The 144,179-nt window shown below is 34.6% G+C and overlaps 2 long non-coding RNA genes and 1 pseudogene across 5 annotated transcripts; 2 read left to right on the forward strand and 1 right to left on the reverse strand.

Annotated features, from left to right (window-relative positions):
• The first annotated feature begins 41,882 nt into the window (after window positions 1-41,882).
• Window positions 41,883-117,646, forward strand: LOC107521912. 4 transcript variants are annotated; one of them, XR_004951881.1, is made up of 4 exons: window positions 41,883-41,964; window positions 44,775-44,938; window positions 52,047-52,175; window positions 53,958-54,756. It is a non-coding gene; the product is annotated as an uncharacterized LOC107521912 (long non-coding RNA). The 4 variants fall into 4 exon arrangements; XR_004951883.1 differs by lacking the exon at window positions 53,958-54,756 and adding an exon at window positions 53,709-53,834; XR_001599684.2 differs by lacking the exon at window positions 44,775-44,938 and adding an exon at window positions 117,546-117,646 and having other exon boundaries at window positions 41,908-41,964; window positions 53,958-54,158.
• LOC107521913 lies at window positions 59,723-62,646 on the reverse strand. The gene is made up of 3 exons (XR_001599685.2): window positions 62,524-62,646; window positions 62,186-62,285; window positions 59,723-60,377 (listed from the first exon to the last, which is right to left on the reverse strand). It is a non-coding gene; the product is annotated as an uncharacterized LOC107521913 (long non-coding RNA).
• Window positions 94,698-94,816, forward strand: LOC118605623 (annotated as a pseudogene).
• Window positions 117,647-144,179: the final 26,533 nt, after the last annotated feature.

Here is a 144,179-nt window from a genome sequence, read left to right on the forward strand (position 1 = left end):
GATGGCAGCAACAGGTCGGAGAAGCATGTGCTGCAGTCTGACACCAGGAGCTGGGGCGAGGGGACGGTTCCTTAGGGAGGAAGGTGGAATGGTAATTTGAATGCAGCAATGTGAGGCAAGGTAATCAGTTATCCCAACTCCAGGTCTAGGTAGGCTACGGCAGTTGAAACCACCACTGACTGAGACGTTCCAGGGACCCCGAGGGAAAGCTAGATACCTGTTAGTACAAGAAGGTAAAGGAAATGTTAGAGAAACCTAAGGGTTTCCTGGGGTTTGGCAACCAAGCAGTACATAGTGTTCAATGAATGTTTGTTGACCGAACACATACTTTCTATTCAGATCAGTGATGTATGTGTATAACAGTGACCATGTTATGCTGGATTAAAATTAATTCTTTGCACATCTCTTTATCCTATTTATTGAATCAGAATTTACATTGTGGAATATCAGCAGAGATCATTTTACTTGCTGTGAGTTCATGCTAAGGAGTTCATCTATGACTGATGGCAGCCTTACATGAAGATGTAGGATTCCTGACATTTGAATGTCATATGGACAAATTATTTGAATATACAAGTGGACAGTGGCCAAAGCATATATGATAACAGAATTCTGACCCACAAACTCTGCAGCAACTGATCTGCGGAAGCCAAACCATAACTTCTGTAGCAGTCAGCTGAGAATGGTCACTACTTGGTCAATAACTGCAATTCCTTATAGTTTGCCCTTAGGTCAAACACAGAACCAGCCAGAGAAAGCCAAATATGCTTCACCAACCATTCAGAGAGTACTTGGCTTTTAGTTAGGCTACCTCCTGCTTCTCCATGCCAACAACTTCCAATCCAAGTATACCTAAAGCCCGCCCCCCATATAAGCCTTCTCATTTCTCTGCCTGCCTTTGAGTCTCTTAAATATAAGAAATGACAATTGACTTTCTTGCTATTGCAAACTCTGAATAGCCCCTGTTTGCATTTCGGTGGTCTTTGTTTATTTCCATATGTGAATGTATATGGGTAATAACAGCAGAGCTGATTAAGCCATTAATATATCAAAATATCAAAATTAGGTATTTTTAAAGAAAATATTCTAATAGAGGTAGTTCTTTTAATTTTGTTTTTTAGAAATATTGATAGCTATAATTTTTATACAAGATGTAGAGGGTGTTTATATAGCTAAATATTAATAAGATCCTTAATATGAAAATTTATTATGGAAATAACATTAGATGTTGTAGTCAATATTATTTTTAAATACATTTTTTACCTTGTAGAAGACATAAGTTCAGCTCTGTACTAGATAAAATGCATATTTTAAATGCATTTTAAATATAGTAATCCTTCAAAAATAAAATTTGCCTAAGATAAAAAATTATAATATATGGACTTGAATGAAATATATAATTTAGAACATGAATAGTAGTGAATAATTGTCAGAGAATATGTGTGTCCACAAAATTTTTTAAAGGTTTATTTTTAATAAAACAACCTTTGGAATTAAAAATATCCCTTTTAGGCTTTTTATAGTCCTTGGTATAGATATTTTTTTATATATCAATAAATGGTTCCTAAAATCTTGAGCATCTTTTTTTTCTGGATATTGAGATATTAATATTTTTTCATGTCTCTTCTAAAGATAAATCAAAATGATATTTGCTATGTAAAGTCCCTTTTGTATGCTAACTGGAGGTTCCATATACAAATGGAAATACTTGAAAGGATTTCTTAGAGAGAAGTTTTATCTATTAGGAATTGCTAAAGAATATGTCTAAAATGTTATTTGAGGTTATAAATGTCTACCATGGCAGAAATTTTATTAATAATCTGCGATTTTAAAATTTTAGCATATTACTTCACAATTGCATTGTGGTTTTCGATAGTTCTCAATATGTAAACCATGAACCAATAGCATCACTTGGGAACTCGTAAGAAATAAAAATTCTTAGGTTTCATCTCAAATTGACTGAATCAGAAGCTTGGGGATGGAGCCTAGAAATTTGTGCACACTATAGTGTGAGATTCTCTAATCTAGATAATGCTGCTCATTAATCCATGGACCATTTCAATGATAACAACAAAAATAAACGTTTGATTAGCATAGTAAACACTATGAGGCTTGATGGAAATTTTATGAAAATTATTAAATATACCAGAAATTTCACTGCCATAGACGTAAGGCAGTCAGAGATTTTCTGAATTTGGGGTGTGGAGCAGTAGCCCGTAAGGGCTACTACTATTTCTTTCCTAAAGAGTTATGCTTAATTGTGTAACTCAGTCAGTTAACAAAAACTGAAGAAAATGGAAAGTGTTATAGTTTAGGAACCTTCAAGAAAGTCCTTGACCCTCTATTTCATCATGAAAAACAGGGTGTCTTAATTCTTTTAGAAGTTACTTTAGTTACTTGCTTTATTTCAATTACATAGAACAGGAATCCCAAACTCAGATGCCTTCATGAGTCAGGCTGGTAACTTGTTTGAAGTTGGCCCGGTAGACTCTTCATGTCTATACAGAAAATTGTTCTCTTCCAGTTATACTGAAATAGGCGGACCTTTCAGTTTATCATTAATTTTTCCACTTTAACAGACACGTGGGAACAAAACATCCCAGTTCGTTCTGATTCTGGGAAAACAGCAATGCGAGCACTATGGTGACTTTTGAACACTCCATCTCAGTGTTCAGAAGGCAATAAAGAGAGGTGGAGTTTGTAACAATTTAAGTACTGTCTTAATGGCAGGAAGGGGACCCAGGAGATAAGGAGGAGCTTCTCAACCCTGGATACTTATGCCCATATGTGAATGTGAAGTTGGAAGTATTTTAGCCTCTGTTCTTTCCACAAAGACAGACTAGAAATGAAAATCTTCATCTGCAATTAAAAAAACAATTGTGTGTGATATGAATGCTTAATATGAGATTTACCCTGTTAAAAATTTTCTAAGTGCATAGCACCATATCATCAACTAGCTGGCAGATCTCTAGAACGTACTCATCTTGCATAACTGAAACTGATACCCATTGAATAGCAACTCCCATTCCCTTTCTCCCAGCTGTTTTAGACAATATCTAGAGTTATGCTCTAAAAGCTTTAAGGCAGCACTCAAAATATCTAGTTTACTTAAAGTAGCTTAATAATGAAAAGCTTTTTAAAAAATCCTGTTCTTGTCTTCTTTTCCTACAATATATTCCACCCCTATTTCTCTTTCCACTCTAGACATCCGTACTAACATGTTTAATGAGTTTCTTTTTGTTTACACATATTCTTACTAAAATAGGTATCATTGTTTTATAGACATTTTTTACTTTACATAAAAGTAATTGAGTTTTTTAAAAAAACTTCTGCATTATAAATTACTATATAATCTTCAACTATGTTTGTCTATAAAGTGACAAATGCAGTTACTTAGGCAAAAAAATTCTACCTTATTGAGATGCAGTGAAGCTTAAACAATTAATTTTTATAAGGTGTTTTGACAGTTTTAAATAGATTTATGGTCTTTAAAGAAAATTTTAATTTCTTCCTTAACTTTTTCTATCTTCAGAGCAGCATAATTGAATAGGGTCCAAATTTTTTAAAATGAGCTATTTTGCAATTTCTTTACATTGATTTTGGGGTGAACATGTCTAGATTGCTAAATGTATTAAATGCATCTATTAAGAGTAAAAAATTCACATTAGGTTTTTTTTTCTTTAAAGCCTCATAAAATAAGCCACTCAAATATTTGAAGCTATGTATTAAAATGACAAGTAACAAGTATAAAAATAAAGTAAAATTTAAATTTAATATTTTTCTGCCCTTAGTCATTAAAGTTATTTCATTCATTCATTCATAAGTAATAGTACATAGACAAAAATAGATGTATTATCAGCCTATAATTATATGTAATAATAATAATTATTATTACTCGAGATACAATAAAAGATTTCCCCATGTGTCATTACATGAACATTTTTTCTCAATGACAACACATTTTCTGTTTTTAGCATTCTGTTTCTTGACTGTCATTTTTGCTCCATTTTTTCTTCTCTGGTTCTAAAATACTCTGTCAGTCTTGGATTCCCAAAATAGGATATGATCTTCCAGATATAGAAAGAAGAATTGTAAAACAGGAAAATGAAGCACATTCAGAAATAAGCAAGGCAATATTGAACTATAAAATTATAGAATAATCTCACTTCCGAATATGGATATAAATGTTATTTTTAAAGTTTATTTAATAGTATAAGATATAATTCTGTGCAACCTTGCTGGCTTGATTTCAGGAATGTAAGGTTGGTTTAACACCTGTCCAGTGAATCACATCAATAATTGAACAAAATTACCTTGTTTGTTATTAAAGATCATTAGAGAGAATTAGATTCACATTTTTCAAAACAGAAAAGCACATATTAAACTCCACCTAAAAGGATAATTTTAAGATCCATAAGTAGTTTCTATATTAAATCAAATGAGAACATTAAATATAACAATGAAACACTAGAAATATTTTAGAAACTTAAGACCTACAATAAAGATCCCCACTATTAACATGTTATGTAACATTGTTTTGATAATGCTAGACCATTTAGTGAGATAAGAAAATTAAATTATAAGTAAACATTTTGTGAAGTAGTTGGAATATTATTAGTTGTCAATGCAATTTTCATCCAGACGGATATACCCTTTCTCAAATGTATTACTCAGATGATTCCAAATGAAAAAGGCAGTGAAGAAATGCAACCACATGATTTTAACCACTGATTTGGCCTACTCTAGTGGAAAAAATAATTTGATATTACTCTAAAGGCTCACTTTAAATTTATTTTATCTTCTTTCTTACCTAGGCTCATTCATTTTGAGGAATCAGTTGTTTCCAGATTCTTCCCCAAACCCTCCCTCAAGGTAGATTGGCATATGGCTATTTCTGTTTATTGACGTGACTATATGGAGGTGGTGAATGGACTATTTGAAGTAAACTGTACATGTACTTATGCATCTCAATCTTAGCTGAAAGCTTTACCCAGTGGTCCAATTTTCTTTGTGTCTTTAGCTTTCCTTATTTTTGTGTTTCAAATAATGCATGCCACTCTAATTTTCTCTAGGCTTTTTCCTCTTTTTGTTTTCCCTCAAGATCTTGGTAACATGCACACATCTCCAAGATTTCACAAATTTTACATTCTTTTTTATGCCTATCCTTGAGAGCTTTCCATTTACCTTTACAATAAACTTCTGTTTAGATTAATATTGTCCAGTCAACAACAAAGGGCTTCCATATACCATGCCATTCACTTCCTTCAAGCTCACATTATATTTCTTATCACTTCTTTTTAATATCATGGCTCTGTACAAAATGAGTAAAGTTATGACTTGACAAAAAAATGTAATACAACTTCAGATAATGTGAAATGGAAATTTCATTTATTTTTCTAAAAATGTGGAAAAAATGAATACTTTTTAATAGCTTTCCTACCACAAACTACCCTTTTTAGTTGGTATTGTGAATGTATTATATGATCTGTTGCTTCTTTGTCTAAAAATGTTGCTGAAATAGGTTTAAATAGACTTTCTGTACCTGCCTCTGGAGAATAGGTGGTGGAAGAAATGGGTGAAGGGTGCCGAAGAATACAAACTCCCAGCTATAAAGTGAATAAGTTCCAGGGATGTAATGTACAGCTTGGTGACTATATAATATATAATGCTGTATAATAATACAGTATTATATATTTAAAAATTACTAGAAGAGTAGATTTTAAAATTTATCACTACACATGCAAAAAAAGTGTAACTACATGAGGTAATAGATGTTTTAACTAACCTCAGGGTGGTAATCATTTTGCAGTATATAGGTAAGTAAAAGCACCTTAAACTACATACCACTGTATGTCAATATATCTCAATACAGCTGGAAAAAGTTGCTAAAATAGGTTAACATGGTAAGCGATGGACCTAAGTAACAAAATTTCAGAACTCCTTTATGTAGAGATTGAAGGTTGCTGAGCTTTTTCTTCTTGTGTTTTGTTTTGTTTTTAAATGATAGAGTGAAGAGTGAAAGAGATAGCAGTGGGAATAGTTGAATGATCAAGTTCCAAGAGAAAACCGTAAGAGAGAAATAATCAGAAAGAAGAACATGTCTATTTCTAAGGAAGAAGAGGAGAAAAAAGTAGATGTTAAAGGTAGATGTTTTATGAGAAGAAAACAAAAAGAAGGTAGCTTGTCAATTCAGCTAAAACGAGACATAAAATGATAATGGATTTGATACAATACATAAACACACATACACACATTTCTACAATCTGTATTTAGTCATAGATTGAAACAAAGAGATCTCATTATGTTCTAGGAGAGATGTTTAAGGTTGTTTTTTGTTGGTCTCTAGGACTTCATTAATACCCTAAATCTACTGGAAGGAAAAAGCATGAGAGAGAGGTAGAGAGAGAGAAGGGCTGAGATTTAAGAGGATTTTTCTTCATCTAGAGTAATACTTTCTGTCTTTTTTATGCACTGGGTTTATGTACTTTTTTTTTTTGAGAAAAAGTACCCCCATCCCTTCTATCTCTGAGGGATGTACTTGAAGATATCCAGTGGATGCCTGAAACCACAGATAGTACTGAACCCTATATGTACTATTTTTTTCCTATACATACTTACTTATGATAAAGTTTATCAGTTAGGCACAATGAGAGATTAACAACAATAACAAATAATTAAATACAGTAATTATAACAGTATAGTATAATAAAAATTATATGAATGTGGTCTGTCTCTCAAAATATCTTATTGACTCGTACTGCATTCACCTTTTCATTTAAAGGGAACACTTTACAGCTTCTCTTTGGCATATGTGAATTGCTAACATCACTGCTTTTGTGCTTTTGGGCTATTACTAAGTAAAATAAAGATTACTTGAGCACAAGCACTGCAGTACTGAGACAGTCCATCTGATAACCAGAAGGGCCAATAACGTAGAGTGGATATGCTAGATAAAGGGGTGATTCTTGTCATGGGCAGAATGGAGCAGGATGGCATGGGATTCCATCCCGTTATTCAGAACATCACGCAATTGGAATCTTATGAATTTTTTATTTCCAGAATGTTCCATTTAATATTTTAGGATTATAATTGACTGTGGTTAACTGAAGCTGCAAAAAGTGAAACCATAGGTAAGGGGGAACTATTGTACTTATCTCTAAAAGTGACTAGATAACCATTGTTCATTGTTCTTGGTTGATAGTTTCTAGAAAGAGCTGTAGAATAAACCACCAGAAGCTGGTAGTTTATTCATAGGACGAGGAAAAAAAAAACTAATATAACCATATGGAAGTATCATAAAGGTTCAGACGTGTTATCACTGATGGTTCTTTCTGATATTTGCAAGTCTGAAGTAAAATTAAATGCATTCTCAGAAAGAGACTCACTCAAGGAGGATTATTGTCATTCCGTTACCAGAAATTAAAGGACAGAGAACAAGGGAGAAGTTGAGAGGGTTATTGCTGCTTGGCGCATTGTTGTGGCATTAGCAAAGAGTGCTTTTCATCCAGTAGGGAGAAACAGCTCAGTTCCTCTGGTCCACACTGACTTCCTATAATGGACTCCATTAAGTCAATGGTCAATAAAGGCCAGAAAACTGTGTGGAGCTGCACAGATACTGCCTGTGATAGCTGTAAAATGATGGAGCATCACACTGTCTCTAGCTCTGTTTTATGCTTGTATTATGATCTTTTTGCATAACTGAATGTGGACAATCATTCAGGACCTAAAGCCTTAATCCAGTAGTTCGTTAGCTGGGTCTGGCCTGAAAGTTCTGTGAGACACACAAAATATATTTCAAATATGTGAATTAGTTGCCGATGTTTAGAAGTCAAGAAATTCACAATAAGTCTAGAATTTCTTCTTGTTAAAAAAAAAAATAGTAAAACATTGCAGCCTAGTACCAGACTCCATTCTTACATGGCAGACATCAGCTGTAGGCTGGAAGTTGCTATTACCTGTTTAACCCTACCTGCTTTGGAGAGAGCGTCTTCTGACTGGGTGTGGCCCTTGTTGTGTTTTCCTTCCTGAGTCAGAAGTAAATTGAATGTCACTGACTACTCTTCTATTCCAGGCAGTCTCTTCAAGAGGCTCCCTTGAGCAATTCTATTCTTAGTCAGGAACAATTCTTAGTATGACAATAGTTGTGACTTGAAGTGCTTACATATGCTTCAGGGAGACAGTCAGGAAGCAGACTGCATGAATGGTCTCTTGGATTTCAGCTCTTTTTATTTTTTTTTCCTTTTTGCTCAAAAACGTCTATAGCCTCCCTGCAGAGAATAATCACTTAAATAGCCTCATTGTGATTATGGCTTGACTGTTTTTCATAATCGTATCTCAAGACGGATGAACAAAGGTTTGAAAGTAAGAAACTAGTTCGAAATCTAGTTGTAATGAGGTATTAATGTTCTGTGCTGGTGGCCAGAAGCTTTGAGACGATTTGTTACCCAGAGATATGTTAAAACTACAATAGAAACTAGAAACAAAGAATTGAGTGGGGGAAAAAAATGCTAGTTATACTGGGTCTTTATTTAGAAGAATTTAGAAAGATTAATTTTATTTAGCACTGTGGCATAAGAGTTTTTTACAAGAATGAATTCTGATTAAGGATCAGAATTCATTCTTGTAAAAAATAAAGCCATTAAGCCATTAGTCTTAAACAGCCTCAAGAGGCAGCTGTCAGAAAATTTAATTTATCTGGTCTGAGACCAAATATTATGGTACATGCAACTCAGGCTAAATCTATAGCCACAATTATAGCCACAGCTATTTTGACAGATTAAACCAAGTGAGTCAGTTTCATCAAAAACACAGTCAAATCACCTTTCAATTTGTTTACTAAAGAGTACCAAATACTTTGAATGGAAAGGGAAAAACAGTTGATGATACTAATAACCAGCATTTTTTGAACAATGTGCTAAATATTTTGCATATGTTTCTCATTTAACAGTAGCAGCCAGGTATATGTTCTCATATTATTCCCATAGGAAAGATGAGAAATCAAAGTTTAGAAAAGCTTTTTAAATTGTCTGAAGTCATGTGACCAGTCAGAAAGAGGTAAATCTGAGATTCAAACCTTTCTGCGTACTATGCTATTTCCTACATTCAACAGAAGAGTGGAGGGGTTATTTATACACGCTACTGTTGTCATCGATGGATTTTATCTTAATGTTAAATTAAGCACATTTTATTTTCCTACTCTGTGCTAGTCCCTAAAGCATTCATAGCCTAGTAAAATTAGTCAGAGACCCTCCAAGTGTGACCATTTTTTCTTCTCTGGTTCAACATTTTGTGTTCTCTTCCTGTTTTGCTAATAATTTGAACTTGCTGATCAGATGTGACAAAATTTTATTATGGTAGCTATTTCTCTGGGAAAACCTAATAGATCTATACATGTGACAGATTCTTAATTTTAAATTGAGTAGGTGATTTCTGTAGTAATAATAATAATGATGTAACAAAAACATCATTGGCAAACCTTTATTGAACACCATGTGCCAGGCACAAAGCCTGGATATTTTATAGTATCAATTCCTGTGTTAGCAAAATGGGAAAATGGCCTCTTACAAACAAAGAGCATTTGTCCTTGAGAAATATTTTATTGCGATCTACATCTAGAGCAATATATAAAAAATGCAGTCTTCTGCACAAGGGTAAGTTTTCCCAAGTTTCATTGTGAAAATTTTTATGATAAAATGTAAATGAGCATAAAAATAATAAATTTAGGAGAAGACAGTAAATTCAAAGACCTTGAAATAAAACAAACCCTGATTGGGATTGCCAGAATTAGGAAATAAAAATATAAGAGATCCAGTTAAATTTGAATTTTAGATAAACATTTTTTTTTTTTTTTTTTTTTTTTGGATAAGTATATCTCGGTTTCTGCATGCCTATCACTGGGAATGTGACTTTGGGCGATTTCCTAAGTGTCAATTTATTCATATGTAATAGGATAGGAATCACTTGGATATTATGGAGTTGTGAAGATTAGAATTAGGTGGCATAAAGTGCCTAGCACTGTGTCTTCCACAGAGTGGGTGATCAGTAAGCAGTTGATTTTAAACATTTGAAGTATGAGATCTCTAAACAATGTAAACTATGTAAAGTTAGCCTTTCCAAATTAGTCTGTGATTATGGGGAAGTTAAAGATCAAGCCACTGAGTTCTCAAATTAAAGTATTTTGGTATAGTATTTTACAAACTCCTACTTTATGGATAAGAAAGAAGTAGGAAATCAAATAAGCCTAGAGCTAGGGTTCGTACATAAATATCTTAAATATGCATTGAGAATTCTTTGTAATGTTTTATAGGAAATGTTGGTGAAAAAACAATTTAATAGATTCATATAAGAAGACATACACACGGTGTTGGGTAGGGACAGTTATCAAAATTTTGCATAATATTTTGTTTTATCATGTAGATTCAGCCTGTTGTATTCACCTAACTACATGTGTATTTTATAAACACTAGTACTTTTAAACCACTGCTAATAAAATACTGTTTCCACTTATGGGTTTTGGTCACCAACCACCGTCATCTAGAATATGAGCAAGAACTTACCTCTTAGCACGACTTCATTTCTTGTTGATAATTTTTAGTCAAAACAAATGTTAAGGTCTTTTATAATCAATGTTGAGCATCTCACTATCACTGACACCAAGCTCTTCAATAAGCACTTTGCAAAGTGAGGCTCATTTGCATTCCACTACCTATTATTTTGCAAGGTGTCATTTGCATTTCTGATCATGAGTATAATTTTCCATTAACTTTGTTGCAACATAGAACGTAAGTACTGATATTACTTTAACTCTAATCTATTAATTTTAATATATGACATAATTTACAAAAATCAATGCAAATTCCTATCTGCTTCCTGTGAACTATTTTTTTTTTATAGACATTCAGTTCTATTGTTTACTGCCTACAGAGTTAAAACAATTTGTTCTCAAATCAGACAGATCTGTGTTTATGTTTCAGTCCTGATACTTACAAAATGAATTACATTAGGGCAGCTACTTAAATACTCTGAACTTCAAATTTCTTCTTTATAAAGTGAGCACACTAGCAGTCCTCCTGGCTTAGAGATTTTATGAGGAATAAATGAAACAATGCATGGAAAACACTTTGTCTAGTGTCTGGCATATGGAAAATACTAAACAGAGTCTGTTTGTTTTCTCTTTTTTTTCAGTTATCATTATCGCGCTTTTATTTTTCTCTTTTTTTTTTTTATTATTCCCTTACTACTTATAATCATTTTTAATGTTTTATATTAGAGAGGATCATTTCATGAAAATGTATTTGAATCTTAGAAACAGGCAGGGGCCTTTGGCTGTGGAATCAGGTAACAGACCTTCCTCAGAAGAGGAGAGTTCATGGGCAAAAGGGGACAGTGGGATCCAGTGCTGTGATCATCCCTAAGGATAATGTCATTTCAGTGGATACTTTCATGAAAAACTTACTGATAATTGGTGAAGTGGTATATTTCAGTTTACATGCAGTTGGAAATAACAATAACAACACCAGGAGCTGACCTTGTCGTAATGACACTTGGTGGTTAAGATCCAGAGGCCGCAGTTCAACTGGCGGTGGGTACTGAGAAGGATGGTCATTAATTAGGGTATTAATCATTAGGATGATCATGGAGAAAGCATTATATAGCAAGCACAGAAACTCCCATATGAGGAAATCTGAGTGGGTTTAATTTTGGAAGACAACAAAGTGGACTTCAGGGAAGGTATTTGTCTTGGAAATAGAATCTGTTTGGGTTGCTTTGAGGTGCTTGAATCTAGAAGAAATTTGCTTTGAGGGATATGAATCCTGATAGCTAAATACTCTGGATAGAAAAAAGCATCACCACAATGAAAGAGGGCTGGAGTCAATATTTTGTCGTATCTGTAGTAGATAAGATTTGAAAATAAATTTCAGAAAGAATAGTTTTTTATTTTTTCCCAGCTTTTCCATCCCTCTTAATGCATATGACTTCTGTAATCAGTAAGATAAAAATATAAGGTTGTTGTTAAAAATCAATATAAATATATAGGCAGTTTATGTAGGGAAACTCAAAAATTATTGTTATTACCATTATTCAAGAGGAATGCAGACGCTGAAGCTGGACCGAGTTTAAACCTTGTGCCACCATTACTATCTGTCTGACTTTGGCTGGTTTATTAACTTCTCTGTTTCTCAGTTTCATCGCCTGCAACGTAGGGATGGATGGTCACATCACTTACTTTATGGACTTGGCAATAGAATTGGGTTAATTCATATATCATCGAATATAACCCAAGTGCACTGTAATTACTTAATGTTAGCTACTATATCATTGAGTAAAATGGTGCAAGCCATTCAGTATATTGACAATTTTTAAATTAATGTCATGATACATAGTCTATATTTTATAATTCCCTGAATATTTTCTTTATTCCTAAGACTGGAGCCTAGAACGTGGCAGACAGATGCTTGGGATGTATTGTTTGGGTTAATAAAGCCTCTTTTGAATGGTCATAATTTGAATCATATGCAGTGAAAAAAACTTTTTTTTAATATAATGTGCTTCTTACATATAATTCTGTTAGCGAGTGACAGAACAACTAACTTTTTTGGAGATTTGTGAGGTTCATCAAAATGAATCTCTTCTTATGGTTTGATGACTAGGTCCTAGGCACTGGAAATAATTTTTAAATATATGACCGACAAGTTTTAAGCTATGTCCTCATGACGACCAACTTAAGCAGTGATCATTCTGATGACAGTGGCAAGGGAGGTGAGGGCGGGGAAAAGAAACCCAAATAAGAAAACACTAGTCTATCCTGAGATGGCCAAATAGCTTCAAGTATCACTGAAACTGATTCGAGTCTGAATTTACTCCAGAAATATAGAATGCATTTTAAAAATAGTCATACGAATAACCCATTTATATACAGTGAAATCATATTAAAAGTCTGCAACAAAAACATGTCCTTACATCTTAATTTTCAGATGAAGACTAGCATACATTCAGAAAGTTGGGTACTTCTTACCTATTATGGCAATATTTATTGGGCACATACTGTATGCTAAGCACTGTACTAAATCTAACCTGTTATTACTCATTTAAACTTCTGAATAATGCTATCAATTGTGCACTTTTATTATTTTCAGTTCTCATTAGGAAACTATAGCTTAAATTAGTTACTAGCTGAAGGTCATCCAGCTATGTAGTCAAATATCTATTTAAATGAAGTTTATAAATTAACTTAAAAAATTTCTTAATACAATTATTTATTTTTTTCTCTTACAACAAGTCAGTTTAATCATGAAGGTCATCAGAACATGATTGTTCAGCTTTGTCATCAAGTACAATAAGGGTCCGGAAATTAAATTTCCTTACAGATATGTTTTATAATAGATATTCTGGGATTCACTGGGAAAAAAAACTGAATGGTGATGGGCCATGATTTTACCTTATTAATAACAACAGGTGGTGAAGTAGTTTTTCTGATTTGCTTCTGATGACTGTTTCTTGTGGCGTGGAAGTAAATGGTGGAATTCCACAGTAACTCTAAAGTCGGCATTCAGTTTTCTCTGGGTACAGAGTCTTTGCACATGAAAATTTACCTGACTGTTGTAAGCCATTTTACCACTTAGATAAATAGTTTTCCGTCTGTTGTTTGTTTTTGTTTTGTTGTTTACTTTACAGTGGTGCTTCTTATTGTATTTACAGGTCATCTTATATCTGGAGATTTTGTTCAAAAGCAGACCCTGATTCAGTGTCTAGGAAACATTCTGAGATTCTGTATTTCAAAGAATCTCCTAACTAGTGATGTTGTTAATCTAGACACCCTAATTTGATGAACTGTCATTATATAATCTCCTTAGAAAGACCTTCCATGATCTTGTCATTTAAAGTAGTTCTCTCCCTAATGCGACGATTTTAGTATCCTGTTTGATTCTGTGATAGCCTTTGTATTAAATTATTTTATTTGCTTACTCTTTGCTTATCTATCATCTCTAGATCATAAACTTCACAAAGTCAGGGACAATGCTGTACTGCTCACAGTGTCTCTAGTGCCTGACCCAATAAACAGGGGAGCAAATGAATGGACAGCTACCTCTAGATTATACCACTGTGTCAGTTTTACCTAGACTAGTGGTTCTCAAATTTTAGATTGCCTCAGAAGCCCCTGCAGACCTTTTTATAATAGATTGCTGATCTCCCCATTGCAAAGTTTCTGATTCAGTAGATGTGGCACAGAGCCCAATAATTTGCAATCTGAGTTTCCAGATGTTCCTGATGCTGCTGGTGTAGGCACTGCACTTTGAGAACTGACCTATAATATATAGCTTAATAATAATCTCAAAAGATTATGCTGAAAGGCTTATGCTATCTCTGAAAAAATATTCAGGCCATCTATTTTCCCTACTTATTTGGCACTTATGATTCAGGTTTTAGTATTCACCTAACAATTACGAGTATAGAGTTCATGCATGTATAATTATTCATTTTATTATACATATCATATACATATACATACACACACACACACATACGCTTGAAGAAAGGGAAGAAATGCTGTGCCTGCATCAGGTCTCCTTATGGATTGCAGTCACGCCAGGCTTTTTTAAATTCTGATGTCATGTCCCTTGCTCACTGCCTTCTCCTGACATTTTGCAAGTATCAGGCTGGCCCTTGAGATCATTCACTCTGTTTGACTCACCTGGCTTGCCTTCCCTCACAATAGCTCAGAGCTCAACAAAACTTCTCTTTCCTTTCTTGTTCTCATTTTTTTTTAGCATGTAAAACCTTACCTTCTTGCTCAAATTGTATTCTCTTTTCTTTCCTTTTTGCAATGGTGAAGCATCACCAGAAAATGGAAATGACTGAATAATTCCTGCCTATACTTTCTAGTGCATGGGAAAACATTAAAGTCATTATTGCGAAGTGCATTGTGCATTTTAAAGAGGACTGCATGGTATCTCATTCTTCCTCTAATTATCTCCAGCAAATAGTAACATGGGTAATGAGAATTGGAATTTTGGCCACGGGCAAGATATTAATGTGAAATGGCATTTTCATTTAAATATTAATTAATAAAAAGGTATTTTAAAGGGAAATTAGCACTTTTCAATGTAAAAAAAGGTAAAGAGGAGGGAAAAAAATGGCATAGATGATAGAGGCTCCATTCTTCCCTCTGGCAAACAAATCATAGTTGTAATGGAAACAAGGAGCAGCAGCAAAGAAAAATCACCTGGGATCTAGAGGAACAAGCCATACAGCTAGAGAGAAATCTAAGAAAGCACCCTGCAATGGCAGAAGGTAGGACGGGGCGAGGACGCGGGGTTGCCCAGTCCTGAGCAGCCAAGGGAGACAGAGGCTGAGGCAGTGGCAGCGGCAGACGCCATTTAAAGGGGCCACGTCTGAGTGGATTTTCATGGTGACGGACCTCCTTGCTCTGAACATCAGTACGATTTGGCTGCGCACAAGGAGCACCAAGGACTTATAGGGAGCCATTGTCAGAGTGAGGGCTGAGGGGAGACTTGCTCTGTACAGAAGTGCCGGTGGAATCCATTGTTCCATGTTGAGCTCTTCTTCTTCTCAGTGCATGACATGGTGCCTCCATCATAGCTGAGATGTCATCAAACTGGATAACAGAGGTTCCCTAGCCCAGAGGATTCCCTGAAACTTTGTCTCCCCCATCTCATGGCACCACCCAAGACACATCCAGGTTTATCCTCAGCAAGTCATATGCTCCTTGCTGAGCAGCACCTAGGCTCACACTGGAGGCAGCTGGCCTCGGTTTCTGGTGTGGCTTTTTGAGGCAACTATAAGCACCGCATCTGTGGATTGCTTGCCAAATATTAACAGGTGGCCCTGGAGGGGCAGAGGCTTGGGCTAAATTTGGCCTGCAGCTAAATCCCTCTCAGGACTGTGCCACTGGACACCTGCTTCACAAATTCACAGTAATAGACCGGGAGACTTAGGAGCTTTGCTTAGTACATAGAAACAGACACGGAAAGGCAGCCAAAATGGGAAAACAACGAAGCAGAAACCATATGAGAGAACAGAACGGAGATCCAGAAATAATGGAATCAAGTAATCTAACAGATACAGAATTCAAAACACTAGTTGTAAAGATGCTTAATGAACTTTTGGAAAGTGTTGATAAATTCAGTGAGAACTTCAACAAAGAGATAAAAAGCATAAAAATCAAAATAGAAATTATAAAAAGAAATCAGTCAGAAATGTAGAACGCATTATCTGAGATGAGAAATATAATAAATAGAATAAACAAAGTAAATAAAGAAGAGGATCAAATGGCCTATCTAGAGGATGGGAAAGCTAAGAACATTCAATCGGAATGGCAAGAAAAAAAGATGCCAAGACTATAAAAATAATTTAAGGAGCATATGGGACACTATTTAAGGTCAAAATATCCATCTGATTGGTGTACCTGAAATAAAACAATATGTTGAACAGCTATTTGAAGAAATAATGATGGAGAAATTCTCTAATCTGGTGAAGGAAATGGACGTACTACCCCAGGAAGCTCAGAGAAGCCCAAAAACCAGGATCCAAAGACACCCACACCAAGACACATCATAATTAAAATACCAAAGGGTAAATACAAAGAAAAAAAATCTTAAAAGCAGCAAGAGAAAATCAGATAGTTACCTACAAGGGAACACCCATAAGATTGGCAGCTGATTTCCCAAGAGAAACTATGCAGGACAGAAGGGATTGGCACAAAATATTCGATGTGATAAAGACTCAGGATTTACAACCAAGAATATTTTATCCAGCAAAGCTATCATTTAGAGCTGAAGGACAGATAAAGAACTTCCCAGACAAAAATAAGCTAAAGGAATTTATCACCACCAAGCCAGTATTACAGAAAATGTTGGAGGGACTTCTTTAAGAAGAAAAAAAATAAAAACATGAAGAAAGAATGATAACTCCATTCCTATGAACAAGTACCTCAAATGGAAAAGAATTAAATGCTCCAACTAAAAGACAGAGTAGATGAAGGGGTAAGAAAACAAGACTACATGTTGCCTACAAGAGACTCACTTCAGATTAAAAGACACACACAGACTAAAAGGAAGGGGATAGAAAAAAATATTGCTTTGATGGACCTAGAAGGCATTTAAGTCAGATAGAGAAAGATAAACACTATATGATTTCACTTATACGCAGAATCTAAGGAATAAAAAGAACAAACTAATCAAAAATAGACTCACAAATGTAGTGGGCAATTTAGTGATGGACATATGGGGGGTTGGGGCTGGGAAAGTGAGGTGAAGAATTAAAGAAGTACAGATTAGTAGGTGACGGATGGTCACAGGGATGGGAATCACAGCATAGGGAATACAGTTAGAATTAATATATTGGCTAGGTGGAGGGCCAGGGATGGGAGGGACCAATTGAGGGGATCGTTTTATAAACTATATAGATGTCTAACCAATGTATTATATACTTGAAACTAATTAAAATAAAGTTTTAAAAAGTTAAACTGTGTGTTTTAAGAGATGCTGAATTAAAGTTTGATTTAAAGCTGTCAGAAATGTTTCTCTGTGTAAATATAATTTAAATAAATTTAATGAAATGCAATTTTCCCCCAAAAAACACAGGCACAATAAAGGTAACATTATTTTTATTTGTAAATAAAAATTCTTATTATTATGTTTTAAATTTCCATTGTAGTATTTTTTTTCTTGGAAGTCTTTCTTTACATAAAGATCTGGTGAAGTTGTGATGGAAATTATTGCTTAAATTACAGATGAAAGTGTTGGAATATTATCAAAATTTGAATAAGAAATATTTTATTATTCTGGCTCAATCCTCTAACCCATATATTGTTTTGTATCTCTAAGTTGTAGCAGTTATTCTCATGTAATTTTTGAAGCTGTTATAGCTCTAAAGAAAGAAATGCCTTTATAGATTGAGATACTTGATTTTTAGGATTTAAGACACGTGATGTCGCTTTGAGGAAATAAAAGAGACATATCTTTGGCATTTAATATTTACTGTCTTTTTGGAAAATTTCCATTGCTCTAGAGAAGCCAGTGATACAAAAGAAAATGTGAAGTAGAAGTCATAGGTCTGCCATATTATTACAGGTTTATTTGTGCTAATTGCAGCATAAATGCCACATTGGTTTTCAGCAATTCATTTGCTGGACAGTTCTTCAAGCTCTCAAGTGAAAGCTGCTAGAGACAGTTTCAGCAGTGCTGAGACTCTAATTAAACTCTGGCTGATGTTCCAGAACCTCTCTTCAGAGCCTGGGTGGGGGTGGGGGGTATAGTAATATTTATTTACAAGGCACCTCTTACCCTAAGCCTTTCAGGTCTTCCTTCTTCCTACAATCAATATTTCAGCCTGTCCTAGAAAGTAAAACCACGCCTTCCATTCAGATTTCTAGCAAGTACATATGCTTTTGTGTGGATGGGAATTTTATAGATTAAGATACTCAGTGGAATACTGCTCAGAAATAAAAAGGAGTGGAGTGGAGTACTGTCTCATGGAAATCATGCATCTATCTCAAAGGAATTATGCTGAGTAAAAGACACCGGTCATAAAAAGGTTATAGAATGGATGTGTTCATTTATAATACTTTCTGGAAGAAAACAAAACTGGAATGATGGAGAATCGATTAGTGGTTGCTAGAGGTTGGGATGGAGAAAGGGTATGATTGCAAAGAGAGGTAACATGAGGGAGTTTTCTGTGCGATAGAACTGTTCTGTGTCTTGATTATGGTGATGCTTACACAAATACGTACTTTGAAATATAATTGAAAAATAAAAATAATATAAAAATTTTAAGAAATAAAAGTTCAGAACATGGTATAGTTTATATAATATGAATATGTTGTCAGATTGACAAAAAGAAAAAATTTTGAAGGCATAAAAATAGTTCATTGGTTTTGAATAATTCACAAAAGTTATATATGCATTAGGTTTTTTATTTAAAATTAAAAAAATATTTTACCTCTGGGGAAAAAATGTAGAAATATATACCAAAAAGTCAATTTTATTGCATGATAATTTAATTTTAAAATAATAAAAACCCTTTATGTATTTATAAGAATTAAGCCACAATTTTGCCTCTGAGTTCTCCATAGGGCAAAGAATATAATAGTGACTATAATAAAATCAAGCTAGCTACTTAGGGTCACATCTATTTCTAGTAGAATAATGCAATACATATGTCTAATATAATAAGAATGTCTCTTTTAATAGCCTGCAGTATATATCGGCAATAAGTCATAATTGTACTTGCTGCATATCTGACCATCCCTTTTTGTCTTCTTTATGCCTGTTTCTTCTGTTTGCTTTAAAGTATAGGTATCCTCCAGGGTGTGTTTTCAATCTTAATCTCTTCCAGCTCAACATCCTCTCCCAGGAAAATCTATTTCAGTCTAGCAGTTTGACCTAAAATCTCCTTGTCGAAGATAACGTCCAATTTTGTACCTGTAGTCCTAATATTCTTTTATCTTTATTTACAGTTCTGTGTATATCTTCTTTTGAATATCCCAGGAGTCCAAAAAAATCAGCATAGGCAAAACTATTTTATTAGCAGTTCTTCTAAAATCTGAGATTCTTATGAGATCTCTGACCTCTCGGTCACTATAGCTAATAATATTATCTTCTTTTACGACCTCCTCATACAAACCGTCCCTCATAATTGACCACTAAATCTTCCAATTTTGCACTTTTCCATCATAAAAGCTAAATTACACTTGATCATGGGTACTTTGGAAGATCACAATAGCCTTCTGTATGGTACCTCTGACTCCCATCTGTTATATCTATTCTTGAGTTTTGTACTCTTGTTAGCATGACTTTATAAAATCTGATTAATTCACCCTATCTTGATCCAGAAATCTTTTAATCTCACAGAAAAGAAAATCCAAATTTCATACACTGTCTCTAACCCGCAGTCATTTGAACCTCTAACATCATCCACAATAGCAGAGACAATCTTGTCACTAACTACCACCATATAGTCCACTTGGACTGTAGACACTACATGTGTTTTATCGTTCCTTCAAGCCATCCTACTTCTGGTCAATGACTTCACTGTACATGGGCAAAGCCCGGTATGTGTGTCACCTCTGCTCATTAGAATTCTGTGCATCCTTCGGGCCTCTGCTCTCACACCACACCTTCCAAGAAGACATCCTCAAACCAGCAATCTGGAATCCATCTTAGCCTTCTTTGAGCTTTCATAGAACAAGTGACTTTTTTTTTTTAAATCTTACTATGTTTTATTATGCACACGTATCTTCCCCTACTGAAATTATATCTTTCTTAAGAGAAGCAATCATATTAATTACATTTCCTTGCCTTAAATGCTTTTTGGAACAAGGTTTAGCACAAGTACCTATATAAAGAAATAATCTTCATTTTCTTCTTGGATCTGGAACAATACCTCTCACACATAAGATATACAATAGATGTTTGCTCTATGAATAAATGGATGAATGCATAGCAGACAGATTAAGCAGGCTAGGGAGTGTTGGAAATGCTATCCCATACATTACAATTACAGGAAGCTTATCATTAGCAATAATGTGTTATTGCAAAAACCATTCTGCATGATCAACTAATGTCAACACTTATTTATTATGCACCTGCACATACCACTCAAGGCCAAATTATATTTTTATCCTGTAATTCACCTACTCAAAATTCAGTTTCTGCCTGTGTGTGCCAAAGATTGAATTTAAAATTTTATTTTTTGCATTTATGACATTTTTATTAGCTTGTGCTCTTTATCCAATAAAGCAATGCACATCTGAATATATAAATACTATACTTAGTATTTCCTGTGATTCTCTCTCCCTCTCTTTCTTTCTTCCCTTTCTCCCTCCCTCCATCCCTCCCTTCCTTCTACATTTTGTATTTTTTTCTCTTTTCTGCTTTCCCCCTGTCTCTCCCTTCTCCCTCCTATACTACCTTTATCCCCCTCTCCCCATCTCCTTTTTAAAAATAATTCTTCTTCTTTCTATTGAACATTTCTTGTTCTTTACTATGTATTACATTGTGATCTGAGAGTGCCACAAACACTATGAAATAGTTACTGCACTTAAGGAGCTTACAGTCCGGAGTAAGTCAGGTCAATTTTTTGTTCGTTTATGTTGTTTATTTTTTACTATTCTCAGTAAGAATTATGCTCACTCCCATTGTGACACAACACACCATTACCTCTACTCAGTCTTTACCTGGCATCTGCAATAATGTCATCCTATCTGCTCTTCATTCATGCTTTCTTCAGAACGGAGAAACCCTACATAACCATCCTCACAGCTGCTGACAGGTGTGCTACATTAGCCACTCTGCATGTCATTATTTTAGTTGTGACTCATTTTTACAAGGCCATGTTGCCATTCATGTTCTTTAGTTGGTTGTTCCATGCATGCTTGTCATTCGTTGCTCAGAGTTATTGTGTAGTTTTTTCTGAAAGTCCTCATTGCTTCTAGCATGCATCCTCATGGGAGATTTGCTTAATCAATGAACCACTTAAGATATTAAAAAGAACCAATCAAGAAGGAAATAAAATGCCTTTTAGATTGAATAAAAACAAAAAGTTTATTTAGGAATATTAGTGATTTTTTTTTTAAGTAAAATTGTGTTTAGTGAACTCTGGAAATATAGCTTCAGATGTCACCAGATGTTACTTTATCTCTGACTTTTATTCCTTCTTTGTACATTTCTATATTGCACAGTTATTTTAAATGCATGTGTATTATTTTTATCAAATAAGCAAGCTAATTTTAATAAATCTCAGTAACATGTCCTATTTTATGCCAAAGTATGTATGCAAAAATATATGTAAATAAAAAATTTCTAAAGGATTTTGAATTTCCTAAACAAACCACATGTTTTGCTCCAGGAAATATCCTAGATTATCAATAAATATATAAAAGACAGATATATATGACTGCTTCATAAAAAAAGATAGTTCACTCCATTTCACTTTGTTCAGGGGCATTATTATTCACTGTTTAACAATAGAGGGCAGTAGAATAATAGTTCATAGAATTTATTTTAGAGAAAACTAATGAAATCCCTCATTCTAATATCTAGAAAAATGATCAAAATAGATCTAACATATTTATAAAAGAAGAAAAGTTAGCATCATGATTTTTGCTGTCTGTCTATCTATCTATCTATCTATCTATCTATCTATCTATCTATCTATCTATCTATCTATCTTCTCCGAGAGGAAAAGTCAGCTCGGACATGTTCAGAATCTGGCAGTCTTTCTTTGACCTTGTGTTCACTTTCTTGGGCTTGGAGTTTCCACTAGAACATAATAAGCAATGTTTATGTTTTTCATCAATCTTGTCACATAGGGTATGTCTATTTGCAAATAAGTTTAGAGCAAGAGGAAAACCATCACTTTAATCTAGCTACTAATTACTTAATGGTTCTTGATAAAATAACACCTGAAGTGACTGAAGTAAACTGTTTGTGTTCAGATGTGCTGGTTCACAGGGGTTATGTAAAACTCAACCACTGCAAAGTAAATGCCCTCTGGTGTGAGACCGACAAAGCACCACCCAGGGAAATGCTGATTAAAGAGGCATCTCCCAGTGCCAAGAGGAGCTATATTGGAGCCTAAGGCAGAAGAAAAATTAGTATTATGATTCTGTCTTTATTCAGAATTTTGATGTTTTGTTCATCATGAATTTTTTATATTAGTTTTGGTTTTTAAAATGCATTAAAATATTTATCTTGATTATTATTTTTTTTCTTTTGGCACTGGCTTAAATTTTGTCCCTGACATGAGTCCCTCACTCCCCTTACCCTAACCCGGCCCTGGTAGCTACTCGAACCAAAATACTGTTGAGTCACAGCAACATTGGTGAAACTGGGATGAGGTGGATTAACAGAGGCATAGAAGGTGGAGTCAATACTCAGATTATCGGTAGGGTGCCCTGCTGTGCTGATTCTTAATTTGATATACAATGAAACATGTCTCAGCAAATTATGCTTCAACCCTTGGGGAATCCTACTATCTTTCCTTGAAGAGCAACTATGACTACCACCTTGATCACATATTTTTCTATATCTATATCTATATGCACTGGTTTAATTTCTTCTTTCATAGAGAAAGAGCAAACTAAAGGAGATCATATTGAATCTAAACATAGTCTTTAATTCATATCATCTTTAGTCATCCTGTCTCCTCGTTAGGAGGTCACCTCTTTAGATGGATCACCATCTCAGACCATGTCTGGCCTCATAAAAATGAAACTAGTGCCAATAATACTGGACTTTCTGGAAAAACTCTAACTGCCCTAACCTCACGCAACCTGGTGGTGTGTCTTCGTCCGTTCTCATAAGTCTTATAAACAGAGCATAATAAGAAAAAAAGAAGGAGAGAGGAAAGAAGGAAAGAAGGAAGGAGAAAAGAGGTAGGGAGGGAGGAAGGAAGGAAAGAGGGAAAAGAAGAGAAAGGAAAGAGAGAATAAAGTGGACTTGGTCGGAAATGGCAACTGAACGAATTCTAGTCACCCTGGTCTTGGACTTAAGTTCAAATTGCACACCTTAGAAAAATCATTTTTCAGTGAACTGAGAGAAAAATTCTGTGCTCAGATAAGGTGTACAATTGCTGTGCCCCATAATTGCAGAATCATATTAAAGGCTCAGTGAAGTCCTGTAGATTCTTCCTGAAGGACTAACTCATCATTTTCCAAACATATTTGACACTGAAAGAAAGTTTTCTTTTAAAATATGACCTTATACAAATATTTCACAGAATTAGTATTCTGAGAAGTACAGTTTGAGAAAGGCTGATCTTCATTCAGAAGTTAGAAATCTCAATTATACCTTGGAGTTTCCACTAGAAACTGATCTTCATTCAGAAGTTAGAAATCTCAATTATACCTTGGAGTTTCCACTAGAGATGGTTCTTAATAATATTAGAAATAGTACTGATAATAATAATAAAATAGCTGACACTTGTAGACTACTGAGTTTTTTTCTGGATTGGCACCTTTAGAGAACAGACAACCAATGTTCTCTCTTCTCCCCTCATGCTGTTCTTTTCCTTTGTGAAAGTATTAATGTTTTGAAGACAATTTGTACATCACAAGTTAGAAAATATCTGACTTAGACACTAAAACACAAATGTGCAAAGTATTTGTGATGAATGCCTGGGGCATGGTGGGCATTTCAGAGTCACTAGGAGCAGCCTTCTTTGTGAACTAAATTTATATTGCACTATACCACTCTCTTCTGAAAATTTATACCTTCATATCACAGTTGTTGCACATCTCTTATTTTTCCCATGAGATGAATAGTTCCATGAAAGCAAGAATTTCCTATTTCAAATGCATTGCCTTATTACTATTATATTTCCTGCAGCTCTTCTTAATACCTGATAGAGTATAGGCCTGCAGAATGTATGGAGAAATGAAAATGTTTCTACAAACTTGTTTCCTAAAACTTTAGATGTTATGCTATCTTTTAGATGATAATTTGCATATTCATTAGATGAGTTTCATTTATTCAAATAGGGACCTGTGATGAGAAAGATGACTCAGTATACCTAGAAGTCACTTTTACATTTAGTAAAAGGGATTCAAATAGGAAGAGATTGTCTATTTCCTATATCCCAGAAAGAGATTGGTTTCAACTTTGAGAAATAAAAACTAAAATTGTACCTTTTTTTTTTTTTTTTGCCATTTCAGAATCCTAGAGCATATCCCACATTATAAGTGACTAAGAAGGGGATGCTCAGGCTCTGCCCCAAATGGCAGAACTATCCATTTACATGGCTCAGCTATAATTTTTTTTCCCTGAATGCTCAAGAAATATGAGGCCATAATATGATTGCCTGGATATTTATGTATGTCTGTCAACCATTCAGTTGTATGGGTGAAATATGATGGTTGAGTTGATGGAATTTTCTGTTGGCGTGACCTTCTTAAAGCTTTATCTATAAATACTATCTCTGGTCGTATATGAGTTGTCACAAAGACTCTTGCCAACACAGTGAAATAATTAGTTTGGGACTCCATATCTATAACTTTGGTGGTTCTGGTGGTTGTCTTTTCAACTTACTATTGTCATCATCAAGTGTCTATTACCTTGGATGATATTATTTCTTGATTCGAGAAAGTCTAAGCCTTGAGGTTTGTATAAAAACTTTTTTTCTCATAAATGATCTCATCTCACTTGAGGTTAGCTTGGCTATATAAATAAACGTGCACTATATTATATATATAATAAACCTGCTCATAATTTCACTCACTGATTGTTATCCTACTTTGAATATTAGTAAACATTATTTTTTGTTCTATTTTCAAGAGGCAATTCAATTGTGTTTTAATTCCTAGGTTATTGAATTTTGCTAGAAAGGAACATTATAAATATAAACTGACTCATAACTATATTGACCCAACATCTAACAACATTGACTTACTTGCAGTGTATATTTAATTAAAATAGCATTAGACAGAACAAAATTAACTTCAGAGACTAACCAAAGCAAATGGCTATAATAAATACAATTACCTATTTACTATTGTTTTATATTATTGAAGGACTTTTATTAATGTCTTCTGTAAGATAATGCTTAATACATTTCAGGTATAAAATATTTCCCCATGAACATTAAATATATATATTTTTTTATCTTCATGATAAGAGTTGTTTTTGCTGCTGCTCTTTTTGTTTTTATGCTGCTAGAACCATGTATAGTTCAGTGGTTCTAGGTTATATTTTACCAGTTACATCAGTCCTTACAGGGAGTTTCACCTCTGGGATTGTTGACTAAGAAAGACCTTGCTCTATGGTTTGCTAGAATGGGGAAATCAGTAGCCATCTTCCATGTAGGATTAATTGGGTGGTATAATTTATGACAACCACATCTGAGCTGATTAAACCACCATTTATTCACTTGCTCAGGGCAAAACCTGGAGTTCATCTTTAACTGTCTCTCTTCTCTCATTGTCCACACCCATTAGCAAGTCATGTCTACTTTTTATCCAAAGCAGCTCCTGAATCTGTTTTTCTCCATCTCCTCTGTTACCTTTCTAGTTATGTCGCCATTATCTGGTGGAAATGCCGCAACAACATGGCTCTCCCAGCATCTTCTTTAGTCCATTCTCCACAAAGTTGATTTTATGGTCTTTTAAAAATAGAAATCAGAACATATTACTTTCCTGGTTAAATGCTTCAAATGGCTTTTTATTGTTATTAGAATAAATTCTTAGCTTATTACCATACCTATAAGGCTCTAACATTTTCCTTCTACTCATACCTAAACTCTTCCCTACCATTTTTCTGCTCCCTTCTAGCTGCCCCCTCTTTTAAATATTTTTTTTTAAGTACACCAAGGTTATTTACTTTCCAGAGGTTTTGCATTTACTGTTTTGTCTTCTTGGGATTCTCTACTGCTGTGTCTTTGTATAGCTGTTTATACATCATTGAGTTGGCATCTCAGTCATCATCCTTTATGGAGGGTTTCTGAGCACCTGACCTAAAGTAGCCCTTTGTGTCAGTCACTTCTTTCCCATTAGCCTGTTTTAATTTTTTCCATAGAATTTCTCACTATTTAAAATTATCTTATTTATATATTTGTTTAAATATAGCTTGTCTTCCTTACTTTTAACTTATTCAGTCTCCAATAGACTGAAAGACCGATGGAGCAGGGACTTTCTCTGTCTTCTGCATCCAGTGGGGTCACACACATGGCACATGCTCAGTAGTAATTAATGAATGAATGAATGAACCACAGTTGGAATGAAATTAAAGAAACCAGCATGAAAAGTTGACTTAAGTCCATCACTTAGTGTTTCCTTGCCTGTTTTTATGTATTTATTTTTTCTGCTTTGGATACAAATGAGAATTCAGCCAACTGAGGGGGCCTTAGAAAATGCAATTGTATAGAAAACGGGTAATAGACTGCTTTACTTGTGTACTTCTATTTCCTTGAACCCAAACATTCAATATGAAAATTAAACAAGAAAGCTTTTTTCTTGAAAATGAAATCTCTATAGTAGAGATTAGCATGTTTTTGACATTTGTACCCAAAATCACTTTCCCAGAAATGAACAACCAGCAAGGGTAAAGGATAAAGGGTCATGTAATTTCCATCAATAGCAGATACCATACATAATTTTATTCTTGGCTCAAATGCACTGGTCAATTTCAGAACAATGCATTGAATAGAAAATAGCCCCTGCCCCCAAAGGAATATATGTAGAATAGAAATAAATATAATAGACTAGATTGTATCTTAAAATTTCCATAATGTTAGAGTACAATATTTATTTGTTTCTGGACTAAAACAAAATGTTTCATTCATCAGTAAAATGAGATTATTTGTTGTAAATGGATATCATGTTCATGGAAAGAAATGGCCCAAAGTAAATTACAGGTAATTAAAATTCTCATCTGTTGGTTGTACAAGATTTACCTCAACTGTATGTGGAGTTTTCCATAGAAATAATATCATGAGGCAATTAGATGGTCCTACCAGAGCTGCTAGGTAGAACTTTCAGTAACAATGAAAGTGTTCCACATCTTTATTGTCCAAAGTGATAGCCACTAGACACAAGTGGGTATTGAACACTGGGAATGTGGCTAGTACTGAGGAACTGAATTTTAAATTTTATTTATCTTTAATTTTAATTTAAATAGCCACAGGTTGTTAGTGGCTTCCACATGGGACAGTACAGGCAGATAACAATATCCTTCATGGAACTAACTATATATAGAGAATTGGTGGGAATTAAACTTTCTAGGGAGATTAGTTACCTTGCCAAAGATTACGCAATTACCTTTTCCATTGAATGTTTACATTTTGACTTATATCTTCTAACCATCATCTACTTTGATAGGATGTGTGAGGTAATCAGGTACACCGAAACAGTAGTAGGGGGAGGTTTGGAGTCAGGAGGTCCTATTAAGATCAGTGGAGTCATGTGCTAGTACATTTTACATTGTGTACTAGCTAACTTTAGAATCTAACTTCTCACAATAGCTAGTAAATCTCTTAAAATAAACTAAGATATAAGGGCTTAATGTTAAAACTGGTTAAACTAACATGCAAAGAAAACACTTTAGAATATACCCCTACTCTCTTTTACATTTAGAGATTTCATGATTGTATTTAAAGCAGACTGGTTTGAGTTAGATTTTTTTATGCATCTGTCTATAGACTTTCTTTTGTTCTTTATTTGGTCCACTTTACAATTTTTCGAATTTTAGTGTACAAGAAAAGAATGATGGGTACTATATTTTACAGGTAATTTAAAGGAAAATTTTTAAATAATTGATTTTGCCTTCTCTACTGACTGGACTGCTGTGTGACTCATCTACCTCTCTTGATGCTTAATCTTAGCCTTTTTTAAAAAAATAATTTCCCCCCAAGTTTGTGAAGCATGTCAGTTAAGAATTGCTTCAACCACATTTAAAGCATTTTTAAAAATTCATACAATTATTTGAATTTTATAAGTTTGTATGCTCAAAGGCCTAATGGTTAAGAACAGAATTTAATCTAAATTTTCAAGCATCTGAATACTAATTATATGATACTGAATGATCATATCTATTTTCATTATTTTTTTTATGTTTTCCATGCCAGCAGAAGCTGTGCATTTTTAGAATCTTTTCAGGGCCAACTTACACACACAAAAAAACCTTTTTTGAGATTTTAGTTAGCGAAAAGTGAATATTCCCTTTTCCATTTTCTGAATTTTCTAGATAAGTTTCTTAATATCTGCTTACCTAGAAATCACATTAGATAACTTTAGATTCCCCAGTGATTAATCTCTTTATATAAATTAGTTAAATTCCTAAGCATCATGGCAGAGACCACTGGGGAAGCAAAAAATAAAAACAAAAACAAATTCTAACAGTATTCTCAGTATTCAGATATTTTGCAGTACGATCTGGTCATAGAATAATTGTAGGTAAAACAAATATGAGTGATTAGCATTTTAGGGCTTGTTTTATAAATTACCAACTATTTTACAAGTCTACTCATGTCTAAATATTTAAATCAGTGATTTTTGACAAGCGTACACTTGTCTTCTAAAATCTTTGACAAATGAATTCTAATTGACACATAAAATATATTTGGTATTTCTGAACCACACACACAGAATTGATACCTTTCATGAGGAATGTTTTATTAACATTCCTAGAGGTGAAAGTTTACTAGGAACCAATATATAGGAGGAATGCTTGGATAATTTTTAAGTGAGAATAGCCCAAATTTCACCATCTTTATGAAACTCACAGTAATATTACAGTCTTATGTACTCCATGATGCCTGCATTGTTCATTTGACACTGAGTCTTAAATTCTTCCATAGTGTCCTGTGCAAATATGCACACTGTTTAGCAAAAGCAAATACTTCTTTATGCCTTACTTCTGTGACTAGACTGTAAGATAGATAAGAAAAGGAACTTCCAGAAAGAGTAAGCGCAGGATACATGTTGTATCGTTCATGCCCACCTTTAAAGGCTTCTTCTCCTTAGCTACACATTTTATTTGACTCCTAAAAAAAATTAAGTTGTTCTCTTAATTTGGGGGTTTAGGTCCTATTTTTGGCTTTTTCACAATTTGCTTCTGCAAATATGTACTGAAGTCTTATTACATGACAGCCACCCTTCCAAGGTACTTAAAAATGGCCCTTGACTTGAAGGAGCTCCTAGTGTTGTGAATGATGTTACCTTCCCTCTTATTCTTCTAAACTCTTATTTATCTTTACAATTTCGATTTATAAGTCTACTATAAATATTTATTGAGCACTTAGTGGAAGCTCAATAAATATTTATTGGAAAAACAAAAGTGTGACAGCATTGTGCTAGGCACTGAATTTGAAAAGATCTGTGGCTATACTGAACATTGAGGTACAAAGAATATTCAGTTTGAAATTATTTTTGTCTTTTCTATAATATCAAAAAATATAACTTCTCATTTTCCCCTATGCAAGATATAAGAGAAGAATGAATCCAAATGAATGGAACTAGAAAATGGCTTCAAGATCATGTTCTTACTCAGAAGACAGGCTGTGCATTTTAAATGATCAACTTTAACATCCAGAATTCAGATGAAAAAAAAAAAAATCACATCAACATCTCCCATGTTCTTCTGCCCCAAGTAACTGTTACATAGTCAGTCATCCCTCCAGTGACCCTACTTGTGCAGAATTCCTAATCCTCAAGATAGATTTATCTTTTATTGCTGGGGAAAGTACACTGACTGGTTAAGCTGTTCCAAAGGAAATGATCTTCCAAGGGAACAAGGGCAGCAATGCCCTCTCTGCTGGCTGAGGTAGTAGGGGAGAAAAATGACTTTATGGCTATATTTATGTCTTTGGCATTTTTTTAGGCTATGGGAAGAATTGGGTTCTCAGTGAAAAAGAATGCTGTAGGATATAGGAGTGTGTATCAGATATTCCTAACCTTTTCCTACTTCTGAGTAGTCCCCCGATATTTCTTTTGTACAATTGTCCTATATACTTTTAACTGTATACTGAGAGGTCAAACTTTAGGGATTGGACCTTTGTTCTTAAGGAGTTTCTATCCTGCATGCTCGACAGTCATGTGTAGTAGCATTTCTTGTACCATAGATTTATATAACTCAAAGGTGGAGGTAGGCAGCTCACCAATTCTCTCGTAGTAATTTGCATCCACTGATATACGCGGGGATCATCTCTCAAACTGTGTTAATGACCAGAGTTCAAGCAGGTTTTAACTGTTGTTGTCGAGACTGGGGAGGTGGGGAGACAGTGGTAATCATATAGTGAAGGGGAAATGGGAAGATGTGGTCTGACTCAACAGACTAGATTTCACAACAGAGCATTAGCTTCAAAAGCAAGTTGATTGTTGGATATGGTATGATGACAGACTTTTCTGATCAAGAAAAATGATAAATTTCTTATCTTAGCAAGGGAAAGAGTTTGTTAGTTAAAAGATCTAAAACACTTAGGGATATTTGGGGACCCAAAGCACTTTACCGTGGGTGACCCAGAGATAAATCATGTCTTTATTTAAGATTGTTGAATTGTTATAGAGTATGAGAACTGAAACGTTAATGAGATACATCAGCATTATAAAAATTCAAAAACTGTTTGTAAGTGAGCCTTATTATTGTCTTCATCTGTATTTCTGCCGATATTCTTTTTTAGCAGATCTGCCATGAATAATTGAAATCAGTCCTGCTTTCCTGAACCATACCAAGAAGCATGAATGATTCAGTACAAAAACCAATAGAATAAGACTTTAGATCTTTGAAAAGAATTTTGGTAATGATGCCCAGGAAAGCAATAGCAACAACTGACAATATTAAACAAAGGAGAGTCACCAGAAAGAGAGAGCATGCTGAAAAAACGCTTCTAAATTAATGAGGAATCAACTGAGCTAATAGAAAAATTACATCCAGAAAACTCCTTGGTTTGATAACAAATTCATAGTGGAAGGAGAAAATCTAACAAGAATAGCAAGACAATATTTTCCTTTCTTTCAATGGTAAGATAGATTTTATATTTAATGTATTTCACGTGTTCTCCAAGAATTTAATGGTTTTTCAAGTAGCATTTTATGAAATAGTTGGAAAATTATCTGAAAGTACTAAGAAAAAATAAAAACAACTATAATATTAAATAATATGATTTTTGCTCTACAAATTTATTGGTTCTACCGGTATTTCCCCGAATGGTCTGAAGTTGAGGACTGCATGTACTCAGTGGTATCATTTGTGAAGATACTGCCTTTTTTTATCTTTATTCGTCAGCCAACTAATGCATCCTGGAATATTGACAAGCATTTCTTATTCAGCAAACTTGGTGAGAAATTTTACTACTATAACTTTTGTACATCTATATCTATCAAATTTAGAAACATAGGGAATACATTTAAATCCTCTTGAAATTACTACTTTTGGGGCGTGTGTGTGTGCATGTGTACATATATGTGTGTGTCTGTGTCTACTTTCTAGGGAATCACAGCTTTAGCTGCGTGTTGGCAGCACGTGGAGAGCTTCGATATCGTACCAGTGTCTGGATCTCATCTCCAGAAAATCTTGACTTTTTTGTTGTGGTGTCTAGGCTTGGATATGTTTTTAAAAGTTCTTCATAATCTAGTAAAGTCGAGGAACACTGTTTTAGGGTAATACAATTTTCATTTGGCTTCGCAATCCTTAAAACTTTCTCAATGTTGCTGAATTACATTTTTTGTATGGTTTACATTGTCAGGAACATAGAAGAGAGAAGTCCCCGTATGAGGCATGCCTATCTTAAACCCATTCCAAGATGATATTTGTATAGAAGAATCTTTAAAACATGTAAACGTGATCCAAATTTAGTCCCCAAGGATTGATGTGAAAATAGCTTTTCAGTGTATTGTTTTCAATCATTAATACCATACATTAATGGAAAGAGTTATTGGAACAGAAAGTTCACATGAAATAAACATTGTTTGACCATGTTAAAGTGTCATGTATAAAAAAGTGACATTTCAGTTTTACAGTGGAGAAAACGGGCAGTAAGCATATTGACTAGTGCCTAACTAATTGATCTTTAGACCCCACTGCAATTCACCAGAACTCCGTCAAGACTTTGCTGGAGTGGGTACAGCTTTTTATTGCCTTAAACCAATAGGAGAGACTGATATTGAAAGTTAATGCAAAATGTTAATTAGAAAGGCAGATGGGTAATATAGGTGAGACAGAAATTAAATGTCACAAAGCAAAACTTTCTAAGTTTAGAGACAAAATCATTTACATTTAATATGACTTCTGCTTCTGCTTCTTAAATACTTCCCCTAATCACTTCTCTCTTAATACCTGATTGCTCTTGACTTTTTAGTGTACCTTGGCTGATTAGCTAACTGGCTTCATCAGGAGGAAAATGTGTATGTTTTTCAGGAGAGGAATTGCAAGAGACTCCAAGAAAAGGAAAATATTGTTTCTGTGTTAATTTTTGTGACAGAGTGAATGAAAACCAGTATAGATGCAAGATCATCAAATTTCGCTTAGGATTCAGTCACCTTGCTCCTTCCATATCCTGCTGGGACTCCAAAAATATCTCAGTGACCTTTTCAATTTATTCCATTGGCGTTCTGGTCATCTAAGGAAAAATACTTAGAACATAGCTCTCTACTGAGGCAGCAGGAATTCTAATCCCAGTCAGGGTAGATAAAGTTCATGAAACTCTGCAGAGAAGAAGAGTACTATTTTAGGAGAAGGAAAATAAATCTCCCTGAAGAATCCCCAAGCAACTAACCAAAGTTTAATAAGCCTTTTGTTGTGTTTTAAATAAGCTCTGATATTTTACTACTCTTAATTATAAATATACATTAAAATTTATTTAAAAAGTCACGGAGGATACTCTCGATTAGAAGCAAATTTTGAAGTTTAATAGACTGCGAGTTTCTTAATGCACTAAAAATATTCAATTGTTAGTTCTTTAAGAATCTAAATATTGCTCATAGCATATAGTCCAGAAATGCATTTTCAAATACTTGATGTGTTTGTAACTATTTTGTTTTGCAGACATTAAGAGGCATTGGTATAGATTGGTTATTTTAGAGTATTCTCAGAAGGTGCATTTACATATGGGAAAAAATATTCCTGCATGTGCGGGCATACACACACACACACACACACACACACACACACACACACTAACACACTAATAAAGTGATTCCCTTTTCTACAGTGGATGGGAGAATAATCTGACAAATAGGAGTGAACCAGCAATACTGTGACAAACAAAAAAGTGGTCAACCTCAAATTTGACTTAATGATCGACTCACAGACAGTTACTTTTGCTTTCTAAGAGTGAACACTCAGTCTGGTATGCAGGGTGGACCCCATAATGTTTTTATGACTAAAGATCTATTTTCTCTTTCTTATAGAATATCACAAATTGCTTCACCAAAATTCCCCTAGCCACATGCAGTTAGCATTGCCCTTGTTGTACTGCGAACTTAGTTGTCTTTTCTATTTATATTCATAGCGCCTTGAATGCAATGACCTAATTTGATTCAATTTTCAATTCTCAATTTATATTATGTGTCACCTGATACATTGCAGGCATGTACAATATAGTTGTACTGGTATAAAAGTAGGTTAATCAGCCTTTGAAATTGCGAGAGAAATAAATTATGAATGATTATAGTAGGAAATAAGTTTATTAAAGGATATTGGTAAGTTATAGGCCAGATATCCAATTATAAGTTCTCTCCCTTACTGTGTATCCTTATAACATTATAATCTTTTGGGGACCTTTAAACAAAGTACCTATGTTTGACCAGCCAAGAAATAGGCATGAACTATGAGGTTTTTCTCCTGGAAAACTGAACAGTTTATGGAAGGATGGCCTAAAATGATTATCCAATTGTTTCTGCTCCCTACATTTTCCAGGTTTCTCGGCACCTGCCACTTATGAAGTTTTATATATATAAATATATACACATATATGTGTGTATGTGTGTGTGTGTTTGTGTGTGTGTATATATATATATATATATATATACACACACACACACAGATATATGTATGTATGTATATATATATGTATATGTGTATATACGTGTGTATATACGTATATGTGTGTGTATATGTGTGTGTGTGTATCTCTCTCTCTCTCTCTCTCTCTCTCTATATATATATATATATATATATATATATAGACATAAGCCTATTTTACCTAGCCAAGAAGCTTTCTACTGACTATTACCTAGTAACCCTAATGTAGCTTAAATTGTCTCCAAGTATAGATTCAGTACATAAATAGAAAACCATGATGGAGGAAAACATCACAGTTTTCTTAATCTCTTTGCCTTCAATAGAAATAAAAATATTGCTAAACAAATGAATACATTGATTACCTCCTCAGGATCATACAAAACATTTTATTTTGAAAGCTGACCTATTTGTGGGAAAAGAAATTATTTCGTTTTGCTATCTGTGAATCCGGCTAAACTGGTATTGATGATTTGTTACTTTTCTTGATGTTAAACTTTAATTTTCAGGAAACTTACTGCATGTGCTACTGAACTGTACTCTTGCTAATCAAGGCCAATACTGTTTTGAACAGTGTATAATGTAGGATAAGCTGAGTGAGTCATTAAAAAAGAGTCAGCTAGCTACTAAGAGTGAAACCAAAATCTGTGATAGTTAGGTCAATTCTCCACGTTCAAGACAAAGTGGAAGATGACTGTAATAATTTATATAATTTACATAGAACTTATTTTTTCCCTATGGAATTTCTCTGCCTTAATGCGCTAAGTGATGAAATAAGGCTTAAGTCACTATCTTTCTGCAATTGTAATGGTAGAGGGTTAGATTAACTCATAATCAAAAGAAATACTCATTTTCTAAAATCGTAGAGTTGTCTACTACTCTATGTTCTCATTTCCTTTCAAGGAACACATTTCCTGCCATGCTGAGTCTCATTTCTCCATCACTGTGGGTGGGTAGTTTCGTGTATATAATGCCTACTATTTACATGGATCAGCCTGTAGAGAATGGTGGCTGGTTTTGTAACGTCTTTTACATTTGCCAGTGATGCCTATAAAGTTTAATTCATATTCCCTTCAAAGTAAAGGAAATTGTAGTCATTACACAACTGAGTTGCACCTGTCCTGAGCTTCTCTGGTTTTCTTTATGCCTTCCGCGACTGCCTGAGGCTGGAATATGCCAGTTTCGTTTTGTTTCCAGGAAGTTTCTCAGTCCCTTTTTCTCTTACTCTACTTGGGAGTTTTATTCCTAGACTAGTTGGTTTGTTTGTTTTGTTTGCCCTAAAGCCAAGCATGATGTACTGTATTACCTACCAAACCAATTATACAGTGTTTAAAACCTTCCAAAGAAATATCTTTAAAATATAGAGGAGAACTATAAATAGTCCGTTTAAAAAGCCCATTTTCTAAGTGCAAGCCATTATTTAGTCTGTGTGTTAAAGCACGAATTCCATTATGTGGCTGATGGATTGTTAGTGATTATTTGGCTTTCTTCCATCTGTCCAAGAAATGATACATGAAGGAATGAAATGACTATGTTGCTTCTTAAAATTCTTTAAGTGAAAATAGTTTATAAATTTACAAACCTATAAGGTCATTTTCAGATTACTGCAAGTCCATGTCATTTTTGTCTCCGTCTGTCATAACTGTCTTTTGAACTGAATGTGGATGATACAGCCTTAAGCCGTGTGGTAGCAGGGTCGTCAATATTCTTTTTTTGAGCACTGGTTAAAACAACAATGAGCTATTTATAAATTAAATGTTCATTGTATACTGTATAATTTTTTGTTGATAGGGATATGAGATAGTTGTATAAAAAAACTAATTAATTATCTGCCAAATTTAATCCCTTTGTACTTAAATGCTGTAATTCAGAATCTAAATGATGTTTTTGCCTAGAGAGCAAAGTATATTTCGAAAATCAGCCAAATACGTGTATTACAGAGACATCTGCCTATTTAAATTTTTAATGGAGAAACTTCCCTAAATATATATTTAAGGTTCTGTTGAAGGTTTCTTCTCTCTGGTTGTCAGTGAGTTTCTCTTGTGTACACAGTTGCTGAGTGTATCTTTGTCTACTCCTGACAACTTCTACATGTCCCTTTAGGCTAATATGCCACCTCTTCTAGGGACCTTCATGGAGCCCCTAAATTTGAGTTATGAGCTCTCCTGCGTGCTCTTGTGCTCCCCATAGCAACATTTGCTGTCCAGTCCCATTTATCATGAAACATGTTCTGCCTCCCTCACTAGACATAAAACTATGTGAGGGTCAGGACATTTTGCAGACTTGTACTACTTGCACATAGCAGACCTCAAAAATTTCCTCAGTGAATAAATAAAAGAGAAAATAGGAGGTACACCATTTTTGGCAAGCCAGAGGAAAATCAATGTGGTCAATAGCAGTGGGTCTTCTGTCATGCAGTAGGCTGATTTCAGACCATACCAAAAATCATAATAGGAAAGTATAACTTTATTTGCCAGACTTTGTTTGGTTGCATGCAACTTAAACACAAATAAAAGAGACTAAAGCTGAAATCAAACTGAATTAAGCAAAATAGGGGCTTTTGGTGGCTCAAGTCACTGAACAGCTTTAGGTAGCCTAGTAGTAGCTGGATCTAGGGTTTTAAGTGATGTCAAGAATAATTTCTTTCTCTACCTTTTGACATTTTCTTTTGTGTTGGCTTCACTCTCAGAGAATCCATTTTCCAAGCTCTAGGTCTACTAGTGTCTCTCTTTTTTATGGCAACAAATGTCTTGGAATTGAACTTCGTTAGTTCGAGTTGGATTATGTTTCTGAAGCTGAGCTGATCATTTAGACGAGGGGATGAGGCCCTCAGATTTACAAGCCTGGCTAATGTACCATCCCCTTGAACAAGATGTACTGTCAGATAAATTACACGAACTGGGGTTGGGAAAGATCATTTTGAAATGTGTTCTCTCACCAATAGCAGTAGGAATGGATTCCGTACAGGCGGAATTGTTAAATCCATCACGTGCAGATGGGAGCACCAGCTATTCTCTGGATTGTAGTGTCCTAAATGGGAGGGGGATGGGGATTTTTAAATCTACTAAAGCCGGCATTAACCTTTTCATGAACAAAGAAGTAAGCCGTTGGGTTTTTAATCTTTTCCCCAATGTGTATAACTTTGTATACCAATCCCAGTAAACCTATCATTTTAATGAGGTCTTGATATCTATAACTTCTATCTGAATGTTTTCAGAAACCCAGTAATATTAATTAAAAGGTTTTTTTTAATGGGATTTTAGTAACTAGTCTAGCTTACCATATACCCAAAACCTTGAATTCTCCTCACTTCTCCAGGTATTTTTCAATTGAGCAGTCATATATCTATAAAAACAATTACTGCAGTTTCAAAGCTCCATGCTGAAAGCATAGTAGTACCTTCAGATCCACTGTGTAATCATTTCTGAAAGTTACAAAGCACATTAAGTGAATTTCCCTCCTGGATGTGGGGTGTCAACATATGTAGTTTAGGAAATGCAAAGCCAGCTACAAGGTATTTCTCCCTCCTCATGGCAAAAACAATTAGTATGCTAAGAAGCACATGTTCTTCTAGGTCATTTTAGTTGCAAGATTTTTGCATGCAAAGCTGTCTTTTTAAAGATAAACAGGGCTTTCTTGTGAAAAAAGGCAACAATTCCTTTAGTTTCTGATATAAACCCACACACACGAAAATTGGAAGTTTGAAAAGCAACACAATTCATGATGTTTCTTAGTTCATTAATTGTCATTTGTGCTGAAATATCTTTTTCCAGGTAACTATATATTGACATTCATCTTAAGAAATCTACATATAAATTGATATTCATTTTAGGAGATATGATTGTGAAACACCATTTAAAAAGTCCCACGTATTTAGGCTATAATTTCATGGGACATCTTAGTTAATGAGCGTACCAGTATTGTTTCAGTCTCAGAAAGCATGCTGTTTAGAAAAGGAATAGATATCTTTATTGCTTAGGCTCTTTATTGTTTCTAAGAAGAGACAAGGCCAGATTATTCTTGTTGCTGTAGATTTATAATAAGGACACATCGAAAGGAAAGTAGTAAGGCCTCGGCACCTTAACATTTATTCTGGAAGTTAGACTTCCCATCTAGCATAGATGTTCTCACAGAGAGCTGGAACCTGAGCTCAGCAGTAGTCAAAGAATTAAGTCTGAAATCTTTCTATGCCCCTTGACTTTGTACTTACCAGAAGAGAGAGGATCTTATAAGGGTGATGTGCCACTTCAGAGAGCATTAATTTTCCTCAAATCCAACCTTCACAGAGTGACTTTGGCTAAGGCACTGTTCACTGGTTTCACCAAAGAAAGCTAAAGATGTTTTGTTGATGCTGCGTATGTGCTATAAGCAGTCCTAGTCAGGAGAAACTACTTGTAACCACTTGCTTGCAAGAAACTTGCTGTGCAAAATTGCATAAAACTGAACTTTTCTCAAAATTACTCAGCTTTCTTTCCGAAATTACAACGTACAAAACATTTTGGAGCCTCCAAGTATGAGTTAGGGTAGGCTAGATTGTGTTGTAGCAACAAACGAGACCCCTATTTTTTGTGGCTTAATACAAGAGAGATATATTTCTTGTTCATCTAATCTGATGCAGATCATTGACAACTCCAAGGCAACTGAACTGTCCCCGTAGCTCAGCTCATCAGTGTGGCTCAATCTTGTGACAGTATCATCTTATCCGATAGCTTCCAGAGGAAGAAAGAGCTTAGCAGACTCCTCACACCCATTCTAAATATTTGGAGCAGTCTCCATCATTTCCACACATAGCCCATTGTCCAGAACAAGTCACACAGCCATGCTTTCTGCAGGTGCATTGGGAATTGGGAAGAAGCATATCTAGTGAGTGTGAAATTTCTCTGTCACAGTTTTCTCTTCTACTAAATGGGCATGCTCACAATATTGCATAAGAGTATTATAAATTACTGCCAGTAATCTAGGGCCATAGTATGATAAATGAAATTATAAATAGGGTGTTTAGCATGTGTTTGCCATAGAGCAAGTACTGAAGAAACAATAACCTCCATTCCTACTATCCCCTCTGAATAAGAAACTATTGGTATGGCAGTTAGAGTTTCATAGACCCTTTATGTAGTACTATATCTTTTAAAATCACTTCGAAATATTGTCATGAACTTCAGATATGTTTTTTTCTTTCCTCTCATTTTTCTTGGTGATTTACCTTTAATCCCATTAAGTGAGATTTTGACAATAGTTTGAAACAATTCAACATTTGATTCTATCACAGTAACTGAGATTTTTTTTTTTTTCAAGTCGGAGTTTAGTTCTGCAGGTACCTGTATATGAGGACTGGCTCTAGCTGTAGGGGGTCAGGATACATTTAATCAAAATTTTATGGTCCTATTAAAATGCATTCAAGGTAACATGTTCATTTCATGAAAATAATTGTATTATAGGAACTACAAGAATGAATCAGATACATCTATGGCTTCAAAAGCTTAAAATATTGATGAATAGATAGAACAAACATATGCATAACCATAATACATAAAAATTGGGCTCTAGGTGTCAGTCCAGCAGCCAAGAAGGCAACCTGAAAGAAGAAGGTTTTGCAATGATGTCAGCGGATGTGGAAGATTTTAGAACATGGAAATGAGAAGAAAGGGAAAATGGGTGGAGAGAGAAACACAAACAAGAGCAAGGCAGGACCTAGTCTGTCAACAAAGAATCTTGTAAAGAGCACTTGAAGACGTCAGTCACGGAATAGGGGGCATTAAAGGCTAAAATCGCAAATAATTCTTCACCTGCTAAGTAAAGTGGGTCTGCTGAAGATTTATTTGTTTTTCCTCTTTGTAGTCGGGTTTTATGTAAATAAAGTTTTCATATGTTCTTTAATCAATAGAAAAGTTTTCCTGAATTAGGGCTCTTTTCCAAAATATAATAATGCTACTTTATATCCTCAAAAACCTATTTTAACCTTGTTCTACCAACTTTCTTCTGAAATACTTTTTCAATTAAATTTCAATCCATTCTAAACCTGATAAAAGAGATGAAACAATGTTCTCCAATATAGATAGTCACAGTTGATACATATATTAGTTAATGAAGTAGATTTTCATTTTTTTATTCTTAGACTTTTGGGAGTTTCGAAAGAGTGAGAAACCAATAAAATAAAAAGGGATTTAAAAAATTTATCTAGGTTTTCCAAATAGAAGTTGAAAACTGTTTTAAAAAAATAATGAAGGCTTGATCATTTGCTTGTATAAGAAATTTTCCAGGAAGATTGCTTTATTTGTTGGATATATCAGATAGAAGGACTATGTTGTTAGCATATTCAGCCTTTATATTCAGAAAAATGAGAGGATTAAATAGAGCATGACAATAGTTAGAAATTATATTTGAATAATGTGTTTGATGTTGACTTTTAAAGAGCAGTATCATTAGCAGCATTTTTGTTAGAACTGGAGAAACAGTATCACAGAAAGAACACTTTTCAAAATAACTATGTATTTAATTATAAATATTTTCTCTTTTGCCTTCAAGCCACTGGGGGAAAATTCAGTTATAGAACCATTTACTAATTACCTTTTTAAAATATTCTGGTTGAATAAGTTTTGAATTAACTGTTGATTATGCACAGCAGTGTCCTGCAACAATGAATAGAACATGTATTTTTAAAATCAAATAATAACATAAATTATAAAAAACAAGGCTTGTTATATTTGTATCTACCAAAAGAAGAGAGAAACCTAGGATAAATATTGCCCTTTAATAATTTACACATGTTTATCGGTGCCTGGAATGATGGAATGCTCAGATGAAGACAATATACCTAAATGTGTCAGGCTTTATGCATCGATATGATGCTGTAGGAACATAAACAAACATAATGTGGATTTTTTTTTTTTTTTGCAGTGGATTATTTTCTCCAATTCATTTGGCAATGGCCTATAATAAACTTGTGTTTTTGGCTTCATTTCAGTTCAAAACTAGAAATAGTGATTGCTTCAGAACCGCTTAAAGCCATCTTCCTTAGAAATATCACTCTCTTGCCATTTTGGAAAACTATGTCTGAGAAATTAAATGATTCTCAGCATTCCTAGATATGCGAAATAATTTCTACTATTTAAACTAAGCAATAAGTTTGTGCTCAGTATAAACCTCAAAATAGTGTTGTTGATAGATATCGATGAGTATGCTATATATTTACTAGGTAATATCTAGTAATATCTAGTGGGATTTTTTAGTATTTTATTTCATAATCATCATAATAAAAAAAACTTTACCAAATTTAGGGTGTATTTACAATCTGAGATGCATTGTATTAAGATCATCAACCTGAGATAAATGCAAATATTTTTTTTTTTCTGAAAGTAACTGTTTAATGAGAAAGGATACATTAATACCTATCTTTTTTCTCTTCTTTGGTTCTATAGTAAAGAAATCAGAGCTTCCCAGAATAGAAATTTGGCTTCCCAGAATGGAGCTTCGGAGAGAGAAAAAAGCCTGAAGAATGGTAATTGCAAGGGGATGCTCTCAAAGATTTGAATTATTTTGTGAGTTTAAGATGTATGGTCCCAAAGTCATGATGAAAAAATGGCATAAGGACCCACAATTTTTAAGTTCTTCTCCAAGTTCATCTCTAAGGGTCTACCTCTTTTTCTTAATGTTTGATAGTATTTTTAGTAATATAGAGCATTGCTTTGTCTTACCTGATTTCTGATTCTTGCAATAATCTATGTGAAAATGAATTGCAATACCTCCTTTATTTTCATATATAATCAGATATTTTTCTAGAAACTCTGTTTTCTTTTATTGAGCTGTAGGTCAAGTCTTACTCAATGCCATACAGTTTAAATTGCTATAGGTTTATAATGTGTTTGCTTTCCAGTGAACTTAGACTGTGCTACATTCTCTCTTTCTTCTCTTCCTTTCCATTGAGCACCCTCCACTCACCTGCCTACGCCAAAGCCAGATACCTGGGGTGTGACAAAAACCTCATATTCACATGAAGCTGCTGTGATGTATATTCCCATGCAGACATCGCTGCTCTTGTTTGAGTGCTGTGAGAAAGCCACTTCTTTCCTGACCATTTGCACATTTTCCCTTCATTAATTTTTATAACTGGTCCAACATCGATGCCTTTCATTTAAACCCCTTCCTTCTGCCGTTCCCATCTTGGGATGTTCCAATAGGTGTGAGTCATTTATTGAGAAAAATAAAATTGAATAGGGAACAAAGAATGGCTAAGAAAAGGGAGGGGAGCAAATTATTTTTTTCCAAGTAATAGGAAAACAAACATGAGAAAATAAAGTAGACAAATTTTATGTCCAAATGGGGGCCAAATTCTCATAATTAATCTTCATGCTCAATAATTATTATAGGACTAATGTAAGAAGAATCCAAAACTCTCCTCTTTCATGCGTAGATAGAAACTTTCTTTTTATCATTTAAATGAATAACCAGAAATACTCCTGAAAACCAGCTAGCCAAATATACTTTTCTCTCAGATAGTATAAACATATATTCTTGTTTCTTCCAAAGCAGAATTTTCTTATGAAGCCATATTAGTTATTGACATTCTACAGCATTTATTCAAAAGAAGTTATTTGAAAATGTTCTGGTAGTCTACTCCAGGTTTGCTGAAAAAATTGTACTGTAGGCAATTTTTCTGCCTAATATATTTTCTTCAAAACAATGACTTGCAAAAATTTATTTGTGCATCAGAATTCTCTAGGGGGTTTGATAAAAGCTGGACAAACAGCTCTCTAAACCTAGTGAATCAATCTCTAGGCTGGGAAATGTAAGCTGCATTTTTACAAAACTGAGTAAGTTTGTTTACCTGAATCTGGAAAGTGCTGTTCTGAATATTTTCTTTATATGCCCACATGGAACAGATCTTAACCTGGCCAAGTATCAAAATTACCTTGGAAGCTTTTAAATACATATATTCACAGATTTCATTCACAACAATGTGGTTCGGTAGATCTGAAGATGGGCAACCAGATTCTATATTTTACAAAAAGATCTCAGATGATTCTAATCAGAGACACACTTAAGAATGACTTTATTTAAAAAAAAAAACACATAAATAGCAGTCTCCTATTAGTATTCTGCAGTTTTGGAAAAATCTGAACTTTGCAATCATCTAATTTTTTAAAAAATATACTAGAGTTAATTAAAATATTGACTATTTAAACACTTAAACACGGAAGAACCCTTAACCAAAGGATCATTAAAAAATGAGGTGGTTAGATTACTGTGTTTGTTTAAAAATGTTCTAGATTTTCATTAAAATATTCCGTATATTTAAAGGGCTCTTTCTCCCTAGTTACCATATTATCCTGTTCAACCTCTTGTAAAGCTTCTTCAGTCGTATTTATTTATTTATTTATTTGATCTTCCTCTGCTATAATATTAACTCCATAAAAATAAGAACTCCCCATGCTATGTTCACCATTGCACTTGTAGGGGCTAGAACAGTGGCTGCTGGTACATAATAGGGTTCGATACATATCTGTTGAATGAAAAGGTAGTTTATTTTATACATATATACTATTTATGTTAGATTGTATATGTCAGCCATATATGAGGTCGGTATATTACCCAATCATTCACACGTACACAGACAAACACATATACACACACGATGCACATGTATTCTTAGCTGCTACTAAAAGTATACTTTCTTAGTCATGAAAGCTGTTCTCTTATATTCAAAGGCGTAGAAGTCTCTTCCAGATCCCAAGTAAAAAGAGAATTTGTAGTCATGAATAGATAAGTCTCATCCCTTTCATTGAAATGGACCTGGAGGCCTCGATCTGGATTTTCTATTATCATTTATTTTCAAGAGAGGTCATAGCACTCCTGAGGTGTTTGTTATGAATCACGCTCACTTAATGTATGTGAAAGTTACTGGATCATACTGGAATCACGAGGATGGTGTCAGCTATTCAGTTTTCATTCACATGATGGGAAGTGTATGTAGGTAATGACACTGTTAGATTGTCACATCGAAAAAATTTAGAATCAAGTGGCTAAAAGCATTTTCTCACTGCGTAAATTAGTGAGGACGCTAAAAGCTTACCTTTAAAAATATTTTAAAAGAAGAGGCTATTATAATTGCATCTTTTGTCTCTGGGTAATATCCTTTCCAAGCAAAGAGTGCATTTCAGAGGGCTCAACATAGCAGTTCCTTGGATCTTCAGCCAGGAGGTGGCACCAAGTATAGTACCTGGGGATGCTGTGGGTATAGGGCATATTCATTATTGTGTTCATTTATTAATTCATTCAACAACACTCACTCTGGTGCTCTTTGTATTCCAGGCACTATGTTAGGCATTCTCTAGCAGATGAGGGAAAAATAATAATAACGGATCCAGCAGAATGGAATATGTGCTATGATAGCGGGATCTAGAGATTGCCATGGCGACAGAGAACAAGGGCATCCACGGGCTGGAGGCATCAAGTATGGCTACCTGGAGTTTCAGGTGTGGGTGCTGAGTCTTAAGGATGAGTTGTGTTTATCTGTTCCACTGATATCTGTTGAGGGACTTTTACAGAATGAGGCTAAACTCTGAACATTGTGCAGGGGAGCAAAGCAGGCGTAGACGCTGCCTTCGTCGGGCTCACAGCCTGGGAAGGGGACAGACATAAAACACATATCTTCCAAGTAAAAATGTGTGATGAGTGAGAAAAAATGCAATAAGCTATGAGAGAGCATTTCAGATGGACCAAAATTTTATAAATTGTTCAGGGAAAAGCTTTTTTAGGGAAAATGACATGTGAGATGACACCTTAAGTTGAATGAAAGTTAGCTAAGCAAATACAGAGAGAAGAGCATACCAGATAGCAAGAGCTGGATTCTCATTACTTTACGTGAAGAACTTTGCCTTAAAAAGAGCCAAAAACAAAATGCAAACAAACAAATGAGTATTTAAATCATTGCCTTCACTTAACATTATGCTAATTAAAAATTTTAGAACACAATCAAGAGTGATGGTTTGGAAACGCCTACAAAAAGAACCTGAAATTGTTTTTCTCCTTCTTCTTCTTCTTCTTTTTTTTAAATGTTTTCTTTTTTTTTCTTAAAAGAGAGGAAAGGTACATTACGGATAGTCATCAGTGTTACAAAGACCCAGTGTGGCATTACTGTCTTTCTAACTTTTCACTCTCCAACAAACTTTTCTGTTTATTGCCCTCCAGCCATAATAACTTACTCTTGTCAGATTGTATTCCTTTCTTCCCATCTCCATTTTTGGTACATTTCTGTTCTCATTCAGTATTGGTTATGCTGAAATATAGCACACTCATGAGATCTAGGCATCTGGTCTCCAGTGATGCAAATGCTTTCTCATGTGCAGTGGGGCAAAGGTTTTCATTTGTTTTATAATCTAACAGAGTGACTGGCAAATCAAAGTCTCTGGCCTTCAACCCAAGGCTTCTTTGAGGAACTGATGCTTAAACAGAGAATTAATGGAATTGGTCATGCTATAAGAGTAAAGAAGAGCACTCCAAGTGAATAAAGGAGAGACAGGCATTCTAGGCAGTGAGAAGTGGCATGTGCAAAAATTCAGATTTAAAATGTTATGATCCATTTAAGGAACTACTCTTAGTTGAGTGGGCTGTTGTGAAGTGTAAATACAGAAGGAAAAGAAACAAAGACTTATCAGTTTCTGTTTTACTTAGAGGAGGAAAACAAGAGAAAGGAAGAGAGAACATATGCGGCTTTGGCTTCTCCAGTACCCATCCCTGCTTCTTCTAGCAAGCATTGTGTCTCATTTTCCATGGGATTCAACCTTCCCTTTAGTCAGCTGGTTTGAGTGAGAACTAAATCCACCTCTGGCTCTAAGCCTGACTACTATTCTCCTAATTATATCTCCTTAGCCAAAGTAACTGATTTAAAGATTGACTCATTACCCCATCAGAGACGATTAACCTTAATTCCACAACCTTTGCCCAAACTCTTGGGAAGAGGGTATCTCACTTTCAAATGGACTTGGAATTGGAGGCTTTTAAGGGTGACATGGGGAAGGCTTAACAGAGTAAATCCAGTAGAGAAGAACACAGAGCTTAAAGATAAAGAGAAAACTATCAGCATTTAGACATTGTTTTAACCTCTGGGTACAATCGTATTAAGACTTTCAGTTACATGAGCCAATGAATTAATCTTTTACATAAAATAAGCTTGAGTTGAGTTTCTGTTATTGCAATGAAGTGTCTTGTATAATATAAAGTTGAATCAGGGAACTTTTCTTGGCCTAAATCTAAAGTAGCTAACATTTCTGGGGCTTCTCAGATTGAATTTAACAGCACACCACAGGTAGCTTTGTTCTTAATGAACCAGCTGAGAGTTATTTATTATGTTTGACTTCTTACCTTGTTCTTTTTTCTTTCTTTCTTTTTTTAAGTTATAACGGAAAAATACTCTCATTGGCTTTCTAGTTTTTCTTTTAGTCTAGAACTTCTGTTACCTTCAGAGTAAATGCATATACTATATTAAAGTGTTTTTTCTCTCCCAAAAATTATACAAAGTAAACTGAATTTTTAATAATTCCCATTGGGAAAGAATTGATCTCAATCCTTCCACTTTCCTACAATAGATATTTTTAGCATTATCTTTTTTTATTATTTCTAAACATTGTTATGTCCTTCAACTGATATTCCAGAATGTTAATCAATTTTTTTTTTGCAACTTTCTAAAGCCACTGGAGATTTAGCTCCCTCAAATGATTGCCTAGAGCCTACATAATCTCCTTTAAGTCTTCCAGGTTATTTGATCTGCCATTTCAAACAGTTTCATCAGCAATTTTTTGTACTTTATTGATCTAATAAACTAACTGGAACAGAAACTGAGGTACTAATGTAATCAAAATGGGGAGGTTTAGTGAGACAGAGTCTGTATTGGGAATTAACAGACATATTTAAGGAGTTTACAATAGCCACTTTATTGAATCAGGATGCAAATGAAACAAAGAAATGTTTCTATATATTCATACTCTCTAATTCAGATACATAATTTATCTTACTACCCTTAATTCCACACACATAGTTTGAGATATATTAAGGAAGATTCTAAAGCCAAATTTTGCATGGATTTTTTAGAGGTACAATAGAATTGGTAGTTTTGAGGTAATGACCATTGCTTTGACAAAACATTACTAAAATGGGGTGATTACAAAATAGAACTCTGACAAAAACAAACAAACAAACAAAAACAAAAAACACCCTATCGAGAAGATCCAAGTGCTTATTTCTTATAGAGACATTTGGGCAAATGGCTGAGTCAACAGGCCAGAGTCGGGCTTTGAAAATGATAAAGAAATGTGGGGAGCTGGAGAGTGAACATAGCATATTTATTAAGAGACTAGACTTAGTGAAAGTCAAATGTAAATTGGATCTCAACACCACACCTTAGTAGCTGAGTGGTCTTGACCAAAAGACTTCACGTTGAACTTGGACGTTTGTTCAAGTGGGATCCTCAATTTATTTTTATCCTGGCCAGTGGTTTAACTGTATGTGTCAGTTTCTTCATGTGTATAATACGTAGTTATTGAAATTAATATTATTGAACTATTGTATAATGTAATGAGATAATTTATATAGGGCTCTTAGCAGAGTACCTGATACATAAAGAGACATGAGACACGTCAGCGTATGTTAAATATTGTAATGATTATGGTTAAGATGGTGATAACAAATTGCGATTCAGAATTCTGGGATTGAGAAAATCTGAGGAATGAGACTTTGTTATTTAGGGAAGAACTAGCACTTGCATAGATCTAATTGGACAAGGCTTGAGGGCAGGGGCTTCTTGACCTTGGTCTTGACAATGATTTTTTTTGGATTTGACACCAAAACCAAAGGCAACAAAAGCGAAAATAAACATGTGAGATTACATGAAAGTAAAAACAAATAGCAAACAAACAAAAACTTCTGCACAGCAAAGAAACCATCAACAAAATGAAAAAGCTACATATAGAATGTGAGAATAAACTTGTAAATCACATATTTGATAAGGAGTTAATATCCAAAATGCATAAAGAACTTATGCAACTCGATAGCAAAAAGAAAAAAAAAAACCCCTCTGTTAAAAAATGGACAAAGAACATGAATCTAAACTTCTCAAAAGAAGATATGTAAAAAAAAACCCAACAGGTCCATGAAAAGTTGCTCAACAGCACTAGTCATTAGGGAAATACTAATTAAAATCATGAGATATAACCTCATGCTTGTTAGAATGGCCATTATCAAAAAAGACAAGAGATAAAAAATATTGGTATGGGTGTGGACAAAAGATGACCCTTGTGCATCGTTGGTGAGATTGTAAACTAGTACAGCTACTATGGAAAACAGTATGGAAATTCCTCAAAAAATTAAAAATAGAACTACCAAATGATCCAACAATTATACATCTAGGAATATATCCAAAGGAAACAAAAACACTAACTCAAAAAGATACCTACACCTTCTAATATATTTTAATTCCGTAGTCCTTTATTCACAACATTACGTGCTTTGATTCCAGTCTACCCCTGAATAATCTATGTGGCTCTTCACTTTTTTCATCTTATTCTCTTCAGGCCTGTTGCTGCTCATTGTCACATTAAAAATTGTAACCACTTTTGAAGGTCTTCTCCAAATGTCTCCTGTTCCACAGAGTTATCCTTTTCTTTTCATACAATCTTACTTTAAAGTAACCACTTTATTCTAAAAGTCAACAGAAGATAGTATCTCCCTTATGACAGAAATTACATGGTAGCAGCATTAAAAGTAATTTTATACAAGTTTAACCAACACTACTAGCTTGACAACTACATGAAGGCAGTAATTTTGTTCAATTTATTTTGTATTCAACGCAATGCCTTTTAATTCATATATAGGTAATAGGTATTTTCTGAATAAAAAGTAATTAGTCATTTTTTAATTACAATCTTTTTATGTTCTATAAATAAGAGTTTTCGATCATCTATAAAAGCAATTTTTTCTTCAATTTTTTCAATTATAGTTGATATACAATATTATATTTGTTTCAGTTTACAACATAGTGATTAGACATTTATATAACTTATGAAGTGATCAGTTTTATAAATCTAGTACTGATATGACACTATACATAGTTATTACCATATTACATTCCCTATGCTATACTTTACATCCCCATGACTGTTTTGTAAGTTCTAATTCATACTTCTTGATTCTTTCCCCATTTTTCACTCATTCCCCAAAACCCCACTCACATCTGGCAGCCATCAAAATGTTCTCTGTATCTATGAGTTTGTTTCTGTTTTGTTTGTTTATTTATTTTGTTTTTTAGACTCCACATATAAATGAAACCATATGTTATTTGTCTTTCTCTGTAAAGACAGTTTCTTTAAGAATCAAGCTTTCCTCCATGTATTAAAAAAGTTGAAGAAATTCTTAGTATTTTTGGAATACTATAAAGCACTAGAAATCAAATGTTCAAAATTTGTTAGTGTGAAAGTTAAGAAAAGAAAAATGATTGATGTGATTATATAGTACCTGTGGTTGGAAGTCTATATCAAAGAATTAGTGTCAGCCCCAGCTGACACTAATCATAAAATCATAAAAGTTCACTCTTCACATTGATTCATCTGTAAGTTCACATAGTAGGCTTGCTGTTGATGACAATCTGATTCATGCTGTGGAAAAAATCAGTAAAAACATATACAATAATTTGAAAAGAACCAGCTTTTAGCTGAGTCGGCTGGATATCTGTATATTTTCTGATGTTTTCTCATATGTTAAAATACTAAAAAATAGGTTATAAAGTTTCAGTTATCAGATACAGTAAAGACACCAGTATTTCATGAGATTTAAAACATTTTTAAATAAATTGGTACACTTTTATATAAAACTGAACAAAAAAATCTAACAACTTAAACATCATTGTGAAGATTAATTAATGACCCACTCAGGAGCAAAACAACAATGGCACATGATATATGAGGGTCTATGCGCTTAATAGGATGCTCAAGCCAGAGGGGACAGTGACCGTTGATCTGTGACTGCTTAGATAATGCTGTTTCCAGTTCTCCAAATTTTGCAAACAAAACTGTCACCCTCCTTCAAACAGAGGAAATATGTCACCTTCCACAGTTGCTTAACCTATGTTTTCTCATCTCGGAAATGATAATATCATAATCAACATGACTCCTATGTGAGGCAATGGATATTTTCATCCTCACTTTGAAGATGTTTTATGTAAAGCAGTGTGAGCTCTGCCAAGCATGCTGTGGCTATAATGAGATTTTTTTTTTATTAGAAATTATAATGAGAGGCTAGTTAGCTGACTTAGATAGAAGATATATAGGAGTTGGATGTTAGGCTACATTTCCATAGAAGCAGACACTTACATCCAGTTCTATGGATCTTGATCTATTCTCCAATCTCAGAAAGCCTTTTTCAAAGTAATTGCCAGTGGTCAAAAAGGGTGAGGAATAGCAGAGGTTTTAAAAGAAATACTAAAAAAAAAAAAAAATGTCTTTGAATCATCCTCTACTTTGCATTAGCTCTTTGCTTTGTCATACCTTAGAGATATACTTATAGAAAATCAGTTTTGGGTTCATTACTTATATTTGAAATGATTACAATAAAAACCTAAGCTACAACAAAAGATTATAATGCATTTGACTAACAGCTCATGTTTTGAAAGTTTGGAGCCCTTTATAAAATGCCCTTAATAGATGTCAGGCTCTTAGTGGGATATACTTCTGAAGTGCTTGATATTCATATAAAACTTAAATTTTATGGAAAAATTACTTTTATGGATAAAATTTGTGAAGAAAACATATCTACTTGTTGAATTGCAGTCATTTGAGTTCTAGAGAATGGATCAGAACAAACAATCCCCCATAAGTTTAATATCAGAGCTAGTCCAGTTGGTACTAATAGGCAGTATGGCACATTTGTTGAGTGATTTTGGGGGTCAGTAGACTTGAGTGTGACTTTTATTTCTAAATACTTGGCACATTACTAAAGCTTCAATGTAAATATAGGTAAGTGAGGGTATAGTGTGGATGCCTGTGGTTTTGGTCAGTTCAACGTCCATCCATCCAGCTCTCTTCCAGTAACAGCTTTGTGTTTCTTTTGGGAACAACCATCTCTTAGATTCAATGCCTATGTTTCAGATGGTATTGAACCTGCCATGTGGGTTCAGAAGGAGGCACATGACTTAGACACAGTCGAAGACTATCAATGAGCAAGAAACAGTGCCAGGATCTTCGTTGAAATTATTGGAAAATTTCCTAGGGTGACAAATCTGGAAAGCTGGTTAAATGTTGTGAAAAGAATTTGCTTCCAAATAAAGTCAGAGTAGCGGGGAGGTGGGGGAGGGCAGGACCAACTGGAGAGAATAAGAGAATTCACTTAATATTGTTTGGGCATCTGAATCTTGCTGTGCTTGAAGCCAAATCACTCCCTTACAATTTCAATTTTATGAACAAATAATTCTTATTTTATTTTGCAATAAAAGTGCTAAATATACAGACTAAGATTAGAATATTTATATAAAGTGTTTGCCATAGTGCCTGAAAAGTATGTACTCAATACAATATGTTTATGTGTTATCTGTGTCAGTCTGAATCCCTGATTGAACCTCATTGACACTGTGATCTGAGGACCGAGGGACCGTGACAGTCTTCCACAGAATATTTTCCTAGCAATAACAAGCAACTTTGGGGAACAGAACACATGGTTTTGAAAAAGGTAAGAACTATCGCCCCAAGAAACTTTACTGGAATGCATTTATGGAGCAGACTCCATGTATCAGATACATATTCATGCTCCTAGGTACTATCCATGTTCCTAGCTAAAGCCAGACTCTCCACTGACAATATCAGTACCAGGACTGTAGGACACACAGCATAGGATTTGTAAAAGAATATTAACACATGTAACTAATATATATATGTTTTAAAAAATCTGCATCACACAAAACTAGAGACACTCTGAATCACATTTGTCTATGTCTAAACGTTTTCACCAGTATCTTTGGAAAGAGGAACTGAAAAAATATATCTAATTTCACTATGAGTCCAGCCTTTCTTAAATTTTTTTAACCATCATGATCTCTAGAACATTCTGCATGTAGAGTTTCTTAATTTTTTTATATGTAGATCTGGATCAGGAGGCAGAGCTTCTACTTCAGGTCAATAGTCTTGCTCCCAGAGTGGGCACACCTGGTTAAAAGCATACCCTGAAGCATGTTACCTAAAAAGGCCCAGCCATCTAAGTTTGTTACACCTTCTGTAGACATCTGTCTGGAGAAAGTGTACGGATTCATCAGGATCTATCCCATTGTCGCTGTGCAATAGTTATTTAACATGGAGAATTTGAATTCACAAATGGCATAAAAAATTGCATCTTTGGGAGTCTTATAATAGAGCTGTTAACATGTTAGCAATCTGTTAGCAGTCTGGACTGTCATGAGCAAAAACCTACGCACAATATGAGCCATCATTTATTTTGGGGCACACCAAGAATGCACAACACTTATTTTAATAAACTGAGACATAAAAAAATCCAGGTTGAGCTGCACCAAGTGGGGTACTGAGAGACAACAAAACGCCGTTGCCTCTTTATAAGGACAAAGGACAGACTAGGAGCTAAGAATTTATTTTTAATTATCCCCTAAATAGGCAAGCCTTTCTCTTGGTCATTGTAGGGAAAGAAATCTCCATTTCTGTATTACCCTTCATTAGTGGTGATGGTTGATGCTATTATTTACAATCCGTAAGTATTGTTTTCCAGGGAGATACTCAGTTGGAAACATGCCACAGTATACTTTTAGCTGCATGCTAAACACTAAGTTATTTTTATTTCTCTTTGGGGATAGGGAGGTGAGTCTTCACATATAAGTGTGTGGTTCCGGCAAGATGCCTTAAATGGGAAACTGTTTAGGGTGAATGTGTATGTGCCGGGGTGAAGACTGGGCAGTTCCTGCAGAACATAGCTCATGTTATCTGACCTCTGGCAATTGATATTTTGAAAGAATTTCATAATCCTATTATGTATAAGGTGCATACAACCATGGAGGTGCTATTTACGGTTAATTTTTGAATTTCAGTCTCTCTCTTGAGAGGAGGAAAATTGCTGATTTATAAATCAGAAGCTGAAGAAAACAGAATTAGGGCTTTGGTATAAAAGCATAGGCTTGGCATACAGTGTACAGATTGCACTTGCATAAGAATTATTTTAAGTGGATTTTTCCAAGCTCCAAATATGAATAAATTTTTGCAGGAAAATGGCCATCACAGATGGGAAGCAATTTCAGGCATAGTAGCTTGCTTCGGAGAGGCGGGACCAGAGTAAGAGGCATTATTAATACAACAATCTGCTGTACAAGGTGAACATTGCAGAGCAGAGAGCTCCTGTGATTTTCATGCAGGACAAGTAATTTTTTTCTGTTTTCTTTTCACTTTATAACAGAAGTAAACAAGTAGGGTACTTTTGTCCCTTTCTTCTGAAGGTTTCTTTTTTTTTTTGCAGAAACCAATGGGATGTTTCCCACAGCCATACCCAACTGTTTTCCAGATCCCATGCTCTCTGATTGATATGAAGAGATGGTGAACTGGTCTGGTTGAGATTTCTGATGAGATGGAGCAGGCACTGGCAGTGTTATTGGCTCGCAAACTGGCCCCTGTACACATAGGGCAATGAGAGGCTGAAGACAGAGGCAGACCACTCCAGGTTGGTAGGTGGCTGGTTTAACAAGCAAGAGAACTTACGTGCAAGGCTTGTCTTGGGTGGCTGTAACACAAGTAGATCTCTGCATTCACAAAGATAATCTTAAAAGTAGATATGGAGGCCTGAATGGCGTTCAATCAATGTGTTCGGTCCAGATGATGCCAATAACACTACTGTCTCAAGGCTTTACCTTTGAAGCAGCTTCAGTGTATGAGTGACAGGTGGAATGTACGTTCCATGGACAGCCTCTGATTGCCTGGGTCTAGTTCAAGGGACAAGTGGCCAAAATATCCTCTCAATGACCTCCTCCAATGAGTGTTTCTTATCTATGATTGCAAGTTCACAGAGCCTATGGACTAGCACAGGTTCTCATAGATTGTAAATGCTAGAGTTAAAACACGTGTGCTTAGGAGATTTCAGAACCAGTTGCAGGTGTCTGGGACTGCCGTACCACCGAGCTCTGCAGAGAAAGGCATGGTAATCTTAAATGGTGAGTTGGCAAGTCACTTTCTGGCATCCAGACCTTTTTTGTTTAGGGAGCCGTTGAATGGAAGGGATAAATTAATTGAAAAGTATAAGATTTAAGGCGCACTTAGTCCTTTCAAAGACACAGCTGCAAATAAGCAACACTATGCTTGCTCAAGGAGCCTAAAGCCTCAATTTAGTTCTTATCGGTGAGATTTTTGTTTTTTTTAGCAAATGATGTGTTCATAAAGTTGATTATAATGGCGCAAATATCAGGTTATGTGCTTTTTAAAAGTAAGTCAAAGTACCATAATCTGCAGTAAAGGACTTTAGTTTGTTCTTTGCCAAATTCATCATGAAAATGAGCCGATCAAACACTTTATGCCATGTGTAGATTTTTAGATTGTATAAAGTGATTAATTTTCTGGTACTATGCTTAATCTTCTGGAGATAAACTGAAAAGATGACTGTTTCCATTGGCAGGACTGGTGGCTCATTCATCTCTGTTGTCAACATAAAAAAAAAAAAAGAAGGAAAAAAAGAGAAGACTCTTGTAGGTACTTTGTAGAAATTTATCGCGTTGTCTTACTGTGGTCAGTAGCCAAAGCTTTATTTAACCGTGTCTATCGAGCTAGTGAAACCAATTAAACCACCTTTAGTTCTTGTTTCACTAGGAATGCCTCTCCAGTTTCCCTTACACATCTCCTTAGCATCTTTCCTACTTAGATTACCTCCTTTGACTTGTTTATTTGACTATTCGCACCTTTTGAAATGACTAGTGTAACTCCCAGAGATAGCAGTTTTTATTACAAAAGAAAATAATTTAGAGAAACATTCATCAGTTTTAAGGAAATACAGTGTATTAAAGAATAAGTATGCTATTAAATTCTATTAGATATAATTTCTAGTTTCAGAATATCAAAAACAGTAACTATTCCTGTCATGCTAAGCCATGCCGCTCAGATAAATATTTGGAGAATACGATTTTGCACTTCGCAACTTGTCAGAATCATTTCTCAATCTATCTTCTGTTGGAGAAGTTAAACCTTTCAGGGAGAAACATGCAGCCACCGTTGCCCTCTTCTATACAGCTGCTGAACTGGCTTTCCTTGGTTTAGACATCTGTGAAGGCCACTGTTTTAGAAGGAACTCAGAAAATTAATTTAGCAATTATGTGAGAAATTGGAATTAGTCCAGTGACTCTTGTTAAAAATAATCTTAATTGGAATCCCGGAGGATAAAATTAGAAAAGCCCCGTTACTAGCAGTAATACCTCAGATTTGTTTAGTTAAGGCATAGGTGTTAATAAGAGTCTCCACTGAGTGCAGGAACCATCCGCTTCACTGAGCTGATGAGATTCACGGTGGCCGTGGGGAACTGTGTATGAGGATATCTTGCCATTTATCAGCTGCATAATCTTGGTTATGTTTCTTAAATCCTTTGTATTGAAGATGCTTTAATTGGAAAACGGGTATAATAATAAATTCTGCCTCATTGGGTTATTATATAGATTAAATAAGTTAATATTGTAAAGCAGTAAAACACCATTTTAGAAACAACTCATTGTTTTTGTGTTATACAAAGAAAATTACAAAGACACTAGAATAAAACGGTATAGTGCCTCAGTGCTAAGTGCACACTAGTCTTAACTAAATATTAGGCCCTTACTTTCAATTCCTTTACCCCCTTATGAGGGAAGAAATAGAGCAAGCAACTCTCTTCAAAATGAATCAGAGGCTTCGGAATGTAGACATTGGTTGTCACACTGCCTCAGTTTATTTATTTATTTTATTATTTTTTTAAAGTTATCCTGAAAATCATTTTTATTTATTTTTTATTGTGGTGATATTGGTTAAAAAAAAATCCAGTAAGTTTCAGGTATACAATAGAACAGTAAGGCGTGTGTGTGTGTGTGTGTGTGTGAGTGTGTGTGTGTGTAGCATTGTACATTACGTTCATCGCCTGTAGATAGATTTCTTTCTGTCACCGCATATTTGATTCCTTTTACCCCATCTACCTCTCCCCTCTTCTATCCCCCCTCTCCCCTATTCTGTTGTTCATGTCCATGAGTCTCTGTTTGTTTGTCCTTTTCTTTTGCTGATTTTAGGTTTATATCCCACATATAAGTGATAGCATGTGGCTTCACACTGCCTTGGTTTAAATCCCAACCAGCATGGACTTGTGTGAAGTTAGGCAAAGACTTATACTATAGCGCCCTTTATTTTTCTCCTCTGTGAAATAATCATACCTAACACATGGAGTTTGCTATGAGGATTAAAGAAAACAATGGGTAATAAGGACTGATCCATTATAATGCCATTATAAATTTTAAATGTTTTTATTTTTGTTCCTAATATGCTACATATAGACAGTTGAATTAAGATATTAAGTTGAATTAAAATATTAAGTCAGTATATGACAGAAGGGTAACATTTTTCACATAAGTTAGAGTCATTATTTGTTTTATGTCTTTCAATTTTTTCATTATTGGCATATTTAGGAATTTCATGGTTAGAACAAACTAACAAATGTAAAACAATGTAAAAAACAAATGTAAAAACAATGTAAAAAATGAGAAACTGTTTCTTCCCTGGTCACCTAAGGACTAATATTATTACAAGCATACCTCATTTTATTTTACTTGCCTTATTGCATTTAACAAGTTTTATTTTTTACAAATTGAAGGCAAGACCTTCCACCAGCAAAGAGATTACAGCTTGTTTTATTGTGATACTTGTTTTATTACAGTGGTCTGGAACTAAACCCACAATATCTCTGAGGTATGCCTGTATATTTAAAAATATACTGTTAGGTAGTTTATTACTTCAGTGATTTTTCTTTTATTTGAAATGAACTACTTTTCCATATATAAAGTGTATCAAAGTGAGCTTATAAAAATTTTCCCTCAGATTGTAGAGCTGGAGGAGGAAGAGCTGTGAAAAGCAAATGGAACTAGGTAAAGATATTCAAAGCATGAAATGTAGCTAGGGAGGGTCTTAACAAAACCAGGGCTGGAAAAAGTTTGAATGTTCTACTTTCATGAAAAAATGTGAATTGGAAAGGAACGGAAAACCTGCCCCTCATCCTTCACTGTTACTCATTTCAGTATTGAAGTATCTCGATTCCCTGGTTAATAAAATATAGAAGCAGATGATAGATGACTGTCCAAAGGAAATATTATTTTTCGATACCATTAATATTATAAGTGTAAACTGAAATAGCAAGTAGGACTTCTATGGTGATTTTTGGCTGAAGGGCAATGCTAAGTCTTAAGAAATGGAGAAGCTCTTTGAAGAACAGCACCCCAAGCTGTATTCCACAAACTTGCTTTGATGATGAATGAATTATAATGGCAATTACTGTACTTAATTCCGAAAATTAACGGAACACCCATTTTCTTTCAACTTTTGCTGTACTATGCAGTTTTTCTCAAAGATGCTCAAACTCATTTGTTATTTGCCTCAGGTTTTGCATGCGTCACTCTCCAGCCCTCCTCCTAAAACTCTAAAGTAGGTCTCTGCCACGCACTCACCTGGGGCATGCCAGTGTGCTTCCGCTACCTGATTGTTCCATCTTCCAAACCCAACAATCTCGTCCTTCTCTGGTGTTGTGGACTTCTGAAATCTGTATGCTTTATTTTAAAACACAGAGAGAATGTGGCTCTTTCTGTAGTTCTCTCTGCAGGGAGGCTATTTCATTAATGCTTTCAGCTTTTCTCAGGGTTCAGATTGCTTTGGTGGAGGCTTTGAAATGTCTGGTCATTATAATTCGGTCACCCAGAGCCTTTCACTTAAAAATTCTAGTTAGAGAATAATGATGATGCCATAGGAACAAAATTCAGCAAGCTGTGTACTCTCACTGGGAAATGGAGTAAATGTGTGTGCCTCCTGGAAAGAGAGCAAGGGCAAGAGGACCGAGCACACTAGGTCAGGACAACTCGTTGTGCTTGTGATAACATCATCTTAGTTACTGAAGGCTTATTCATTTTTATTAAATACTGAAAACAATGGCACATTGAAGTTATTGAACTCCATTTGTTTTGGTGGAAGATATAAAAATTAAAAAGTAGCTAACAATTTTCAAAGGCTGATGGTCGAGAAAAAATAATTTTTCTTCTACTTTTCTGAGTTTTTAGCTGAGACCCCTGTAATAAAAGACAAATTAACAGAGGAGAGGAAACAAAAGTGTATTAACTAACATGTATACCTCCTGTGCATATGGGAAATACCCGGGAAAAAATAAGTCCTCTAGGTGGCCTAGAATTCCTTATTAAATATCATTTTAATAGGAAAAGAAAAGGATAGATTTAGGACTTTTAGGGAAGAGAGAATAAGTGACTTTTAAGAAAGACGAATTGACCTTTAGAAGAATAGATGGGGTATGATAGTTTGTGACAGTTTGGGTGTGGCACTGACTTCTAGTCTCTTTTCCTGTGATGAGTCAGTTCTCCCTGGTTGATGAAACTCTGAGGAGGGGACCCTTTGATGATTGAATTCCTTTTGGAGATCTGTCGTTAAGCAGATAAGGGGAGTTCAGAGAAAGATTCTCCCTACATTTGACATTTTTCAAGTATCTATAGCTAAAAATGATCAGTATACCAAAGTGGCATATTTTGGGGTGCTGTGTCCAACACTCCTACAATCATATTTTGGAGTAGCATCTCTTGCTTCTCCTCTTTGATTATTGGTAAGATTCCATGCTTAGAACTTAATTCCCTTCATTAAATTTTTACAGTGGTCTAGAATCTAGGGCTTTACTAAACGTTCAACAGGATAATGCCTATAAAATACTTGCAATTAATGGTTTCTGGAACATAGTAATTGTGCAACAAATGGTAGTGGTTTTTTTTCTTTTTTATTGCTATTATTATGTGAAACTTGAACACACATAAGCATAATATATATGATCATAAATACCTATAATAGTCACAACAATAGAAGAAAGCTCAAACACATTTGAATAATTATTGCATTTGAAATATAAATTGACTCAAGGGAAGTATTTCAGACCTGGACTCTTTAGTTTTATTCACTTATATTTATTATGTACTGATCACTATGTTTAGAATATGAGAAAATTTTTAAAAGTGTCTTTGACTAACATGTAATTAAATTAATTGGAAAGATGCCCTGAGCTTGCAAAACAATTACAGAATAAAAGTTGTTGATGTACAGCCAAATGCTAAACAGTAAGATGCAGGAAGTATGACTAAATATAGAGTCTGGGAATCTACTAACTTCATTACTATTTGAGACCTCTTTTCTGCTTTTCTCCCTTTCCTTCCCTCTCCATCTTTGTCATGGTTATCTATAATATTTTATAATCTACTTTCAAAAATGAATTAAGGCCCTTACAGATAATGCGCATATGTTCTTGAAATCTCGTAAATTATCAAAACATCTGCAAAATGTCTTCATGTAACATGAGGTGGAATTTCTATCCGAGACTGTTCCCCGGACATAATCTGTATTTTCCATACCCTGTGCTTTTCTTCTCATGGATTCCTCCTTCTTTGATTTTCTTCCCTTTTCCCTTTCTTTGATGAGCAGACTCCTCTCCCAGTAGGTCCTTGTCATGCATGACCAATTGAATTTATGTATGTTAGGTTACACAGCAGAGTAGCAATAGGTTGCAGATGGAATCAGTTGTTGTTAAAATAGAGAAACTATCTTGGATTATCCAGAGGACCCCAATATAATCATGAAGGTCCTTGAATGGAGAAAGGTTGTAGAAGAGGAGAGCCACAGGGAGATATGACTGTAGAACAAAGGCAAAGAGAGAAGCAAAGTTGCTGGCTTGGAAGATTGAGGAAGGGGATTATGAACCAAGAATTGTGGGCAGCTTCTAGAAGCTGAAATAGTCCAGGAAATAGTTACTCCCCTAGAGCTTCCAGAGGGGAATGCAGCCTTGACAGCACCTTGATTTTAGCCAAGTGAGATCTATATTGGACTTCTAACCTACAGAATTCTACTATAATGAACTTATGTTGTTTTCAGCCACCAAATTTGTAATAATTTGTTATAGCTGCAATAGGAAACCCATACTCCTTCACAAACCCAAATGGATATTGTAGATCCCATGATGGCAGGCACACTTTTATGAAGTTCTGTGGCTTTTGCAATTGCTTGGACTATGATTTATATAGAAGTAATGTAGTGAATGCCTCTTGGGTCAATTATTGGTAGATGGAAAAATGTCAATCTAGGTGTTTAACCAGGTTGAGAGGATATGAGGACTAGAGTATATGGACCTATATTCAGTAGCGAATGTACCTGAAATATATGGGTAAAAAATGGTACTAAAAGTACCATAATGGTACTAAAATGCAGCAAAGAAGGATGAAGATGGGATCAAGTTATAGCTATAGCAAACTGATTACTACTACATGAATTTGATTTGCTACAGACCTCAGTTTTTTCATTTGTAAAACCAGGGTAACCATCATACCTATCTTACAAAATTGTCAGGCGGATTATACGATACAATGTGCATGAAAATCTCAAGTGTCTGGAATCCAGTAAACATATCAGTGGTAACTTATTATTTAATAATAATGTAATACTTATAAATTTAGGAAGACAGAGCCTATAATGTTTTATACACTGGTGTTCCCATCAGTTGAAGCTAAAAAATGCCCTATTTTCCTAGAGCTTCTAAAATTGACAAACACTGCATTCCACTCCAGTGCAGTCTTGCAGAGCATTCTACTTACTGTTATAGAAAGATGTGTTAATTTTAGCTGTCACAGCTGGATATTTATTAAATGTAAGCATTTCATGACCAAGAATAGGAATTTCAAAACAAATGCCAGCATTTTCTTATATAATAAGGGCATACAAGTTATTGACATTTCTGTTTCACAGGGTTTATAAAATCATGGGATTGATAGGTAGGCGTATGTATGTGTGTACACACACACACACAGGTTCTGTGGGGATCAAAAATGGCATAATGTAATCCATAGTCATTAAAAGGCACATGTTAGATATATAAAATGATTTATGATTGTTGAAGACAAGACCACATGTAATAAATTGCTAATTTTGTGCAACAGAAAACTAGAAAGTAGCCTGTTAATAACCAAATTTTACTTTTATGATTGAAAATTATATTTAAAAGGGCACAATAAGAGAGACTAATGGTGGTGAGAATAACATAAGAAGCCTTCATGAGGAACTAGGACTTTATTTGGGCTTTGAAGCACAAATCGATAGAGTGCAACAGAAGTGGCAATTTCCGAAAGGAGAAATGGTATTTGGAAAGGATTAGAGGAGGCGTGACCATACTGAAAAAAGGGAGACGATAACCATCCATCTCCAAGGGGAGTTGGGGAGAGGACATATGCAGAACTATTTTCACTTCCTCTAAGTACCTCAAATAATAACAGGGCTGATGTTCAGTAAATGGCCTGCAAAACTATGTGCTATTATCTTTTCCATAACTTAACCTTGGCTCTTTGTTTATTGTGATCTTTAATTTATGAGTACTGTACTTTGACTTGCAGTGCAAAAAGAGAATTGAAAACAAGTGAAGTAAAAAAGAAATAGGTTAAATTTTATACCAACCATGCTTTCTTATGTCTTCTCCGAAGATGTTCAGGTTTCTTCTCTACTAATTGGCTCTCTGATATAAATTTGTTCAGAAGGTTTTTGTTGGTGAAGGAAACTAAATGAAGAACAAAATGCAGATGTTCAAGTATCAAGCTTCATTAATTAAATATGCATGAACTAATGCTAATAGACTACTTGTTGTGCCTCAAGGAATTGATGGAGAGGTTAAAGAGATTTTATTTTAGATCAGTCTGTCCCATTTCCTTAGGTTTTACGATAAGGCCCTAGCAATATTATTTTGTAAGTGTTCCAATCTGGGATGGAAAAAAACAATATTATTTTCTCAAACTTACTCATTTTTCTTTCCAATTGAAGGAGTATGTAGTGCCCTGAAAATCAAGTGAAGAGAAAGTACTCAGAGAGGATGGATGAAATGTTAAAGGTGCAGAAAGTTCAACAGTGACGTGGTCCGAGGATTAAATACTCTGATAAAAAAAAAAAAATGAGCGTCATTGGTTGCTTTGACAATAGCACTTATAATGGAGGGTTGAAGACAATAGATTAATTGGAGGGGATCAGTAGAGAATAGACAGAGAGACATCGGGAAAATGGAGCATATAAAACTTTCAGGGAGTTTTTATGTAAATGAGAATGGTATATTGGTGTTACTTAGAGGGGAAAAGGAGGTCAGAATAGGGTTAGTGTGACATGGTGATTGAAATTAAAATATATGTGTAAGCTGAGGGAAAACATCTAGAAGAAAGAAGTAATCAGAATGATGTGAGGAAACTGCTGGATCCATGCCCTTGAATAGGCAAAAGAATATGGGATCTAGTGCATAAATAGAAGGGCTAGCTTTTCATAATACAGACAGCTCATTTGTAATAACAGGAAGAAACAGGAGGAACATGTGGGCTCAAGTGGTCTCTGTTCCATAACCGTGAATCATTCTTCCATTTTACACAAGTTACATAACCTTCAGTAGACTTGTACTCTGTATCCTAGCATACCTTCCAAGACCCAGATCAAATGTTCTTTTAGACACTTTCTTCAGTATGAATAGCTCATGCTTTTTTTCTTTCTTGAACTCTAATAATACTTATATGTAACTGTATGACCCATTTAATGTTTTTAACATTTAATAAAGCCTTGTTTTTGTCTTCTGTTTCTAGGTTAAAAGCTAAATCATTGCATTATATTTACATAGCAGCCTTTAAACTCATGTCCATTTTTAAGACCCCACTGAAGTCACTGTTTTTTTCTGTGAATTCTCCTGTGACTTTTTGAGTTAAATTCTTCCCTCCTTTTGGCTAGCATATTTAGTCTATATCTTTATAATATCAAATCTCAAAACTCCACTGCAAATATTTCTGTCCATCTCCCCAATTGATTCTTTAGGATATGGAGGCTATCTTACTTATATTCACATCCCTAGCTGTAAACAGATCATCTTACACATCATAGGTACAGAATTTATGAGTGAAAAAATGAAATACTAATATTATGTCTGGTACGAGAGTATGTGCTGATTGGGTAACAGAATGTAAGAGCTAAAAGTTTAGGTTCTGGGTCTGGATCCTTTCTTTTCTGCTCACTAGCTGTGTCCTTGGACAACTTAGCCTCTCAGTTCCTTCAGTTTTCTAATCTCTAAAACTAATAATTGGGATGATAACCAACAAAAGAGTTTTGAGGATTAAATAAGGAAACATACCTAAAATACTTAGAATAGTAAATGCTAGCTATAGCTATAATAGCTAGCATTAGTAAATGCTAGCTATTATAATTATAAATGTATCATTTGAGTCTCACAAAAATCATGTCAGATAGATAGGCACATTAAGCAATATTATTTCCAATTCATAGTTGAAGAAAATATGCCCAAGATGGTCAAATGAAGGTAAGCTGCTTCTGACATGCCAGATCGAAGAATGTGGCAAATTTTGTCTCCCAAAAGTAGATAATAGTTGGGCAAAACTGTCAAAAAGAATCGTTTTGGTCCTCTGGGATTCAGCCAAAGGCATATAAGAAATAGAGATGGGTTTTTTGTTTGTTTTTGTTTTTGTTTTTGTTTTTCCCATGAGGAGCTACTAAATTTCACATAAGAATTGAGGAAGTCTGTAGCATTCTTTCCTGGAGCTGCTCCCATGTCCCCGCCCTCTCAGCTAAGTAGATATGGTGATTCTATCAGAGAGGTTCAGTTTGGGAAAATCGGCAACATTGATGCAGAAGAGGTTATCAGTTAATTTGGAAGGGAAGGCAACATACCTGCATCCAGCAGAGGAAAGCAGAGGCCTGAAGGTACTCAAGACGGAGATGGCGGTGCCCGCTGGGGAAGCAGCAGAGCCACTGTCTCACCTAAACGAGGATTTAACTGGAAGGTCTGGGAAAACAGACACGTCAGCTAACACATTGTGAGAAAGACAAATTCCTTTAATATAGGCCAGACACATTACTAAACAAGGAAACCAACGACATTCAGGGGAATAAAAATCAGAAATAGTAGTTACTACAATATATTATCTACAATGTTTCAGACTTCTTATGAACAAGTCAGCTGACAGTTAATTCAATTAGTCTTGATTCATCTAGGAATGTCTTCTTTTCACCTTCAATTCTGAAGAATGGTATCACTGGAAATAGAATTCTTGGTTCCATTTTTTTTTTTTTCCTTTATCATCACACTGCTTTCTGGCCTTCATTATATCAAATTAGAAGTCTGCCCTTAATCATATTGTTTTTCTTTACTGAGGGGTTATTGTTCTTTTTATGCCTAACTTGAGGTTGCAAAGATTTTATCTTGTGTTTGATCGGGGAGTTCAGTAGTTTTATTAAGGTTTTACATTCAGGTGTGTGCCCATTTTGAGTTGATGATGATGATGATGAAGATGATGATGATGATGATGATGATTTATTTAAAGAAATCCAATTGCTCCAACTGCATTTGCTGAAATGGCTGTCCTTGCTCCATTAAATTGCCTTTTTTTACTGTGTTATTTTATTTTAGTATTAGTTATAATTTTACAGCACATTGGCTAGACATATATTTAAAGGGTCTGTAATGATCCCCCCAATTACTCTGTCTTCCCTCTGTTTCCACACACAACTGTTACATTGCTTCTCACTGCACCCCTTACACTGTGCTCCCCATTTCCGTGACCATCTATCAATGACTTTAAATCGCCTTTTACCTTTGATGAAAATCAGTTGCTCATAAGGTGTGGGACTATTTCTGGATTACATAATGTATTTAATACAAATGTATAATCATACATAATTGACTGTAGTAGTCTATAAATAGCTAAAAATATCAATGAATTACTAAAATTTGTTGATAATATAGTTTTTCACATTCTTCTGTATCTCTGTATTTCCAAATCCTTTGAAGATATTACTCTATGTGTTTTTCTTGCGTGTTTTTGAAGATAAAACAGTAGTATTTCTGATATTTGCCTGTGTCTGCTTTTATTATTTTCTATCTATATGTTAATATTAATTCTTCAAAAATATCTGTAGATGTATTTTAGTGTTTCCAAGACTGTAAGGGTAGAGGCTAGAACTAACAAAGAAATATGAAATTTGCATAGCAATTGAGCAGTTTATAAAGTCTTTGGGAAGCTTTTCTTTTTCCCAATGATGCTAGTGCTAAAACAGAAGTATTACTTTGGCTCTCCTTGCTGGCATTGTTTTATCTAGTTCAATTTCTCACAGAGGGTAGTCATTCAACAGTCACTTCTTGTAGGAGTCTCCCCACCTTGCACTGCCCAGAGCTTTGTCTCTTGAGTTTGATGCAACTGTCATTATCAAACACTCTACGTAGTAGATGTCCTCAGAGCAGCTGAGATTTCGAATGGATGTCTAGTGAGGAGATAGATATGTGGATGTAAATTTTGGCATACATAGGTATAGATATATGTTCATATGTGTGTTTATGTGTGTGTATACATATACACATTACTATATTGGGCAGAAGGAATTGTTATATGTCCCACTGGTTTAACTCAAACTGATGGTAAATCTATGAATAAAATAGTCTATTTCCTGCTAAATGATTTTATGCATGGGAGTATTACAAAGAAAGGTTTTGGGGAAAGTACTCTTTATGATTGTTCAAATTCCATATAGTGAAGTGCTCTCAACAAACATGAAATTTACGTATCAGTTTATATTTGCTGTTGAGAAATTATCATGATGCATCAGGAAATTACTTGTTAAAAGTAGTTCCCTAACTAGAGTTCAGACATCCATTAGTATCTAATCCAAAATCTTAGACTCAAAGAAATCCTCTAACACTTTATGGTTTCTTATAAACATTCCCTTCTTAGAGATCAACTCTTATGCCAAAGCCTAGTTTGATAATTTCTCAATTTTGACACTTTGTTCTAGCCATCATCTACATGCTTACTGTTAAGCAGCGATAGATTGCACTTTCTGTTTTGTGTCTGAAGAAAGATCAGTTTCATTTGAGTAAAATCTAGACTCTATCCCCTAATGAGGATAAAGGCTGCAGCTGCATGTAGCTGTGGCTTGGCCAAAGTAATTTGCTAAAGTTTCAAAACTCTAAGCTTTGCAATGAAGTTTTATTTGAAAAAAAATTTTTTTCTACAGCAGATGTTGTCTTTCCTTTTTATTAGATAACTTGATATTGCTTCTCTGTGAACCAAACACAGAATGAGACAGTGGTGCCAAATGTGTCAATATCAAATAGTTGATTCCCTGATGAATCTTAAGTAGTCTGAATAATGTGTATTTTTAAAATACATGGAAGATATTTAGAACCTCAGAAATCAGAAATAAAATCTAAAATCTCCCTTCTATCGTGCCCTGCGTTTCTAAATTCTTTTGAAATGCAGATAGAATGGGCTGTAAAACATTTGAAATATATGCATGCCTTTTTAAAAATCAAATCTATTTATCATTGAAATTATTATTTTTTAATAAATCTCTAAGTTTGTTCCATATTAGCATAGTCAAAGCTCTTTCATTTTTAAAAAATTTCCAATCCACCACCCTCCTTCCCTTTGGTAACCACCAGCTTTTTCTCTATATCTGTGGATCTCTTTCTGGTTTGTTTTGTTTATTCATTTATTTTGTTTTCTTAGATTCCACATAGAAATGAAATCGTACAGTATTTGTCTTTATCTGACTTGTTTCACTTAGTATAATATTCTCTAGCTCCATTCATGTTGTCAAGCAATAAAAAAGAATGTCAAGATTCCATTTTTTTTATTGCTGAATAATATTTCATTTTATGTATATGTGTATGTGTGTGTATTTATATATATATGACATCTTTATCCATTCATCCATTATTGGACATCTAAGTACTTTCATTTCTTGACTATTATTTGCAATGCTGCTGTGAACATAGGGGTACATATAGCTTTTAAATTAGTGTTTTTGTTTTCTTTAAGTAACCAAAAGTGGAATTTCTGCATAGTATGCATCACTATTTTTAATTTTTTGAAGGATCTTCATACTGTTTTTCATAGTAGCTGCACTAATTTACAGTTCCATCAACAATGTATGAGAATTCTCTTTACTCCACTTCTCACCAGCACTTTTTATTTGTTGATTTATTAATGATAGCGATTCTGACAGGTATGAGGTAATGTCACATCATGATTTTAATTCGCGTTTTCCTGCCGATTAGTGGTGTTGAACATCTTGGTCGATTGGCCATCTGTATATCCTCTTGGGAGAAATGTCTATTTGGGTCCTCTCCTTGTGTTTTTTAATTGTATTATTTGTTCTTTTGGTGTTAAATTGTATGTGCTTTTTATGTATTTTGATATTAACCCTTTTATTGGATGTATCATTGGTGAATATGTTCTCCCATTCATTAGGTTGTATTTTCCTTTCGTTGATGATTTACTTTGCTGTGCAAAACATTTTTAGTTTGACATAGTCTCATTTGTTTATTTATTCTTTTGTATCCCTTGTCCAAGAAGATATTTTCAAAAAGATATTGCTAAGAGCGATGTCGAAAAGTTTATTGCCTGTGTTTTCTTCTAGGAATTTTACAGTTTCAGGTCTTACATTTAGGTCTTTAATCAATTTGATGTTTATTTTTATATACAAGAAAGTGGTCCAATTTTATTGTTTTGCATGTATGTGTCCAGTTTTGCCAACACCACTTATTGAAGAGTCTGTCCTTACTCTATTTTGTGCCTCCCTCCTTTGTCATAGATTACTTGATTATCTAAATGAGGGTTTGTTTTTATTTTATTCTGTCTATTCTATTCCATTGATCTATACTTCTGTTTTTTATGCTAGTACAGTGCTGTTTTGATTACCGTAGCTTTTTATTATAGCTTGATATCAGGGACTGTGATACCTCCCACTTTGTTCTTTTTTTGAGATTTCTTTGGCTATTCAGCTTCTTTTTTGGTTTTATATAATTTTTAGGATTAGTCGTTCTAATTATGAGGGAAAAAATGCCATTGGTATTTTAAATTTGAAGTACTTGAGATTTTAAAAAAATTTATCTTAAGCTGCCATTAGCTTATATCATCTTACATTTCTTTGGCATAATTGTTTTAATTGAGGTTATATTAACACATACTTACATACCTTGAGCAAGTCAATATTGCTTAAAAGAATTAAAATACTGTTTTGTGCTAAAACTGTAAAACGAGAACTGAAGAGTAATCTATTGCAAGGTATTTATAGAATGTCAACCACAACTTTAACAATGTGCTAGACTATATGGATATAAAGTTAGCTTGCCCCAAGGAATTAATTTTGATAGAAAAAAAACTTTAAATAAAACTAAGCATAAATGCAATTTATCGAACATGGACTATATGGCCTCCTTGAACTATTAGCTTTATTGACATAATCTCACATATTCATCCCTAATGGTTTTTGTAAACTTGATACTTACTATATCAATTTTTATATGCATCAGGAGAGCTTAAGTCCTTACAAGTAAGGCTAGGTGTTATATACTGGAATGTCACATGAGATAATGTAATATTTTTTTTTAATTTTGTAACAGATGTATATGTGCTACTTCTCTCTTAGCCCAGTATAAGTTTACTTTTGTTTGAACATTACTAAGGCTATAGAGTTATTCTTACAACAACTCTCTAAATTTGAGATTAAAATCCTAAATTATAAACTGGAAAATGATTTAACTGCTATGTACATCTCCATCACTGTATTCAACCATATGCTCTATTCATATACAAACTACATTTTCAGACATTATGCTAGATTATTAGTTATCTTTGTGTGATCTCCACTTTCTCATTTAATACTGGTCTCAGGTATCTGTCTCATATACCTGTATTTTTAAATGTGTAGTGTAAGGACTCGAACAGATCAGAAGCTCAGTAATTGTTTGTGGATGATAAATTGGTTCCTTACTAAATTCTTTAGTACAGTGATCCTAAGTCACTAGAATTATATGGGGAGCTTTTTCTAACTTTTAATCCTAAAAGATCCTAAATTTTCTTACCACAGTAAGCTGATGATATTCATCGGGGTATAGTGTATTCTTCAAATGTATTGGGCTATGATACAGTTTGAGAAAACTATCCTTGTTAAAAAATTAGTTGGGGCTTCCGCTGCATCATCATTTTAGATTAGTTATAGCCATGTTACTCACACTGTCTCCTGTGAACAAATGCCGCTCCACAAACTCTTTGTTAAGATATTGCAATAAAGACAGAGCTTGAGAGGCTGTGTTTAGAAACTTTAAGATAAATTATACATTGCCTTGACTTTTAAGTGCCTAATCAACAAGCTTGTATTGTTTATGTTTTTTTTACTTTGTTTTACTATTAATTCTTTAAAGAATATATTAATTTAATCCATAAACAATGAATTAAATATTAAAAATAAACAAAATAAACAAAAACTTGATCTTTTACCACAGATAGTTTGAGAAGTGAGACCATGTATAGTAAAAAAGGTATGTTCTTAGCATTTAGGATTCTTGTTTTATTAATGTTACTATGGTTTTTTAACACATAGACTATGCCAAAAAAAAATATAGACACACACACACACACACACACACACACACACACACACACATACACACTTTTTTTTTTTTTTCTCAGAACCCGAAGAGCTGATTTGGGACAGATTTACAGAGTAGATTATCTATAATTTAATTATCTATGATTTCTCAGGGAGTAGCTTTGACTATTAATATGTGCCTAGATGCGCTCAGTGTCATTTGGTCTGGAAGGGGATCAGGCAGGGAAAAGAGTGTGGTGAAAGCTGCCAACAGCGTTGCGCTGACCAGGAACCTTGCCTCCTACCGTTACTGGTCACCATTGTGCGGGGCTGCTTTGAAAGGAGGAGCGAATCTAGTCTATGACAGGACGCTTTACGTTTTTGGTATCCGCCTACCAGCTTTCCCTCTGCAACACCGTATGCAGTGGAGATATAGATGGTTATGCTTCCCAAGAGGGTTCAAAAATCAAGACGAGAGGGAGAAAGAAGTTAACTGTAGTGGTGTAACGTCTCTCTCTCTCTCTCTCTCTCTCTCTTTAAAAAAAAAAAAAAATGTAATAGTATTGTAATGGCTATTTAATTATATACACATATGAAAGCACCCTGTTTTATGTTTCGAAAATGTAGAACAACTGTCCCTTCTGCTTTGTGAAAACCAGGTTAAACAGGTAATTCCTGGCCTGAAATTGTAAAGGTTTTGTAGTGTGACATAAGCTAATACACTAAATCCAGGAAAGATATTAAGCAAAACATGTTAAATGATTTTTCAGTTCATCTCATGTTTATTCTGAACCCAAGTGGCACAAAAGACAAATGTGGAGAAAGACACAGAGAAGATAAAATGTTGCTATTAAAAGAGAAATTCAGAAACAGAAAGCAAAAATAAGAACAAACTCAATAAATATCTCAGTCTATTTTCCTTCTTAAGCAGTGGAATGCTTAATTAAAGAAATACTTTCTTGGAGTGTATGTCTTACAGAGAGTGTTTTTATTCCTATGCCTAAGAAACATAATCATCGCTTCTTTACAGAGGGCAGTATATGTTCACAAAACAAATGCTGCTAGGCAGAACACTGGATCTGTTGAACTATCTGCCAGAAAGATAATTTAGTTTGGGCTTTGTTTTAACAAAAGTGCATGAAGCATAACGGTAACAATCTCTATCCCCATTTAAAGTGAAAGGAAGAAAAAAACCCATCTTATTCTAAGACCCTCTAAATATATCAGAATTATTTATAAACTATGCAATATGTCCTAGAACTTGTGATTGGAAACAAGGAAAAGAGAGAGAGGGAGAAAGTGGGAGTTCTGTAAATCAAGTCACAGTGCAGCTGCAGGCTGATCAGGAGCCAGAGACCTGTTTCAAACAAACCCCTTAACTCACCTTGTTATCCAACAGGTATTGATTTAAATGGGTCACCTTGCATGAACCCCCAATTACTGCGTGTCAAGAAAAGCAGACAAACACCTACGTATAAGAGTTTCTGATTTCTATTGAGCTTAGCATGCAATTGAGAGTTAACAGACAAAAAATAAAATGAAAACGAAACCCGTGTCCTGTGTTGCATGGCAACAGTGAGTTGAGAGAGCATCCCCTCACCCCGCTCAGTTGCCAGTTCCCCCAAAGGTCAAACAGAAGTACAGAACTGTTTGGTACCTAGAATGCAGTCCCCCAGAGACCTCTGCTAAAACACGTTCTATCCAAAGAATTATGTCACCAAAGTAGGAAGCAACCATACTTACAGATATAGTGACACTTTGGGAGCCTGTTTCACAAATCCGTTTTGAAAACATTCATGAGAACAATACCATAGAAATAAGTTTGTAATAAAAGCCATGTATGCTTCTTTGTAGACTTCTCGTTATGTAAATCGAGGTTTGGTGTATTCATTCTTTATTGCTATGTAACATATTACCCAAAATTCAGTAGATGGAAACAGCACAGTCGTATTATTTCCCACAGTTTCTTAGTCTCAGGGATCTGGGGCCAGCTTAACTAACTGCTTCTGACTCAGCGTCAATGATGAGGCTGCAGTCACTTAAAGGGTCTGGGAGAGTTGCATCCAAGCTCCCTCACTGAGTCATGAGGTTTAATTTCCTTACCACGTGGGGCTTATAGGGCTGCTTGTGATACAGCTTCTTCCAGAGAATGGATCTGAGAAGTTGGGAGTGAGGGAGAAAGACAAAGAGAGACAGAGACAGAGAAAGACAAAGAGAGACAGAGACAGAGACAGAGATAGAGAGAGAATGCACACAGTTTCGAGGTCATCGGGAATGCCAGTTACCAGAGTCTGCCATCTGGCCCAAATAACCTAATTTCCTTTCACATGCAAACTATATTACACCTTCCCCAAACTTGTCCTATCATAGCTTCAGATAGGCTTCTAGTATAAATGCACCAAATTAAGCCCAGGTGTACATGAGTCTTCTCACAGGCATCAAAATTCAACCGCTGGATTGTCTTTATGTTGTATTCTCCATTTTTCTTTCTTCCCTTTTTTTTTCCTTTCTTTGTTTCCTCAGTTGCTTCTTTCCTTCTTTCCTTCCTTTCTATTTCCTTCCTTCCTTCTGAAAAAGAACAACATTCTATTAGGGCAGAATCCATCCAGAGAAGCTTCCAAGAGAGCATATTTCAGCTAAGACTTGAATGAGGAGTAAAGGATATTAAGAGACATAGAGAGTAAGGCAGTTTCAGCTAGAAGGAAACAGTGAATGTGAGTGTACCGCTGTAAAAAAATAATAATAATAATAATTGTGTAACTATATTTTTCATTTATATTCTGAGAGACACTGAATATTTACATTATTAAGAATTTATAAAAGCTGAAAATTGGTCTCTTGACAATCCTGGATTGATGAAGTGAATCTATGTTTTGAGGGCCCATGTCTGGCTGCAGTATTTTATTAAAACAGCCTGAAATCCATAGTAACCAGGCCCTTGACTCAATAGAAATCATGGAATCTCTAATAGGAATATTGGGTTATAAAGTCTCTGCTCTTATTGGGAGGTGGAAACTTTCTTCTGAACGTGACACTGCAGTTCTTAATTGCAGACGAGATGAAACTGACAGTTGTGAAAAATGTTTGATCTTAGGCTGTGTAGAGCCCGTCATTGAAACATGAGTCTCCTAGAAATGTCACTGTTTAGCTACAAACAGTTCCTGTAAAGCAAGCACGTGGGACATCTGGAGTGAGCAGGTGATCATCTCAGCATTGTGAGTTTGTTAGAAAGAGCAAAGCTGCCGAAAATGCAGAAAGGACATAAGAATCCTGGTCAAAATGAGTGTTTCCCTCTTTCTCTGATAGCATGTCCCCCCCCCCTTTGGATCATACCAGATTTATAATAGTTGCTTCAGATATCCTATCAATCAACTGATTGTTGGTTCATTAAGTGAGTTTTTGAAAAATCAAAATCACAAAGACTTATATAACCACTGAAGATTTTTTTCCAGGATTTTAAATGAGAAAGTTCATGAATTTACAGTGTGAGAATTGAGAATAGAACCAGAGACCATAAATGGTGTAAAAAAGCGTCAATAACAACTGTGAAGGTTATGAGATTTTACCCTATATGCAACCTAATAAGTAAGCCTATCATTTTAAATGATTCATACATTGGTAACAAACAAGCAGTGATATGATTGTTTTATGGCAGACTAGTATAATAGATAATGATTGATTCACGTTAGTAAGGAAATATCCAAAAAAGTTTTCCATATGTTTAGTGAAAAAAGTCTGCATATAAGTGGACCTGCTCAGTTAAAAACTATGTTATTCAAGGGTCAGCTGTATAGCTAAAATGCCTTTACATTATATTTAAAACAATATATAAGAAGATTCTGAAAGGTGAAAAGAAGACATAATAGCTAGGAACCTTGGGTACAGGAAAATGTAATTCTCTGGGTTTTCTTTTGCTTCATACATCGCAGAATGGATTCTGGAAGAGCCAGCCAACCAGAAATGCCAGTGGGTGAAGACAGAAAAAAAAAAAAAGAAAAGAAAAAGAAAAAGCTGCAGGAAAAGCCTCTCCAGCCAAAAATCAAGAAAAGAGGCAGTCTAGTAAGAGAAAAAATGATTAGACAATAATTGCCCTACATTGATCACCTGCCACAGAAAAAAATATGGCCTTGCCCCCAGTGTTGTTAGCAAAGGCCAGGTGAGAACTTAGACCTGCCCTTACCCAACTATACCGAAGCATCCCTCTCCTTTCAGGCTGTGTGGTATCAGAGAAAATGGGATGCAGAGTCCAGACTGTCTTTGTGCCTGGTATAGAAATGGCACGGGAAATCTACAACTCCCACTCCAACCCAGAGATTTCAGGCGTGTGCCCTCCTCCGTACTGGGCTGGTGCCAGAACAGGCCACATGGGAATCCAGGACTTGTATGACTTTCCAGGATACTGACTTTCTACTCCCTCAGGGATTTCAGGGGAGGCATGTGGAAGCAGTATGGGGCAGCCCCGTACTCCCATCCTCATCCAGCCAAAATGAGACATCATTCTCCCCAACCAGGGTGCAGACAGGTACCAAGAAAGGAACAGAGGCTGACTTCAGGCTAGGCTCGCTCCAGTGGCTCACGAGTTGTCCAGGACTGTTTTTTCTCTCTCCATTTCTTAGCTGCACACTGTTTGGCCCCATTCTTTGTAGGCTAACTTCATCAGGTGACATGGCCACTAGCAGCTCCATGGCTACCTACAACATAGTCAAGCCTATATCTGGTCTAAAATAGAAAGCTTACTTCTCTTGTATTTCTAACAAATATCCTGAAATTGAGTCGTCTTTGACCATTTTGTTTTAGTTGGGCTATGTGCCTATTTCTTAACAAATCACATAGGAAAGGAGTGTGGGACATACTTAAGGACTTAAGTCATTAATGTCCCCTCTTTTCCATATGAAATTTAGAATACTGTTGCAAAAGAGAAGGTGAATGGGTATTGAGAGTTAGCAAAAGTGGACATAAACATATAAACTCAATTTTGGGGTACACATACCAAATAATACCTTATCATTTTGCAACTTCTTTTTTCACTTACCAAATTATTAATTCCAAATCAAAATGTATAGAATTATTTCACTCTCCTTAAAGACTGTATGATATTTCATTTTATGGATTGCATTCTAACCTTTTGATGAACTTTTAAGACATTTTACATTTTGTTTTGGGGGGGTATTTTTGCTATTATAAACAGATGCAATAAATATTTTCATGTGTAAAGTTGTTCTGAAACAGTCCAATAGGAATTACAACTTCACTAAAATTAAAAGAAGAAATAAATGCTTTTCTTTCTGTTTGCCTTTAAGAAGTCATGGAGGGGGAGCAATTTCAAATATGAAAAAAAAACGATTTGTCACTTGATGTTATGTAGACACAACAGATGGTAAGAGTGATATGTAATTTTAACACATTCTAGGTTTCTGCAGCATGTCAGGTATTAAGATTTTACCTTCTTCAGATATATTAATTTGAAGCTTCTTAAATTCTCAACTACATATACGGTAGTTTATAATATAAAATAAAAAAGTTAAACTCGTAGCTTCATCTTCAATTTTAGTCAGTTAGAAACATACACAGTCACCTCCTCACTGTTAATACTTGAGGCAGTGGGTCTGATGCAGCTTAATGTTTTTTGATGCTTTTGTTTAATACTCCAGTTTGCTATTTTGAAATATCCATGTTAATTTATGAGCTTAACATGGAATACTACGTAACAACAGTACATGCCTCCATATGCCCATTTTGTCAAGAATATCAGGATTTCCAAGAGGCTATTTACATTCTATAGGAATTTTACTTTTATTTCCACATGGGAATGATAATGCTGCTTTAAATGCAAAGTGTGTTTTATAATCAGAAAGGGAGGAAATGGAAATTAACATCTTAGTTTATATTATTTTGATTTAAAGGTCGAAGTCTGTTCTTTGTACTGATGGCTGTTACTCCTCTTTTCTTTTCTCTTTGCCTGTTCTCTTGAGTTACTATTTTGTTCCACTTCATGAGAACATTGAGGATTTTGATTTTATTCTTCCATTCTGGGATACCCCAATACTAAGAGTACCTTTCCCTCCCTACAGAATTTATTTCAAAATTATTCATAAGGGTTGCAATTGTTGAAAGTTCGATGTAATCCCCCGCCCTTCCCTTTAGAGGTGGGACAAAGTAGCGTGGCTAATTTGAATTGCAGTATTCTTCTTTAGATTTTAAGTGGGATCACATCCATGGGCTCTCTCATTTTGAGGGTAACTCCTAAAATAAGAAGTAATGACTATATTCATCTTACCAATGGAGAAAGCAAGCAGTCTTGGCTTTCCTCTACTCATGTCAGATCTAGACTTCAGTCAAGTGCTATTTCTACTAGGTCTGCCTGCTGCCAAAATATTATACACTCCAAATTTTTTTATATCAGTACCAGATATTTTATTTTGTTTGCTTACTATTTTTTATGCATTTCAAAATTCCTTTTCTTGTCATATTTCTCTTTCTGTAGTATTTTTAAAAAGAAGTTCATTTAATCAGTTCATTTTTTTATGGGAAAATATTTTTAGTAATTTGAAGTTTTTTATAGTTCACCCTCATTCTTGAAAAATTTACTTAAATCAAATGTAGAATACTGATAGTTATTATTTCTGAATAGTTTAGATATATCATTTCACTCTTTTTTGATGTTGTTATTGCTAATGGCAGTCAGCCAAATATCTTTGCTTTTTTGTTTTTTTCTTTTAGAAAGAAAAATTCTTATCTATCTGGTTTCTTTGAAGAAATATTTATGTATTTGTGCTCTGCAAATATTCTTTGTGCTATATCTAGGTGTGATTTTTATTTACTTATACAGTTTGGGATTCATTGGTAATTCAGAATCTATGGTGGCATATTTTCCACCAATTTTTTTCAACTATTACTTTTTTAAAATATTGCCTTACTTCATTAATTATAAATTCTATCATATCCTCTTAGAACTAAGGTAATATCTGATTAGTATTTACTCATCTCTTTATATTGAATCATGGATAATTTTTTAAATTTATTTATTTAGATTAGTTTCAAGTATACAGTACATTGGTTAGACATTTATATAGTTCGTAAAATGATGCCCCAACTTGCTCCCTCTCTCCCTTGACCCTCTACTTAGCCATCATATTAATGCTAACTGCATTCCCTCTGCTGTGCTCCCCATCCCTATGACCAACTATCAACTACTAATTTGTACTTCTTTAACCCTTCACCTTATTTTCCCATTCCCCTACCCTCTGTCTGTCACCAAATCGTCCACTATATTAGAGTCTATTTTTGATTAGTTTTTTCTTTTTGTTCCTTAAACTTCACATATACGTGAAATCATATGGTATTTATTTTTCTCTGTCTGATTTATTTTACTCAGCATAATAACCTCTAGGTCCACCCATGTCATTGCAAATGGTAGGATTTCATTTTTTTTTTTTTTGAATGGCTAAGTAATATTCCATAGTTTCTTTATTCATGGATAATTTTTTTAGTTCTATCTTCCAGTTCAGTAATGTGTCCTCTGGGTGAGATGAAGATGCTTCTAACCTATTTTAGCCCATTGCCAGTGTTAAATTTCAACAAATTTCATTTCAGTCTTTGAAAATATTCCTCTTCAGGCTTAGCAATCTCTCCTTAAATACTTGATCTTCTTTTAATAACTTCAAACATACTGAAAATTTTCAGTTTTAGTATGTTCCAGATAAATCCAATATTTGAATTTGTGGTGCTTTTGCTCTTTGTTCTATCTCCTGGCATTCAATCATAATGCCTTGCTTACTTGTATGTCCTGTGATTTTTTTTTTTTTTTTTTTGGCAGGGGCTGGGGTTCGTTTCACATTTGGTGGAAAATTTGTTCATGGGATTTCTTTGAAGTCTTGTTTGAAAGCACGTTCCTCTAAAGAGGATTTGCGTGTATTTCTGGCAGTTAGTTGAGTGTATTATCAGCCTGACATCAATTTATACCAACATTTTTGTCATGAATACTGACTCTGCCCCCTTAGTAGCTGTTTGCTGGGTACATAATTTCTTTGTATCTTTATTTTCTCATTTGAGTGGTAGTTACAATAGTACTTAGCTAATAAGTTATTGTGAAGTGATATAGTTTCATGTAATATTATCTCTTTAGTATCCAACTCAATAGACATAATTATTAATTCTAAAAATTGTTCCAAACAATGTATCATATTTTATAGATTAGGAATATAAAATTTATTTTTTATTTGATTTTTTTTAGTTCAACTGAAAATTCAATTCAACCCGCTCCCCGCCCCCGCAGCCAACCATCCTTATTCACCTTCCCCTTCTCTCTGTAGCACATACTGGGAGAAGAAACTTTCAAATACCTTTTTCTTTCCCAGTTGCCACTGGCATGTGCTCACCGTATACCTTAGTGGTTACGAAGAAGTGTGCCATATTTGCTATCTTCCACTTTAGGTTTCATCTGCTGAGAATGATTCTTTAGAGTTGACTTGTTTCCTCTCTGATGATCTCACCTTGTCTGCTCTTGATTCTTTTCAGATTCACAGAAAATAGAAATGCCTGAGATAGTCCTCTGGTCAATAGAATCAAGGTACTTTCTCTTTATCTACTGGCTAGAGAGTTGCGAGAGACTTTCACAGTGGACAAATTAAAAGAGATTTCCTTCTCTTATAAAACTATAAAAGGCTTGAAGTTTACAGACATTTTTACTTAGAGAATGAGATAAATAAAACCAAGGAAAATGATGTCTTTATAAAGGGTAAATGGAATGAAAAAGGAATAAAGTATTTTGCTGATAGTAGATTCTCTTCTCCCTGATTTTTAGACAACTGGTCCACGCTGGGGTGTGTCATGTGGTGCTCCCTGGATGACAGTAGTACCAGTCAAATCTAACCTTTGCCCTTGGCTGGTTTTTATTTCACCTGATATGTTCGTCAATGAACAAAATTCATTATATTTACTTTCTTACCACTTATGCCGTGATCCAAATCCTAATTTTGGATTTAGCCATAATATGTAGTCTCTGACTTTGTTTGGTGTCAAGTGCTTTGCAAAAAAAAAAGGGACTGGATTTTGCTTTAACTCCTCTATTGTCTACAGTAAACTGATGTTTTTTTTTTTTTTTTTAAAGAACTTTAGCTCATTCTATATACATCTGTCCTTACCTCCCATTTGGATAAGGAGGTAATGGTTACATCTTATAGTAGATATATGACTATTCTGTGAATGGAGTCATCAAATTTGGTGATAATTGTTTAAACTAAAATTTTTTAGAGAATAAAAGCATATAATCATTAAAAATTATAAATCAAAGAAATTATAAAAATTATAAATCGTCAAAGAAATTATAAAAACATAAACTAAATGGGGCTGCTGGTAATATATTTTTCAATAATATTGAAGGACGTGTTCTATATAACATTTATGTAATAATAATGACTATCATTTGTTTGTTGAGTTCTCAGTACTGGTTTACTGGTGTCCACATTAGAAATAACAGTCATGGTTTTTCAGAGGCAGAGAACCATCACCTCATCCCTAAAGAAATAAAGGAACGTTAGCGGATAGTGACCCAGGTATAAAGGCAGGCTCTGGATTAAAGAGAGACAATAGGTTCAATCCTAATTTCAGAAGCATCAGTACCAAGTAACCTAATAAAATTGATCTAATAAATTATTTTTTTGGGGGGGAGAAGATATTGAAAATTAAAAGAGAGCCAAAAGTTTTCTTTAGAATATCTAGATATAGTTATTACAAAAATGTGTAGAAAATATAAAAAATGTTGTTGAAACTAAAATATTTGATTTGCGAGAAACAATTTTCTTTCTATTTACTTTAGACATTTGGTAGGGGCTCAGTAACATTTGATTTGAACTTAAAATCTATAAAGAAAGACTTAAACCAGTTAGGATAATCATGATATATGGCATTCTATATGCTCTTGAATAAAGTAAGTAAATAAATGATTACATGCTAATATCTTAATGCTCTGCATTCAAAAGTGATTTATGAGACTTTAAAAATTTTTTGAGATTTAAAAGTAAATATTTAATTTTTTGTATTTAAGAAAACATATTTAAAATAATTATATGTAATGTATATATTTTATGGTCACCATTAATTTTACAATAAAATAAAATAACATTTACTTGCTAAAAAGGCTTATGTCTGGATTATGGGTTATTTTATTATTTCTTCTGCTTTTCTGTGTTTACACAGAAAATATCTACAATTTTCACATTTTTTGGCTGTAATAAATAACAACATTTGCTTTATATCAAAAAGTAATGGCAAGGAAAAGAGCCGATGCTGGAGACACAGATTTTTATTTTTATTTTATTTGTTTTCTTTAGCATGCAAGGCATAAAGAAATCTGAGTCAAATAACTGAATTTATTATTCTGTTCGAAGTTGAAAGTTGCTAAGTGGTTAAACAGACTCATGGAGATAAACAAGAGTACTCAGCACTGCTTTGACAGAAAGACATTTCTTATATTCCTGGAATATTTATTTAACCTGTATATTGGAATGGTAGAATTAGAAAAACTTCTATAGTGTGTTGCCTTACCCAGATAAATTAAAGCTGTTTATTAATTTAAACATCCAAGAAATTACACCTCTGAGATCTGAAAGGGGAGATTCATTTGTGGCATTGTCCTTTTTTATTTTATCACCTAAATAGGGAGGCCAAGTTTAACATATTTGAAACAGTTCTAAAAGAGAACAGACAAAGTCATTAAGTATATGACAGTTTACCATAGACTGCTGGGAAAATAGAGATTATTCAAATAAGAAAAAAATATCATTGTACCTCAGGATGGCTGTGCAAGTTTTCATGGAAAATCTTAAAATGAGATTTAAAGAAAAGTATCGAATTAATGGAAGAGAAGATCATTTCCTGAAAATAGTTTGGAATCGTTCAAAATGTAGCGGGAGAGACTTGAAAGTTTGCCTCAGCCCTAATTGGGGATGGAGGAACTCATCAAAACCATAACATGTGTAAATTAATTGACATTGATCTTAGAATTTAACTATCCCCTCTTTCTAATAAAATATGTCAATTTTCAAGGTCGTGGAAGGGGAGAAAGTGTGTATACTCTGAGTTAGCTCATTCAACATCCACTCTTATTCCCTCCTAGTTTACTTGTCTGTACTCAGAAAGCGAAGAGCATCTAAGGCAACCAGGTTACAAATGTGATTTAGGTTCCAACACCAGAAGTGTTATGTGAGGCTTGGAAAGTAGACCTCAAAGACTATGAGTTAAGAGGAAATACTTCTGGTGCTATTAGCTTTTTCCTGTCAAACAGTCTCGAAAACATTTTTTTTTTTTCTTAAGAAGCAGTGGAAGATTTCTTATACCAAGTCTCTAACTGTGACTGCTGAGATTTAGGACATGGGAATTAATTTTGCTGATGACAGCCTCCTGATTCCCAAATCAAAATAAATTGATATGGTGCAGCTTTCAGAGGCGGCAGCGGCTTCTTTATTTCCTGACTCTCTCTTCACGCAGAAGCAGCAGCCTTCTCAGTAGATGAGGTCTATCGTGTTGTTCCTGGTGCTGTTTCTGAAAGTTCAGTCTAAAACCTGTTTCATTAGCCTTTTCAAAAACTTGTACCTGAACTATTTAGAATGCTCTGTGCTATATACAGTCAAACACTGACCAATACGTCCCGCAGTGAAAATTGGCAGTATGGAAAGGGAGGAAGCAGATGACTAATTAGTTTACAACATAATTGTTAAATATATATATAGTCTGTATGTGGATTTTGTTAAGGATCTATTGAGCTCCAGGCTGAATGTTGTAGCAAATATCTCTTTTATACATAATAATAATATAAACTAATTTATTTATTGTATCTAAGGTTGGTAGTAGTTTAAAAAAATGAAATTGATTAGAACAACTGAAATCTGGTCAAGAGAAATTTCTTTTTAGTCCTCTTCCATTTCATGTTCACCTCTGTATTTGGCAGTTATCTCGAAGGCAGGAAGATTTAAATGTTCAAAATAAACACATTTTATTTCTTATATTTTTGTTTTCTTTAGATTAGTCTTACCTTGAGCCCAATAATCTCTCTCTCTAGGCTTCAGTTTTCTCATCTTTAAAATAAGGATAAACTATCATACCACATTCACAAGGTTGTTATAAGAGATAATGAGTTCACAAATTGAATTGGGGTTTTACAGACTTGTCCTTAGGCTCATGATCACTGGAAGAACTCACAGTACTCAGAAAAGCTGCTCTTCTAATTGTTATGGTTTATTACAGAGAGAGGATATAGATTCGAACCTGCAAAGGGATCTGGTCAAATTAGTATAGCATGGTCTAAAGCCTCAGACCCACCAAGACATTCTTATTAGGCAGCATATTTCAGAGGTTATCTCCCAGGAAATGCTAATGGGTAAAGGGAAGTGAGAGGTTACAGAAATGTGCTAAGATAGACATTCCACAAGAGAAAATAAGCTGTAGAAAATCCTCATTCGCCTGGTATTCACTGTTTTCTTTGGCATGAAACTGATTTCCTGCTGTGTTAACATTAAAAATTCCCTAAAGGATTTGTTGGGAGTAACAACAGAAATATGACCAGCCCAGATCTACATAGTGACTATGTAGGCATGGGTTAGTACACATGAATACTAAATATTCAAATCAATAGAAAACCAAATTCACTCTTCAGTCAAGGAAGGTTAAAATAATAGGAAATGTAAATTAAGGTGAAGTTCAGCAGGAAACGTTAATCAGAACCTGCATTCTCACACACATATTTGAGGCAAATGACAGCTATTATTTATTAATTTATTTACATACTCATTATGATTAAACACCTATCATTCATTCATTTATTTATCCATTCACTTAGCAAGTATGTACGGAATACCCAACATGCTCTAGGAACTGCTCTAAGTGCTGAACCCAATAAAGAAAACGCATTAAAGACCTCTGACAACTTACATTTTACCAGAAACAACCATAATAAACAAATACAAATCATTTCACATGGTGTTAAAGGCTACTAAAAAAAAAACAATTGAAGCAATAAAGCACTAGGTTTTATACAAGCAATCAAAATTTCCCAATTAAGCAAGTATCTGGAAGCCTTAAGGAAAGGTAGAAAGATTATCACTTCCTAAAGAAAGTTATCTATGAGTGTATTAGTTTCTTATTCTGCTTTAACAAACTTAGCGGCTTAAAACAATACTAACTTATCATATAGTTCTGTAGATTAGAAGTCTGAAATGGTTCTCAGTGGACTAAAGTCAAGATCTACTGGGCTATGTTCCTTCTGGAGACTCTAGGGAACCATCTGTTTTCTAACCTTTGCAGCTTTATAAAACGTTGCCTGCATTCCTTTGCTCATTGCTGCTTTCCATCTTCAAAGCCAGCATGGTTAGTAACTTTATCATTTTATCAGTACTTTATCTCTTATGCTTTATCACTTTAATACTGACTCATCAGTCTTCTCTTTTATCTTTTCATACACCTGGATGAAATAGTACCCACCTAGATAATTGTATTTTAAGGTCAGCTAATTAGGAAACTTAATTTCATCTGCAACCTTAGTCAGTCCCCTTTGCCAGGAAACATACCTATTTCAAGGTTTTAGGGATTCAGATATGGACATCCCTGGGGGAATGGGAGTTATTATTCTGCCTTCCTCAAAGAGCTACATTTATTTGAATACACAAGCAGCAGTCTGTCCACGTATCATCCAAAAAAATTAATAATAATAAAGTTTTTTCTCTATTTTACTATGTTAAATTCAATACTGTTATAATTAAAATTGCCATCTCTTGGTTTGGTATTTTTAAATAGGCCTTTTCCAACATTGAAGATCCACAAGTAAGTGAACAATTTTACATACTCATGTGGTTTTGCAAAATGTTGCCTCATTTAGAGTGTAATCAAGGTTCATAACAGAGTTTGCACAGCCATTGTTTACCACATGTAAGAAATTCATTGTACAAAACATTATTGTATATGACTCAGATCATAGGTAAAAACATTTAGACAAAAATGAGAATATTCTTTATAGTTGTTATATGGTAAAATAACTAAGGGGAAAAGGCAGATATAAAAATGGCTTCAACTGGAATTAGATATTCTGGATAATACCATTCAAAAGGTAGGGATGATGAGTGCAAGTCAAATGTGATAAATAATTCTTATCCTATAATATGTAGGGTCAGGCATCTATTAATATGGGATCTATCATTCTCCATATATTTATTAATCACAGTAATAATTTATACTCTTTTTTCTTAGGATATTTATCTTTTTTAATCTTCTAGTTGAAATACAAAATTTGTATAATATGTTATTCATCTCATCTGTTGATAGGGGAGAACCCAAGTATCACTCTTTGTGCCAAGTGATTGAGTAACAACCAAGATCCATATAGCAGGGCAGATACAGAAACTGCACAGACAACATAAAAAATGTAATTTGAGAACACCAAGGGGAAACATTTTTAATTGAAGACCAAGCCCCCATTGAACTCACTTCTGAATCATTCCTGAAAATGACCATGCTGCTTATTATGGGATGCATTTTTTAATGGTGACATGGGTAGGAAAAGATTGTCAGATTCATTCAGGATGCCTGAGGGTCACATGTTTAGTGCCTAACCCTTGAGATACAAGACAAAGAATTATTAATCAAATTTGGCATCTTCAGATCTCTCTTTCTTGAGAGAAAATGTCCAGAAAATCTATCTTTTTCCAACCGGAGCCCTCTCAATTTATGCCTTTTTTCCCTTTAATATAACAAGTTGGGAGCTAAAGGTAGGAAAGAATTGTGAAAGATTGTGAGGGTCAAAAATATCCTTTTGACCTAGGATGAGAGTATCTATAGCCTAGCTCCTCAAATGTGACAAGAATCATGATATCAATTTAATTTTAGAAGACTGGTACTATCTTCTCATGTTGTCAGAGGACTTCAGATTTCACTGGATATAGAATGATTTTCCTATCAGGAGTTATTGCTTTGGACATTGTTACAACTATCTAGAAGCCATTTCCTCTGTGGCTGTGACCCTTAAGTTCCAAAGGAACATACTTAAAGACAAATATTATTTATCTGACAGAATCTTAGGAGGTTTTTATTGCTCATATGATGTGCTCTGTGTCATTGAAACCAAGTGAAATCCAGGTCTTTGTTTAATTCAAAAAAATGTGTTTGCAATATTTTGTAAACTCTAAAATTACAGTTATGTTCCAAGTCCCCTCAAATCTATTTCATTTCTCTTAACACAACCCCATAAAAACCCATATCCTTGAAATGAGGGTAGGGAAATTATGGTTTAAGAGAAGAAAAGTTATTAAAGAAAGTATCCTCTTTACTGCAATTTGTGTATACTTTTCTGAAAGAACTTGCCTTTCTTAATATTTCAAAATAGGTCAAGCTCAGACTCTTCGAATGTTTTAATATAAACAGCAAATACCTCTAATCCTAGAGTTTATACAGAAAAAAAAAAAGAGGAAAAAAGTCTTTTTTTTTTTTTTTTTTTACCTCCCTTCATATCCTTGTTTATAAAGGGCTTTTGCTGTATCTTAGGTCTGGAGATTTTGTAGATTTAGTTTTTTAAGGTACTATTCTAACTGAGAATGAAAGAACAAAGAGAAGCCAACATCCCTGGGAGATTTTAAAGTTTCTTGAAGTCACTTACAATGCTATTTTAATAGTATAGGTAAAGAGCCATTCAGACTAAAATGCACTGGAGGGCTTTGCCAGCAGCACTATGGAGGCACTAAGGTGAAAGAGGAAAAACACCGGACCAGGGTGAGAAGAGCAGGATTCCGACTAAGTGCTTGCTAGTCATTGTTTTTGGCCATAGGCAGCACCTTCTCTCAGAGTCTCAGATTCTTTATGTCCAAAAATAGAGGATTAAAGGCTTAGGGGTGACCTAGGAGAATGGGGCATTATATTGATCTATTTTGCAAATTAAGCTTCCACTTGAAAATTCCATTCCTAAAACAATGCCTTAAAGCTAGATTTTATGATTTTATTTGACATGTCAGAAAATTATTTGATTTTGTGAGATAGGATTTTTATCCATTTGTTTCATTTATGTAACAGTCATTCATTATTCAAAATATTTATTGAAAACATGCTCTGTGCCAATTATTACTTGGTAATCATGGAGTAAACAATGGTTCTTTCCACCTGGCTGCTGTGTTGATTTAATTAGGTTCTTTTTTCCTCCAAGTTCCAGACATTCTGTAAAGGTCGCTGATTATTGATGGCAGGCACACATTTTGAAGTAGAGAGCTAACCTAATGCTTAGGCAGATTACGTGGTGAACTGCATGGTGTGATTTAGGCAGAACAAAGAATCTCCTGAAATATTCTACCCACGGCCCTTTACCTGCTGCCTAAAGTTTCATCTTTAAACAGGCATGATTATCTTTTACTCTTTTTAATCTGTAAAAATGGGACTTCTAAATGGAAGAATAACATACAAAGTTATTAATATTCAATATACATTTATTAAAAATCCATGTGGGGTTAGGATTAGTTTATTTTTACATGAGAACAGAATTCTGAAGGAAAGAAACTGAAGAAAGGAAATAGAAGAACACATTTATCTATTAATTTATTTAGTGCCTTAATATTTATTGAGAATCCACTAAGTACAAGATTCTATGTCATATATTGTAGACTCCTTGTCTCTGGCCAGATTTTGAATAAATTGAAAAATTAGAAAATTTTAGATGGGTGGGAAATGGAAATATCACTATTTTTGTTACCGTAGACTAAGTTAAATAATGTAGCTTTGTGTAAAAACAAAGGCCTATTAATTAAACCCCCAAATTAGACAGACTTGCCCATCATGTCATCGTAGTATTAGACTGGACTGGCCCCAATATATTCAAAGACTGACCAAGGGGAAGAGCTCTTGATCTCTGTGGGCAGCATCTCATGTCCATGTAAGAAAAAGAGTAGGGGAGATGAATTTGAGCATGTCTAGCTTATACTTTCCCAGTTGACCAACCAGAAAAGTCATTTCACTTCCTCTTCCAAGGGAATGAGAAAAAATGCAGGAAGAATCCAAAAGTGTTCCACCAAGTGAATTCCCTTGACTAGGAAGGAAGCATGAGAACACTTGTCCTCAACACTGAGTCCTGGAGGTAGAAAGATGAACAAGACAGTGAACCTTCTTTCAAAGGACTCGCAGAGTCTTATAATACAGAAGTAAAATAGAATCTCAATTTTAGAACCTGTGAAATAGGAAGGATAATACCAATATGTATTTGTTATGAGTGAGTTTTTGTATGTAAAGCATGTCATATTGTTTCTAGTTCAAAAAATAATTCAATAAATATTTGTTTTCCATCTTTTTTTTTTTCACATTTAGGCTGCCTCTACCCTGTTTGGAATGACACATGTTCTAAGTTTTTACAATAATTTGAATCTCTAAACATTCTTTAACAAATAGATAAAATTATAAGCATTTTAAATTAGGTACTGCAAGTCAGGAGACATGTATTTAATAATAATAAACCTGTAAACATTTAAAGAAACCCTGAAACAAATTATTTAACCTTTACTTAACCATAATTATTAAACTTATTCTAGAAAACACTGGGCCAAAGCAAATTATAATGTGAAATACTGTTTCTGACACCACATCAGTCTCAATCTCCAGCTGAAAATAATGGAAACAATTAAACATAATCAAATTCTTAAAGAAAATTGGTCAATCTAGAATTGTGTAACTAGGTAAGTTATCTTTTTAGAAATTAGGATAAACTAAAAACAGCATAAGAAGAACAAAAAGTGAAAATATTTAATCACAGATCCTTGCTGGAGAAACCTTCAGGCAGAAGGGAACAGTACTAAGAATGAAAGTCGGAATTGGAAGGAGGAAAGAAGTCTATAACATACAAAGTTATTAATATGTAATGCTGTTAGTGAACATGGAAGAAATATGAACAAATAGTCTTTTAGTAAAACAATACTTATAATGGTTAATTTGTGGTGATCTACAATAAAGAAATTAAAATATTGGGCAAAAATACCATAAAAGTTGGCATAGGAGTAAACAGTTAAAATATTTTAAATATGTTTCATACATATGGGGGATAAAGATATGGTTAACTTTAGAATTTCTGAAATATACCTGTAAAATTTTTGAAGTTAAAAATTTAAAAAATATATTTAAAATTTCTAAGTTAATTGAAGATAAAAAATTGGAACCAAATAAAATCTTAATCTATTGAAAAGATAGCAAGAATGCGGGGAAAATGTACAGAAAGTCAAAGAACAACAACAAAAATTCCACAAACTATATTAGAAACAAATTGGATCACCCATGATTGTGACAGTTGTTAGGAGAATAAATTTATTGTCTAAATGATAAAAATTATCATACTGAATTAAAATCAAACTATGTTGCTTATAAGAGATTGGCAAACATAAAGACTTAAACATAATGATATACAAGGGTGGAGAAGAAATATCACAGGCAAATGATGGGCAAAATAAAGTTTGAATAACTGTATTAATATCAAAAAGAAGAAAACTTACCAAGAAAAAAAAATCTCTAGAAATACGAGTAGTCATAACATAATAATGGTACAATATGAAGGCTACTATAATAATTTTATCTTGTTTAAAACTAATAAATGACGTCAAAAACAGGGAAAATAGTCAATAAAACTACAAAAAATGGTTGAAAATTTGAGAATTGTGAAAAGCTGTCTTCTTACATCATTTTCAATTACTTAAAGGCCAAACAAAAAAAAATGCAGAGATAAATCTGATCATTTGAAAATCTCAACCCATTGGGTATCTTTAGAACTCTTAACCCAGCATTTATTAATAGTTTATTCTCTGTACTTGCTAAAAAGTATTCTCTTATATGAATATAACACTTCTTTACAATCAATTCTCATTTCCCAGGTTTTGTCATGTCCTCATTTTTATTTATCTTGTAATATAAAGAGATTCGAGGGCCTCCTGCCGCATAAGGAAGTAGAGTAAGGACAAAGGGATTCTGCTTCCTCCTATAGCTCATCATCAGCATCTCTACTGAGTTCACCATATTCTCATGGTATTTTTTTAAGGATAGAGAATAATTCTTTGGCAGAGAAAAATTACTGATGTTGTTTTTTCTTGTCTATTATAATAACCATCTTTTATAGCCCTCTGCTAAATGAATCTATATAGGGAGTGATAATACTCTGTAAGATACTGTAATAACGATTCATGCCATTACACATGTCCAAACTCATACAATGTACAACACAAAAAGGGAACTCTAATGTAAACTGAGGATGTGGGTTAGTATGACGTGTCAATGTAGGTTCATCAGTTGTAATAAAAGTACCACTCTGGTGGGGGATGTTGATAATGGGGTGTCTGTGCATTGTCAGGGCAGGGGGCATATGAGGAATCTCTGTACCTTCGTCTCTATTTTCTATGAATCTAAAACTGCTCTGAAAAAAAAACTAATGCCTTTAAAATGGTTTTCAGTGGTTCCTAAGCATGGGTGGCTCCCTCTGAAGTTTCTTTGAGTTTGTGTCTCAATGCTGACAGAATCCTCTGAGAGGTGCAGGAAGAAGGTTCATCCAGAAGCATTTGCTATTAGCCATATGGAGCATTTCAGATTTTCCCCCCAAAGGCACACAGCAGTTTTAGCATTGTATTTCTTTGCTACAGAAACAGCAATTGAGCATGTCATTCATTTTAATTCAGAGACTATTTAAGTGAACACTAACTGAGTTGTTAGTAATGAGTATTATAAAACATTATGGAGTCTCATCATTCCATCTTTATAGAGCAGTGATAGTGCTTGCTTAATCACAACAAGCATTTTGGAAGCTGATCTTCATAAAACCAAAAGCCCAAACCTGGTTTGAGGAAATGTGTGGTGTTCAACTTTATTATGTCCTTTTGTTTAGAATTTTGAGGACTTAAACTAGACTCTTATGTGACCATTTATGTTTGCTTCTACTCTGATTAAAAGTGTTTTTGTAAAGGTAGGGAATGGCAATCGGTGTTAAGAGATGAATTTTTGGGACTGATTTGAGTGCCAGGTTGAAACAGATTCTGTGCTGGATCTAGACTCAACAGGATTAAATGTACCGTGATCAACTAGTGATGTTTGCTTTGAGTGGAGTAATGATACCTGTGGTATGTATGCCTATTTGGAGCCACTCTTGTTAGAACCAACTTTGCTTAAGTCAGAATCAGAATAATCAGAAATGTCTACAGGAATGTTTTTTTCTCTATTTGAGATTAAATCTCTTGGTTTAAAGAAAGACTATATTATATATTCAACATAATTCTAGAATTGCATTTTCAGTTGTTATAATTCATTGAAATCAATCATTTTTACATACTGAATATGATAAAGGAATACAAATTGATTCTATCAGTAAAATCTGAGCTTGAATGTTGATTTATTTTTATTTAAATAATGCTTACATTATTTTAATTCAATTCATAGAATTCAAACCTTATTAATAACACATATCTCAAAATATGTAATTTGCAAAAGTGTTTCCATATTCTTTATTTTAATTCCACAGGGTTTTAAGCCCAGGAAAGTGAAAAAGAGAAGTTGAAACTAAAGCCTCAAGATAATATTGCCTTGGACTATTTTAATGCCCTTATAGAGTTGATAGACTTGTGGTATGTGAGACTTGCTATAACAATACCTTATGCAATAAACTGCATGGAATTTTATCTGTGGATTTGGGAAGACCAATTGACCTTGGCAATAATTGTCTCAGTGGATGTGGAAGAAGTCAAAACTAGAACTCCAGCCACTTAACCAGCCCTTTTAGCCAAGTCCCTCGTTGATCAGTGTAGAAAAATAATGAGACCTGTTTTGTTTCCAAAGAAAAATCTTGCTATTGTCAACACTCCAACACATCTCATTTGAGACTCAAATTTATTTCAGTTCCTTACGTGCTTTCTGCTATCTGCCTCTATTACCATAAATTATTTCCCCTAGAAATCTCGAATTCAGAAACCAAAAGCACTGGGTGTTTTCATGCAAGAGAAATGAGTCTTATGCAGAGGAAATAATTCCCTCGTTACACTTAGATACGCGGTCTCAGTCTCAGTCTTGGTATCCAGAATCTTCATCTATACCTCCTGCAGGACCCATTGTATCATTGTAGTATAATTGCTACAAATGTTAAAACACATTACTAATCTAATACTAAAGCAAAAGGCCTCTAGGTCTCCTATCTCAAAGTATTTTACCAATATCATCCAGTACTAAACATTTTATGCTTTGCTTTTATAAGCTTTTGTCTACTGTTTCATAAACGCACCTTCCTTAATCTCATCTCCAAATGCATATGCAAAAATTTTGTATTAAATTTCTAATAACTATTAGAAGTTTCTCAGTACAAAAATCTTCTGAGGTCAGTGCTATCTTCCCAATTTAGCTGATAGTAATTGTTTAGATAAAAGAAACAAAAACAATTTCCACCATTTACTGAAACTTGCAATGGAACAGGTCCTGTGTGGAGCTCTTGATGCATCATCGCCTTAGAATCTGACAGTAAACTTACATGAGAGATTCTAGTATAATTCCAACATACAACGAAGTAATTTTCCAAGCATCATGCATCTTGTAATTAATGGAGCGAAGTGTTAAACACAGGTTTTTCTCACTTGAAGCCAAGCTTTTCTTTCTCTTCCATATGTCCATATCTCTCCTGTCTTTCAAGACAAACTGAATGTCACATCTATCCATAAAGACCTGAGATGGTGTTAGTCCTGTGACTTACATAGAACTTGCAGTTGGCACAGTATACTATCATGCCATTCTTGTTGTTCTAGTTTGTTGCTGTTATTCCTATATGCCATCCTTGTATCACTAATGCGACAAAGGTGCTTATTCTGCCTTCACAGTGTCCAGCTCACTGTTGAGCAGCCACATGGGGGAAGGAAGAGGGCTTAGTTAAATGTAGAGGTGGCTGTTTCAGAATTCCGTTTTGAGTATGTCTACTTTGACATGTACCAAAAAAGAGCCTTTCTCACTGCTTTGCTCTTTCTATAAGAGAATTAAAATATGTAGCCACTTGGCCTGATTGTCAGCACATTCCACTACATTGCGTTTTAAAATAATTTTAACAAACAAAAATTGAGATGGAAAATAATAGCAACCTCAAGTAATTGTTGCAACTGGAAAAAAGCCTCTCCTAACGGGATACCAACTGTTCAGTTTTCCACTTAAAGAATTGTATTTTGTGTTCCAAAAAATATATACAATGTACACTGTGGGTTGTCTTAATTACCTTTTTTTTTTTCAATGAGTGTAGAGGACAGTGAGATCCAATTTCATGTACTATTTCAACAGATAAACAAAATAAGACCAAATAATAGCTATTAAAGGAAGTTGAAATGATAATCATGACCATGAGACTGTTATATAATTTCAGATGACATTCATAAAATCATTTGAATTGGGTTCAGTCATTATTCAAATATAAACTGTTTTTTTCTATATGAAATTAATAAGTAAATTTTTCTCCCCACTCCAGAAATTATGGACTGAGAATGAGCCCAGTACATGTATACATTCTGTTTATTGCTGCCATTCATTTATTCATCAATTCATTTGCTCATACAGTATTTACTAGATTTCATTAATATATAGATTTTTGTCACAAAACAATGTTCATTTAATTGAAAAACTTCACTGTAAATAAATCCGTATAGCAACAGTTCACAAGTCTGCCCTAGTTTTTGGTGTGAGGCAGGTAGTAAATTCCATTGAATTTTTGTGTATACCATTTCACAGATGTGAAAAAATGAAAATTCAGACATCATGCCTTGTTATCAAGATTCCATGTGACCAATTTGATGAAGCGTTGCCCTCATACACTGACTTATTAACTACGCAAAATTTAATAATAAAAGCTCCTTTTGTTAAATGCTTGCTCTGTGTCAGGCAGGAACTGTGCTGTGTGCTTTGCATGTGTTAACTTACATAATCCTCAAAACAACTTTAAGTGGCAGTCACTGATTTTCTATGTTAAAAAAAAAAAAAAATAAGGAACCTGAAAGAGGTTGAGATTACTTAACTTTCCTCAGGTGACACCCTTGGCTGCACAAGGAGTAGAGTCTGTATTCGACTCCCTGTCTGATGGACACCAAAGTGCAGGACCAGTTTTCAGAGGTGTAAGTGAGCCTCTACTGTGGCTGAACAGCTTTGCCTTGCTTTGCTTCAGTGAAACCCTATTTTCTTGCTTTTCTACTATGGTATTTACTCAACAGGCAGAACAATAAAAACTCCCTCTCTAGTTTTTGATCGAAGGAGAAAAGATCAATACTTCTCTTGCTTTCTAAACTTTAAGTCATGTTGAGGTCACTGTGCTCAATCACTCTCCTCTATATTTCCACATTGAATCAGGTCTAGAAAATAGGACTATTATTTCTGAAAATCATTAACCTTCCTTTGCTTTCTCCCTTCTTCCCACACCTTTAGCACTTAACCATAGCTACTATGGAAACCAAAGCAAATATCGCCTCATTTATTTTAACTCAGCCAGAAGTATATTAAACATTCAGGTATCTATTTTTGGTATTAAAATCAAAGAGAATAGCTTTGGTATTCAACTGAAAGTATTTATTTGGGAGGTCAGAAGGTCAACTTTATAATCTGGAATTAGAATGAATTGATGCCCTTGATGATTTAATATGCCACATTCAGAATTGCTCTGCGTATTAAGGCCACAGCTGTTGCTCTAACAGCATCATCAGTGTTATGAAATTGATCTTACACAGGCAGAAGGGGTTTCACAAACAAATGACTTGACAGAGTTCTGTTCCATATCACAGTACCCTGCAATCTCAAAGCATTCACTTTCTAAGAAATGAGTCTCGTTCTGGTTTGTTTATCTGTCACTGGGTCTGCTTCCATGTGAATCCAAGCCATCATCATTTCTTGCCTGAGTAATACAGTTGCCTGCTTTCTATTCTACTTGTCTGTACCCTTTCCTAACTATTACTTCTTCTCTACTCAGCAGTCAGATTGATTCTTTTAAAAGTACAAGTCAGATCAAAGCCAAGGATCAACTCAAATTGTCTTTTGAATCCCTGTTTCATTCCTAGAATAGTTTATATCCACACAATGGCCCACAAGGTCCTTCATGATCTGTCCTAATCCCTTTCTGATCTTAACTTTTACATTTTCTCCTCTTCTACTCCAGAAAAACCTAACTTCTGCACTATTCTTCAATCATGCCAGACCTGTTCCTGCCTCAGGGTGTTTGCATTGTCTGTTCCCTTTGTATGGAATGCTCTTCCCTGAGTTATCTACATGGCTAAGCCCATGACTCTCAAAGTTTCCTTTCAGATAACACCTTCTCAGAAGGCCCACCTGAACTACCCTGTTTAAAATTATAACACCCCATCACTTGATCTTCCATATCATACTCTATTGTTTCTGCCATAACACTTACCACCTTTTATATATCATGTACTATAATAATTTACTTGTTAGACTTTAAGTTCTAGGAAGCAAAAGATCTTAATCATCTGTATCTATCGAAATATATTGAGCACTTGAGTAAGTGCCTAATACTCAGTATTTGTTGACTGAATTAAGTAATAAGAAAAGTCTTGTCTATAGCCATGCTACCCTGAACAAGTCTTTTCGCGTCTGATCTCAGAAGCTAAGCAGGGTTGGGCCTGGTTAATACTTGGATGGAAGACCACCTAGGAAGACCAGGTGCTGTAGGCGTAAAAAATAAAATAAAAATAATAAGGGATTGTAACCTGACAAGGTCCTTGGAATCTGTGAGGTCAATCAATGGTTGCCTCACCTAAAAAAGAAAAGAAAGGTCTTGATAGATCCTAACCAACTTCTTTAAAATGACTTGACTTAGAACATGAGCCATGTCACAATATATGTGCTTTTTGGATGGACCGATCAAAGGGATAGGCAGTTATCTTTTTGAAGTCTTACACATAGTGTCAAACCAGCTGCTTTGAGCATTGACTACTCTAGTTTCCAGGTGCATAACTTCAGACATTTAATTATATAGAATTTAAAAATGTTATTAAATAAGTAAGGTACATATATATGAAATTAATTATACTCAATTATCCTATCTATGTCAGAGAATCAAATAGTTTTGTAAATGACATTTCTCTTCCTCTAAAATATCAATAATATAGATGTGCTTATTTTATAAGATGATATACCTGTTTACTAACAGTAAAGAATTATATTTCATAATGCTAACTAATGTCCTTTAGGGTACCAGTTTATCCATAACATAATTATCGTATCCTGGCTTGATTTCTTTATGATATCTTGCTGCTGCACAGATGGTAGAGAGGAAGCAACTGTCTTTGGTTGAGGATTCTTGATAAAGTTTATAGTCATTCAACCTGGAAAAACTCCAAATCATGCCAGCATCTGCTTTTAGAAAAGTTATGAATATGGAATCCATTGCACAATATCTTTAACTTTATTTTCCAGAAAGCAAAATATTGCCATTCCATGGCATTTGTTTAATAATAATGCAATATTCTCAGGTATCCATAAAACCCATATAATCTGTAGCTATCGTTTATTGATTATGACTTCAAAATACTTTCTTCAAACCCTTAGGTTTCATAATTAGTCTAGGGAAGATGAAAAACAGATGGCATTGCAATAAAAGCAATAACAAATACAACAACAAAAGAGGAGAAAACATGGTGAGCATAATGCAGGAGCAAGATAAAAATAAGAATAACAACAGGTAACTGCATGAATGCCTAGTCACCTTTCCTGCTCTTCTCTCAGGCAACCTAATGGAAACCTTCCCACTTACTAACAGTTTTCTGGTGTTGTAGATGATGACCTGCTATGGAGAGTATTATGCTCCTATTGGAGAAACCATTTTATGTATCTATAATGCTGTACTGATGCTTTATCTTTCAAACAACCAAAGATATGAGAGTATAAAACAAGATATGGGAGAAAAAAATATGATCGTATAAAACAAGGTTAGTACAAAAGTATGAGCAGGGCAATTTACTTGACAGTCCAAAAATACACCCACAACATGAAAATGCTTTACAATAGCCTAGGTTTGGTGGCACATCCAGACTCTGATAGAAGCAAATGCCTTCAACCTAGGCCACCACAAATAATTTCTGGGGGAAAAAAAATATTTCTAAGGAAAACACAATGAAAAATAACCAAATACATTGGATAATTGTACCATAAGTAAGAAATTACCAAAATGTCTATATTAATATCCTATTGTTGCTAATTACTACAAACCTAGTGACTTAAAACTACATATATTTATTATCCTATAGTTCTGGAGGTCAAGAATCTTAAAAATAAAGGAGTCAACAGGGCTGTATTTCTTCGGAATCCTCTAGTGGAAAATCTGTTTCTTTGTCTTTTCTAGCTACTAGAGGCCACCTGCATTCATTAGCTCCTGCCACTTCGACCTCTGCTCTCTTCATCGGACCTTCTCTGTCTCTTACCATCCTGCCTTCAGGATGTAAGTTTCCCCTTGTCATATTGAGCCTCCCCAGGATAATCTCCCATCCTAAAACCCTTAATTTAATCACATCAGTAAAATTCCTTTTGTCATGTATGTAAGATGCCTATTCACAGGTTTTAGGGAGGGACACGTGGATATTTTGGGGATTCCATTATCTACCTTCCACAGTAACACATGGAGATAACAAATTCTCAGAATCCAGATATTGGAATTATCAAAACACCTATTATAAAATTATGCTTTTTTATGTTTAAAAAAAATAGAAGAAAGACTGGAAAGTGTGTGTTTTGTACAAGAAACCATAAAAAGCACATATTAACAGGTGTCAACTAGGGCTTCTAAAAATGAAATCAAATAAGTGAAATATTTAAAAGTAGATGAATTTAACAGCACACATAAGAAAATAATTTAGTAAAATTATTTCAGAGAAATATTTTGGAAAAATCAAATTTTCAAAATGCATAAAGAAATGTTTTATTTTCTCTTCTGGGTAGACATATCACAGGTATTCATTTCATAAAGTTTTTTAAGTTCCGCATGTATGCTCTTGGACCCCTCTATATGTAAGAAATATGAAGTGATAAAAAAAGTAAGAGTTTCGTGTAATGATTAGAACCAAACAGAAGGTAAACATGAAAGATTAAATAGAAGATATCTCACAGAATATCAAGTAAATAAAAGAGAAATTATAATAGTAAGTTATAATAGATCCGGGAGATTCAATATTGGCTAATAGAAGATCTAGAAGGGCAAACTGACAAAGTTTAGGGGACTGATTGTCTTAGAAATCATAAAAGACTGAACTAATAAAAGCGGAGCAATTTTCTCCAAATAGACCTATAAATTTGTTATAATTTTACATGTAAAACTAAGTTAAATAAACTTATAAAAGAACATAGAGTTCAGAAATCAAAACAGATAAGATCGTGCATGAAGTTTATACTGATTATCACAGGGTGAAGAGTGCATTGTTTGATAATTAGTGTTAGGACAACTGGTTTTCCAAACAAAAAATCTAGATTTTCTGCTTTGTCCAAACTATACTCTAGATCATCCCAATATCCTGGTCACAAACTAATACCCGTCCATGGCCTGTTACGAACCAGACGCACAGCAGGAAGTGAGTGGCAAGTAAGCGGGCAAAGCTTCATCTGTATTTGCAGCCGCTCCCCAGTGCTAGCATCACCGCCTCAGCTCCACTTCAGATCATCAGGCATTAGACTTTCAAAGGAGCACCGATCCCTCACACCAAAAAGGTTGGGGAGTACTGCTCAAATGAAACCAGAAAAAGTGCAACTCAATAGATAATTACTATGAAAGTGTAATGAGAAAATAAAGGTGAATATTTGATATTTGGTCAATCTTAGGGTGGACATGCCTTGCCAAAATAAGATAAAGATTTTTTTGTTTATAAAGGTCCCTCTTTTTGTATTTGGTAACACAAAACAGTAAAACTTATTTTGAAGAAGTAATCATAAATGATTCAATTTGGCAAATAGTTTTAGACCTCCTAATGTACAAAAAACTGCTCTAGATTCTGAGGATAGCTAAGGAAGAAGATAGACAAAATACCTGATCTCGTGAATTTTAAATTTTAGTGGAAAAGACAGAAAATAAACAAGAGAGAAAAATATAGTCTGGTGTTTCCAAGTGCTGTGGACAAAATAAAAAAAGAGTAGAGGAAGGGCGATCTGTCCTGGCTGTGGCAGGAGTGGAAGCGTGTGGAAACTATGTGGAGTGGTTAGCGCAGGCCTCAGTACCAGGTGACGCATGAGCATCTGAGCAAAGACATGAAGCTAGAAGGCGAGCCACTGAGGAAAAGCATTCCTGGCAAAGGGAACAGTCAGTACAAAATCTGTGTGTTCACAGATCATGTAGGAGGCCAGGTATTTGAAACAAAGCAGGTGTGGAGGAGAGAGGAAGAAATGGAATAAAATTTAAAAAGTGAAGAAGCAAGTGAATTGTTAGGAGAAAATATTTGTAACACTTAATAATAAGAAAAATATTGATGTTCATAAAAGGAAAATAGCAAACAGAACTTGTGGACATACTTATGAATGAGCATATCTCTGAAGAAGCAAATTGGCCAATAAAATATTTAATCTCTCTAGTGGTGAAAGTGATCAGGGAAATAGTAATAAAATAAATAAATAAATATATATATATATTAATTACTTATTAATTCTGTGTTAGGAGCACTGTTTAAAGCATCTAACATAATTAACTCATGTTCTCCTCATAAAAACTCCAAAAATTATATCATTTTTAAGATAAGGATATTGACACACAAAAAAGTTGGCTAAACAAGTACACATAACTTGATAGTGATGGATATTCAGGATTCTGACTCCAGGACCCAGTATCTAAAAAATGATTGGTTTTTATTGTTCATTGATGAAATGGGGGGAAAAAATTATGTTCTCTCCCATTGGTAAAATGTGAGGAAATAGGAAATTTCATCATGATCAATTAAAAAAATAATATGTAACTTAAATTGAACATTTACAATGAATTGGACATCATATTATCAACTCTTTAACACCATCTTCATGAAACTCAGAAGGTCAGAACCTCTCACAGTCATCCAGCGTAGCAGTGATGGAACTTAAATATGAACCCAAGTAGTTTAATCAGAAATTCCTTTTTAAAAAAATAATATTGTTGGAAATAGAGACTGTCTATAGTGTTTTGGGAAAGTATTTTGACAGCACTTATCTAAATTTAATATATGCATAATCTTTCATCCAGCAATTCCACTACAAGGACTATTTTTAATAGATTTGCATAGATAAATAAAAACAAAACTCTTCATCATAATTTTTTTGGGTAAAAAATGAATAGCAACTGAATGTTCATCAATAAGAGAATAGTTCATTAAGTATGATAAATCAGTAATATGTAGTACTACAGTGCCAGAAAAGAAAATGAAATAGAGTCGTATGTTCCAGATGGAAAAGTGGAATATGATTATTATATTTTAAAATAATTTTCACAATAATATGCTACACCTTCATGCTATTTGTGTTAAAATAACCTTTAGATGTGTTACATTTATCAAATAAATAGAAGTTACATGAATATATATACTTATATATGTAAGCGTGACATATACAGGTATAGATTATCATTTATTTGCATATATATAAAATATGGATAAGTAAAATGCATCAAAATATAAATTTAGAAGTATATACTTTATTATGTTATCTTATAAACAGATTATTGAGATATTAAAATAACATAAAATACACCCAAAATGTATATAATTTTGTTTTTAGTATAGTCCCAGGATTGGGCAACCATCACCATAGCCTAACATTTTGTCTTCCCCAAAAGAAATACTGTACTCATTAGCAATCATCTCCATAACCCACCTCCTTCATATCACACACCCATCCATTCCAACACATCTACTAATCTGCTTTCTGTTTCTACAGATTTGCTTTTCCCAGACAGTTCATGTAAATATAATTATATAAGTCATATAAGCCTTTTGTGACTGTTTTTTTTTCACTTACCATAGTTTTAGCGTTCATTCATGTTGTAGGATAGTAAGTTCTACATTTGTTTTATTGATAATTTTAAATTGCATAGATATGCAACTTTATCATTTATCATATGAGTTATTTTTGGCTATTAGAAATAAAGCTCATATGAAAAATTGTATACAGGTTTCGTTTGGACTAACGATTAATTCCTCTTGGTTATATATGTTAGAGTGGAATTGCTTGATCATATGGTAACTCTATATTTAGTAATTTGAGAAACTATCAAACTGTTTTCCAAAGTGGCTGTGCCACTTTACCTTTCAACTAGCAATGTGTTAAGTGTCATTTCTCCACATTCTTACCAATACTTGATGCTTTATGTCTTTTCAAGTGTGGCCATCTTAGTTTGTTTAAAAATGTATCTCATCATAGTTTTGGTTTTCATTTCCCTAATGATTAATCATTGTTGAGTACTGTTTGATGTGTTTATTATCATCTGTATACTGTATTTGGGAAAATGTCTATTTGGATCCTCTGACCATTTTAAAATTTTATTATTTTTCTGTTTGTCATTGAGTTGTAATATATAAGATTCTTATCAGGTATAGTTTCAGCGCAAAAGTTTTTAATTTTGATACAATCTAATATATCTGTTCTTTTTACCATTTGTTTTTGGGTGCTGTATCTAAGGAAACAGTGCTTAACCTAATGTAAAAAAGAGATATTTATTCTGTTTTCCTTTGAGAGTTACATATTTTAAATTCTTAGATTTCAGTCTATGGTACATTTAAGTTTAAAATTTTGCATACGATGTGAGATAGAGATGTAGCTTCATTGTTTGGCATAATTTCTGAAAAGACTATTCTTTCCTCATTTAATCATCTTGGTACTCTTGTCTGAAATAAACTAGTTATAGGTATATTAGTTTATTTTTAAACTCTTGAGTCCATCCCGTTAACATACAAGTCTATCTATGTCAATACTGCATTGTTTTTATTTAGATTTGTAGTAAGTTTAAATATTGGGAATTGTGTCTTTTGACTTTGTTCTTTTTCAAGGATGTTTTGGCTATTCTCTGTCCTTTTCATTTCCATATGAATTTTAGGATAAACTATTCAATGTCTGCAAAAAAAGCCAGCTGGATTTTGATAGCGACTATATCGAATCTATATATCAATTTGAATACCATTGTCATCTTAAGATATTGAGTCTTCTGATCCATGAACATGAGAAGTCTTTCAATTTATTTACATCTTTTTTCAGTCCTTTAAACATTTCATAGTTTTCAGTATACAAGTCTTATGCTTATTTTATAAATCTTTAACTTTTTTGTACTTTTTGATCTGCTATAAATAGAATTATTTTCTAAATTTTATTTTTGAAATTTTCATCACTAGTGTATATAAATACAATTAATTTTTACATATCGACCTTGTGTCTTGCAACCCTTTGTATTATGGCATTTCTCTCCTCCCTTGATTACTCTTTGCTTATTATTCATTGCTTATTATTCTAATTTTTATTTCTGTGTATTCCTTAGAATTGTCTATATACAAAAATGTAATCTGAAAATATAAATAGTTTTACTTCTTTCTTCCTAATTTGGATACTTTTCCCCCCCTCATTGTTCTGTCTAGAACTCCCAGTACAACATTAAATAGAAATGGCAGAGTGAACATCCTTATCTTTTTCATCATCTTGGTATCAAGGATTCAGTCTTTCCCCATTGGGTTTGATGGTAGTTATAGGTTTTTTTGTAGATGTCTTTTAATAGTTTGAGGCTTCTATTTCTAGTTTAAGTGTTTTTTGTTTGTTCGTTTATCATGAAGGCATACTGGATTTTTTAAAATAAGTTTTCTATATTTACTGAGATGATCATATAGTTTTTATCCTTTATGCAATTGATATAGTATATTAATGGGCTCTGATGTTAAACTAACCATACACTCTCGCAGTAAATCCTACTTAGTCTTGATCTATAACCTTTTTTATATGTTACTGGATTTATTTTGCTTATTTTTAAAAGATGTTCGCATCTATATTTACTTTAATTCTTTACAAGTAGTTTCCTTTAGTTCTTTGAACATGTTTATAACATGGACACCTTTAAAGTTAGTTACTATTGCTTTTCCCCTTTGTTGATGTCATGTACATTTTCTTTTCATGTCTCTTAGCTTTTTTACTGAAAACTGTAACTTATAGACAATGTATTGTGGTAACTCTGGGCACACATCCTCTACAGGAGGGAGTATTATTGTTACTCCTTGATTAGTTATATTTTAAATTTGTCTAGTGACACATTCTGTGAAGTCTATTTACTCTGCAATGTGCAGTGTCTGACATTCCTGCTCAGATATCTTTTTCTTTGCTTCAATCGTTTGGTTAAGCTTCTTAGAGGTCAGCCATGATCCACATAAGTCATTTATTGGTCACGGATTATTCTTAAGCCCCCTTAGCCAGTAAGGTTTTTGCCCTATACTATTGGATATGCATATAGTTTGCAGGCTACCACCACTGTTCAGGGTATTTATAGTTTTTTCGATCTGCATTCATCCTGGAATTAGTAACTGAGTGGGTACCTCTTTAAGTGGTCCTGAGTGGGGAAAGCATTGGTCATGCCTACTTGTTTAGACTGCCAGTAGTGAGTATGATTTATTTTTAAACCTGGCTTGCTAGGAGCGAGAGTTGGGTCCAAGAAGCTCATTTGTCAGCCAGGGTCTTGTCAGAGTTGAATTTAAGCCTTCGCGCCAATGGGGTGTGTACTCTGTGTTGATGAGTTGTATGTGGCCCTTGTTCTGATCTTATTGCTCCTGAATGGCTACAGCCCAGTGCACATGCATAACCTTCCTGAACTCCAGGGCCGACTGTGATTCCAGGAGTACTCTTCTTGTGTATCCTTTCCCCTGATTCCCTCTCTTAAAGTTCCAGCTATTCTGCTGTTTTCCTCATGCTTTGTTTCATGGAGCTTCCATCCTTCCTTAATGACTCTTTGCTAAGATGTTTATTGTTTTCAATAATTCTTTTAGACATGGAATTCTCTATGTTCTGTTCTAGTAGTAGTAGCATCAGCACCAGCAGCAGCAGCAGTAGTAATAGTAGTAGTAGTAGTAGTAGTAGTAGTAGTAGTAGTAGTAGTAGTAGTATAAATAATGATAATAATAATAAAAGCTACTCAGAGCTGCAGAGCTCCGTGGGTGAGAGCTGGGGCACAGGGAGGAGAGATGGCGAGCCCTGTGCTCTTAGCTGCACCAATCTGCAATGGAATTTTCATCTAGCTGGGCTGGATAGGGGAGGAAGGTAGTGGGTCATGATTCAAATACTACAGACTCTCACTGTTCATACTGAGAAATTTAGTAGATTTTTCTTGTGAAGTTTTCTTCATTTGCTGTATGGTCTTAAGACAATTTCCACAGACTTCAAATGATTGTATCTTTTATAATTTTTAACAATAAAATTTTTGTTTTGCTGGGAAGAGTGTCTACAGAGCTCCTTATGTTGCTGTTGCAGTAGTCCTGCCTCCTATATATGTGTTTGCACATGCAAGTCATCATGCACAGAAATGCGTGTATAATGTACATCCACCCACATGCACTTGCAAATGAATAGGAAAATATCTGACAGCCTCCGCACACTATCAGCAGAAAAGAAAATTGGGTAAGACTGGCAAAGTGCAGATTTTAATTTTTACCTTATCAGTCATTTCTATTGATCTACTTCTGTCACTCTCTCACTTTAAAACACCTTATTAAGTTTCTGCCAGTCAAAATATGAAATACGTAAATGTTGGCATTCTGGATTCTTTGCAGTCTGCCTCTAAGTTTTTGCCTGATATGTCCCTTACTCTCCTATCTTCCTGTTAAAATCCTGTTTATTATTCAAGGCTCAGTTGAAATACTACTTCCTCATGATTCACTTCCTAATCACACCTTTGCCATTCACATTCCTTTTCCATATAACTTTGTGGGATATATAGTTCAATTAACATGGTTTTTACTGCTAGATTTTAAATGTCTCAAGAGCAGAGATTTTCTTATCCCCCACCCAATTATTTTACACATACTAGAAACTCAGTAGAACTTATTCAGTCTTTAATGAAATATATTTCACCATATGTGGCAGCAGAAATCTCGTTTAAGGCTGTAGCTATATACATTAAACTTTGAATGTAAATAGGAATAGGTACTCCATGAGGTACCCAGTGAAAATGCATTACTTTGAATGCTTTGACTTACAGGGCACAACGTATATACTTTGAGGATGTGAAAGAAATCATCTGAAGGTCTGACTCCCAGAAAAGAGAATACTAAGGAGGCCGATGTTTCCTGAAAGTCAACCCTCCTCCAAGCAGCATGCTCGATGCTTGGCATGCATTAACTTCCTTTTCTGAAATGTATATATTATTCTGTTTTATGGAAGGAGAGTTTGAGGTACAGAGCTGTTAAATGATGTGCCCAGTATCACAAAACCAGTAGCTGGTGGAGCTGGGGCTCAAACTCAGGCCTGATCTAAAGCTTGGCATTCTTGAATTTTAATTTCAGTTCTTGTAACAAAACTATTTTAAATTAATTATTGCATAACTGGCAGTGATCTTTAACTTCTGTTTTCACTGTTTGAGGACATCTTAAAAATCAATGGCATATTGGACTGACTGTATCTTTCTGCCTCATCAGATACTGTCCCGTATGTATAAACACAATCAGGGGTGTGGCTTCTAACACCCAATGACTGTAAGTAAGACCAGCAAGCCCGCCTGGCATTTCCTGAAGAAACAGCCTTTCAGATGTCTCCCTAGTGGGAGACAGAGGTCATTGCCAACTACATAATAGGCAGACCTATCTTTGAGAAACAGTATTGGCTAAGATCTCAAAGAAGAAAACATTTATCCAAACTTGCATATTAAGCAGAGCAGGTTGTCCTTAAAAATTTCCCCCTTCCCTCTCTCCACAATAACAGATAGATGGCAACTATTTGGGAAATGCCTCCTTTTATTTATTTCAGCATCTTTCATAGAGGATGCTGTGAAAAAAGCAATGTTATGCTGATAGCAAAGTATATGTAAACATGTCATAAATAACTGGAATTGAGCCTAATAGGCCACTGGTTTAAAACTAGTGTGGTTTGTTTCTTAGTGTGGGTAGTCACATAAGCACTGCATCACCATGCTCTGCAGTGACAGATTTTAGAGCAAGGATGTGTTGTATAACTGATCTTCTTTGTAGAACTTAAATGACACAGTGTTATAGACATTTGGGTACTTGGAAAGAACAATATGGTCAGTTTGATCCACTAGGGTTCTCTCTAAGACCTCTCAAGGGAAAGTCCTTAAATATGTGGCTTCCTGTCATTCCCAGGGCCAATGAATTATGTCATGCCACTGTAGGCAACAGTTTGAACAGCATTGATCATTGCACCAGACGAACCCTAACTCAAATCCTGTCTCCACCTGTGACTAACAGCATGACCTTGGGTGAGTTACTAATGCCCTCTAGACTTTAGTGTCCTCATGTGTAAAATGGGAATAATAACATCTAGCTCCTTTGTTGTAGGGATTAAGTGAGATGATTAAGGTTAGAGAAATAAAACGAGCTTGCTTTTTGTTTTATTTTTTTAGCTTAACACTTAGGTGCTATCTAAAGTGCTGTATTGAGAAGCTTTTAGAAATGAGGCTCGGGCTCAGCATGAGAGAATCCTGGTGGATTGGTGATATTTCCGTGGACATCGGTTGGGAGATGGCAGCATACTTTGCAATATTTCTCATCTTCAAATCTTAGTCATTGTCACTGGTTTTTCCAACCCCAGACTGGAGAAAAACAAACAGAAGAAAATATAGTTCTACTAATACAGGATGTTTTCCCCCACAAAATCTAGATTTAAACAATTCTAAATTTATGGTAAATAAATTTAAATTTGATATAAGCAAAAGATTTCTGGTAGTTGAATTTATTATCTCATGGGAATAAAATCCCAAGAGATATTTGAAATAATTTAGGAATTTTAAGAGTAGGCTGACAAATATTCATGTACATCTCTAGAGTCTAAGTGGAATTACCTGGGATAAAAAGAAATTACTGAGTCTAAATAATATGTAAGTTTTTTTTCTGGCATTTTAAGTGATATTTTTATTTCATAGTAGCATGCATTTTGTGAGTTATTTTTATCGTTGCTGCAGTAACAATTATTAATTTAGGCAGTTAGTAAGTTAGAAATGATGTGTCTTGGTTACTGAGCATAAGCAAAGTGGGAGAGAGAGAGAGAAAGAATGAGAAAGGAAAAGAGAAGGAAGAAGAAGAAAGAAAGGAGAGAAATAGAGTTTTTTCTTCAAGGAACTCATAGCCTGGAGGGACTGCTTTAATTTTTTTTTTTTAGATACTAATTTAAAAATTATTTCAAGTTGCAGAGACAGAGATCAGGAAGGCAACTTGCAGTGCATATTATTTGTTTCTTAAAATTTAATGTGCATATAAAATTCCCCAAGAATTTGGTATTTGAATGCAAATTCTGACTCAGGCAGTCAGGTTAGGACCTGGATCATGTGTTTCTAACAGGTTCCAAGATGATGTTGATGCTCTGCTCCGGGCATTAACTTGGAGTGACATGATGTCGTGGGACCCAGCTTCACCACCAATGAAGAGCTCATTCTGAGGCAATTTAGTTACTTGTGGAGATCAGTGAAAATATTGTGAGCAGCAGTTTTGAAATATGGAATCTTTTATGGAGCTTAAAAAAAATTATTGCTGTAGGATCTCATCTTTCCCCTTGCCTTCCCCCCCCCACCCCACCCCAGAGATTTTAATGTAATTGATATGGGATGTGACCTGAGCTTCAGGAATTTTAAAAGGTCCCCAGGTTTATTAAGTTTATGTTTCTGTTGCTTCTGTGATGAATTACCATAAGCTTAGTCACTTAAAAACACAAATTTATGAATTTATTATCTTACAGTTCTATAGATCATAAATCTGACAGGGAATTTACTAGGCCAAGATTAAGGTGTCAGAAGGATGCATTTTTTTCTGGAACCTCTAGGGGAAATCTATTTCCTTACTATTTCCAGTTTCTAGAGGCTGCTTGCTTTTCCTGACTGATGGGCCACTTTAGAGCCAGTAAATAGGGCCAAGTCTTCCTTATGCTGCCAACTCTCTGGCACTCTTTTTCAGAATCACTCGTTTGCTTTTTAAGAGCTCTTGTAATTATATTGGGTCCAGCACATATTCCAGGATAATCTACCTATTTTAATGTTAACTATTGAGCAATCTTAATTCCATCTGCAGCCTTGATTTTTCTTTCCTGGGCTACCTATCAGATTTGAGCTACACAGATTAGGACATGGACATCCTCAGAGGCCGTTATTATGCCTACCACACAGTGTGATTCTAATATTCAGCCAGGGATGGAAACCAAAAGAGAGCTTTGTCGCCTAGATCAGACCGGAGAGAAATAAAAATGATCTGGAACCATTAGCCGGGAGGTAGACTTAACCTTTTACCCTTGTCAGATATTCCTCACTTTAACGATATATGTATCTTTCTTTTTGCCTGAGGAAATAAAATCTCCTCTTTAATATGTTATTACTGGGTCTCCATTAGATATACAGGATATAAGATGAACTGAGAAAAAAGAAGTTCATAAGTAAGGAAAATGTGTGGTGATGAGGGAACCTTCAAATACCAATCTGGTGTTTGCGAATTATTCACACACCTTAGATTGAACATTTTCATTTTATTCTTTGAGTTTATGATCTTCACTCTTTTTTATGCCTCTGGCCACTGCTTCGTTTCAGATGTCTGATAAATCTCTTAAATGCCAATACCTTGGGCACAGAAGGCCACACTGTGACACGTAAGCTTTAAAGTGACAATTCAAAGGTAAAGGTGATACTAAAAGAGTAACGAATCACCTTATTTTTACTGTGTACCCTATTATAATGCAAATATAGTTGTTCTGAGTAATCCTATTCTTCAAGATCTAAAATAGCATGGTTTGACAGTTAAATGTGATAGGAGAAATAAGTACATTATAATGGAGGTAATCAACTTCTCAAATCTGCATATTTACATGCAAAATCAGTGAATAAAAATCTAGGTTGGGGAAAGGGTAAATATTTTAAGATTCCAAATACAAGGACCAAAATTACTTACATAAAATGAGTCAAATATCTGATATCACATAATTAACTTAGGCATTTCTCATTTCTGATTCTCATTTTGTATCAAGTTAAACTTTCTGGAAGCCTAAACAATGGATTCATAGATGATTGGTATGCTCAATATGAACATAGAAAGCTAATACATAAAACAGCCAAGGAAAACAGATTATCACAGCAATCTCTAGTTTAGAAATTACTTTTTTCAGGAATCGTTTTCTAACCCAAGTCTGGGTTAATTGGTCCTCATTTATAATTCTGACAGTGTCTGCTTTACCCCCATCAAAGCCTTTTTTCACACTACTTGCTGTCTTTCTATCAATCTACATCCCCACCAAGTATTGAGAGATGTAAGTATAGAAATTGTATGGGCTTTTTCACTAACACATTTATTGCATTTGACACACAGAGATCAGTCAATTGAAGTTTGAATGAATGACAAATAAATTTATATTCCAAACCTACTTAATTGAAGTCACAAATAAAATAAAACAAAATCTCCAGGTTTAGCTTGACAATGCTAAATTTTTATTTTTATCTATTCAAATATATTATCAAGGGCTTATTCTAGTGGTGAGAGGTACAAACAGCAAATGTTTGTTCTTCAAGAGCTCATTGTCTCAAGCAAGAGACAGGTACATGAACAGAAAGTTAAAATATGCTCTGCTAAGTGCTATGGTAGAGATGTACACAGTGTTCTCTCACTGGAAAAAGGAGTAAAGGAATACTTCAGATAGACCTCCTGTAAAAGGTGACTTTAAAGATGAGCTCTAAAGTATAGTAGGAGTAAGCCATGTGATAGGTTAACTAAGTGTATTTCAGACAAAGGAAGAAGCATACAATTATCTGGAAGAGGGGCAAAAATGAATATGGTGAAAAGTACAAATAGAAGATAGGGAGTTATTTTATTTAATTAACTGCGCTTGCCTAGCAGGATGCCAAGCCAAACACCAACTTTACTGTAAGAGATAAGTCATAATGTACCCATGGATATTGTGGTTATGTAGCATCCTTAGATTTCAGTTACTTCACTCTCTTATCACATTTGACTGGCATACTTTCCTATTTTGGATTTTGAAAAATAAGACTACTCAGAACAACTATATTTGCATCATAATAAAATCTGCATTAAGTTTCACTGAATTAAATCATATTATACTATTTTAAGTCATTCTCTCAAAGTGTGTGTTTCTAGAACTGCCACATCAGCATCACCCGGGGACTTGTTAGAAATAAAATTTCTTGTGTCCCATCCCAGACCTACTGAATCGAAAACTCTTGGAGTAGGACCAAGACGTCTGTGTTTTAATATGTCCTGCAGGTGATCTTGGTATAGGCTCAGCCTTGACAACCACTATATTAAATGAACACAAGAGCAGCTTTTTAGGGGAACTTGGCTCATTGACCGTTAGTAATGGTCTTGGTGGTGGTGATGGTTGGTAGTGGTGATGGAAATGGCGGGTACAACGTTATGAAAAGTCTTGATCTTAGTGAGTCTGTTTGTTTGGAGTTTGAATGTCGTTATATTTATGTGAATGTTTTGTGTTGTGTTTTTGATATTTTTCCTGCGTGCCTTTGAGGGCTCATGACTTTCTTTCCCATATCCCCTTAACCACATTCTTTCTGGAACCATAGAAGGTGAAAGTCTCACAAGATTCATAGGCTAGAGAGGATTGCTCCATTCCAATGTCAGACACATATTTCAGATTAAGACAGTGTCATATTTCCTTAGAATTTTTGGAATTTTCTCTGTTATGACTCTGCAGTTTTAATAAGAAAGGAGAAAGAAAACATTTTGATCTAGTCTAGATTCATTGGAGATTTATTTTGCTTGCTAATATAAAGTACTTAAATTTTACATTTTAATTATCAATTTAGTTGATAAGTACTTTAATTACCCAGCTGTTAGAGCCACCATTGTCTTCTTACATCACTAATTAAAGATTAGTTTCGAAACACCTACAATTGCCTTTTAAAGCCTATTGATGTGAAAGAAAATATTTTTCTTCTACTTTTATTCTGCTTAGAAGTATTCAAAGCAGCTTTGCCTTTTTATAATGTCTCCTACAATTTGTGGCGACACATGTAGCTGCCACTGGTGTAGATAGTGACTCTGAATATTTGTGGTAGACAAAGTTCTGGAATTTTAAAATTGTATACTGAGGAGCTCAGCTAGCACAAGTGTACACAGTGAAACAGGTTTCAGAGAAAATGCCCTGTACTCCGGCAGGAACAACCATGCCATAGAAAGGTTTCACTGAATAAACATGTTAACCAGAAAGTTCTATTAAACATATATTACATTTTCCAACCATGTGGTTGAATGAAGTCTATAGTGCTTCTTATTCTAAACATAAAGTTGGAAATAATTTCAGGAGTTTGACCATTCCAATTACCTAATTATTATTAAGATTACACTGGTACCTTCCCATCAGGATATTAATTTTCATTATAATGGTATAAATTTGCAATAATTCTAAATCATTTGTTTACAAAGTATATTCCTTAGAATACTAATTCTCCATTTGTTTGTGGTGGAGGAGGGTTGAGGAGGATGGGAAGAGTTAAAAGGTCAAATACACTTACTAAATGCACCGTAAAATAGATCCCTCTTGGAGATACTTAAGACACATTAACATATTAAAAATTTTAATAAATTTTTAATTTTTTTAAATAGAAGTGTTCAATACTTTATTCGAATATGAGTTCTTTAATTTTAAAAGTAACTGCTATAAGCACATCTTTTAAAATGTCCTAAAAGGTATTCTATCACAGTTGATAGTTTCTTTGTAGCTATTTGTAGAAAAATCATTCCAATTTGGGCCTAAAGACTAATTAGATGCAATTCTTGAGCAGAATAATTGTTTTATTTTACTTTTTTCTCCATAAAATACTACAAAAAAAAATCTGATATAAAATGTCTCGTCCACACCAAAGAACAACTATTCCATTCCTATGTAGATTTATTTTTTCCACAGTTAGCACACGATGTCACTGTGCCCTTCAGTATGGAAGACAGGACCATGCCTAGTTCTAAACAGTAGAGACATTCATGAGAGATTCTATCACCGTGAGATCACATTATGTTTCAATCATTTGACGGCTGTTATACTTATTCTGTAAAGTATGGCAAAGGATATTGATAATTTAACAAACAACATTTATTAAATATCTACTGTTTTCCAGGAGCTACATTGCCCGTAGGCTTTCTGAAAGCAATACCACATCGTGTATCAAGTTTCCTGTTGGTGAAGACAATCTACAGTAGAGTCAGATAAATCCTAAAGGCTCAGTGTCTTTTTAGAAAAGTTTATTTGTCACTCACATTGAAGTCTGAGGCAGGTCAGATGTCTGTCTTTCATGTGCTCATGCTAGCTGTTTACATCTTATGTCTGTATCATGTTGAGGCTTCAAAGTAAGGCTGTTGCCATATATAGGCAGATTGGGCAGGAAGGCTTGGGGGTTGGGAGGTGAATTGGGCAAGACGTTCTGGGCCTGGAAGCAGCATGCATCACTTCCATCCATATTCTCTTGGTCTCAACCTAGCCATGTAATCTTAACTACAAAAGAATCTGGGAAATGTAGTCTTTTTATGTTCCCATGAAGACAAAATGGGACTGGTGAGCATATACCTAGTTTGTTTGTTTGTTTGTTTTTAATAAAAAGAAAGATTATTCTCAATATATCAGTTCAATCAACTAATACCATCTAATGATAGTATACTGAATAGAAATTCTAGAACAAGCAAACTGTGTGTGCACATGTATAAGTGCACACACACACACACATATAAAGGCATTTGTGCATTTGAATAGGTATTGTAGACATTTAAGTCCTTAGCAATAGAATAATTGTTTTATTTTTGCCACTTCTATTTGCCACTTAGATTTTGTCACTGGCCACTTCTACAATGTTGGTATTCCAAAAAGAGAATATACAAATAGATATGCTTTTCATAGTTGTCCGACAGCCATAGGCTAAAGCCATTAGCTACAGCGTTCCAGAGTCATCAGTGACCTTCTTTATGCTTCACCATGCCTAAGATTGTCCAGCAGAAATTCTGAGGATGAGATAACAATCTCTCCAAGTGGAAATATAAGGGGATTCAAGGAAAGAAAGGAAGGAATTACCAATGGCATCTTCAGGGCTCTTGGGGAGCCTGCTGTCCTTTTTCTGTTTACTGACAAAAAAACAGTCAAAGCTATAGGTCCCTTCATTGTTCTTTCTGACAGGACTCTGCCTTTATTTTCAAATGTGTGTTTCTTTTTCAAATAAAGAATAAATGTGATATATCTGTGGCTTAAAAAATCATCAGTTAATAAGCGATGATTAAGTACCTTTGTCACTCAGCTATTAGTCACACATTTTTCCATGTTTAGCAAAAATGGAATTTTCCCCATTAGTTATTACTGACATTTAACCAAAATAATTATCTCCCTTACACAATTGTGTTAGCAGTTGAAGGTTCTATTTTAGCTCTTTTCTATGAAACCAGCAGAACAGCATCTTAATTTCTGTGAACCAGATTGTCTTAACCTTGCCAAATAGAGCAAACTCATTTGCATTTTTATTAATAAATAAGCACATGTGTTGTAAAGAGGGGCAATGTGGGTGGTTCTGTCCACCTTTATTTTTTTTCTCAACTTGTGTTAAGCTTTGTAGTTTCCACAGTTCTGAATCACCACACTGGGGGCCTTTTCTAGCATAATGACAGTCGAATAGACCACCCTAAATCATTAATTCTCACTTGACCTAATGGTTCAGAGTTGACAGACCAGTGACTGAATCCCAGCTCTGTCCCACACAGGCAGCTGGAATAACCTTGGGCCAATCTTGTTATCTCTCTGAGCTTAATTTTTTTTTTTTATTTATAAAATGGGGTTAATAACAGTATAACACCTGTCATATAATAAGTATTCAGTAATATTAGCTGACATTATGGAACACATTTTCATTATAAACTCTTGTAAGTTAAGACATAGTTAAGATGAAGATTATTTGAAATAATCAGCTACCAATTTATTTGTAAAGTATTTACTACTTGCCAGCCCTAGAGACAGACAGAAGGAGAAGGAAGGAAGGAAGGAAGGAAGGAAGGAAGGAAGGAAGGAAGGAAGGAAGGAAGGAAGGGAAAAAAGAAGAACAAAGAAAAGGAAAGAGAAAAGAAAAGAAAAGAATGAAAGAAAAACAGTTCCTGCCTTTGAAAAATTCAGTCTAGTAGAAAAGATATATGGGCAACCAGATCACTGCTATATGATGTCATGATGTCCAAGTAGAATAAAGGATCCAGTGATTCATTTCACTAGAATGGGTCTGAGAAAACTTCAAAGTGGAAGAAAAATTTACATGAGAGATTGAAGGATGAGTAGGGGCACCCGAGGTCACTGAGGAAAGACATCTTAAGCAGAGAGAACAACTTGTGTAAGGAGCTGATAGCATGACAGAGTGGGTTGTAGGGGAATTGTAAGTCATTCAATATAATGCTGTCAGTAGATTATGTTCGTGTACCAGAGAACAGCAGGAGAAGAAGCCCTTGTGCCATTTCATATACCAAGGGGGTGACATTGAAGGACTCTAAGCTTAAGAGTGATATCAGATTTGCTGATGTTTATCAATAGGCTTTTGTAGATAATGCTCTCTTATTTTTATTCCGATAAGCAGAGAAAACAGGTGAATAACAAAAGCATAAAGCTGAACTTCAGTCCTCAGAATCCAGTTTTTGGAATGAAACTTGCATCATTAGATTTATTTATGTCATAAATGTATTTGGGAAAACACTGTGGGTGAAAAAAATTCACTTGATACAGTGAAAAATAAGCATTGTGCCTGTACTTAAACACTTCTTATCTTAGTTGTTTCATTTCACTATATACTATCTATGACATGTTATTGCTTAATTTTTAGATGAAAATGTAATGCAGTGTGTATGCAAACATAAATATATTAACTACATGTATGTATATTATATGTAGGTATTATGTGTATTGAGATATGTATGTGTATATAAATATGAATTTCTGTCTGTCTATCTTCCCGTTTGTCTGTCTGTCTAAATATTGAGCTCCTCGACAGCAAGGATTATGTCTACCATTTTTTTGCATGTCTAACAGTGAATACTCCATAAAAATTTTCTGATATATGAATGGATGCATTGCAAATAATCACGTATTTAGCAGAAAATGTTCATCTCTCTCAACCTGGTTTTGTTTTTTCTTGGTTTCTGCCCAGAATTTCTTGTATTATAGTTTATACTTTCCATTATGATTATCCCATTGCTGTCTAAGAGTATCATAATGTTGGGCTTAGGAAAGTGTATCAACTTAGTAAATATAATAATAACTTAGTAATAATAATAATACCAACAACAAAAATAATGCTTATTTTTTTATTGAGTGCCAACTATATATTATATTTGGCTCTTTATTGCTATTTTACATAACGATCTTACAAGGAATTATTCTTATTTTTTTATAGTTTACATATCTTCAACTCCAAGAGGTATGCAGTTTACCCAACACCACACAACTACTATGCTGCAGGAACCAAGATTTGAATCTATGGTTCTCTGTCTCAAAACTTTTTTAGGATATTACTTTAGCGTTTACAAGACACTTATATACATTTTGCCATTTACCTCACAACTTTCTGGTGTATAGATAGTCACCAGATGTTACAGATGGAAGAACCGAGACTCAGAGAGGTAAAGTGACTTCCTCATGACATATGCTTGAAAGATGGAAGGATGTGCATTCTGTTCCAGGATTTCTTTTTAAGTACACTGATCACTCCATAAAGCATAGTGGAATAAGTTGCTTCGCTAGTGGAATGCTGTAGTCAGCTCTCAGTATTTCTTTCAGTAAATCAAACAAGGCATAAAAGTTTAAGACAAAAAGAAGCACAAGTTCTGATCAAAATAGAAGTCTATAGTAAGGTTAAATATATTTAATAAAAACTTTTTTTATTTTAATAAATTCTCATTTAAACATCAATCCATTATGCCATCCACACAGCCCCTTAATGAGAAGTAAATTAAGTTGTTGGAAACAAATTCAGTAAGCCATGTTTTTCCATGGACCAGTGGCAAAGAGAAGAGAAAGTGATTGTGCCAGGCAGTTGGCTGACTGGAGCTAATGGCATTCAGTCTTGTGAAATGGATATTAATGATTCTACAGTGTTTAACTTGGTTTGTTCTTGACGGATTTTCCCCCTTCTGAATTAATGTCTGTCTAGTCTTGATTAATTTAGAGTGATTGTACTGTGAGTCAGTTAATTACATTTTCTTTCTAAAGTCAAATATCATTCATTGTGATGAAGGCCATCATTTTGATTTCTCACAAAAATAGTCTCTAATAACCTCAAATATAGATCACACAGAGTTCGTAGGAAAAGCTCTTCTTCATCCAGGAAGGCTGCAACCAAGACAGAGAAGTCATGTCATAAATCTCATTAAGCATCTTCCCCTGTAACTCCCCAGGCAGAGCTGTTTGGGGCACACATGGTATTGTCTCAAACCAGAGACTTCCTTCAGCTAATGTGTAAAAATTTTTTAAATATTTTGCAATTTTTTTGCTCCGGGATATTCATTTTAAAGAGTTTTAAAATATTCTAAGATTCTTCCCAGGAGAAAGAGGAGTGTTATGAAGAGAACACTGAATTTCAAGTAAGCAAAGCCTGGATTTTTCTTCTAACACTAAGCGAATCTGTAGTCTGACCTCTTCTATAAGTAAACCAGGGATTATATTGTCTGTGCTCCAGATTTCAAAACTGTTGCGAGAATCATGTGACCTTTGAAAGAGTAAATTATACAATTTAGATATGTAATATGATTGTCACTATTTTCTTAAGTTCATTGTTTATGCAGTAGACATTATATTTTGCTTTGAAATTGTAACTGTTCTCTTATAGCATTAAAAAATAATAATAATAAATGCAGATGTTCTAATGCCTGGCAAGACACTACTGCCAAGTGATTTAGGTCTTCAGATTTGGAATCAGCCAAATCTAGGATCATATCTGAGGCCCTCTGTGATTAAATGTAAATCACTGGGCAAATCACCAAAACTTGTAGGATTAAGTTTTCTAATCTGCAAATTGCTCCTAGTAATGGCAACGGCCTCATAACGTTGTTGAGAGGAGTCAATAAAATGATGAATGTAAAGGACCCACGATAATCCCTTGACTCATGTTTGCTCAATAAATGATAGTTCTGTTTTCACATCATACAGAAAATTTATTTTTGCAGAGAATCACTTTTTAGATAATTTCAGTAAACCAAACTCTCTGAATTATCTAAAAGCCACTTCAGGCTCAGCACTCATTATTCCTGACCGAAAAGAAGCTGAAGGCATTGGCCTTGCAATTGCTCTGTGGGATGTCTGTGACCTGCACCGTTCACTTTCCTATTTGTTGTGTGCACCACGCTTTGTTTCAGATCATCAATATTTTTATTCCACTGGGAAAATGGAATTGCTTTTTTTTTTTTCCCCCTTTAGATGCCTAGGTGTGCCTAGCATTGTTGTTGGTACTTTATATAACTAATTTATATAACCTACAAAGTAAATACTGCCACAGTTTTACAAATGAAGAAATTAAAAGTTAAAGAAGTCAAGTAATTGCCCAAGGTCACACAGTCAGTAAGTGGCAGAGTTAGTATTCAAACCCAAGGCTCTTCACTTCAGCCCTGCACAATTAAACGTGTGGTTGTGCATCTGAAAACATCCAATGTCTTAAAGATAGAGGTTATTGAGAGACAGCTGTCTGGAAGACATCTGCCCACATGTTAATTGTGATCATGGTATGTGGAAGGCAGGATTTCAAATGAAATTTGGTTGATTCCTTGTACTTTTAAAATATGTTTAACTGCTTTTTCCAATGAGTATGCATCTATTTTTAGAAAGTAGTGCCTTTTAACTAACTAGCTCATAGTGAAATTTCATCTCATTTCAGGCGATCCATAGAAGCAGAAAAAAACTATTCACTCATTTGAGGCTGGTTTTCAGCCTTACTGACTCTCAAGCTAGAACGATAACTACTGTTCATGCAAACAGAGTTCTGTTTTTAGAAAGCATGACTCATTATAAGACAACGCAATTTGTCCCACAGTCTGAAAATAAATGTGGAGGGACAATAGAAAGAAGCCACAAAGCAAACCCTTGCTTTGTCTTCAAACTTTGAAAGCTCTTTAGGCTGACATTAACGGTAGCTTTGTTTTATAAGTTGACAGAGGTTACTTTGTAATTAACTTCTACACCCAAAGATATTCAGACTCAAGGGATTGTTGGTTCTTTGAAAGCAGATGGTAAAAATATGTCTCTTTTTTTTTCTTTCTGACAGTAAAGTCTCTGTGTCTCTGTGCAATATCACCAATGCCCTCCTTCCAAGGATCTGCCAATTTCCAAATTTAGTGTACTGAGGAGCCGTGCAAAAGGAATGGGGTTTAGAGTTGGAATGCCCAGGTATGAGTCTCGGCTTTGTCGTTGATTAGTTGTGCCTTTAGTCATGTTGCATAATCTCTCTGAACATTGAATTCTTCATCGTTTAATCATACAACAAATATTTATTAAATTCATATTGCGCGCCAAGTATTTTTCTAGGTGCTGGGGATATAAAGCTGCTCAAAGTCAATATAGTTCATGGTCTCTTGCGGTCGTCAGTCTAGGGCGAAAGGCAAGCCTTAGTCAAATAGTCACACTGAGGAACACAAATTTGCAAAGTGTAATAAGTCTTCCAACAGGAATGTTTCTATAATGATATTTGTGGGAGGGAGTAATTTGGAGAGGAGTTCCACGAGAAACCAATGCTTAGCTAGATTGCAAGAAAATTAAAATCAACTATGAAAAAGGATTGGAGAAGAGGAAAAGGGAATACGATAGGAAAGAATGTTTCGCACACAGGTAAAGAGTGTGCAGATACCCTATGGGAGGAAGGAGCATGGCTCATTACAGGAACTATGAAACAGAGCTCAGAGCAGGCTGGAGAGTGGTATGAACACGTACGGAGGTGAGGAAGGGACAGTGGTACCCCTCAAATGTCCATTTACTCACATACATATCCCACTTCCCTTTCAACTGGGTAAGCTCTGTGAATAATGTCACGTTTGGGCTGAGGGAATTAAAGCCCATGCACAATTTCCCAGTCCTTCTTCCCCTGCTGGGATAGATGAGGACACCTTGAATTGTCTTGGCAAAGCCTCCGAAGCGAGCAGCCTGCATGTAGGTTACTCTTTGGAGGACAGTTGACCTGGAGGTTTAATAGCTCTGTGGCAAACTTCATGTAAATAAAAAAATAAAAATTTGCTATGTTAGGACACTAATATTTTGAGATCGTTTATTACTGTAGCACAATATAACCTAACCTGACTTTCACAGATGGTCTCAGACAGGAGTCTGACAGACTGAACTAACAATTTGTAGCATTTTTTTGAGACCATTGTGAAAGCGTTGAACTATCTTTTAAAAAGCAGAAGTTACTAGATATTTTTCTCTGGAAAAAAAATCATTCCATATTAGATACTTGAAAAAATGATAAGGAAAGCAAGGTTAAGAGAGTTCTGATAACTATTAAAGTAAGAACCATCACTGCTATTACCATCTTCGCAAGAATATTTAAGACACCAAATGTGGAGAAATAAATTTGGCCTTTTGCAAACTGTAAACTATCAAACAGATATTCTGGATTTTACACATGGATTTAGCCATCCATCCATCCATCCATCCATCCATTTATTTACATTTTGACATGAATCTATTGTCCCAGCAGTTTTCTCCTGGCCCTAGAAGCCAGCATCTTTGATCGATCTGCTGTTCTCTCTGTGGTTGTAGTCCATATACAAAAAGTAATTCTGTGAAATTGGTTAGGCCATTCTGCCCCCATAGTCAATAGCAACTTGGTATATATGGATTTAAGTGTGGGAAATTGCTTAAGTCCTCAAATGTTTCAGAATCAGATTTCAATCTGCACCTTTGTTGAGAGGCCAATATGTGTATACTTAACTCAGTCAGAAACAAGATGTTCTCATTTATTTGGCTTTTGTTACTCATTGGAAGTTCAGATTGATAAATATATTTGGGACCTAGCTGAGTAATGTAGTAAATTTTAGGAAATGAGCTTTTAAAATATTTTACTTTGTTGACATTTCTATAGAGTAAAAAATGGAGAATTTTGATGATGTGTTCTATGAAGGCAATAAAAATAAAAGGACATTTACTCAATAATATAGAAAAACATAGTATGTGTTATGTTTTAGGTGCTCTGCCGGTAGGAATATGCTGATCAGAGGCAGACACAGCCCCTATCCTCCCTGAGTTCACAGTCTAGTAATGGGATTGGACTCTATCCTATTAGGTCAAATTTGCTTTTACCAATGAAGGAAAAGTAACCTAACTTATTACTGTTTATTAACCACCTGTTACATGGTAGGACTTACACTTGGTCATTATCAATCATTAAAAAATTTAATTTTTAAAACTTCCAATTTAAGTTTTGTAATAACAATACAAATTGTCCCCTATGTGCTAGATAATGTGCTGAGAGTTTTATATAAATTATTTCAGTGGCCCTAACGCCAATACTGGTAAAAAGGGGTTATTAACCACATTCTGCAGAGGAGTGAACTGAGGCTCAGAGACATGCCTTGCTGTCCCTAAAATTATGTTCTTAGTACATGGTACATGATATGCGTCCCATCTCCATGCCCTTTCTCCTGCTCCCATACATAGCATACTTCTAGGACTATCTCCTCCAAAGTAAGATGACTAGATAAAATGACTTTCAGACTTATGTCTCAAAAGGTATTCAGCAAAATCCTTATGGTAGAGTATTACTGGTGTTTTGGAAAAATAATTTTTCACAGTGTACCCAAAATAAGTGTGAGTACAAGGAATAAATATCTCTTTTCTCCACTTGCCTTCAGAGACACCGTGTTTATCTGTTTTGCATATTTCCAAAAGAAGACATGGTATGCAGCATCTTCAAAAGTTATTTGATCACTGAGCCATTAATTCATGGGGCATCTCAAGGGAATTATACACACCTTAGGACTTGCTGCTCAGCTCATTTTTCTGAGCTGAGTTGCTGTTCTGGAGCCTGACCATGAAAGGGTCAGAGGTCACAGTGATACTGTCTGTTGTAGTTGAGTAAAGGTCAGAAAATCTCTGAGGAGACAGAAGAGCTCTTCTTTTCTTTTTTCTTTCTTTCTTTCTTTTTTTTTTTTTTTTAATTATTTACTCTTTGGCCCAGGATGACATCTTCTTGGCACCTTCCATAGGTGGAAGGGCATTTTAAAACCATCTAAGACTTAACTACTCCCTTTAAATCAGTCAGGAACACATCAGCAGAAACCATCTGTAGCTGATCAACGCAGAAAACAAATGCCCTGGCAGGCTATTGGGAACTTAGAGAATCACTGAGGTGGCTGAAGAATAAGGTTTGGGACTGTGACCTGGGCCAGAGCAGAGCTAGTTGAGGGAGCAAGGTGATCATGAGGTCTCGGCCCCTGAAGTGTGTTGTGCTGGCACCTGAGGCCCAGCACAGTCTGCATTGCCAGCAGCAGGGCTATTACTGATCACTCTGAACTCCTTCCAACTACGTTTACCAGTAGAACAGCACAATCTCACCTGGCCCCTGTAACTCTAGGGGCAGTTCATCCCATTGGTGGAGTTTAGCTCCTATGCCTGATTCATGGCCACAAAAGAGCCTTCAGAAAATAACTAACTGCCATGTCCATCTTTCTTAAGGCAGGAAACAGTTTTTGTTTTGTTTTGTTTTGTTTTGCTTTCCCTATAATGTGCACGGTTCAGGAAATGGCAGACATAATGAATGTGTTGACAAATTTATCATTCTCTATGTAATTTTCCAATTTAAAACACATATTTATGTTGTCTTTGTGAACCATGCTTGACCTTGCAATTTTTATGCCAGTTTTTAAAAGGGGTAACGTAGGTGAGGGCAGTACTTAGCTCAGGATCTGGAGCATGATATGTGTTCAATAAACATTTGATAAGTGAATGTCTGCAAAGTTCAAGCCCATACCAAGGACCTCACTGTAACTACCAAAGCTGGGATACAAGTGCAAATCTTATTTTTAGTAGTCTCTGGGTTTTTGATCTCTTCGTAGGAAAACAATTATACTGACTATTATTACTAGTATTTTTTCTACTATCTACAGAAGAATTAAAGAAACTAATGTTTTCTAGATGTGTAGGAAAATGCTGGAGTTCTCAGTTAGATAAGAGCTTATATGGGTAGCATGATTTTCTTACAATATTTTATTACTAGTCAAATTTAACAGAAATGTGTGAGTCACTTATTTTATCACCAAGTTGACACAGTTTGGGTCATTGGATGCAGAGGTTAGAAAGCAAAGAAACCCCTTGGATTCCATTGTAATGAATGCAGAATATAATTCATCGAATACTGACTGTGTGCATAAATCTAAAATTTTAAATTTTAGATTTAAAATGTGTCCTCACTCTAGGAAAGTGAAGCATTTTCCTAGAAGACTTAGATTGGCATGCCTATCTTAAGCTACCTGAAAAATAAACAAAAATTAGTTGTCCACAAAGTCTTCTCTATCTTATAGTTTTAAAATTCCCTAAAGTTATTTCATGCAGGCCTGGTAAAGGCAATCTGTAATAAGAAATTAAAACAAAACAAAACAAAAAACCACTGTAGTCTTCCGAATCATTTATACAAAGAACAGAATCAAGGCTCTAATTTTAAATGATGCAACAGAAAAACATGACCACGTGGGAGATACAGTGCAGGTGATAAGGAAGTGTATCAGTGCTCTGATAAAAGACAACACAGGAAGCCCAAAGCCTGTCATCTCAACCCACATTTAGTAAGTAAAAACCACAGCAGTGAAGCAGCTGGCTCTGTTTCTGAACACAAAGCTCTCCAAAACTCAGGAACCCTCCCACTCAGCGCTTTGCTCCAACTCATCAATATTCCTCTCCTGACGCCCTCTCCCTGGGCCCAGTAATGGCACCTATGAATCACCTCTGAGCATCCAAGGTGGCCCTGAGTAAGGATGTGGATGAGTTAGTATCACTTCATTTGCTCTCAGTTTTCTTTTTTTGGTCTAACTCTGGATATTGAGTTTTATTCCCTGTGTAAAAAAAATTCAAATACATATACTTTTTATGTAGTAGGAGCTGGGTTTTATGTGCATTATTTCACTTAATCCATATGGCAGCAATGTGGATTAGTATTGTTATCTTCACCGCATAGATAAGGAAACATTCATGATGAGTTAAAGTGACATAATCCAGGTCACACAGCAAATAAACTCGGAAAGCAGAACTTGAATTCAGCTCTGGCTGACTCCAAAGAGTTTGTACACAGGTCTAGCTGAGTTCAAACATCAATTTGTACTGCCCGCTATAATAATAACTATTTATTGAAGGAGTATCTATCATCTATCTATCTATCTATCTATCTATCTATCTATCTATCTATCTATCATCTATCATCTGTTGTAAGTCATGACATGAGAAATGAAAGGGAATGACAAGGAAGAGTAATCACTAATGTGAGTGATTTGCTCTTTTCCCACCTCAGAGGTCCTTCTCACGTTCATTGCTGAATAATTTCTATTTATACTTAGTATAGGTATCACTCAGTATAGGTATCACAAGCTCTATTTTCAGCATATGCCTTGCTTCTCTGTACTTTATTTTATAACTTCTCATAATTAATTGCCATTTTTTCTATGCTCACTTATAAACTCCCAAACTATTAGCTTCTGGACAACTAGGAATATAATTTATGCCTCTTTTCACAACAGGCAGGAAAATGACCAGCTTTTTAAAATCACAAATGATAACTTTCCATACACTTGGTTTTCACACACAGATGGATTCCAGTATTTCAGTCCCTTGTGTTAAAGACGCATTTACATACACTAGTCATTTTGCCAGATCAGTACTGAAAACCTGTGGACTGAAAGTAGCTTTTGATATTCTCCTTCACTCCCTGACATAGTTATTTTAATTGTTTTTTAAAGTTTTAAGTAGGTTCTAATACTTTTTACCATTCTATGGTGAGTGCAATTCAGTATGCCCATTTATGATACCTTCCTACCCAATGTAAGTATCTGAGTCAGCTACTCCTGCTCTAGATTTTCCTTCATTAACCCAACCATGAATTTGTGTATTATACATCTAATGGGTTAGCCAATTTGGTTTAATGAGAATTTGGATTCAATCCCAGAATCAATCAGTTATTTTCTGATCCATATCCTTGCATTATGTTCCTCAATCATCAGTATTATAAATGCATAACTTCCTGAATATCATTCTGTTCTCAACAGTGAAAAGTAACAATGACAAAATAAGATACGAACAAACATTGACTGAAAGAATCTGTCATATTGATAGTGATCTTCTCTCTTTAGTATTGCCATTTTACTGCTAAACATGAACTCTCTCATGAGCAAGTATACTCAAGAGTAGATTACCAATATGTATTACTTCTAATAATCAATATTTCTTAGAATTTGGCATATTGCTTATAATTAAATGGGTTTCACCAAGTTTCCTTTGACTTATTTGTGAATTACTATTACAAATTAGTGATATGAATGTGTTTTTTAGACCAATGCTCGAGATTCTTTTACTTTTATTTTTTACTTTTTATTTTTTTGTTTAAGATCTCCAAAGTATGACTCATATATTGCCTTGGATTTTGAAGCGTAGACAGAAATAATCATTATGATTCATGTCATGTAACTAGTAAGGAGATATTATATCTTCTCTCCATCTTTTAGAGAGAGGGCAGGCAGATAAAAACATACAATTTCTTTGAAAGACTCATGTATAATGCAATAGAATAATACTGAGTCTGGTTTTTCACTTCAAGCTAAGCTTGGAATAATAACAGATTCTTAAAAAGTTCACATGGAAAGCAATTCTCCTTGGACTACATTTGTTACAGAAGAGAGATGAAAGAATTAACCAGTATTTCTTGCTTTTTTGTGATCATTCTGATTTATTGAGTTACATTTGGACTGGAAGAAGTTCATAATATAATATTTTTTAAAAATTATATAACGTATTAAGGTTCAAATAATTAGTGTTTTACTGAAGGGTTAGCTATTTAACTATTTACCTAGGCCTTGTCAGGAGGATCATGATGATACAAAGATGTTTTTAAATTAACTTTGGAAAATTATGGAACAATTTCAGGAGCGTGTTAGTCGATATCATCAGGTGTTTTTATGTGCCTACCTACTAAGTATGAATCACAGGACTGGACACTCTAGTCCTCACTTAGAATAAAATGGTCACTACTGCCAAAAGTACCCTTTCTGGCTTCCAGTAGTTTATAACAGTTTATTTGAATATGTATTTTATATACTTTTTATATTTAATTAAAATATTGGTTTTGTTTATTGTCTAGTTATAAAAGTAATGTATGAGTCTTACAACACAAATCATTTGTATTGATAATGTAGTAGCCCATTTTTATAAGTATACATTCTATTTTATTCATGTGATTTCCCTAGTTTGATATTTATTTTAACATTCATCTTTCTTTTTTGTTAGAATAAACAATGATATGATAGATACCTACTGAAGGTTAAAGTACTTGGTCGAAAGGGAAGCATATAATAAATTTTTTGTACATGTTGGCTAGGGTGTATTCTAACATAGATTCTGCTAATTTTAGATTTAATGTATCTGGAATTCATTTTGGTATTTTTTTGTAACACAATAATCGTACTGCTTTTTAATAGTCAGGAAATTAACCTAGAACCATTAGTAAGTTTATCTTTCAGCAATCTGAAATATCACTTTTATACTAATTTAAATTCTTTACTCACTTGAACCTAAATTTTCTACTTTGATTCATTAATCAACCTGTCTATTCTTGTTCTAGTACCACATTGTTTTATTTATTGCAGTTTGAAGCCCAGTTAATATTGAATATATTACTTCATATATTAAATCACATTTTAATTGCTTTCTTGGTTCATATTTTTATCTAGATGATTCAGGAGGTCAGAAAGGGATGTGAAAAGGACATGCTTAATTCACACCTGCTGTAATACCTTCCAAATATAGCAATGTCACTTTTTTGTTAATTGCAATATTATTTCTTGAAAGAATTCCACCTGCTGTATTCTAAATGTATGAACACAACTTTTCATAATGCACAGAAAGTTCAAGCAGTGGCAAAAAGCTTCTGTTAGTCTAGTTTTTGAAAAAAAAACAAATGTGAGAAGATTAGTAAAAGCCTATGCAAATTTTCTCTAATATCGTTTCATTTTGTTAGAAGTAAACATGCTGTGTAACATAGTAGCTGAGTGGAGTGGCAGTGAGTTCCAGGTAACCCACTCCCTAACCTGTAAGTTTGCTTAAATGTTTTAGCCTTTTCTCCCCTAAAGTGGGGATTTGAATAGTCCTTACTCACATCATTTTTCTTAGTAAGCACTCAAAAAAGGTAAATATTATTGTTATTATTATTTGAATGCCCATGTTGTCACAGACATGGAAAATATAGGCCAGAGGAAAGCAGCTGGCCTTCTGAACACTTAAGATGGGTTTGATGATGCTAGAAAGAGAAAGTCAGAAAAAAAAAACTGAAAGAAAATATGGAAACATTTTGCTTTGCAAGCTTTGTAAGTATATTCTGCTTTTACAAAAAGCCACTGAAGAATCAATTCACAGAAATGCAACTTAAAATATTTAAATGTGTGTCTCTTTCTGTGTATTATAACCAAAAAAAAATTATAGTGGTTTGATTGGGGGCAGGTGGAGAGTGACCTCACGCTTAAGTGTGGAGAGTGACTATATCTGAAGTTTAAATAACAAGGGACAGACATTTCTGACACATTTAAAATCTATTTTGACCTAAACTTTTACATTCAGAATCCTTTGTGCAACTTCTTCAAGAATGCAAGTATTATATTTAGAAGGGAAAAATATGATGGACAAAAGGAAAAAAAAAAAAGAGTATTAGCATATTTATTTGCTTAGGTGAGTCATCCTGGCCAGAGTTCCAGAGCAGGCCTCAGCTCGTGGTTCAGGCTGCCATATTGATGGAGCTGAGACAGGTGGCCTCTGTTCTGCATTGTCAAGGAGACTTCAAATCACAGTCCCCTGAGCCTTGGGACAGTAGAGAAACCAGCTGAGCAGCATGCTCAGCTTGTGGTGTGAAAAATAAACCCTTGACCAAAGACATAGGCTGCAAACTCACAAGCAGCCCCACCCCCAGCTCCGAGGCCGCTGTCAGCTTTGATTAGCTTTAATGATTCTGAAATTCCTCAACCCTATGAATTGCTTCATCCCCTCAGCCCTCCTGGAGCCTCCTACTGTTGGATCCCTCACTGTGTAATAAGCTGTCACAGCTGGCTGATCAGACTGCTGCCCAATCAGCTTCTCCCCTTATCCAGACCCTTGACTGACTTTGTTCTGTCATTGTTTTGCCCATCCTTCTGATCTTCCTGCAGTTGAATCTCCTACCCCTGCTGTCTGATCCCACTGCTTGTCTAATCAGCCCATTACACAGTTTGATTAGCTGCTCCTTCCTCTCACCCTGCCAGCTCTTCCTGCTGCTTACAGCCGTGCTCACGGCCTGCTGGTAACTCACTATTAATTCTTTCTGACCCTCCATTAGTCCTGCCAGCCAACTTAATATTTCTTTTTCTTAGCAACTCTCTGATCTACTGGTGTCTCCCTCTACCATGGTCCTCTGATCAGCCTGCTGACATCTTCCCTTTCTGTCCCCTATGTGATCCTCTTGCTGTTAATTGAACCATTCTGCTGTCTTGTAGCGGGCACCTTTTCATTAGGCTCTCAGGCTAGGGTTATCTGGGCGGCTACCTTTGTCAAGTAATAACATTTTAGTGCAAAGTTCAAATGCTCACTTCACAGCTTCCACCAAATTTCGATGTGTGGTGTTGTTGACTCTGTGTCTAATGAGCTGCATCAAGTGATCCCGTCATTCTCCATGGGACAGACTGACTCCTAGCATTTTCCAACTAGGTTTTGTGGTGTTTCCTGAACATTGTCTCTCTCCCCAGTTTTCCTCTTAGTAATACTTCTTTACTTTATTGTAGTCCAGTTCCAGACTGAGAAACTATTTGGATTTAAATCCCATATTTTTCCCACTTATCTGTGTTACATTGGACAGGTTAATGACTCTGGAGTTTAATTTTCTCATCTATAAATTTATTTCATTTATTCAGCTAGTTATTGAGTCACTACTATGGGCAATGATTAGAGCTGGGTATCAATCTGTGAATAAGACATCCAAGGTCTGTGACTCTCTAGGGTTTACATTCAAGAGTGAAAGCCATAGACATAAGCAAACAAAAACTCCAAAAGTGACAAGTACTGTAAGAAACTAAAATGGAATTGTAGTACGGAAAACAATTTAGGATGGAAGGGCTAGTTTAGATGGAATAAAAAGAAAAATGATCTTTGGGAAAATGATTTTGGGGCTAATTCCTGAAGGGTGAGTGAAAGGCAGCTATGTGTTAAGCTGGAGGAAGAATCTAGCATGTAGGGGAAACAACAGATGCAAAGCCCCCAGCAAAGCTTGGTGACTCGAGGACCACGGAGAAGGCCAGTGTGTCTGGAACGTAGTGGACGACAAAGATCGGTATGAGATAAATTCAAAGAAGTGGGCAAAGTCCAGATTATGTCCAGCAAGGCAGGCTATAATTATTCTAATTCTAATGAACTGTCATTGGAGGTTCGATCTAGATCTCTGTCATTCAATAGACATTTTGGCGTTGATGAAAATGTTTTGTATCTGTGCTATCTGATATAGTCATCACTAGACATATGTGGCTGCAAGACACTTGTAATAGGGTAGGTATGACTGAGGAACTGGATGTTTTATTATTTTAAATTTTTAATTAAATTTAAATAGCACATGTGGCTAGAAATGGGTGTTATAAATAGGTGAAGGTTGGGTTAGATGAAGACTTTTAATCTGCCCCTCAGATTCCTCTTGGGCCAAGCAGGGTGCACCACACAGGAACAAGAAGTCTAAGAGAGTTGTGATTAGGGGCTCCCCTTTTCTTCTCGTTAAATAATAGAAATTCTGCTTTTATCTACTTTACTGATGAGTATTTCACACACACAATAAACTAAGACATAGGCAAACCACAAAACTCTTTAATTTCCTTACCTATAAAGAGAGATACAAACAAATAACATCAACCTTATAAGTAATGTGTGTTGATTAAATGCGATAATATAGGTAGAGTGCTTAGCAGAGTTTTGGGCCCATAGCATGTGTTAAAAAATATTAACCACTAAAATTATTGTTATTCTGAGGTCGACTTGATCCAGAAGAATTGTGCTTCAATGTAACTGGGAAGTCATCTAGCTTGACAATTTGAATATTTCAAAGACCTTATTCAAGGTCACACAACAATGAAGGGTCTGAACTGAGAACTGAACCTAGGTTGCTATTATTCTAGAGTTAGTTATACTAACCACTGGGCATTCATCAGAGTTCTGTGAAGTTATGCTGTGAACATGTTCTTTAATAATTATTTAACCTAATAAATACATATGAAACATGGGATCATTACAAGTAATTATTATGAAAGAATCTTCTCCATAATCATAATCTATTGCTGTTTAAATAATTTAAAGTTCTTGCAAATAGATCAAGAAAAAAGTTACTCATTATCATTTTCTAAAACTTATGATCAAGAAAAAAGTTACTCATTATTATTTTCTAAATTTTATATGATAAAATCTTTTCCAATTTGTTTGGATTAAAATTTCAAATTACATAGAAGTTACTTTTTCTCACAAAATTACTTGGTAATTAGAAAATACCTAAAGCAAAGAGTGAGCAACAGGATTGATGTCATGTCTAAAGCTGATGGAATAGAGACAAGCTGCCCTTTGGGGTCAAATGTCTTAGACCTTGAGCTTGTTCAACAAGAATGCACAAGCTCTTCGCACATAGTTTGAAATAATTGTCAAATTCAAGAGAGAAAACTTCTCAATGCATCTTCAGTTGCTAGCAGAAGCTAGTTTAGATTTTTATAACATAATTTTGAATAATATAAATTTTAAAAAAAAAACCTCATACCTAAAAAATTGGCTAGATTATGCTTTGAAAATCAACAACCTCAAAATTTCAATAGATTAAAACAACAATAGTTTAGTCCTCTGTCATGAGTCACGTCCATCAAAGAGTGAAAGGGAACTAACTACATCATGTGATCCTCACTACAGGAGCCAGAACATTGGGAGCCAGGGTTAATGACACATGACGAGGTATACATATAAATATTAGGAACTACTTTGTAACTAAAAAATATATATTTATCCAAACATTCAGCAAAGATAAAATATAAAAGTCATATGAAAAGACTTTAAATTTTATGAATATTTTTCTTCTTTACATTTATTTTCTCAATTAAAAATAATAAATATTTCAGAAGATCATTTAATGCTTTCACATTATGCTGACAATTTTGGTACATTAGTTTATGAAGCCTTTTTTTTTTTACAAGATTTTTGCTCTTTTATTGAGTCTTTGGGGAAGAAGATTGCTTGCTTTAGTTTTTAAGCAAATGGCCCTTACAAAGAAGTTAAAACTAATTATTTTTGTTGTTGTTACATCTAGAAAACTTTTCCTCTGCTCCACCTCATCAGCAATAGGGCCCTAGAAAGGCTAAAGCTAATATCTATAAAGATGAGAGGAATTATTTTTCAGTCCTTCTCATTAGTGTAGCCTACGATGTCTGGAAATTACTGAAGGCCAAGTCTTTGCAGAAATTATTGGATGTCCAGAGGCATCTGGAAAACACAGGAACCTTGAGGGGGACACAGTTTACTTTTGGGGGAACTATGGAAAATTTTAAAATAGAGTGTAATGGAAGCATGGTAGGGACACCAACTGGAAGCGTTCTTGTACACGAACCTGGGACTGGGTGTGAAAGGACAAGAGCGTTTTAGAAGCATCATTCAGAATTGTTGGACCCTGATCCTAAGTCTTAACATCTAATTATCTTCCCCCACATCCACCCACAGAAAAATAAACAAACATTAGCTACCTTTTGACATTTTTTTTTGTCATAAACTTATCATCACTCTTTTCAAATCTTTATTATTATTTTCTTTGAATCTCACTTCTCAATTAGGTGTTAGGAGCTTCTCAGTCTCAAAGCTCCCCCAAGAAGTTCCATTTACATGTATCTTCCATATTCCAATGGTAATTATAAAATGCCTTTTTGGAGCTTGGAACAATTTCAGAGGAACCAGGAAGAAGCAGCTGCTTCACACTTGATTCATCCCATCACAAATTCATGGTTAACTCCAACACACCACCCATCAGAGAAAGTAGGTCGAAGATTCTCTCTCCACAAGGGGATGTAGGGATAAAACTGCTAAATCTGTAAAATGCAGTGGGAAGCTCTCTGTCTTTCCTTTAGCCAAGGCTTCCATGTGAAAACAAATATTTCAGGTTACAAATAGGCCACCAAGTTGACTCATAAGTGGCTCGATAGGAATGAATTGGCCAAAGAAATTGAGAAAATAGTATTTTCCACACAATGCAGTATTATTTTACTTACTCATCAATTCATTCAGCAAATATTTATTAATCACCTGTGTGTTGATGGTATGTATGTGGTCGAGGTGGTGGAGATAAAGCATTGACCAAGACAGACAAACTCTGGTTCTTATGGGGCCTATTTTTTTAGCCATTGAAAATGACGGTAAGCAAGTTGAGTAAATAAACAGTGTAACTACAGAAGATAATTATAAAATGATCTATGTTTAGAATAGAGGACAGATTTTCTTACTGCCATGTCTAAGTATAGTGAATATTGCCTTTAAAAAAAAAGTATAATATTCACTCCCTTCTTCCTATAGAGGAGGAATTCTGCCTTTCAAGTAGCTTTTAATGAGAAGCAGTACTACTGCATATTCTAGAACTGAAGCTAGAGCGAACAGATCCTCCCTCATTCCAACCCGAGAGAGCCAGGGCACAGAAAAGTGAATTAGCTGCTAGTTGGATACACCTATCCAGAATTTTTAATCTTGATCGAATGATGCAAAGATGTGGCAGGATACTTTTAGGAGTCATTCACTGCATCAACTGCAGCAGTGGTACCCACACTTTTCCTATTAAGAAGAAAAATGCTTTGTTTTCGATATCTGTCCACCCTAACTAACATGTGTCTTTGTTTTCTAAGCCTGGGTCTCCAAACCCCCATCAGCTCTATGAACTCATAGTATTGTTCAAATAAATATCCATCTATTTCCTTGCAGCTGCCAGAGTTGATATCTATTGCTTGCCAGTAAACATATCTTAACTGATACACTAGATCAGGTACTTTAACTGTTTTAAAATGTATCTCTCACACATATAGATTCCTTATGCTCTAATGGTTGGAATGACCTCCCATCAGCTTTATTGTATTACACATATCTGTCTTTTCCAGGAAAGCCTAGATGTTCGATCCAAAGCACTTACTTTTGCATCTCAAAGAATTTATTTACTGACAAAGCTAATGTAGGTAGTAGGGAATTTTTAGCACGGAATCTTTAAGAAATATTTTTATTTCCCTAAAGGATCGTGATGTAATAATGCTTTTCTCTTCTTTCTATAATCTCTAGTTAAGAAAATAGACATTTTATGGATTCGACTGAGAATTCAGTTATATCTACATCTTCAACAGCTTTTTAAACTATAAAGGAATTATATATATAGATGAACAAAAATATAATTATCCTAGTATTTAGAACTTGGTATTTTATATTACATTATATCATATATAGTATCAGTTTTTATAATTTACTATATATAAATATTTATATTATTTTATTTATAGTATTAATGTAATTATATTATACTATTTTTAATTAACATTATAGTATAAGCTTGTAAGTATTGTCACTATTAAGTAGTTTGTGTTCTGTGGACAATAAATCCTTTAAATTTTCTTTCATATGTAGTTAGTTAACAATTATCGAATAATCCTTTTAATCATAATCTCTTATAATCCTTGTCTCCAACATATATGCTCTTCAAAGAATACAAAAATAAAAGACTCAGGCAGTACCCTTAAGGAAGTTATGTGTTTTTCACTTATTTCAAAGTCACAGCAGGTGATATTTCAGCGAGGAAGAATGTCTTGTGTATGAATATATGAAAAGTGTACATACACACACACACATATACATTACAGACATATAATGCAAAACATATATATTCATATAAGCATTCATTGATTTTAAACAGTATAACTTAAAAAATTATGTTGACTTCTGGACCAGTAATCTTTACATTGGAAATGCTCACGTGACCTTTTACAAAACAATAGTATAATATTACAAGGTGTAATTTAGTTTGAAATCATGCAGAGGTCATTTTCTTATGGATATTCGAAAGAAAAGGAGGGAAGTTCTAGAAAAGAAAGCCATTTTATAAGATTAAGTAGGAAATCAATAGAGTAATTATTCTTTTATCTGGAATGCTTACCTTTTATTTTCTGATTCTTTCTCAATTCCTTCATACACTAAGGGAAAAAAATTACAAATTGAAGATGGAGGGTTTATCTTGAGTGAAATGTGGTCTTTGTAATTTTTGACAAATAAGAATGGAAAATTATCTCAGAGGTACTCATCTGCTATTTTGGAGCAGTTATCATTGCGACTACAATAAAATGGAAGATTGTGGGATGGGATGGGATTGATATACTCCATTGGGTTTATTTTTATTGAACCCCAAAGTATCAAATAATAGTTAACATTTGACGTGTGTAATCTAGAAATAATATGAACAAATGAAAAGTGCTTATGAGTAACTGATTAAACAGTGCTGGCAGTTGCCAAGTCCAATGAATATCTAATATTATTCGGTTCTGCTCCATCAAGGGCCTACCATGGACAGAAATAAATGTTTATTCTGGGAATAAATAATCTGAGTCACCAGTTGATTGATTTTGGCAAATAGAAAAGTTGACTATGATCATGTTATTATTGGTGTTCTTCTTGCTAGGGATTTACGATCTTTATTAGGTTTTACTTTAATCAATGTTAGCCCAGTAGCTTGTGCTTTTAGGCTCTAAATAAATATGTGTTTAATTAACAAATGAATGTTATTAAGATCAGTCTCTGTTTCCTGAGGATGTATCGAGAAGAGCTAGAGGTAGAAGGAAAAGGTACCCCTTGAGTAGAAGAGAAAGTGGAAAAGTGACATTGGTATACATTGGTATACTGAGAAGGTAAAAAACAATATGCAGCTTGATGGTTATATTCTTGAATTCTCGAATGGATTACATGATCAAAACATGATTTTCAATTTTACTAGAGAATTCAATTCTAGGGCAGACCTAGACCTTTAATATATGTTAGAGAACTAAGGGTCAGAAGTGCTAGATTTTCGTTCAGGCTCTGCTCTGACCTTTCTGTGTGACAAGGCCAGACCTTAAACTCTCTGATTCTCAGTAATATGCTATCTTAGGCCTGATGGATGGAGGGAGACATTAAAAATGGTATTTATCAAAGGGGTCATGACTTAAAAAGAATAGTAAAACCAGCCCCAACTCATGCTGGGAGACTTTTAAAAATGAAATTAATTCTAGGGGAGTGACATGCATGTACTCAGCATGTCATCTCAATCTGTCCTTTCTGACAACACAATATAGCACCAGCCAGGCACTGCTTGTAAGGGAAGACACTGGCGGAATATAGAATTGCGATTCTATTCTCAAGAATAAAGAAGTCTATTTAAAAGAATTATGTCATCAAGGAAATGTATTCTGATAAGTTTTTTTTTCATAAAATAGTAGCTAGTGGGCAACATCACCCCATATATGTTTTTTTTTAGGTTAAATTAAAATATATACAAAGTTTTTGAATAGTGTGAAGGACTCTATACGGTAAATAAGGAAATATTTACATATAATTTTCATTTTAATATTTGTGTTCTCATTTATTCTAGCTCATATTCAGTAGTCAGCCATACTGGGAGGGCAGTACTGGTTGTTTGTGGCTGTCCGGTTTTTGTTGATGGTGCTGGTATCATAATGGTTATTGAATAGTTTGAACATCACTTCTACTTCCTTCCGTCCATGCATTAGTACAACACTTACTTGTTGATGGCTTACTATGTGCAGGCAGTATAACTGGTGCTAGATTTATGGTAGTTAAAAAAATAGATACTGTACACAGTCCTAGTGCTCATGGAAATTACAATACAATATGCCAAGAACTGCACAAAGCGCTTTACAATTTCTAGCTAATTTAGCCCTCACAATTCCTCTATAATGTCAACATAGTGATTTACTTCAGTCTACTACTGAGTACTGAGGCACCAAAAATTTAAAAAATTCAGCCAAAGTCACACTAGTTTCTGATTATTTAAAGATTTGCCTATTGCTGATAAGGCCTGTTAATAAAGACTTGTGAATAGGGTGTTAATATGATTTCCTATATTATAATAATCTGATAATCTAATGTTACATTTAGGAACGTTCTGGATTCAAAATCCAAAAATTTTATCTGACTGATTTAATTCAGGAGTTTCCAGTAATCCAGGGTAAATCTTGAGGCATGGCTGGAAAAAGGGCTGCATTTCTGATGATGGCCCAGAACCTACTATCTCTCTACCTTGATATTATAGCTCACTTTCACAGTGCTGATCTATTCCCAGAGAGTCACCCCCTGTGGACCCATAATGGTAGACAGAGGCACCAGGCACAAAAAGTTTCCAACTTCAGCTCCAGACCAAGGAAGTAATGTCTTTTCTGGTATTCTTAGCAAAGATCCTAGGATTTAACTTGACCTTATTTAAATGATCTTGATTCATGTGAACCAAAAGTGTGTTCATGGGGGAGGAGCATCCCCAAACAAAAACTAAGGATGTTTTTGGAAGCACAATACCTTCTGCAGAGACAAATGCAAGTGAACACTACACCCATGTTGTGCACCTGAGGTTTATCTGCTCTTCAGTTGGCCTTATTTACCTTTAAGACAATCCCTGTCTGGAAGTCCTCACCAGCTCCCCACCACTCAAGAGTGGCCAAATTAGGGCAGTAGAGAGAGAAGGCTGACTTGAAACTTTGGACCACAGGGAGGTATGCTTGAGTGAACCATTCCTTTAAGCAAGTGTTAAGTTAAGATATTTGAAAGACAGCTAAGCTTCTGGCACCTGTTCTCTCAGCCATTACCACTGTCATGGCCTGACTTCCTATTCCCTGCGGATTTTCTCTGGCAGCCCTAATGTGCTCTCCCCAGACCCCTGCAGACCTGAAGAGCCAACGAGTTAACATTCAGCCAATGATCCCTCAGTGGGATGGCCCTGAGACATGTGTGCCACACTGACCCCCAGCTTCATCCTGGTGGGGACTGTGACCCAGTTAGCTGACATGAGACTGTGTCTTCCCTTCTCTGTCTCACTTCCCTCCTTGTCTATCAGTGCCCACTGGGGCCACCTCTCAAATAAGTCGCTTGTCCTTAAACCATTGTCTCAGTATCTCCAAACTATCACATAGATAATGATGGCATAGGACCCATGCTGCTACATATATATAATATATATGTTCTTTTTATAAATAACCTTACTCATAATTTTCTTATAGAAGCATAAAAAAATAAGGAAAGGAGTACATAACTTTCTTCCCAGAAATCCACTAAACATGTTTTCTATAACAAATGCAAATGATGCAATTTTATTATTCTGTAGTCTAGAGATAGAAAATTGAAATAGTACAATCAGATAAAAATACAGAATTTGAGTTTCTAATCCTATCTTCTCCTCACAGTTAATTTCTGTGATTTACCCCATGAAAAGGAGACTATAAGTAGAGAAAGTGATATCACAAAAATTTTAATGTTGAACTGGCTACTAAATAAACCAAATAAGTTCCTTTAAACCCTGTGGCAAACAATAATTCTATCCTTAAATGATTTTTTAAATAAAGTAACCAGTAATTTATACAGGTATGTTTAAATGATGTAGTTTTGGGCACTGAGTATGCCGTAGATTAATTTGGTTAACTCACTACTAAAGACAGACATGAAGTCTTTGCTAATTAAGAACAGTGACTACTACTGAAATCCTAATCATAAGTCTCAGTCCCCTTTAAATGTAAGCATTATTCAGAAAATTAGCAACTATAATAAAAAATTCAAACCTTTTTACTGATTTTAATGAAAAATACATTTTAATAAAACAGTACAATATACTAAATCTAAAAGCTGAATATAGTTTCTGAATTACCTCAAAAATTATACTTAATATATTAGCTCAAATTTTCAAATAAAAATTGAACTTTTATTCTGCGGTAAAACTACATAAAAGGCTAGCCAGTTATACTGATAAGCTAGCATTTTCATTGTTAAATAATGATCCACGAGATGTTGAAACTGCTAAAATAAAAGTTGAACATTGAAAATGAAAAGGTGGATTTTTTCCATTGGAAATGAATATTGAAGTATGATAGAACTCAAATGAATAATATGTCCCCATTTCTACACCTGTCTCTGCCACATCGATCATACAGAGTATTACTGTTGCTATGAGTGTAGAAAAGTGAAGTGGGAATTGTCATAAGGATTTGGAGTGAGCTTTGCTGGTTTACAACTTAGAATAATAAAGTACTGTCCAAATTTTCAGGATTCAGGGGTAAGGCCAATATAAAAACAGGTAAAATTAAGAATTCTAGCATTGACTATTGAGCTCTATCACAACTACATACAAAGCCTAAGACTATAAAAAGAGCAGGATTTAGAGGACTATTCAGACTCACTTTCATGGGGAAGCCTGGCCACAGAAGGCGAGCCACGAAGGCAGAGTGGTCAGGAATGGCTGTGTAAGAGGCTGAAAATGGATTATGGGTAAATCTACTGTTGGTGGAGAGGCAAGGAGCAACTCAGGGGAAAGTACTGAGGCAGAAATTAAGGCATAATTTTGTGGAACAAGCAGGAACCAAGTCATACCAAACTAAGGTAGACTTTGCTTAATAGAAATGAGATTACCTCTTCAGGAGCCAGCAAGCACTGGATTAGATTCCTGCTCTATTTCTTATGAGTTCTGAGAACTTGGGCCAGTGATCTAATCTAACTGAGCCTCAGTTTCATTTGCAAAATGGATATATTGACTGTATGATCTTATAAATATTATTCTCAAATTCAATTCAAACATAACTCCCAGTAGTTTTTCATATATAAGATTGGTTGTAGGGAAAGGAACAAACCCAGTAGAATTCAGAATAAATTAGAACACATAACTTACCAATTCTCATGAGGGGTTAGAACACAATAAAAAGTATTTACCTTAGAAAGTTCTACTAATTTTTCTTGCCCCATGATTCCTATATTACATATCTTAGCAAATCCTTTCTTCATTATATGTGTATGTATATGTACATTTCTATATGCAGTTATATACATGACTCAGTCCTTCAATTCCTTAAAGTCTCAACTCAAACCACTTTTTATCTGAATGATCTTCCTTTGTCAACCAGCCCCTCTTAAACAGGACATTCAAGCCTCTTCATTCTGATTTATCTTACTTTGTAGTATGACACCAGCCAAGAAATGATGTGTTTATTTATCATCATTTTTACCCTACTTTTATTCCCTGCTTTTGTTCACTATTACATCCCTATTGCTTAGTTACTCGTACATGCTCAAGAAATATTCATTAGTCTCCATGGTTTTGAGAAATTAAACATTATCATTACTCCGTTTTAGAAAAAATGACATGAATATTCAGCACATGTTTTAGTTAATTGGAGTATTGTAGATAAGCTGTTTATCCAGTACTAATGGAGAAAATTTCCTCCAATAAATATCCTAAAAAATAAATTTTAATAACCAAAATGTACTGGAGACTAAAAAATTACACTTTTTGGTATTCTCCTAATTTTTGTGCATGATAAATTAACTTATTTTATAATGTGAAGTTTTGCTGTCCAGGTCTGGTATATTCCTTTCTTTTCTGAGGCAGTTAATATAAATGATGTGCTCTGCCTACCCATTTCTCCACTCCCTGATCTTTGTTTGGCTTATACAACTTTAATGTGCTTCTCTGCGGTATTCCTAAGTATAATTTGAAATCAGTCTCTTCAGTTTTGTTAGTTTTTTTTTTTTTATAGAATGAATAATTTTGTATTCATGGTTTATATGTCTCCCTTTCTCATTTTTCATATTGAGTTGGAAACAAATGAAAAGCAAATTGCAGAAAAAAAATATATACTATGATAACCTTTTGGTAAATTACAAAAACAAGGAACAGTATTACATATTGTTCCTGGAAACAGAAATGGAATAAACAGATAAGCACTAAATTCATGATAGTGTTTGTCCCTGGGAAGGGACAGTATGGTGATAAGGAATTCATAGAGGGTTTCTATCTTATCCTTAATAGTTTATTTCAGATAGCTAGCCAGCTAGATAGATAGACAGATAGATGGGAATCACATATGTAATATTATATACACTTGATGGTGGTTTTTGGATGTTTGTTATTTTATCCTTTGTATTTCTCTGAAATTTAAGTGGCTTTTCTAATCTAAAAATGGAAGTCATATTATAATACTTATTAAGATGTAAAGGCAAAGCATAGACAAAAAGACTTCAGTGCTAAACATAGCTTTTGTCCTTCTTACTCACCTTCTCCTCTTTGTCAGTTACTTCCTGTCTCCATTCAAAGGAAAGGTTCAGAAAGATTTACCAAGTATCAATAACAGCAAACTTTGGGATTTTGTGGCTTTTAAACTTGTTCTATTCTTACTCCCTTCTATTCAGATCTATGGTAGCTTTGAAAACGAACACCATCACAACCCCGGAAACTATGAAAACCAGCAGCCTAGTAGCCAATGGGAAGGGCAGGCCAGGCTGAGAGCTCTCCAGGAAATCCTGCCCCCAGAAGATTTCTGCTACGTGGCCTGAGTGGAAGCTCTGTGGAAGAGCTTCATTCACCGAGCTTGTTTTTATTTGACCTGGCTCAGAGCTTGCTCTGACATGGGTGAAACTCAAAAACATTATGCTAAATAAAAGAAACCAGTCACAAAAGTCCACACATTATATTGTTTCATTTGTATGAAAAGTCAGCATTAGATAAACCATAGAGATAGAAAGTAGATCAGTGGTTTTTAGTGGTTGGAAATGGGGGAATTATCATTGACTACTAATGGTTTGCTTTTGGAGTGATGAAAATATTCTGTAGATAGTGGTGATATTGCACAATTCTGTTAATATACTAAAAATAACTTAATTTTACAATTTAAATGGTTGATTTTTATGGCATATGAATTATGTATCACTAAAACTGTTATAAAATAATAATAATACAATAATAGTTCTCACATACTTAATTTAATGGGACACAGTTTGTATAATCAGACCAGCAATAATCACGCTTATCTTCACTAACAGATGATTTTACTTAGCTTTGTATGTTAATAGGTCATTGGCTGCTGAGCAAGGTAAAGTTGAGCATTTTTTTTTTTATTGCCATAGTGAGGTATCACACTCATTAGAATGACTAAAATGAAGACTTCATATAAATATCAGTCAGTGTATGAAGTCACTGATATTCTTGTATGTCGTTGAAGGGATTGTAAATTGGTACAACAACTTTGGAAAATAGTTTAACACATTCTTCAAAATTACACATACACCTCTCATATGACCCAGTCATCCCACTCCTCGGCATTTACCATAGAAGAATGAAATCATACATTCACACAATAACTCGTGTGTAAATATTCATAGCTCTTGTAGCTGAGAATTATACGGTCACATATCCATCAGTAGGCAAATGAGTAAAGAAAGTGTGGCATATCCTGGTCAACAATAACAGGGAATGAATAATTGATACCCACAATGACATGAATACAACACAAAATGATTATGCTGAATAAAAGAAGTCAAACAGAATAGAGTTCATCCTGTATGATTGCATTTATGTAAATTTTTAAAAAATACAAACTAATCTACAGTGATGGAATGCAGATCAGTGTTTGCTGTGGATTAGGGTGGGAGAAAGTGGAGAGGCAGGTTGGACAGCAAATAGTCACAAGGGAAATGTTTATTATTTTAATTGTGATTATATGTCATATATGTGTGTGTATATATATATCAAAAAATGGATTATATTGTACTTTCAATATATTCAGTTATTGTAGATTAATTATTCTTAGGAGAATGACTAAAATGAAAAAGATTGCTGGTAACTAGTTATCTGTGAGGATGTGGAACAACTGGAACTTTCATACTCCGGTGGTGGGAGTGTTAATTGATACAACCACCTGGGGAAATCTCTTGAAGTATCTACTTATGTTTAACATATGCATTCCCTGTGATCCAGCAATTCCATTTCTAATTGTTTATCTGATATAAATGTAGGCTCGGCAAAACACATACAAATACGTCAATAGAAGTACCTCTTATAAAAATTTTAAATTGAAAATCGCTCAAGTGTCCCTCAATGATGGAATGGATAATAAAATCATAGTATAAATATGCAAACTAATACTATAAAATAGTGATAATTGAATAACTATTGCTGTTTATGATGACACGAACATATATCACAAGCATAATGTTTAATGGAAGAAGCCAGAGAGAATCCAGAATCCAGAATCCATCTATATACGTTTTAAGAACAGGTGCGGTGATACCAACGGCAATAAAATTATGTGTATTTTTTTCCTAAAATTGTTCAAACTGTAAATGTATAATTATTTACATTTAATAATATGCCATACTTTAATTTTTTTCTTTCATAAACTACCATTTATGAAACTCAGTAAGCCTGATATAGTTCTCAATACCTCATGTACAGGATATCTCAAATCCTTACAACCAATTTAAAATTAGTTTTCATTATCATACTGACTTTTTGTTTAAGCAACTGAGAACTTATTTTAATTATCTTGACAAGATCACGTAGATATTCGCAGCAGAGCTTTGATTCCAGTTCCAGTTCGTGTGACCCTAAATTTCTCTGCAGCATATTGTGAGAATTTAATCATTAACACCTTCCAAAGGTGTTTTGTGTTTAAATTATAGAAGGGTGTGAATTGATAAATATGCCCATCGCAGGAACCTTAGGAACTTCCATAGATTGCAAACCAAGTGCTTTGTCCTTGGTTTATTCATTGTAAACAGAGCCTGTAGTTAAATCTACAGGATGGCCAGACACTGGCTTGGAAGGTTAAAGGATAGTCACCTTAGTTGTTTTGAACCATATAAATAGGAGAAAAATTATTTGCAATGTGCCACTTCTCTGAAACCCGATTTTAATAAATACTCCATGAAATATTTTCTATGTCCTGTATGCATAGCTAAAGGCAAGCAGAAGAATTTAGAGCAACTTAATATGCACTGACAAATGTCATTTTTTAATGTGTATACTTTTATAAGTTCCTAGCACTTTCATGTTAAGATAGAACCTTTCCTTTCTTGGCTGATGGTTTTCTCATTAATCATTGTTTATCCTTCTAACCTATACTTTTTTTCATATGATTGAAATTACTGCTTGAATGATTAGGTCTCTACCTCAATTTACATACACAAAGGGAGAAAGAGCTTTGTATATAAACGTTTAGCTAATCTGTCCCTTGGCACTGTGGCTAACACCCTGTGGATGTCTTAGAAGATACAACTTAGAAAAAAGAAAAAGGACAAATAGAGTCGCTAGTCCCACAGAGGTTTTTACCCATATTGCCTGTTATAAAATGATAAATTAATATAGTGTCTTTTTAATTCCCAAGCCACATCTAAAGGGCTGTCAATAAAATTAGGGATGGTTTTGCTTTGGGGGAGAGAGGCGTTCTAAAGTATGATTTGTTTTTGCATATGGGAAATATTTTGAGTCATATAATACTCCTGCAGTAGCATCTAATTTATAATTTTATATATTTTTAAGGAAGGCATTTTTTACTTGACTCTTCACCAGACCTCTTTTCTCTTTCTTTTGCTTTCGCATGCCAAAAATAATTTATAGTCATACATGTAAATTTAGTGATATGCATTTATTTTACAGGTTTTCCGTAAAGAAGTAGCTATTGGAAATTATCATAACAATGCAGTGTTAATGGATTGTAATTTAATTTTGAAAGGGAACTGTGGATATCTAAATCTGACTTTGGCCTAAGTCACTGCTCTTCCACACAAAGACCTAAAGGAGATTTCTGCAAAAAAGAGGCAAAGAATAATAAAGCGGCTTTACATTTTTAGCTGGAGATTTGATAGGTTTAAGGTTACCTAGACCTTATACATAATTCTATTACCTGAAATTCCCCTCCTCCGTTACCCAAATCCATTGAGAGAGAACTTTTTGGGTCACACCTACTAGACTCAAGTTAAAGGAGTCGGAAAGATAGAAAGCGAAGTGAAATATTTACTCGGGACAGACTGCTAATTGAATAATAGACATTTCACATAGACCGTGTAATTTAATCATCTCAGCAACACCATGAGGCAAGCACAGCAGTGTCCCCTTATTCACAATTTCGTTTTCTGAGGTTTCAGTTATCTGCGGTAAACAGTGGTCTGAAAAGCATCAAATGGAAAATTCCAGAAATAAGCAATTCGTGAGTTATAAATTGCACGCCATTCTGAGCAACGAGATGAAATCTCGCGAGTCCTCCTCCAGCTCGCCCTGGACGTGAATCACCCCTCTGTCCAGCGTCGCGGCTGCAGACGCTCCCTGACCTCCCTGACGTTAGCGTAGCGCTTAGCAGCCATCTTGGTTATCGGATTGTCTTTGGAGATAGTGCAGTGTTTGTGTTCAAGTAACACTTATTTTACTCAATGATGGCCCTGAAATGCAAAAGTGGCGATGCCAGTAATTCGGGTACGCCACAGAGAAGCTGCCAAGTGCTTGGTATCATCAGACATAGCCTAACGCTACCTCACGACCTGCGTCATTCGCTTCGCTTTATCTCGTCACGTCCGCATTGCGTCATCTCGCATCGTCACGAGAGCAGGGTGAGTCCTGTACAATAAGATATTTTGAGAGTTATATTCACATAACTTTTTTAACAGTTATAGTCTGTTAAAACAGCTACAGTTTTTTTTTAACTCTCTCGTTATAGTCATTTTATTGTTATTGTTAATCTCTGACTGTGTCTAATTTATAAATTGAACTTTATTATGGGTATGTATATATAGGAAAAGACATACTTAGGGGTTGGCGCTATTCTATCTGCAGTTTCAGGTATTCGCTGGGGGTCTTGGAATGTATCCCTCATGGACGAGGGAGACTACTGTATCACTATTACCTTTATGCTGTAGGTGAGACAACTTAAAGCTCAAAGGTTATACAGTTTCTTCAGGTTCACTTGTCTAAAGCCTAGATCTACATCTGGTCTATCTTCCCTCCACTTTATTTTACTGTCTACTCCTTTTCTTTGCAACCCAGTTCTCATTTAGGGTCAAGTAGCCCCAGATCAGCTGATGCCCCTGAGAGAGGGAAGAGAGATCATTTAAAGTGGTGTCCTGGGCTACTGGAGCCCTAGGTTTCTTATTCCTCAGGCCATATGGAAAAAAGAGCAAGAGGTGGCTACTACTACCTCCATGCTTGATAGGTCTTCCACTGCCTTGAAACTCTTTATCCCTTTAAGTGCAACCCATTATAATGTCTGGAAATGAGACCAACCAGATCAGCACTGTTCTTCTGTAAGAAATTTGTTAATTACTCAACAAAGTCCCCTAGATATGGGAATTCAGTGGTGAATAGGTTAGATATGGTCTTTCCCCTTATATTTAATTGAACAGGAATTCTTTCAATAGGTCAACAAATGCACAAGAATTTCAAACTGTGAAAGTAGCAATAAAGAAAACAGCAAATAGGAGAGAGAATGATGGCACACGGAGAAAGAATAATTAGGATTTTAATTAGGTTGTTTTTTTAGGTAGTTTGGTCAGAGTAAAAAATTCTCTGAGGAGCTGACGTTTGAAAGAAGAGCATCATGTTAATTAAGAGAGAGTAGACTATTCCAGCCAAAGAAAACAGTCAACGTTCACA

Source organism: Rousettus aegyptiacus, unplaced genomic scaffold (genome assembly GCF_014176215.1).
Source record: "Rousettus aegyptiacus isolate mRouAeg1 unplaced genomic scaffold, mRouAeg1.p scaffold_m13_p_7, whole genome shotgun sequence".
Classification (NCBI taxonomy): domain Eukaryota; kingdom Metazoa; phylum Chordata; class Mammalia; order Chiroptera; family Pteropodidae; genus Rousettus; species Rousettus aegyptiacus.